We start from the raw sequence: 144,179 nt of genomic DNA, 5'->3' as shown, positions 1-144,179 counted from the left end.
TGCGTACATGTCACTCACAATTAGCTGCGGTGTAGTGGTGGTTAGACACTGGGAGATTCCGGGCATCAACGGACAAAGGTACAGAATTTGACAGTGCCATTAGTTCTGCTTAGCGCTGGTACGAGGCCATTATTTGTATTTCCTGCAGTTGCCATTGCTGTCCCTCCCCTTTTCAATGCAAGCGGTGGCCTTGCATGTCTCTATCCACTAGTTGGGGGACCGGACACTGCTCAACATGACCTAACACAACAACAACAGGGTGAGTAACGACCAGGGACTGGGGAGACGGGGGGAGATGGGTACAATGGCACACAAGCACAATTAATTATAGCACAGTGCACACCCACAATGACTCTGGATCATGCCCATGATCTCCTTGGCACACTGCAGCACATCTAGAAACAGAAAGTAGGCCCCCGTCGACCATGTGCCCAGAGGGGGCCCTTCCCACACAGCGCCAATCTCACACCCAACCCATGCGGGCGCATGAATGATGAATACCATGGCTGCAGTCAATATATCATGACATGTTTCACGCCACGACGCTGAGGTGGCTGAGTATGTACCACATCTGTAAAGGAGCAGGTCACACTCTGACACATCCACATGCACAAACAACCCCTGATGTCAACAACACATCTGCAGACAAAGCATGCTTCAGAGTCACAACTCCCACCTAGAGCCCAATTTACCCAATTAAGCAACATCTCAGCACTGTATAAGCACAGAAGTCAAACCCACACCGCCTGAAAGGGATAAGGGCCAGCAAAATCAGAGCTTCAGGGGCGACTCTCCCAAAATGCAGCACACACACATAAAATTCAGAGCACATCAACATTGACAACAATGTGCTACAAACTGAAAAACGTTCACAACAGAGCAGAGGACACAACTGCTGCCGCTTGTGTGTAGAAACTGGCCAATCACATTTGGCATAGCAGGTAAATGTGAGTTGATAATGTACAAGTACAAACACACATCCATGATGTTGTCGAAATGTCCACTGTCCTGCATCAAATAGGCAGCTCCCCACAAACAGTAACAATGTACAGTGTCATGCAGTCTGAATGTAAACTTGCACAATGCGTCAACATATATGTGAACACAATGTTAAACTGCATCTCCCCTTTACATTGTAGAGGGAAATGTAACACCTCCTGCAGAGCAGACGAACATCTCTACACTGATGATGAAGAGGACCTCCACATCATCGACCCGGCGCCCTCCAACAGCTCATGGACAGCCTCAGCACCCAACCTCCAGGAGCAGGGCAGCCCAGCTGCATCGATGAGATCCCACCCCCTGCACAGACCACACAGCAGGAAGCACCCACCACCACGCTTGTCTCCCCGAACCCCCACAAACAACACATGGCCATCCAACATCATGTGTTAGCGGTCCAGAAGGAGATGGCTGATCAGGTACTGGTGTGGTTTGACCTCATGGCAGCCAAACTAGATGTCATACGTGGGTGTCTAAGTCCAGTCAGGGACCACACACAGTCCCTAACGGACACCCACAGTCCGCTCCATGCTCTCCAATGATCGATGACTGACATCGCTGGAGTCCTGACTCTGAGACAAGAACAACTGTCTAGTCAGAGTCCAATGAGTGGATGCAGGCAGAAAGAATGGCTGCCACGGCTGCACACCAGCGCGATGTAGCTGGGATCTACCATGCACTGCAGATCCTCATCATGGCATTGCTGCCACAAGGCGTGACGCAGATGAATGCTGCTGCTACTACTCCATCCGCATCTCCGCCCCCTGATGTGTCAGTGCCTCTCAGTGAGACAGACAATCCACCTCCGGCAACTGATGTGTCACTGCCACACATTGCTGCAGACAAAACACCACAACCCACATGTGAGGCACATGAAACGAGGACGAAATGCAGAGGATTCTGCCTTAGTGGTAAGAACGAAGCGGTCGCATTCCTCTCCGCCATATGGCCTGTTTCTGTTTGGTTCTGCCCTCTGCATCATCACCTTCCACGTTCTCCCGATACACTCTGCGACACTCACCTTGCACCTCGACATGGACTGCCATATTCTGTTTGGTTACCAAGGACACAGTAATCAGACTGCGGACTAAACTCTTCCTCTTTCGATGAACTTCTCAATCCCTAAAGGACTCTGGCTGGCCCTCCACGGCATTAATGTATTTATTTATTTTTTCAGTGTTTTGTATAGTGCGAACTTGACCCCGTAGGGTATCAGAGTGCTTCACAGTTCAGGACATGGTAACTTTTCCAGTACAAAGTTCTATAAAGCATTTAATATATTCCAGTCCAGTTCAAAGTTGACACATCAATTTCTTTTGATAACTGTTATAGTACGTTTGCAGGCTGTAAGACTAGAGGTGCCATGTCCTCAAGCGAAGCAAGACCCTGTAATGGACAAACGACATTAGCTCTTAAAATAACAAATTAAAAAAAACTCTTGTGTCCTTGAGTGAGAGTATTTGGGTGAGCCATGTGTGGATGCTCTGTAATGTTTACGGTAGGAATTTACTCATTAAGAAGATCTTGGTTTCTTTCTTGAATCTTGCGTGGTTGGGTAGCCTTCTGATTGAATTGAATTGAGTTAAATTTATAAAGCGCAGCATATACCCGAAAGCGTCTTGGAGGTAGCGAGTTTCATATTCTCGATGCGGCACCTCAGAACGCTCTGTTGTAAGTTTTTTGTTGTTGCAGAAAATCGGTGGTTTCAGCACTAGGTCTCTTGCTCTCCTTGATTGTCTGTTTCCCCCAGAAATTACCAATTTCTGCGCTAGGTATCTTGGTGACTTGAAGTGTAGAGCTTTGTGTGTTAGGCACGCCAGTTTGAGCTGAATTCTGGCCTCAAAAGGTAGCCAGTTCAGGGCTTTCAGGTGAGGAGAGATGTGGTTGAATTTTTTAGACCCTGTTATTAGCCTTGTTGCTGCGTTGAGGCAAGCTTTTAGAGGTGCTGTCGCAATTTTGGGGAGCCCAGAAAGTGTTGTGCATCTGTATTTGATCCTCGAGATTACTAATGATTTACCTGCCATTTTTAGGTCTGCCGTTTCAATGAAAGGTTTCAATTTCTTAATGTAGCTCAGGTGAAATCTTGCACTTTTAGCCAGCGTGTTCTTGTGTGACTGCATGTTTAGGCTTTGGTCAAGCGTTATTCCTAGAGATTTGGTTTAATCTACAGTGATCTGGGTGCAATTGAGTGCAGTGATCAAATTGGTCCATTCTTTTATGATGGGCGAGCTTTTGGTGGGGGAAATTAGGAGGAATTCTGTTTATTTTAGCGTTTAGTTTAAGCTGATTGCTTGTCGCCCATAGAGCCTTGTTCATTGTTCTGATCTTCTCTAAGGAGGAGATCTTAATGTAAATCTGAGTGTCATCGGCGTACATGTGGAAAAGGATGTTGACACACTGGAGTATGTCCATTAGTGGTTCCACATATTAGATGAATAGTGACGGGGAGAGGGTTGGTCCTTGTGCAACCCCTATCTGGATGGGGGATGATGTTGACAGGTTCTTATTCACCAGAAATCTTTGAGATCTGTTCTTCAAGTATGACTTGAACCATTCAAGAACGTTCCCGAAAATACCCATACTGTTCTCCAGACGTTCTAGCAAAATTGTTTGGTCTAGAGCAACTAATGCGTGGTCTACTATGTGCAGAATTGCCGTTTCCGCGCTATGGTTTGATCTAAATCCTGATTGGCAATTGTCTAGTCGTTGGAATTTAGATATGTGCTGACTTAGTTTTTGCTGAACACATTTTTCAATCACTTTAGCTAATAGGGGAATGCTGGATACTGGCTGAAAGTTGCTAGCTTTAGCAGGATTCTCTGTCAGTTTTTTAGGTCTCGCCGAGCGATGCAGCGCCATGCGCTGCCTGCGTAAGCAAGATCTATTGTTGCCAACTTGCTTAGCAATCAGGGACAGGATGGGTGCACACGCTTTAGAAGACATGAGCTGTGAACGCGTACAGCGCAGTTAGCTGAAGTTGCAGGGCAGAAAGACATGAGCTGTGAACACGTACGGCGGCGTTAGCTGAAGTTGCAGGACAGGCCATGTGCACGCGTATTATTTATGCCGCGTTAACATGCCTCCTGCTTGGCGCGTATACGCCTCTTGCTTTGTTGCTGTAATTTGTGCACACGTTTAAAAGATAGGCAGGACAGGAGATGTGCACGCGTATTAGTGGCACCGTGTGAATACGCTTTTTGTTGTTTTGTTGCTCAGTGCCTCACATAACATTTATATGTGCACGCGTTAGCTTTTTTGTGGTTTCGCATGTCTTTTGCATTTGGTTAACACGCGTCATGCACAGGGGCGGTGGGTGAGATTTTAAAGTGGTGGGGCGCAAACGAATTAGCATACAGCACCGTAGCGAGCGAGCGCAGCGAGCGAGCCTGAACCCCAAAAGGGGTTGAAAAAAAAGAATCGTGCATTTTAAAGCAAATTTGAGAAAGCAGCAAGGTTAATAAAGCAATTGTGAAAGTGCAGTTATTACATTAATAGATGGCATAACATAGGTAGCTGCTTATTCAGTATTACCACAGAGCTTCATACATTCTGTCCTATTATGCTCAGGTGCTGAATTCAGACTATAAGACTCATGGAAATCTCAGCTCTAAGAGTAGAAGAAGTTGCACAGCAGTGTAATGGTTGCCAGGCTCGTTCCGCAGGAGCGTCAGGAACTTGAAGAAAAGTCCACAGTCTTCCCCTACGGCCTTCCGACTCTATTAGACTCTAGAGTAACGAATGGCACGCAAGGGGAAAACAGGGAAACAAAACAAGGAAAGGCGGGGGAAGAAAAACAGTCTTACAACATACTGAATATTAGACTCTAGAGTAACGAATGGCAAGCAAGGGGAAAACAGGGAAACAAAACAAGGAAAGGCGGGGGAAGAAAAACAGTCTTACAATATACTGAATATAAAAGAGGCAGCGCAATGCGCTGTTACCGTGATTCTGGTTGAGCTGAGCTTTGTACACACACTTCACATAGGTCCTCGCAAGTACTTGTATTCAACAAACAAGTAGCAGCATTCACTTTTTGTAAATGAAATCTGTACGTCTATCTTTCAGTGTAGCAAACTTGTCAATTACTTTCATGTTGAAGTCCGGTATCTTTTGGACTAGCTTGGTCTCTACAGATAGCATCGCCAAAGCATTTAGTCTTTCCTCTAGCATGGTGTTCCTGAGGAATGTCTTTATGCGCTTTAAGGCTGAAAAACATCGTTCAGCTTCTACTGTTGTCATAGGAGTCGTAATCACAATTTTTAGTAAAGTCACTGTCTCTGTAAGTGAGTTTTCCATATGCAGTTTATGAATTAAACTCAGCAAAGTCAAGGCGCTTGTGGCCTTCCGGTACACAGGCATTCCGTAGAGTACAGTTAACTCAGTTCTCAGCTGCTCTTTTTTGAGCATAGGATATGCTTCCACAGCCTGATTCAGAGCACGCTCAGGGAAGGATTCATCATATTGTGCAAACTCTTTACTTTGCAATAAAGTCGCACTCACCAAATGTTTTGTGAACGAAAAACGTTCTTTCGCTTGCACAATTACAATGTCACATATCTCCTTTCCAATTCGAACCAGAGAGGTGATGTTTTGTCTGCGGTTTGCAAAAATAGAATGCTCCGGCAGTTTGCTCTCTAAATCTTCAACCCCATCTCTCACTTTCATAATCTGTTGTACAAATGCAGATGTATTGGCTTTCACAGAGACAGTATCTAGGTCTTTTCTTTGCAACTGATCATATAACACATCAACAGGAATCATTATGTCATGAAATAAAAACAGTAAGAACTGAAACTCTTTGTCTTGTAGTGTTCTAATAAAGCCATGGGCTTCACTCTGACTTGTGTGATCAAAGTCTGCTCTGGATGCTATGGCGACAAAACATTTCTCAAGGCCCTCCCTCTGTTCAAAGATTAAGTTGACTGTACGAATGTGAAAGTTCCAACGAGTTGAGGATCCCCTTGGTACGCTTTTGTCCACAATCTCATGAAGGGCTTCTGTTCTTTTGGGGGAACGTGTGAAGAATGCTGCTATGCCTCCGATATCCTGAAAGAAAACTCGTGTCTCTCTGATCTTTGATACCGCCTGTTGCATAATAAGATTGAGTTGGTGGGCGTAACAGTGCACAAAATGAGCATTAGGGTACACATCTCGAATTCTCTTCTGAACTCCACTAAGGCTTCCACTCATTACGGACGCACCATCATAGCTTTGTGCGATAAGTTTTTGTTTTTGAGGCAGGTCCGGGAAAATTAAGTCCAGTTGACACAGTATTGCTTCAGTGATGGTTGCTGCACTAGAGTCACTTAAATGCGTGAAGCCATAAAATCTTTCCACAACGTTTCTGTCACTGTCAAGGTACCGAAACACTAACACGGACTGTGTTTGAGTGGACACATCAGTGGTGTCATCAGCCTGAATAGCCACAAAGTCTGTGTTTCGCAACTCTTGCACAATATGGCTTCTTATAATTTCGAGCATACAGTCAAGGAGTTCATTTTGTATTGTATTAGAGGTGCCCTTAAAGACTGTAGCATGTGCTAAATGTCTTTCCAAATCCTGGTCTATGGTTGACATTAAATCCACTAGGCCTCGGAAGATCCCGGGTTTTGAGGAAGTTTCTGATTCGTCATGGCCTCGCAATGCCAGTTCGAAAGCACCACAGAAACGAATGCAATCAATGATCTTGGATAGATTTTGTCTGTTCTTATCAACAGCTTCATTGTGTTTTTGAATGGATTTGCGATACGCATCATTTATCTGCTGCTCAATTGGTGCGTCTTCCCCCAACATTCCCAGTCTTGTCAGGTTTTCCAGATGATTTCTTGTGAGCGCATGCTTCTTTATTTTTTCAGCGATGTGCTTCAGGTCGACCATTCCTTGCCGTGTCCAAGAAAAGTCACCGCCAAACAGCAAGCAGGGGAAGCAGAACAGAGAATTTCTTATAGGGCAGCCTGTAAGCCAATCAGCTTTTGTGTACCAGGCATTTGAGAATGTACGTTTTGACATTTTTCCTCTGTCCTAGTTTGTTTGCTGTAGGTTTATTTCAGGCTGATGAGGTCCCAATTGTTTTAACTGTAGTTTTTGTTCAAGTGGCCGTGACTGGAATGACTTTGTAATCAGCTCTTGTACTGCATTCATGTCGATGGTGTGTTGCTGGCCTTACCAATATATATATATATATATATATATATATATATATATATATATATATATATATATATATATATATATATATATATATATATATATATATATAAAGAAATCTGTCAATAATCAAAGTACAACGTATAAGGTGCAGTGCAATAATATGAAATTTCAGTATAAATACATTATACATATATCTTGTGCATTATCCTAATACATCTCAAATGACTGCTAAAAATAGAGCCGTACTGCCTCCTGCCTCTCTGTGCCATAGTGGTTGCTGGAGGCACTGAAAGACACTGCTTGAGGGCCTTGAGAGTGACCACATACATAGCTCTAACTACGATGTAAAAAAATATATAGCATCAGTTTCCTTACCTTTAACACTGGTGTTTGCTGGGTTGTAGCCGGGGTCGGGTGAGAGAGCGGCAAAGGAGGTTGGGGTCCTCTTGTTGTTTGCTGGAAAATTGCCCCAAAATGCGGTAATGTTTCAGGTGGTTGTCAGGTGCTGAAAATGAAAAGTTAACAATTTATTTTTGAAACAGTAGGGTAATGAAACAAAGACTGTGGGGAAAAAACATAACGCTCCAATTTTTCAGTTTGGTCAGTAAGATTGGGGGGCGGGGGAGTGTGGGTGTGAGCTTCAGATTTTCCTACAATCAGGCTGGCGTTTAAATACATAGTAGGACAAGCAGGAATCCCAGGATGCACGAGAGGCGCCTAAGGGGCAGTGTAAAGGGAGAGGAATGTGGATTGGTGGGAGTGCTAATAGAAGAAACATAATATTTTGTAAAATAGCCAATACTCTGAGAACTTTCAAAACAGAGTGGGACAGGGAGTGCGTGCGTTGTTGTCTGTGTGTCTTTACCAGGAAATACATGTATTAGGGGGGTGTAGCACCCCAAACACCCCCTAAAGCTAGCCCCCTGAGTATCTTCTGAGCACCCTTTAGTTTATGCCTTATTCTCTTGGTCATATAACTATTTTCATGTAAAATGCAATAAACCACCAGCCAAATGCACAACTGTCTAAGCTGCTGCCAAAGATGTGTGCACAGCCAGTCTTCAACAGTCCCTCTATTTTTCAACTCCCTTACACCTCATCCACCCTTATCTTGCAACATAACTTTTGCCTACTTTCAACCACATTGAGGTCTTTACCCCTGTTCTCTGCATCACTGAACTCAGGTGAGTTGCCAGAAACCCACAGCCCCATGGATCTCAAACAATGCAGTAGGAAGGATTTCTTTGTTCGCTGCAGAAATGTAAGCAATGTACAGCAATTACATGTAGATTGCTCAAAGAAAAAAGTCGCTCCTAAAACTTGGTCCATGCTCTGTGGTGGGCTACACACAAGAAGAGGCATGACACATGAATGCCATGGACAAACAGACAACGGATATCAGAGCAAGGAGGGAGCGAGCGAGCAAATGTGCCACAGATCGTAAACAGCATGTCTCTTCGAGACAGCATGCGCTGTCTAGCCGAGACCTACAAATGACGTACTAGCTGGCACAGAGCGACACCGACCGACCTAGGCCATTGGAGAATACTTGCTACAGTGACCCTACATTCTCTGCTACCGACCTACAGCTGCTTTACACAGACTGACTACTAGATACTCTAACACCCGACCTGGCAAAGCCAATAGTGCGCTAGTGAATCATTTGCGATCAGCGATCCTGTTTTGCAAAAGTCAAAAATGCAGATTAAAAGTCAAAGCTTTTTCCGTGGTGCTCGTTAAGAAGGGAATTTCATCGGGGATAGTGACCCAGTGCATCTCTGTCGGTTCTGGCAGTGCTGGTTTTATGTCCAGTGGGCTTCTGTTACTAATCTGACTTTTCAGGCAATCGTCTAAAGGAACCTGTTCAAACGTTTGTTTATTATTTGTGAACGTTTCTAAATTCAGGGCATGAAGTCTACCAGTGCAATCTGAGTTTCCCACATGGTCAGCCAGTTCACATCAAACCTGTGTAATTGCCATGTTCTACCGCTAGCCTGTTTGAGGCTGCCATCTTAAGTGTCTGTTCTGTTACTTTTGAGATTGTTGCTTTATGTGCGTAAGTTACTAGTTTTATGCTGTTGACGTTTCTTGAGGAACGTTACTGAAATTAGCAAACAACACCACACTACCGCACTTGAGTCCACCTCCTCATACCCTCCTCACCTCACTCTGTAGCTGCCGCACCTTTTCCCGTAACAAAATTCCCTTGCTTTCACAAACATCTCGCCCAAAACTGCTAAACTATGGCCACCGCGCATTAAATACCTAATACGCACTACCACATAACCCGCCAGCTGCTACTCGCCTTTCCCCAACATTTTCTACTCTTTACTCACCGCACTTCAGTCCACCTACTCATACCCTCCTCACCTCACTCTGTAGCCGCTGCACGTCTTCTCCTAACAAAATTCCCCTGCTTTCACAAACGTCTCACACAAAACTTCGGGACTACATGCACCACGCACAAAATATGTAATATACACTAACACATAACCCCCCAGCTACCCCTCACCTTTCCCCAACGTTTTCTCTTGTTTACCTACCGCACTTCAGTCCACCTCCTCATACCCTCCTCACCTCACTCTGTAGCTGCCGCACCTTTTCCTGTAACAAAATTCCCTTGCTTTCTCAAACGTCTCGCCCAAAACTGCTAAACTATGTCCACCGCGCATTAAGTACCTAATTCGCACAATCACATTCCCCACCAGCTGCCCCGCACCTTCCCCCAACCTTCTATTCCTTTACCCACCGCACTTCAGTCCACCTCCTCATACCCTCCTCACCTCACTCTGTAGCCGCCGCACCTCCTCTCTCGACAAAATGTCTTTCCTTTCACACACGTCTCGCCTAAAACTGCTGGACTGCGTGCACTGCGCACAAAATATCTAATACGCACTAACGCGCCATTATGCACGTGCACAACGTCGTCAGCAACTCTTCCGCACAGGAAATATGCGCGTGAACGTCTACCACGTGATAGCCATCTGTTTCTATTTCCGGAGCACGCACACACTATCGTTAATCCCACTTTATCATGATAAAACAATACGTGCATATTGCAATACTCGTATTACAGCTAAAATAAAGTACAAATATAAAACTTTCGCTTGCCAAAAGCTATACCGTAATTATTGTTTAGCGTTTACAGTATTATCCTCTTCATGCTAAACCTATACGCTGCTCCACTCTTTGCAACACAAGTATAATGTTGTTAAATACTAAACACAGCATAATGCACACAAATCGCATCATTGAAGCAACAAAAATACATACTACTATAAATTATAAAGCACCTTTAATGTACCACAAACATTTGCAAACAGTCTCTGCGTGTTTCCTATGTATAAAGCATGTCACTCTATTGTCTTTTTCTAAAATGACAACATACTTTTATCTTTTGTATAAATGCCAATTCAAATATTAAAAATGCGTTTACAACAAATTTTCACTTTCTATTGCAATATTATTGCCTACGCCAATACTCAAACTTATACTACTACGAAACCTATTGCATTGCAAATGCTTGTTTTATGATGGGAATGACTTGTCTCATTTTTAGACAGTTTGGGAGGGATCCTTGAGGCAGGGAAGCATTGACTATCGATGTTCAGCTGGGGATGATCTCCTGGCATAAATTTTGCAGGGAGTGGGTCGTTGAAGTGATTGTTAGGCTTAATGGCCGATAAGGTTTTCAGTATGTCGTTTTGGTCATATAACTCAAAAGTGGACCAATGAGCTTCGTTTTTTGGTAATGAATCATTGGGCATTGATGGAATATTTGGTTGAGAGGCCTCCCATGTAGAAGCTGCTGACTTAAGCTAGCATTCCAGAGACGTGGCCTTGGATGTAAAGAAATATGAAGTGGGGTTTGCGTGGCCCTGTACTGCTCCAGCTTCAACACTCCACCGAATGTGAATAAAACATTCTAATTCTCACAGATTTGTCATGTCTATGATCATTCAAGTGTGAAAGTAAGGATGAATGTAGGGTCAGTGATTCCCCCTTACGTCCATGTTGCTCATGTTGTGTGACTTGAGTCACAGGGTTCAACATTGCCGATTGAGGTCCGGGTGGCGCCGACACTCCAACAAAGACACACGCATTAGTCACTTCCTTGTCCATCCCAGAACTGAATCACGCCCAGAGCCCCGGGCTCATTGTTCACACCACTATGCTGGATTGGCACACGCCGGCCCAGCCCACTCCGCTTACGCTTACAGGGGGGACAACGCTACATGTCCAAGATCTTCCCTGTAGTGATCTGCTGATCACTGGTCTAATTATCAGCAACTACCTGAGGGCTGATTTACACCCACACCACACCCATCCAGCACAGGCGTCACAGGACATCTGACCCTGCCAATAAAAGGAGCAAACCACATGACATTCCCCACTGACAGAGGTGACATAATGGCGTCCGCACCACGATGCTCAATCATAAAGGGACTGTGACTTGCATTGCACAGAGTTGGTTGCGCCCGTTGCACTGTGGCAGGCAGAGGCCTACTGCCACGGGACGATGAATTGTGTTGCACAGAGTTGGTGGCACCTGAACAGCTGAGCGGGTGTGCAGCCTGCGATGATGCGTAGGCCTCGATACGCCGTCATGCATATCAAGATTCAATTTGAATTGTGAGCCCTGCTGGACCGCAGTGTACGCCGAAGGCAGCAGTCAGCACACACATAACCCTGCGGTGTGGTGCGGCAGGGTGCGCTGGGGGCCTGTGGCATGGAATCTGTCGATCGGCTGAGGAGGTTGCATCGGCAAGTGGTGGGCCCTCTTGGAGACACCCCGGTGGCGGAAGGTGTGCATTGATGCTTGGGTGCGCAGGGGCGGCCAGTCATCGCTGGCGGTGGACGACTATGGGAATCAGGGCTGGGGTGCTTGCAGAAGATGTAGGAATCATGCACACTGCCTGTGACGTTTGCTACGACATTGGTGAACAGGCCCTGGTGGTCCTCTTTTTCCTGCACATTGATGGAATGTGTGTGGTTTCTGGTGCTGTGATTGTGTGCAGTGTCAGCAGGGGGCACAAGTAGTACATGTGTGCAGTCAATTGCCCCAACACGTGCGAGAAGCCAGCTATGGCGTGGTTCCCTTGCTTGGCCTCCAGCTGTTCCTGCACAGTGTGGGGGAAGTGAAGGTGCTGATACAAAGCGTGATGCTTACAGGTATGATAAATCCTGCCTAATAAGACCGTAACAGAAGTTTATGTGGATGTGGATTAAGGCTGAAAATCCTTCCGTAATTCTGTTACAGGAGACTCATATTCCCTCTTTTAAAATAGATGAGTTCTCAATGTTCAAATCATGGGCTTCGTTTCGGTGTTTCGCATCATGTGATGAATCCAAGCGAGGGGTGGCGATATTTTTAAATAGGAATATACATGCTTAAATCATTCAATCAGAAGAGGGAGGCTCAGGACGTTGGTGCTGGGTCTCATGTAGAGTCAAAAGTAGACAGAGACCCTTTATTTTTGTAAGCTGTTATGGACCACTAAATGATGATTCCAATATGTATGAAGATATGTTCCAATCCTTATTAATGGTGTCAGGGGACATTGTGATCGGTGTCGATTTCAACGTTTTGATGAATCCCAAATTGGACTCAACGTCTCAATCAACAGAAAACAACTCAAACCTAAAGTTTCCCAAACTATTTTAAATTATAAAAGATTATTGGATCTCTCTGATCATTGGCGCCTAGATAAACCCTCTAAAAGAGAATATACTTGCTGGTCGGGCAGATTTAAGTCTTCATCTCGCATTGATTTTTTTCTAGCCTCACGTAAACTTAGGCCAGGCTATTATAATACTGTGCACAATGTATTCTCCGACCACGCTATGCACATCAGGGAATTCATTCTCGGGGATACTAGAAGGTCTCCTAAAAGATGGGTTCTTAATAAATTGTATCTCAACGATGAAAAATGGGTCTCCGAATTAAAAGTCGAGATTAGAGAATTCATAATTCGTAATACTGGTACCGCTCCTCTTAGTATTATTTGGGATGCCTTAAAGGCTTTTATTCGGGGAATCATTATTGGGAAAGATGCCGCCACATCGACCGCGGTTAGGGCTATTAAAAACTCATTGGAACATCGTATACAGGTTCTCAGTGTTCTAAGACAACAAAATCCTTCTAGCAATATTAAAGATCAATTAAATGAAGCCAAACGTGCATTCCGCACATATTTATATGAGCAAGGAGAGGCGTTCTTTCGTGGTCAATACCAGAAAGTCTATGAAGAAAGTAATTTTACGGGAAGATTCTTAGCCTGGCAGGCTAAAGAACAAGTAGCTTCCAACTTAATTCGGGGTTTAAATTGTCCTGTTACTCATCAATACACAACTGACTCGGATGGGATAGGTAAGATAATGCATTGTCATTATCAAAAAATATATAGCCACCAGCATAAAATAAACCAGCAAAAATTAAATGTTTTCTTTTAGGAAAGCTGTGATTCCTTCCCTCTCCCAATCCGAGCAATCAAACATGGCAAGAGGATTCTCCTTGGAAGAGGTAGAGTCGGTAGTGAAAGAACTTTCATCGGGGAAAGCCTCTGGCCCAGATGGGTTACCCGCGGAATTTTTTAAAGTTTTTTTTCCTGCCTTATCCAATATTTTTATACAACTGCTTAATTCCATGTTGGCAGGAGGTCCTATTCCAGACTCGTTCAGCGAGGGCACAGTGGTCAGCTTTTTGAAGAGGGGGAAAGATGCTAGAGATCCTAATTCATACCGTCCAATTACTCTTTTAAATTCGGATTATAAGATCGTTACTGAACTACTGGCAATTCGTTTTAATTATATTTCCACGGATTTGATTCACGAAGACCAAAATGGCTTTATTGCCGGTAGATAATTGATGACCAATACCCATTATTTGTCGGAAGCCCTGGACTATTTTGAGACACGGAGGATTCCAGCATTAATTCTGTTATTTGACGCGGAAAAAGCTTTTGATTTGGTGGTTTGGGAGACACTTTTATTTTGCAACACTTTCTTATTCCGCCAAATATTATTAATTTCATTCGGAATCTCTACACGGGTGCAAAAGCAAATATTATTATTAACTCACAAACGGTAGGATCAGTCTCAGTTAATCGGGGAACACGTCAGGGCTGTCCCTTATCACCGATTCTTTTTGCTTTTTTTATCGAACCCCTTGCAATTGCAATTCGGAAGTGTGCAGAGATCTCGCCTCCGATTCCATTAATGTCAAAGATAAAACTTTACGCTGACGATATTATGCTACTTATTAAATCCGATTTGCAGTCTCAAGTTCGAGCATTTCAGCTTTCTGAGGAATTTGAGACTTTTGGGGGCTATCGGATTAACAAAAAGAAGACAGAAATATTGGTCTGCGGCAATCATAATCCTGAATTATATCCGGATTTAAGGGGCTGTATCAATAATAAACCTAAAAGATATCTTGGTTTTTTTTTTACATCTTCAGTTAAAGATGTCTATAGTCTGAATTTTGATCCCCTTCTTCAAAGAGTTCGTTCAATGCTAACTCGCTGGAATAAACTACCCTTATCAATCTTGGGCAGAGTTGCTTTGATAAAAATGTCAATTTTACCGCTGTTTAATTTTTTGTTCTCAACAATTCCTTGCTTTCTCTCAGGCACATTTTTTACTAAAATTGAATCTATATTTACGCGCTTTTTGTGGGCACATAAAACGCCTCGTATTACGTTGAGTACTCTCTATGAGGATTTGGATAATGGAGGCCTCGCACTTCGAAATATCAGAGAATACTACAGTGCTTACTTTGCTCAGTATTTGACCCGATTTAAAGTCCCAATTCCAAATCCAAACGTATACATTAGTTTTTTTTTTAATTTAATTTTTTCGGAAAGTCAAATACCTTCCCCTCTTCAAGTTCCTAAATCTCCCAAACTGGTTAGGTATAAAATAATTGCATGGTTTTTTAGGAAGCGTACGCCCATGCTTAGAAGATATTCTCTTTCTCTTTTTAATTCTTCCTCTTTGATGACCAATTTACTTTCATTTAGCGGGCGGGGGGCTGGCTTTGATTTAATGGGCTATTGGACTAAAGCTGGATTTAGCAAAGTGTGCGATTTTTAAAAACACACAAGGTGGATAACTCCGCTGGAGATGCGATTATCAATTTCAGGAAATTTTTTGTTAGCCGGGTCTTATAATAAAATGTATCAATTCCTGCAGCAGTATTCTCCCACATCGCTTACTCAGATTTCTTCATTAAACAATGATCTTTTTTTTAATAATACTTTGATAAGCAAACCCGGAGAGTGGAAACGTTGTTTAGCTCAGTCCAGACAAGGCGATCTGGGCTCTAAAGCTGTCAAAAAATGGCGGGAATAAGAAAATCATGTTTTATCATTGAATACGTGGCGGACTATTAATAAGTTTAATTTCTCCACATTAAGGGGAGCTAACTGGCGCAGAATGGAAAATGGCTTTTGTATCGCACCCCGGCGGCAATTGCCAAAATGTACAGTAACCATATACCAAATTGTTTCCTTTGCTTGAACTTCGCCCCAGCTAATTGGACACACGTAATAATTGATTGTAGTATGGTGAAAGCATTCTCGGAAGACATTTTTGCTTTCTTACATTCTAATTATCATATCCGGATATTTTTAAATGTTAAACTGATGCTTTATGGTTTCGATCCGTACCTCAATTTATCTGAATCATTCGCTAAATTGGTTTATATTTGCATGGCAGTTGCCAGATCGTTGTTACTTCAAAACTGGCGCACAAATCGGATTCCATCCATGCATGAATGGCTACTCAAAATGAGAAGAGTAAAGATAAGTGAGCGAAGTTATGCTTTGAGGATTGGGGGGGGAAGAAAATGTGAAAAAATTTGGGGGACATTTTTTGAATAAATCGTAATTTTCTTGTCTTTTGATTTTGAAAAACTGTAAACCAACTTTATGCCAATACCAGTCGTTGAAAGCAGGGTATGCTTTATGAGATATTTCTGGGTTTTGTTATTCTATATTTCGTATTTTGCATTTTAAATATGTATGACACCAATCAATTTCAACTTCCTTTTCTTTCCTATGAAGGTTTCGACCACACGAACGTCTGTTGCAGTCTTTTTATGCAGGATTAATCATACCTCCAAGCATTCCAGTTTGTCCAAGTGCAATACACTGTACCAGATTACGTTTGTGACTATACGGATGCTTGACCATTGTCACCATTTATCCAACAGGTTTCTGAATACTGACTTTCCGAATATGGATTTGTATTGGGGAGTTCACGGAGCATATGCAGTTAAATGGATCTACACGTTGCCCTTACCAAATTCCCCGTTGGGAATGGAACGCGTTGGCTGTTGTTTTCCTCTTGTTAATTTATGTTTTTGTAATAAAGTACTGTTTTTACACTACTGTACTTCATGACCTGGCGCACCCCCATTTCAGAAACTACAATCTTGGATCTGGAGAACAGAGGTGCCAAGCAACGGCTAGGGTTGGGGTTGGTTGCGCAGGTATACTGCGAATTGGGACTAGCGTGTGGTGCGAATACAGGGGCCCACCATTGCTTTTGTCGACATGCATCCAAGACTTAAGTGAGGAAGTTTGATAGGGCTGGCTATAAGATTCCTCCGACTCTGGCAGTTGTTGGTTGGAAGGTACCAGAGGCCAACAGGTGCAGCACAGCCAGCAGCTTTGTCTGCGGAGGGATGTTTGTTGTCCGCTGTATTGGTACTGTCAGCCTGTGGGCAATGTGGGTCAAGATGCGGAGGATGGTTGTCTTTTCGAGCCTGTAGTTGGCAATGGCATCCTCTGGCGTTGATTCTCTGAGGCTGGTGCGTTTTAGGAACGTCCGCTGTCTCGTTGTGCGCTGCCTAGGTGGTAGTCCGGGAGGAGTCTGGGGGTGGTGGCAGTGGGTGTTGTGGCCCTCTTGGGTCTCCGAGCCGCATGATCAGTAGCTCCATGACATGTGTTGGTCTTCAGATGTGGCTCTGGGATGGGCTCCCTTTCATTCTGCAGGTTGTCGTCCTGCTTAACACCAGTAAAAGGCAGGTGTTAAATCCCTGCTGCTAACACGCCTTATTGCCTGTTTTTGGATCGCATCGCAGATTTGGCTGGTCGTTGAGAATATTGCTAAGTGGTATTTTTGTGTGTTTTTGCATGGGAACGCCTACTCTGCATCTCATTAGCGTTAGTTGTCGCTCTCATCCGTGGCAATGTTTTTTGCGGCAACTATCGCTGGTAAACTGGCATTTCGCACCTTCTCGAGAATAGGGCGATAAATCTATCGCCACTTTTGCGGCACTAAAGTGCCGCTAAATCGGCGATAAATCCTTGAGAAAATGCCCCAATGCTGTGCCGACAAAAAATTCCTACGAGTAAAACCATTTATTAATGTACTTTCTCAAAGACACATCCCAAATCAAAAAATAAGTGGTATATAATATAAATATAGTACACAATATCCAGTTATAGAAAGAAAATACAGAAGTCTTACAGGCTTACTAAAAAAAAATGGACGTTACGAATTAAGATATATGGAATTTAAAAAACCTTATAAATTCACTGAAAAAACCAAAGGTTACAGGGACGTTATATTTAGGAAATAGAATTTTAAAAAACCTTATAAATTCACTGAAAAAACCAAAGGTTACAGGGACTTTATAGTTAAGCTGACATTTCACTTATACAAAACCAGATAAATTGAGCAGTCCTAGTTAGATGAGCTAACTATAACTCACGCTCCCGCAATGCACTGCTTATGACCTCACATATTACATCACTCATGAATTGGTCAGTGAAATCACTAACAGAAACTATTCCTAAGTTGTGCATCTATCATTGCTGCCAACCATGTGCAAGAGTTGACATGCCCCTCTCCCACTAAAGATCACATCTAACCCCTAATAAGTTACTCAATATGGAAACAGGAGTCACTGCATAGAACGGCTTCCTGAACGGCACAAGACTAATCCCAATAACCAACAAGTTAATTGTTGGTTCAGGAGTAGCATGTTGCCTGGTATAAAGAATTATAATGCCTTGTCAAGGGTAGTAAGTGCTATATAATGCGCCTACAATACAATATATGACACTTCTGGCCTCCCTATGCTAACACATAACACTAAACAGTTGGGCAGTTGATTGTAGTACACACAGGCCGCATAACAATTCCCTAAAACTGAACAGGAATGAGATAACTGGAGCGATCTTCCACTTGCCGCTGGTCAACAGAGGTCTTTGATGTAGTCCACCACTGCAGGCACCAAAAATGACATTCTATGATCGCTTTTGACAGCTCACAATGGCAATAGATGCTGGATGATATTACCAAAGTCCATCCCAATAAATTGGTAACTGGGATGCTGGATTTTTAGGAATGTGCAGGAAGAATGGCGCTCAGGGAATTATACATTTTAGGGTTGGTGTGCAGTTAATGTGAAATGGTGCTACCAGGTCGGGGAACTACCCATTAACCCCTGTTGTTTTATGAGTCGGGAACCCACAATAGTTAAATTTGCACAGTCCTGGGCACATGTGGTGGGGATACAAAAAAGGAAGTAGCGGTAGTCTCTATTGGTGAGATATTCTGAGGTCGACACCAGCGTGTTTCTTAAGCAGATTTAATGAGAAAATAAAGTCATGTAGAATCACACAATCAGCCGACACATGTTTTGTCACAACGCATAGGCGTGTGACTCTTCAGGGATGGGGGAGATATAAAACATGGGGTCAGGGGAAATGAAAAGCTGCCAGTGGAAACAGGACAATAATAGAGCTAATCAACCCCCAAGGGACAAGGGGAGGGGATCACCGTAGGTGACATTGGATGGGGTATACCAGTGAGGCATGTAAATATAATGAATGTGACATGATAGTGACATGGAGCAATGTGCGAGTGTCCGTGATGTGGTGTGTCTAAGTACAACATGAGGCGCGAGAGTGAAACGGCGAGGTGTGGAAGAAAATAAAGAAAGAGGGTCGAGGTGGGTGACAGGAGAAGGACGGGGGGGAGGTGGACATCCGGCTCCATGATGGGATACTGACGTTAGATGTGGGAAGACTGAGGCTATGAGCATCAGTGAAGATCGAAAGTGAGGACTCATACAGAACAGGAGAACGCGAACTGCAAATGGGAAGAACACAGGGAGTGCGTAATCCTGGGAGGGGTCATAGGATTACCTGCTGCGTTGATCGAAGATCAGGAATGTGGCCCCTAAAGGGTGGGGTTTTGAAAAGCCACCTGGAGGATGGAAGAGGCTGCGAGATGCGAAGGACAACAAACAAGTAAAAGGAAGGAGGACATGGTGGTGGCGGACCCTTACCTCACGACTGGTGAAGGGTCTGTCTGGCCTGGGGTGGAGTGGTGAGCGAAGAAGGGCGGTGCGCCTGTCTAGGCTCATGGGGTGCATGGAAGGGGAACTTGCTGTGGGTTCGCAGGAACATAGCAGGTGTGTTTTAAAAGCGAGTCTCCTCGGTACTGGAAGGTAGAGGTACTGTGGTTAGAAAGGCCACGAGGCTATTGGCACTACATGAAAAACGAAGTGGTTCGTTACCTACTAGAAGGAGGACCGGGTAGACAAAGTACTCAATTGGCATGGTCGTGCTAGAAATGGCCGGAATCTGGGAAGAAGGAAGGGCAGGTGATAAGCGCTGTGGTTAGCGAAAGTGGGGCTGAATGAGACATCCATGTGTGGAGATCTTACCCTGGTTAGGTCCGACGTTAAGAACAAACAGTATGATGATCGGGCATCAATGAACGAGTAAAGCGGGTGCGCCAATCTAAAGGAAGGATCCCACCACTGTGGTGCTCTGTCCCTGGTGCGCTCCCACCACTGTGGCGCTCTGTCCCTGGTGCGCTCCCACCACGGTGGTGCTCTGTCTCTGGAGTGCCCTCACCAATGTGACGCCTTGTTCTGGCGTGCTCCCACCACTGTGGCGCTGTGTCCCTGGCCCGCTCACACCACTGTGGCGCTCTATCCCTGGTGTGCTCCCGCCACTGTGACGCTCTGTCCCTGGTGCGCTCCCACCACGGTGGCGCTCTGTCCCTGGAGCGCTCTCACCACTGTGACGCCTTGTTCTGGCATGCTCCCACCACTGTGGCGCTCTGTCTCTGGCGCGCTCCCACCACTGTGGCGCTCGGTCTCTGGCGTGCTCCCACCACTGTGGCGCTCTGTCTCTGGCGCCCTCTCACCACGGTGGCGCTTGCTGTCTCATGCGCTCCCCCCACTATATTGCTTGTTCTCTTGCCCCTTCAACTTCAATATTCGTTTTCTCACCCTGGCTGCTTTGTTCCTTTTCCCCACCTACTTTACTGTGGTCCTTATTGCGACCCTGACTGATTTATAGCACTCGTGCACCTACACCTTTTAATGCGCTCTTGTGCCCACTTTAACTCCCTCTGACCCCTGCTTTTATGTCTCTATCTCACTCCCTTGTTAACTCACTTCAGCGGCACCCAACTTTTTACCTGATGCACTCCCTCTTTGTCTCTTGCTGGCTGTATTCCTACTTCACTTCTCTTTTGATGGCTTTGCTTCCACTTTTTTCCATCTTTCTCACACTTTTTAGATAGAGCATCCGAGACCTCTTGTATATACTTATTATATACTTATATGTGTATGTACTTTGTGGGCTCTGGAGATCAGCCCTATGACATGTCTGCTTCCGTTTAGGGACATTTTTTTCTGTTCAACTACCTCTATTTAACAATCTTGAGAGAAAATGACCCATAGTGGTCAGTAAAATACCAGAATTGCTTTCTGCTTAGGGACTTTTTATTTTTCTGGCAACTGCCTCTATTTAACTTTCTTGATAGAAAACGACCAGCAGAGGTCTGTAAAATACCAGAATCACTTTAGCATTCTCTAGAATCCAGTCCATAGAAATTGTCTTCCACAAGCACCCGTAGACAATAATATTTTTTTCAAATCTTATATTTTCAGTGATATGACCACTGAAGAGCCTGATTTTATATTAAAAACAAAGCTTTGGACTATACCATTTCCCGCTGAAAGACAATGGGGCATATCAACAACAACCGGTTATAATTATCGCTAAGCGCACTTAGCGCTAGGATAATTATCGCCGGCTAGCGTGGATTTTTATCGCTGAGATAGCGTGCTATTAGCAACGCTTATCTCAAAAGTGATAAAAATCCTAGCGCTAACTGCCTAACGTGAGATTATCGCTGGAAACCCAGCGATAATCTCACGAAATGTGACATTAGCTTGTTGATAGGGACTCACAAACTTAGCCATGATATCCTCCTTCCATAGGATATAATGGCTAAGTCAGTCCTGAAGCAGGCGTAAGGAAAGTAGCGATAACAGGGGTTATCGCTACTTTTCTTGCCGCTATGCTTCATAGCGTGGGGCTGGTGAACAACCTTTACAACGCAACTGTTACAACGCACTACACTTACAACGAAATTTTTACAACGCAACATCCACTACAACGCATTCCATTACATAGCATGACACTACAACGCATGTTTAAAAACTACCTTTACAACGCATTCCATTACATCACATACTACCTTTACAACGCATACCATTACAACACAATCCAACACTTACCCTACTGTTGCACCCCCTGGAGTTAGAATAGTAATTTTTACCCCTATACTATGCGTTGTAATGGTATGCGTTGTAAAGGTAGTATGCGATGTAATGGAATGCGTTGTAAAGGTAGTTGTAGTGTCATGCTATGTAATGGAATGCGTTGTAGTGGATGTTGCGTTGTAAAAAATGCGTTGTAAGTGCATGCGTTGTAAAAGTGTGCGTTGTAATGACATACATCCCGTGGGGCTTGATGATAGGAGAAATGTCGCTAAATTTCTCCTGTCAAATCAGGTCAGGAATCTCATTAGAGATGCAAAGCTGGGCGTTAAGATTTCGAACGCTAAATCCAGGTTTCACACGTTAGCGTGACCTTGCTAATTAGGCGATAAAATTATCTTTCGGCCGCAAATGAGGCGATAATTTTCTATCGACTCGTTGTTGATGTGCCCCAATATTTCTCTCCATGTGTTCCCATACCTGGCGTGTTACGCAGTTTGGTGCTTACTTTCCCTCCGTGTTAAAGAACAGTAGATGTTTCATCACCTAGGCTAATGTGCTGCGTAGGTAAATACATAGAAGGTCCCAAAGGCGAGACCGATGGCATTGCAAATGCTTGTCTATGTTGCCGTGGCCTGGTTTTATCTGTTATATTTGTTTTGTGAACAAAGTATTGGTAGGAAGCTGATGCTGAACCCCAAGGCTGCCGCAGCACGACGGCCAGGTGAGGAAGGTGACAAAGCATCATAGAATCAAGGCCCTTATTTATGGTATTTTGGCGTAGGGCATCGCCGGAGGGGAGCTTGCTGCGCTGCCCGACGCTAAAGTGAAAGGGCAGGAATACATAGAATTTAGGCAATACGGTACATTCCTGTCCTGTCATAAAATGCTATAGTTTGAACCGCCTATTGAATATGAAGCATTGCTTCATCCAATTTTAAACATGCAATTTCCCTTTTTGCGGCTTTGGAACGCTGACATTTGTACTGACCCTTCTCTACGTGTGAGAAATTCGGGAGAGAATGTAGCCTAGAGTGGCCGACGTCGAAGTTGGGAAACCAGGTTCAAGTTTCGGCAATGACGCTCAACATCCTGTGATTGTGGGCAAAGAAATCACTTGGGGGAATATTAACAAGGGCTTTATCTGCGCTTTTTTGGCACTAAAAGCCAAAAAAGCGGAAATAAAGCTGTCACCCTATTAACAATAGAGTGCTAATGGGATGCAAAGTGGGCCTTCCACAGCTAAATAACGTGAGAAATGTCGCTAACCGACATTTCTCCAATTAACAAACTGCACGCTAAAAGGCATAGCGATAAGAAAAGTAGCGCCAACCATGGTTAGCGCTACTTTCCTTATGCCTGCTTTCACTCTTACTTAGCGTTACCAAAGGGGATGATAGACGGAGCGTTTGAGCGAATCAAACACTCACCCCCAGTCAACAGATCTGGGTTTAATCGATCATCATTCTTTAGTTCACTCCACCACCCCAGTTCAGACATGGCCATATGCAAATCAGTTTGACACTGTGTCTCATGGAAACAGTCCAGCCCAAACTGCCAAGCCATGTCTTCCCTGTACCGGAAACAAGCATCTTGAGACCGGTTTCATAACCCTCAACAGCCAGGCTATCTTAAATCCAGAGGCAAAGTGAGCAAGGGACCCACGTCTGGGCATACCCTCTCAACTTAGGGCAAACAAAGCGATACCAAAGGGGATGATGGACGGAGCGTTTGAGCAAATCAAACACTCACCCCCAATCAACTGATCTGGGTTTAATCCATCATCATTCTTTAGCTCACTCCACCACCCCAGTTCAGACATACCCACGTCTGATCTTACCCTGGCAACTTAGGGCGAACAAAGCGATACCAAAGGGAAAGATGGACGGAGCGTTTGAGGGAGGACCTGGCTTGGCAGTTCGGGCTGGACTGTTCCCATGAGGCACAGGGTCAAGACTGATTTGCATATGGCTGGGTTCAAACTGGAATGGCATGGTGAGCAAAAAAACGATGGATTTAGGCCCAGATCTCTGTACTGGGGTGAATGTCTGACATTGTTCTGCATTCTATCCATCAACTGTTGTTTTTGCATTTGTCACCCCGAGTGTGACGGGTATGCTGAGACGTGAGTCCCGTGCTCTCCATACCCCTGGAATCAAGCGATCTTGGCTGAAAAGAGGTGATACTCTGAAACCAGTTCAAGGGGTCTCCAGCTGACAGGCATCTCCTTCAGGCAGTCCACAGCAGGCAGGCAGCTCCAGCAGTCAAAGCATCCCCAGCAGTCAAAGCATCCCCAGTAAGGCAGGCAGCTCCTGCAGGTCAGGCAGATTTCAGCAGGCAGGCAGCTCCAGGCAGCGGATGGCTTCAGCAGGCAGTGGTCCCCAGCAGGCAGTGGTCCTCAGCAGGCAGGAAGGCAGGTCCAGAAGGCAGGTATCCTCAGCAGGCAAAACTCCAGCAGTAGCACTTAAAAGTGCATTTGTGTGCTTAAAAGCACCAAATAGCTCTCTCTTGCAGAACTAGAGGTACTGCAGGCAGGTGATACCCGGGGATGGGACGTCATGAGCCCTCTGGAAGAAGTCAAGAAACAGCTGAGCGAGCACTTTCATGACGAATCCAGGAGGATCATTTTCCGTTCCAAGGTGGAGAACTTGGAGAAGGGGGAGAAATGCAACTCCTTCTTCTTTAAGAAAATCCACACTGCGCACACCCCTCCGGTTCAACTGCGCAATAAGGAGGGAATCCTCTGTGACACAAGGGAGGACATCAGGATGGTAGTGACAGACTTCTATGGGGACCTCTACTCAGAGAAGAGGTCAGAGGGAGATCAAGCAGAAAAGTTTCTGTCTGGTATCCCAAGAACTGTTTCCCCAACTGTGATAGAAGCCCTTAATGCCCCCCTGACTGTGGACGAGCTGCACCTGGCAGTTAAATCCTTCAAGTCAGGAAAGACACCAGGTAGTGACGGTCTCCCAGTTGTGTTCTATGCCTCACTGTGGGACCTAGTGGGACCAGATCTCCTGCAGGTGTATAAGGAGATGGAGAGGGAGGGAATCATGCCCCACACTCTGAGGCAGGGAATGATTGCTCTCTTGTATAAACATAAGGGGAAGAGATGTGACCTAAAGAACTGGCGCCCCATCTCTCTCCTGAATGTTGACTACAAGATCCTTGCAGAGACACTAGTTAACAGACTGAAGGGCGCCATGGGAGAGTTAGTTCACCCAGACCAAACCTGCGGGGTCCCGGGGCGCAGGGGCGCAGATAGCCTGGCACTGATAAGGGACACGATCCAGTACATCACGGACCGCAAGATCCGGGCTGCCCTGGTCTGTCTAGATCAGGAGAAGGCATTTGATCGCGTCTCCCATGAGTTCATGGAGAGGGTACTGCACGGCTTTGGGCTGGGGGAGCGCTTCTGCGGCTACGTTAAAGTAATGTATAAAGACATCTTCAGTTCAGTCATTGTAAATGGTTGTAAAACAGACCCCTTTCCGATCAGGTCTGGGGTAAGACAAGGCTGCCCGCTCTCGCCACCTCTGTTTGTTTTGGTTATAGAGCTACTCGCTGAGTACATCAGGAAGAACCCAAACATCAGAGGGATCCAGACACCCGGCGACGCAAAGAAGGAAGTCAAGTGTTCACTGTACATGGACCGTGTCACCCTCTTCTGCGCGGATGCGGAATCAGTCCAATCTCTGCTGGAGGCGTGCACAGACTTCGGCAAGGCATCAGGGGTGAAAATCAACGTGGACAAGTCTCAGGCCAAATTCTTCGGGCGATGGGACCTCTTCAACGAGCCTCTCCCCTTCCCCACCGAGGCAGGACTGATGAAGATCCTCGGCATCTGGTTTGGAGGACCAGGGGCAGCAGCGAAGAGCTGGAATGAACGCTTGGCCAAGGAGAAGCAAAAACTGGGCCTCTGGAGCCTGAGAAACCTGAGCATTGAAGGGAAGGCTCTGGTGCTCAGGAACGACGCACTGCCCGTGCTGCAGTATGTGACACAGGCCTGGCCACTTCTGGCCAACGTAGCACGGGCCATCAACAGCATGGTGTTCCACTTTGTCTGGCACTCCAAGATGGACAGGGTGAAACGGTCAGTCATGCACAAGGAGAACGGCAAAGGGGGGAAGGCAGTCCCCGACATCTCAACGATCCTCAGGGCCTTCTTTGTGTGTGGCTGCGTCCAAATAACCCTGTTAAATGTGAACAAGGACCACTCTGCATACAAGGTGTTCCGCTTTTTCCTCCTCCCGGTGTGGAGACGGCTGGGATGGGATAAGTGGGAGAATGCTATGACTTTCAACTGGGACCTCCCATGGTACTACAGGGAGGTAGAAAAGTTTGTGGGGGAATTTGGGCTGAACTTGTCACTCCTTGCCTTTGGAAGCCCAAGACAATCTGCAAACTGATCAGGACCAGGGACACCACTAAACCAGTGAGCGACCTGCCACCAGCAATGGCAACGCACGTGTGGGAGAATGTATCCTCCCCAATTCTGAAAAACAGACACAAGGACATAGCATGGATGACTGTGAAGGTGGGCCTGCCAGTGAGGTCCTTCATGCACAGCAGAGGCCTGTGCCCACACAGGAACTGCCCAAGGGGATGCCCCGCAGAGGAATCTGCACACCATCTCTTCTGGACCTGGCCCTTTGCCCAAAACTAAGGGCTGCCTTACAACAAGAACTGGTAGCCCTCATCCCCTACGAGAACATTACGGACCAGTCCATGCTGTACGGGCTATTTCCAGGGACACACACAGAGGAAGCTATCCAGGGGTGCTGGAGACTCCTCTGCTGTATTAAGGACATTCTCCTGTTTGCCAGAACCCGCCTGGTGACCAATGGAGAGGTGGTAAACAGAGAAGGGTGCTGCAGGATGGTGCTCAGCCTGCTTAGAGACTATGCAGCCATGGAAAAGAGGGAAAGTGAGGAAGAGGAAGAGCTGTGACAAAACCCTCCTTCCCCACTGTACTCTTTAAAGTGGCGTCCCCATTAAAACCGTAAACGCTATCTGCAAATATTTCTGAATCCCAAACTGATGGAATGTAAATGTTTCAATGCATTGATTGAAAAGTTAAAGTGGACTGCCTTCCCTAAGGGGTGAGGTACCACTTCCTTAAAAACTATGTATCGCAACTTTTAAGCACTGAACAAAAGTTTTTGCCCCCCCCCCCCAAAAAAAAACAGTTCTAGGATTCTTAGGTCCAGTTCAGGGAGGGCCTGGCTTGGCAGTTTGGTATTGGCTGTTCCCATGAGGCACAGGGTCAAGACTAATTTGCATATGGCTTGTTTCAAACTGGAATGGCACGGTAAGCAAAAAGTGGATGGATTTACGGCCAAATCTCTGTATTGGGCATTGTTCTGCATTCTGTGTATCAACTGTTGTATCCAATGGAAAGTGGATATAATGGCTAAGTATGCTCTGCCCTATAATCAAGTTTTCGCCAAACATTGTGCGATTATTGCTAATCGCATTTTTGGCAGCTTGCGCTTGGAATTGTATCGCTTTTGAGATAAGCGTTGCTGATAGCAGGCTATCTCAGTGATACAATCCAGCGTTAGCCGGCGATAACTATCCCCACGCTAAGAGTACTGAGCGATAATTATCGCCGGCCTTTGCTGATATGCCCCCATAGGGCTAAGCGACATTTCTCCTATCATCAAGCCCCACGCTATGAAGCATAGCGGCAAGAAAAGTAGCGATAACCCCTGTTATCGCTACTTTCCTTACGCCTGCTTCAGGACTGATTTAGCCATGATATCCTATGGAAGGTGGATATCATGGCTAAGTTTGTGAGGCCCTATCAACAAGCTAACACCACATTTCGTGAGATTATTGCTGGGTTTCCAGCGATAATCTCACGTTAGGCAGTTAGCGCTAGGATTTGTATCGCTTTTGAGATAAGCGTTGCTAATAGCACGCTATCTCAGCGATAAAAATCCAAGTTATCCGGCGATAGTTATCCTAGCATTTAGTGCACTTAGCGATAATTATCTACAAGATTTCACTGAGTCACTTTTCCAACGCTGATGCGTCAAAACCCTGCGCCTGCTTGAAGCAGGCGTAAGGCTTGGCGCACCACGTTGTAGATAGGGCAAGTTGGAGGAGTGCTGGAGTTGTGTGCTGCACGCAACACTACTTCAGCACTGCGCCAACTTTACGCCCCAGATGCGACACGCATCTGTTTATTCCTGCGCCATGATGCGCCGCATTGTAAATGCAGCGCATCATGGGTGGCGCAAGGGAAAATTTGCGTGCCGCATGTTGCCTGGCGCATCCCTGCTGATTTGCAGAGATGCGCCAGGCAACATCAATCTGCCCCAATGTATTTACCAATGCTTGCTTTATCGGACTTTCCTAACGCTGCAATATCCCTCTGGATTATGTGTTGCCTTGTAAAGATGACGGCTGATTAGCCAGAAAAAGGTCCCAGGATGCTTGTTTCCGGTCCTGGGAAGACAAGGCTTGGCAGTTCGGGCTGGACTGTTCCCATGAGTCACAGCGTCAGACTGATTTGCATATGGCCATGTCTGAACCGGGGTTGTGGAGTGAGCTAAAGAATGATGATGGATTAAATCCAGATCAGTTGACGGGGGTGAGTGCTTGCAATGTTCAACACTCTGTCCACCATCCCCTTTGGTTTTGCTTTGTTCGCCCTAAGTTGGCAGGGTATGCCCAGACGTGGGTCCCCTGCTCCCCTTTGCCAGTGGATTCTAGATAGCCTGGCTGAGGATGGCTGATTATCCTGAAACTGGTTCCTGAATGCTTGTTTCTGGTTCAGGGAAAACAAAGCTTAGAAGCTTCTGCTGGACTGTGCCCATAAGCTACAGGGTCAGACTGATTTGCATATGGCTATGTCTGGACTGGGGTGGCGGGAGTGAGCTAAAGAATGATGATGGGTTAAACCCAGATCAGTTGACTGGGGGTGTGTGGGTGCCATGTTCAACACAATATGGTTTTGCTTTGGTCAGGTCGGTCTCTTGCTCACTTTGCCCCGAGAGAGAGAGAGAGAGAGTTCGCTAGCTCTGTGTGTGTGACAGAAGGAATGAGAGAGAGAAGGGGGAAATTAAATGTGTCCAGCAAGCAGTAGGTGCAGTACCATCTGCAGTCACTGGAGGGAAGGCTGCCTGAAACCAACCAGCTTTTTTAATTTGCATACCCAGAAGCCACTACAAAGCCACACTCACTTCCGTTTAAATTGTCATGGGCAAATCAGTCTTTTGTGCTTTGAAAATGAGAAATATTTAATGTATGTGCCTGTTTTACCAAAGCAGCGTTCAATATTACACCCGCAGTTTAATTACCTTGGTCACCATATGTTATTGTGGGTAGTATTTCTCATATCACTGTCACGAACAGCTTGTCTAAGTAGCAAGAGCAAGACATTTAAGCAAGACAAGAGCTGTTGAAAATCATTCGCACTTCGTGTGGTGATGAAAATCAACTCCTCGTTAAATTTTTGAAGGATCTTTGTTCTAATGGGATCCAAATGATGGTTACATATTAGAAGTGATGTGTTTCCTACTTATGAGATGCTCCAACGTGGATGGCGTATCATCATGGTACCTGAGTGCAGCGTGACTGTACCGTGCGGAGCTGCGGGAACGCTGCTCGAGGCGCTGTGGATTAGGACTGATGTCTCGAGGCGCTTCGGGTAAGCCTCTACGAGCACCTGGTTCAAGGAGTCGAAGGTGTCGAGGCGCTATGGGTAAGGCCCTACGAGCGCCTCGTGAGGAAGCGGTCGGGGCGAAGCTCCTTCTAGCCGCTAGAGGTCAGGCTCCTCCAGAGTGAACAAGTAGCGTCACCGGCAATTTTAAATCATTGCGCACAGATATTGTAGTCAGTGCTTTAAATGGGAAGAAATAAGTGCAGGTACTCGGCAAAATAGAGGTGTGGCAAGTGGGCGGGCGGGGCTAAGGGCAACATATGATCAAACATGATGACTTTTGTACTGGTTGCAGCACATATTAAAGCACACAAGAAATGCGTTTATGTCAATTAAACAGATTAACTCATTACACATAATAAAGCCATGATAGCACTTTCACCGGAATCGTTGCTGTGCACTTGATTGACAGTGCAGGGTCTGTCTAGAGATCCTGTCCAGTTAATCACAGCGTCACACAAGCCATCTCAAACTAGCGCACAAGTCCTAAAGAACAGACAGGAAGTGACGTCACTAAAGGTGGCTTGCACCATCAGACTAATTGCCTCCCCTCGCGCACCCCTTGATGCGATTGCATCAGAGAAGCCAGCGCGTGAGCAGCGTTGTGAATGAGCTCAGATCTCGCCCCAGAGAGGCCAAAGAGTGAATGTGTGGCTACATTTGCTCCAGTTATCGAGCTCCCGGTAAAATAAGTGGGGGACGCCGTCCTCCCGCGTGGTATCCCGACTCGAGCCCTGTCTCAAACCCATGCAGTTTGGGGACATTCAAATGGGCGCTGCAACTCTGCCAAAGGCTACTTCACGTCTCTGCCCTGCACTGGAGGAAAACATAACCTGCGCCTGCCCTGCCGTGGATCTGGGTACCGGTACTGTCTCTGTCTACAGAGAAGTGCCGGTACTGATGGGGAAAAAAATCGGAAGTGCCGGTACGGGACTCAGTACCGGTAAGTTCCGGGCCATTTAAAGCACTGGTTGTGGTGACCAGAGCTCTCTCTACAGCACTCCACTGGCTCCTAGTCAGAGCCTCTGGCACTGCAGTGTAGTGTCTGGTAGACTTTATTTGGGGACCCCCCCTCTTGGGGTGTGAGGTGGGGAGTCCCCAGGCCCAGAGCCGGAGGTACATGTTTAGGGGGGCCTGGCCCCATAGAATAACTACAGAAGGGTTTCAGTTTTCCATGTTTGACATTGGTTTTGTTCCCCACAGTATCTTTGTTAATTAAAGGCACAATATGGTGAGATTTAAAAGAATGCAGTATATTTTGCAGTTTTTCTAAAGTGTTACTATTTTCTACATTTAACACGAATATTGATAATGAATAGGAAATGGTACCTTTTAAAGTACAGTGACAAGGAAGACTAGGAAATGTTCATGAAATTTGTGTTAAATAGAATTTTCCACGGACTTATATCCAGTATAATTGCAGGAAACTAAATAGTGCATAAATGCAATCATGATGGGCCTGTGTACCCTCCCTTAAGACTCCTTGGGGGAAAAGTGTTGCAAATCAAGCATGTCTAAGTACATTTTCTAAAAACCATTAACAATCATTGAGTGGGTTTTTAAGGCCGTTCTAAACCATCTTCACCAAGAGAGACCTCAATGGAACAGCCAGTAGGAGAGATAGACAAGGTCAGCATAGGATGTTGGGGGAGCATGGGCATAGCTGAGGAAGTGCGTGTGATAAAAAGCCCCTCTACTACTTGAACAGCAGGAACTTGCCAGGCAGCTGCCCAGTCATCGTTTCAGAGCCGTGTGCCCAGGACTTAATTTGTGCAGTTAGTTTCAGGTTGCAGGCACCGGCACTTATCTTTTGGGACACAAACTTATTTTTCACCATCATTTTCTGATCCAGACCAAAAGCAAGACTGGCTGAAAAGAAAGAAAGAAGAAGTAATAGAAATATTGGAAAATTATGACAAAGACAGAACACAGGACAAAAAGATCTTGCAAGAGTAAGAAAAAGAGGCAGGAAGTGTAGGGTGGTGGAAGAGAGAGGCATGCGGTGGAATCAAGACTTGACAGGCTTAGTATCCAATAACCTCCACATGCAGCAGGTCTGGCCTGATTGAAGCCCCACTGGACTATGACAGTAGAAAGCATGTCTCTTCACTATTTCTACAAACCTAAGTACTCAATTTACCAGACAGAGAATGGGGTTATTTTAGGCAGCACTGGGGGTCATCTCTGACAGGCTGTCATATTATCTCAAAAAAGGTTAGGACGTATTGCTGATGATCAACACTTGCCAACTTTATGCCTTCTTGGTGCTGTTAAAGAATGCTGTATACATGTGATCACAGACTTGATTAAATGTCTATAGTCTGAGTGTTTGTGGTCTCTGGCATGTCTCCATATATTTGTATCCATGCATTAGTGCATCTCTGTCAGTGAACTTGTGTACGTTTTAGTACCTGTGTCAGTGCCTCTGTGTCCGTGTAGCTCTATTTCCCAACTGTGAGTGCTTGTGTCAATATTTGGGGGCAGATTTACAAGAATGTGGTGCGTCACTTTCCCTGCGCCACCCTTAGAAACCCTTGCGCCACCATAGATGCGCCGTATTGACAATACGGCGCACTATGGTGCAAGGATTGAAAGATGCGTCAGAAATTCTGACGTATCTGTTGGCGTAAAAGTCACGCATTGCTGGAGTCGTGTCGCAAGCACGACGCAACTCCAGCAATGCGTGTTGAGGCCTATTTCCACCACACTGCGTCACTACTTACGCCTGCTTGAAGCAGGCGTAAGGTTTTGACGCAGTGGCGTCCTAAAATTGGCGCAGTGAAATCTTGTAGATTTTACTGAGTCACTTTTACGAGGCCTTTCTGCGTGGTAACGCCCACCCTGCATACATTATACATGACGCAGGTATAATGTGACGCAGGGCTTTAGAACATGATGCAGCTCCCTAGATGCGTCACGTTGTAAATAGGCCGCATTGTTTGCGCCGCTGTTGCGTCAAAAAAGTGACAACTGCAGCGCAAAAGTCACGCAAGGGGCTTGTAAATCTGCCCCTTGGATTTTAGTGTAAGTTTGTCTTTCATTATCTCCGTATCGGTGTCCAAATGTCAAAATTCCCAGTCCAGTGGTGGTTCCCCCATGTGTCCCTTTGATTGCCTTTGATCCCTGCATCAGTTTTCCAGCGGTAATATCCCCATCATTTTCCAAGTGTCACATTTCCAGTGTCAGTGCCGCACAATATCTGCGGCTGTGTCTCAGTGGCAGTGATGGACTGCTCTATTGCTGTGAAAGTGTTCCATTGTCAGCATTATCCCTTTGTTTCTATGTCAATACATTCCTCGCAGTGTGCTTGTGTTGGTGTTCCAGTGTCGAGGTCCATGCGAGTTTCCCTGTGTTAGTGCTTGAGTGCCAATGACCAAGTGTCACTACGTCCATGCTTGTTTCTCATGCCCTCTTTGCATGTAGCATCTATGACCCAGTATCCCAATGCTGGCACCCTTGTGTACTTACCTCAGCATTAGAGTTTGTGGATTTATTAGTGTTCCTGGGTAAGTGGTCCCATGTCACTGTTACTGCATACGTGTCCCTTTATTTCTCTCCCATCATGAGTGTGCCAGTATCAATGTCAATGTACCTATTTCCCCATCTACCCATGTCCCAGTGGCAGTGCCCTCACACCAGTGTCCCAGCGTCATTGTCTCCCGGTCAGTGTTTCTGTGTCATTGTCCATGTGCCCATGTCAGTATCTTAATTCCAATGTAACTTGTTAGTTTCAGTGCCTTGGTGTCAGTGTTCCCTTTTCCTAGTGTCTGTCTCTGTACGCAAACAGTGTTTCTGGGCAGTAACCCCTTAGCAGTGTTGCATTGCCCAATGTCCAGGTCATTGTCACAGTGTACATTTCAGTGTCTATGACCCAATGTATGTGTCCCAATCATAGTTCCCTCTAACCTACGCGCTCAAGCGGTCGCGCCCAATGTTTTTTCCTCCGCGCATTGAGTGTGATGCAGCGCGCACCTTCCCGAACTCTGGCTGCCATGAAATGCTTTGGTGAAGAGTCTGACGTGACTCCTCCTTTCTATTTGCTGAGCAGTGAGGAAGGCGCGCGTTGTCAATCCGATATGATGTGTTCTGCTGATACGCCAGGTTTTAGAGCCCGGGGACTAAGGTGATGTATATCCATTCCACCGCTAGCCAGCAGTTCATCTGTGCATGGGGACCGGGCCTGGAGGTGTCTGCTATCCAGTCACTGTGCATAAAAGAAGTGTCTTAGAGCGGCTTGTGTTTGTAGGAAGCTATCAGTGATGATGCTGCCGCACAGATAATGAGCTGTGAAATGCCGCGTTCGGGACGGTGCTTCTTTTTATTTCGAGAGACCATTGAGAGGAATGTGAACACCTGCAGTGGAGCTCGGCCCTAACTCAGCAGTTGAGGGCAAGTGGATCCAATGCCTGGATAGCAGACGGGCAAGTTTAGTATTCATTGCTTAATGAGTCTGTCTCCTTTTTTTGCAGTTTTATATATAGAGAACCCAACCAAAGGTATCGGTGTGCTTTACACGAGGATCAGTTACAATACAAAATGTCATTTATTGTGGGCACGGAGAGATTATGGGGCATATTAACAAGGAACAGGGAAAATTAACGCTAAGCGCGCTTAGCGTTAATTTTTTTAACGCCCGCTATCGCTGGATAATATCGCCTGGGTATCGCGTTATTAACAACGCTAACTGCCTAGGCGATAAAAAATCCAGCGATAGCGGCATAATGGGAGGTTATCGCTGGTAATGCAGCGATAAAACTACAAGGACAGGGATATCCTTGTTGATAGCCCATGGTGGGTTTATCCATGTAATCCACCTCCCATTGGATTACATGGTTTAGTCTGAAAATTAGCAGACGTAAAAAAGCAGCGTTAACCGTGGTTAGCGCTGCTTTTTTTTGTCTCTAACTGGGTTAGCGTGAAGCTTGATAATAGGAGAAATGTCGCTTAGCGACATTTCTCCTATTATTTTGCTCTGGAACGCCCACTCTGCATCTCATTAGAGATGCAAAGGGAAGCGTAGTGAAAAAGGTTGCTAACATGTGATTTTGCATGTTCGCACCCTGTTGTTGATAGGGCGATATTTTTTATCTCCGCTTCTTTGACTTTTAAAACCTAAAAACAGAGATAAAGCCGCTTTAGCGTCCGTTTTCGGAGGAAAAGCGGCGATAATGTTATCGCTTAATCAGCAAGGTCACGCTAACATGTGATTCCTTGCGTTAGCTCCCTTTCCCATTATGCCCACCTCTGCATCTCTAATGAGATGCAAAGTGGGCGTTCCGTCCCAAAATAACTGGAGAAATGTCGCTAACCGACATTTCTCCAATTATCAAGGGAATCGCTAACAGGCATAGCGATAAGAAAAGTAGCGCTAACCACAGTTAACGCTGCTTTCCTTACGCCTGCTTTCACCCTGACTTAGCCATTATATCCAATGTAAGGTGGATATAATGGCTAAGTATGCCCTGTCTTATCAGCAAGCTAACGCCAAAATGTGTGAGATTATCGCTGGATTTCCAGCGATAATCTCACTTTTGGCTGTCAGCACGAGGAATTTTATCGCTTTTGAGATAAGTGTTGCTGATAGCACGCTATCTCAGCGATAAAATTCCACGATAGCCGGCGATAATGATCCTAGCACTAAGTGCGCTTAGCGATAATTATCGCCGGCCCTTGCTGATATGCCCACAAGTTTTCTGCCCAGAATCACAAGATGTTGAACAAATGCTGAGACTCCGAATTACATTGAGCGCGCTGCATCGCCGATGGCGTTGCAGCGCGCGCAATGTAATTTGTTTTATTTATTTATTTAGTTACTTATCTCCGCGCGGCCGTATGCCGTAGTTTACTACCCCACACCCTGCCCCTCCTCACCGCCCGCACCACTCCCTCGAGGAGCCGCTACTGCTAATGATGCGCTCCCCGGTCAGTGTCCCTTTGTTAGTCTATCATGTCACAGTCTCATATTATGTCCCACTGTTTAGTGTCAATATCCTTGTGCCCTGGCATCCCTGTGTCAGTGTTCCAGAATCAGTGTTTGTGTCCCATGTCCGCGTCCCGATGTTACTGTTCCCATGTAAGTATTGATGGTCCTGTTTCCGTACCCCTGTTCCAGTGCCCTAGCGTCAGTGTTGATTTGCCTGTCTCATTATCTTACTAACAATTCCCATTTGCTATTGTCCTTGTGCCAGTGGCCCTCTCTTGTTTAAGTGCAAGTGCCTATTTGTCACGGTGGTCACATCAATGCCCCCATGTCATCATTGGTTTCCTTTGGCAGTGCGCTAGGGACAGTGTTGGTGGCCCATTGTAAATGCCCCTGAGTCATTCTTGGTGCCCCGTGTCAGTTTCCTGGTTTCGGTGTCGGCCCCATTGGGTCACTGTGCTAGCCTTAGTGCCTCACATAATGCATTGTTTGCTTATAAACTACTTATCCCATCCTAGGTTGACTTCAAAGCACCAAGGGGAGAGAAGAGTCACAACAAGCTTGGGATACAGATGCACGAGTGATTTGGCGATATAAAAAGTGGTTATGGGATGATAAAGGGTATTGGAAAGGATATATTGAAAAAAACAAGATGCTAATAAGCATTTTATGAAGATGACCCTTTTAAAAACAAGGAAAACTGAAAAGGTAAACAAGCATTTCATTGATAAGCGTCTTAAAGTGATAGATGAAGCAATATGATTATCTCCACATCAGGCTAATTTTTCTAAATGCATATGGGGTAGCAGTTTCAATGATCATTTGAAAATTAAAGAAACAGTTTGAGATTTGTTTCACAATGCATTGGAGCAGTGCTTAATTTGTAATAAATAAATAAGTACAAGGGCCCTTTTTATTTTCGTAAGACGTTACTCACTTTCTTCTTGAGCGTATCCCACTTCTACCAATGTTGCCGCCCAATTCCAATACTGCGTGGACAACGCTCAAAAATAGGACTGTAGCAAGAGCGCCTGCATTCTTCAAGTGGGTCAAATAGTGCATTTTGCAGTCCTAGACCAGTGTTCAATTACATTTGCTAGAAAGTCAATTCATCTGAAATGGCACTCATACAAGAATCCCGTGCTTTGATGGCCAGTTATTGTTGGGCCGGGAGAGCAACTGTTTTTACACCACTGCTGATTCAACCATGGCGTGTATTTTTATCGAGGGCGGACTGGACTTATCAGTATTAAAAATACCTCAGCCACCCTTTGACGTAAGACCGCTCCCCTCCCAGAGCTACAGTAACAATACAGCAAAATGTTCTCTTTTTTCATGTTTGAAAACTTTAATAAAAAGTTACTTAAAAAAGTAAAGCCTTAGCCACTGTGTGTGGTGCAAGACATGCACAAAAGTGATTATTCTCAATGACCTGTTGGGGCCGCGGGTCAAGATTGGTACACACCTACTTACTAATTACTCCTTTCTGACAGTACAGGTTCACTGAAAATTGAGGTATGGTATATAAACAATAACAATGCCCAGTTTTCATTGAAGCAATAATAACTTATTCTACATAGAAGAACTTTCTAGACCTGCATCAGTTATGGGGAGAGACAAAGTGCAGCTGAAAATATAACTGTGCATGCTGTGTGTGTGTGCCTGTAGCGTGTTTTCCGTATGTATTGATTGTTGTTTTGTGACATGTGTATGCTATATGCTTAGTAGGCAAGGCTTATATGTGCTGTAATCAGGATGACTCATTTTTGTTTCTATGGCCTATCTTTTTGCTTAATATGTAGTGTGCTTAGTGTTGTGCTATATGTTGAAGTCTGCGTGTGCTGCATGTATGACTGTGTATGTAAAAGTTGGTTGATGGGATTTGTTGTAAACCCTTCAACAGTAGCTGGTCCAGCAGGTATATTAGTGTGTTTCTTATAAGTTCAGTCTCTCATGAGGTTGATCAGCTGGATGTGAAGCTTGCAGTGCTTACTGTTTGTATTGGATGTGAAGCTTGCAGTGCTTGCTGTTTGTATTGGATTGGATGTGAAGCTTGCAGTGCTTGCTGTTTGTATTGCCCATAGAGCCATGAATGGCAAAGGACCGGCCTTATTGATAAAGCTTGTCACCCTATATGTCCCGAGTAGATCACTAAGATCCTCTGAAGAACTACTCATGAAAAGTATGAGAATAAAGAGATCCAGGTGGGGAGGTAGATACTTCTCACATCTGGCTCCTAGGCTTTGGATCTCCCTGCCTAAATAAATGCGTCAGCTCACTGATGAACTGGCTTTCAGGAAAAAAAGTAAAACTTGGCTCTTCCCATAACAACTTATGTACCCTGACTGCATCTTCTCCTCAGCGCTGGGAAGCCTCCGGGCAGCCATGCGCTCGATAAATCCTTAAACAAAACAGAAACATCAAATAAAAGCCAGCTTCCAAATATTTTCTTCCCAAGTCACTCTCATCTTAGCCTACTGCCAGTATTATGCAATATGCAATGTACAATTGCACAATGTACTGCACCTTACAGATGATCAAATAGGTTTGAAAATAAGTACCAATACATTGTAGACTAAAATGTTTTCTGAATCTGCAGAATTCCATATTCATGCACTGTTGGTTTAACCTACAGCTGTTCTTTGTTTGTTGTAGTAGCTTTTCTATTTCTGTTTTCCTTTGCATTCTGGTATTTGTAGTCCCGAATATGTAATAATCATCAATCTACTAGGAACAGGATTCAATGTAAAGAACAAATTGATAGGTTACTTGTGTTTCATAGGTTGGTTTGAGTGCTCCGATTTGTTTTTAACACAGGCTTTAAATCCAAATGTAAATGCAACCTTGCAAATACCGATGCAGATAGGACGCTGTTACCATATTAATGATTGTCCTGGACAACCCTTCCTGCTTCTAAAGTTGTCAGGCTAAAAGAGGAGAGGTGCTTGGGTGGTACTGGCACCACTCTCACTTCTCTCATTCATGAAATAAAATGCGTACATGTCACTCACAATTAGCTGCGGTGTAGTGGTGGTTAGACACTGGGAGATTCTGGGCATCAACGGACAAAGGTACAGAATTTGACAGTGCCATTAGTTCTGCTTAGCGCTGGTACGAGGCCATTATTTGTATTTCCTGCAGTTGACATTGCTGTACCTCCCCCTTTCAATGCAAGCGGTGGCCTTGCATGTCTCTATCCACTAGTTGGGGGACCGGACACTGCTCAACATGACCTAACACAACAACAACAGGGTGAGTAACGACCAGGGACTGGGGAGACGGGGGGAGATGGGCACAATGGCACACATGCACAATTCAGTATAGCACAGTGCACACCCTCAATGACTCTGGATAATGTCCCTGATTCCCTTGGCACACTGCAGCACATCTAGAAACAGAAAGTAGGCCCCCGTCGACTATATGCCCAGAGGGGGGCCCTTCCCACACATCGCCAATCTCACAACCAACCCATGCACATGTGCCAAACCTAGCAAAGCGGCGTGTCTGTGAGCCACACTGACAATGCAAGTGACACTGAATGATGAATAGAATGGTTGCAGTCAATATATCATGACATGTTGCACGCCACAACACTGAGGTGGCTGAGTGCAGACCACATCTGTAAAGGAGCAGGTCACACTCTGACACATCCACATGCACAAACAACCCCTGACGTCAACAACACATATGCAGACAAACCATGCCCAAGAGTCCCAACTCCCCCCAAGAGCCCAATTTACCCAATTGTGCAACATCTCAGCACTGTATAAGCACAGAAGTCAAAGCCACACTGCCTGAAAGGGATAAGGGCCAGCAAAATCAGAGCTTCAGGGGCGACTCTCCCAAAATGCAGCACACACACATAACATGCAGAGCACATCAACATTGACAACAATGTGCTACAAACTGAAAAACGTTCACAACAGAACAGAGGACACAACTGCTGCCGCTTGTGTGTAGAAACTGGCCAATCACATTTGGCTTAGCAGGTAAATGTGAGATGATAATGTACAAGTACAATCACACATCCGTGATGTTGTCTAAATGTCCACTGTCCCGCATCAAATAGGCAGCTCTCCCAAACAGTCACAATGTACATTGTCATACAGTCTGTATGTAAACTTGCACAATGCGTCAACATACATGTGAACACAATGTTAAACTGCATCTCCTCTTCCCATTGTAGAGGGAAATGTAACACCTCCTGCAGAGCAGACGAACATCTCTACACTGATGACGAAGAGGACCTCCACACCATCGACCCGGCACCCTCCAACAGCTCATGGACAGCCTCGGCACCCAACCTCCAGGAGCAGGGCAGCCCAGCTGCATCGAGGACATCCCACCCCCTGCACAGACCACACAGCAGGAAGCACCCACCACCACGCCTGTCTCACAGAACCCCTACGAACAACATATGGCCGTCCAACACCGTGTGTTAAAGGTCCAAAAGGAGATGGCTGATCAGGTACGGGTGTTGTTTGACCTCATGGCAGCCAAACTAGATGCCATACGTGGGTGTCTAAGTCCAGTCAGGGACCACACACAGTCCCTAACGGATACCCACAGTCCGCTCCATGCTCTCCAATGATCGATGACTGGCATCGCTGGAGTCCTGACTCTGAGACAAGAACAACTGTCTAGTCGGAGTGGCTCCAGCGATGTCAGCCGGGAGTTGGGAGACATGTGGAGGAAAGAATGGCTGCCACGGCTGCACACCAGCGAGATGTAGCTGGGATCTTCCATGCACTGCAGATCCTCATCATGGCCTTGCTGCCATAAGGCGTGACGCAGATGAATGCTGCTGCTACTACTCCATCCGCCTCCGCCCCCTGATGTGTCAGTGTCTCACAGTGAGGCAGACAATCCACCTCCGGCCCCTGATGTGTCAGTGACACACAGTGCTGCAGACAATCCACCTCCGGCAACTGATGTGTCACTGCCACACAGTGCTGCAGACAAAACACCACAACCCACATGTGAGGCACATGAAACATCAGAGGACGAAATGCGGAGGATTCTGCCTTAGTGGTAAGAAGGAAGCGGTAGCATTCTTCTCCGCCATATGGCCTGTTTCTGCTTGGTTCTGCCCTCTGCATCATCACCTTCCACGTGCTCCCGATACACTCTGCGACACTCACCTTGCACCTCGACATGGACTGCCATATTCTGTTTGGTTACCAAGGACACAGTAATCAGACTGCGAACTGAACTCTTCCGATGAGCTTCTCAATTCCTAAAGGACTCTCCCTGGCCCTCCACGGGCATTAATGTATTTATTTATTTTTTCAGTGTTTTGTATAGTGCGAACTTGACCCCGTAGGGTATCAGAGCGCTTCACAGTTCAGGATATGGTAACTTTTCCGGTACAAAGTTCTATATAGCATTTAACATATTCCAGTCCAGTTCAAAGTTGACACATCAATTTCTTTTGATAACTGTTATAGTACGTTTGCAGGCTGTAAGACTAGAGGTGCCATGTCCTCAAGCGAAGCAAGACCCTGTAATGGACAAACGACATTAGCTCTTAAAATAACAAATTAAAAAACTCTTGTGTCCTTGAGTGAGAGTATTTGGGTGAGCCATGTGTGGATGCTCTGTAATGTTTACGGTAGGAATTTACTCATTGAGAAGATCTTGGTTTCTTTCTTGAATCTTGCGTGGTTGGGTAGCCTTCTGATTGAATTGAATTGAGTTAAATTTATAAAGCGCAGCATATACCCGAAGGCGTCTTGGAGGTAGCGAGTTTCATATTCTCGATGCGGCATCTGAGAACGCTCTATTGTAAGTTTTTTTTGTTGCACAAAATCGGTGGTTTCAGCACTAGGTCTCTTGCTCTCCTTGATTGTCTGTTTCCCCCAGAAATCACCAATTTCTGCGCTAGGTATCTTGGTGACTTGAAGTGTAGAACTTTGTGTGTTATGCACGCCAGTTTGAGCTGAATTCTGGCTTCAAAAGGTAGCCAGTTCAGGGCTTTCAGGTGAGGAGAGATGTGGTCGAATTTTTTAGACCCTGTTATGAGCCTTGTTGCTGCGGTGAGGCAAGCTTTTAGAGGTGCTGTTGCAATTTTGGGGAGCCCAGAAAGTGTTGTGCATCTGTATTCGATCCTCGAGATTACTAATGCTTTAACTGCCATTTTTAGGTCTGCCGTTTCAATGAAAGGTTTCAATTTCTTAATGTAGCACAGGTGAAATCTTGCACTTTTAGCCAGCGTGTTAATGTGTGACTGCATGTTTAGGCTTTGGTCAAGCGTTATTCCTAGAGATTTGGTTTAATCTACAGTGATCTGGGTGCAATTGAGTGCAGTGATCAAATTGGTCCATTCTTTTATAATGGGCGAGCTTTTGGTGGGGGAATTTAGGAGGAATTCTGTTTATTTTAGCGTTTAGTTTAAGCTGATTGCTTGTCGCCCATAGAGCCTTGTTCATTGTTCTGATCTTCTCTAAGGAGGAGAGCTTAATGTAAATCTGAGTGTCATCGGTGTACATGTGGAAAAGGATGTTGGCACAGTGGAGTATGTCTGTTAGTGGTTCCACATATAAGATGAATAGTGACGGGGAGAGGGTTGGTCCTTGTGCAACCCCTATCTGGATGGGGGATGATGTTGACAGGTTCTTATTCACCAGAAATCTTTGAGATCTGTTCTTCAAGTATGACTTGAACCATTCAAGAACGTTCCCGAAAAAACCCATCCTGTTCTCCAGACGTTCTAGCAAAATTGTTTGGTCTAGGGCAAGTAATGCGTTGTCTACTATGTGCAGAATTGCCGTTTCCGCACAATGGTTTGATCTAAATCCTGATTGGCAATTGTCTAGTCGTTGGAATTTAGATATGTGCTGACTTAGTTTTTGCTGAACACATTTTTCAATCACTTTAGCTAAGAGGGGAATGCTGGATACTGGCCGAAAGTTGCTAGCTTCAGCGGGATTCTCTGTCAGTTTTTTAGCTCTCGCCGAGTGATGCAGCGCCATGCGCTGCTTGCGTAAGCGAGATCTATTGTTGCCAACTTGCTTAGCGATCCGGGATAGGATGGGTGCTCACGCTTTAGAAGACATGAGCTGTGAACGCGTACGGAGGCGTTAGCTGAAGTTGCAGGACAGGCCATGTGCACGCGTATTATTGATGCCGCGTTAACATGCCTCCTGCTTGGCGCGTATACGCCTCTTGCTTTGTTGCTGTAATTTGTGCACACGTTTAAAAGACAGACAGGACAGGAGATGTGCTCACGTATTAGTGGCGCCGTGTGAATACGCTTTTTGTTGTTTTGTTGCTCAATGCCTCACATAACATTTATATCTGCACCCGTTAGCTTTTTTGTGGTTTCGCATGTCTTTTGCATTTGGTTAACACGCGTCATGCATTGTGCTTAAATAGCAAACATTTCAAATATTGTTTTTTGGCTTCATTAATGTGGTCTTTGCTGCTGCCTTTTTGCTATAGTTTAAATATTAGCACTTGTGTGTGCGTACCGGCTGTGGCGCATGCATTAAAAGAATATTGGGAGATGTGCACGCCTATTAGTGGCGTCGTGTGAAAATGCTTTTTTGGCTTACTTGCTCAATGCAGCATAGAAGATTTATATATGCACGCGCGTATTAGTGGCATCGTGTGAATATGCTTTTCGCTACCTTGCTCAGTGCAGCATAAAACATTCAAATTTGTATTCGTATTAGTGTTGTCTTCTGCCGTCTTCTAAATACGCTTTTTGCTTCCTTGATCAGCTAATTACTTATATATGCTTATCTATACTTGCTTTTATCACTGTAGCATCACGCCGTAGCAGCAGTTTAACAACATTCTATGCTGTGTACAGCTTATACACACACTGCTCTTTTATACAATGGATTTTCATATAACTCTAAAAAACTTTATTTACTGAAGATAGTTTGGGGAAACTTACTATTTACTATACTTTCACAAACATCTTACTGCTGCACTACCTTCCGCAACGCACAAAATATCTTAATATGCACTACCACGCCATAACGCACATGCACAGCGTCATCAGCAACAGTCCAATAACAGGAAATATGTACGCAAACGTCTACCACATAATAGCCGTCTATTTCTATTTGCGGACCACGCGCATACTATCGTGAATCCTTCTATATCACACACACACAATACATACATATTTCTATAATACAGTACATATAAAAATTTAAGTTGCGCGCAATACATTCCATGTATCACCAAAATATGCATCCTAAATCATTTCATTTTATATTGCGTTAACTTATACTAAGGCTTATTAAAAAGTTTTTACTACCACCCATTCACCCACCTTGTCATTCTCCCACACACGTCATTACCTCACAACACTTTGCATTCCCAACAGCTCGTAATACAACTCACAAGCACGTTTAAAACTGCAACACACATCCGTTTTTTACGTTTAGTCCTTCAAACCAAAACTTTACACTTACCCGCACTACATAAAATACCTTTTTTGTATACAATGTTTAACATACTTTCTTTACTTATTATCCAGCAGTACTTGTGTAACATAACACATGCCTTTTGTTTCCCTTTCTATTTCTTACTGTATGCACAATACTCCTTTTGTGCACACAATACTTTTCAATAAAGTTTTGAGCGTATTACAATTAGCAAGTAAAAAATACAGCGATCATATATGTGCTGCTTTACACGGTTTCTTACAATAAAGCGTATATTTTTTGTTTTGCTTCCTATTTGTTACTCTATGCACAATACTCCTTTTGAGCACACAATACTTTTCAATAAAGGTTTGCACGTGTATGTGCTGCTTTACAAGTTTTCATTAAAAGCAAGGTAATTTCCAGGTCAAACGTTCACTTCGCGAACGCCCTTAGCCGCAATTTGCTAATCCCCCCTCCCTATATACTTACTACTAATACTATCCATGTAATTGCGTAGCAACACTTACAGCAACATTTTAAACAAATACTGCATTTCTAAATAGCATGCGCTAGCAACAACAAGATGCATTTTATTCACAGTGTATTTCCTTCATACAAACAATATACACCTATTATTTGCGACCTCTTTTCTATTTCTTACTTGTTTCTTTTTCTGTACAAGCCGCGCCTAACATCACTTAACACAACAATGCAATACATCTTATTTATGTTACTTTTTTTACAATACGAATATTAGCCATTTTAAACTAACATATCCTTACCTCACTTGCCTTTTCTCCCTCCACATTACTTAATTCCTAACCATTATTTACTACTCTCCTCCTTCCTGCTCAATTAACTTTTCTCTGCCTATTCCACTTAGTAGCAGCACTTCAAACATTTCTTAGCATATAGTGCATTTACAAATACAATATGCTACGTTCAATAAAATGCAATTTATTTACAATATGTTTCCTCCGTATAAAGCAACCTTAACTTATTATTTATTGCCTGCACCCCCCCAAATTAACCACTTTCACTCTACACGTTGCCGCCCAACAACACACTCTAAAGTTACTACTCATACATAACATAATTACATATGTGCATACCCCTTAAATCTTTAATTATAACAAACTACATAACGTCACGCGCTATATTATTTAACAACCCTTTCCTAACTAAAAAACAAATACTGAATAAATATTGTTCGGGGAAACTTACAGTTTATTCTGCAATCTCCGCACTACCGGTCCCCAATACATACCCCACCAGCTGCCCCGTGCTTTTCCCCAATCTTCTCTCTCATTTACCCACCGCACTTTGGTCCACCTCCTCATACCCTCCTCACCTCACTCTGTAGCCGCCGCAGCTCTTTTCATAACAAAATTCTCTTGCTTTCACAAACGTCTCATGTAAAACTGCTAGACTATATCCACCGCACACACAATATCTAATATGCACTAACACATAACCTGGCAGCTGCCCGTGCCTTTCCCCAACGTTTTCTCTTGTTTACCTACCACACTTCAGTCCACCTCCTCATACCCTTCTCACCTCACTCTGTAGCCGCCGCACCTTTTCCTGTAACAAAATTCCCTTGCTTTCACAAACGTCTCACCCAAAACTTCGGGACTACATACACCACGCACAAAGTATGTAATATACACTAACACATAACCCCCCAGCTACCCCTCACCTTTCCCCAACGTTTTCTCTTGTTTACCTACCGCACTTCAGTCCACCTCCTCATACCCTCCTCACCTCACTCTGTAGCCGCCGCACCTTTTCCCGTATCAAAATTCCCTTGCTTTCACAAACGTCTCGCCCAAAACTGCTTAACTAGGTCCACCGCGCATTAAATACCTAATACGCACTACCACATAACCCGCCAGCTGCTACTCGCCTTTCCCCAACATTTTCTCTTCTTTACTCATCGCACTTCAGTCCCCCTACTCATACCCTCCTCACCTCACTCTGTAGCCGCCGCACGTTTTCTCCTAACAAAATTCCCCTGCTTTTACAAACGTCTCGCCCAAAACTTCGGGACTACATACACCGTGCACAAAATATATAATATACACTAAAACATAACCCCCCAGCTACCCCTCACCTTTCCCAACCTTCTCTCTCCTTTACCTACCGCACTTCACTCCACTTCCTCATACCCTCCTCACCTCACACTGTAGCTGGCGCACCTTTTCTTGTGACAAAATTGCCCTGCTTTTACAAATGTCTTGCCTAAAACTGCTACACTACATCCACCACGCACTAAATACCTAATCTACACTAACACATACCCCGCCAGAAGCCCCGCACCTTCCCCCAACCTTCTATTTCTTTTCCTACCGCACTTCAGTCCACCTCCTCATACCCTCCTCACATCACTCTGTAGCCGCCGCACCTCCTCTCTCGACAAAATGTCTTTCCTTTCACACACATCTTGCCTAAAACTGCTGGACTGCGTGCACTGCGCACAAAATATCTAATACTCACTAAAGCGCCATTATGCACGCGCACAACGTCGTCAGCAACTCTTCCGCAACAGGAAATATGCGCGTGAACGTCTACCACGTGATAGTCATCTGTTTCTATTTCTGGAGCACGCACACACTATCGTTAATCCCACTACATCATGCTAAAAATATACACGCATATTGCAATACTCGTATTACAGCTAAAATAATGTACAAATATAAAACTTTCGCTTGCTATACCGTAATTATTGCTTAGCGTTTACAGTATTATACTCTTCATGCTACACCTATACGCTGCTCCACTCCTTGCAACACAAGTATAATGTTGTTAAATACTAAACACAGCATAATGCACACAAATCGCATCATTGAAGCAACAAAAATACATATCTTCAACTACTATAAATTATAAAGCACCTTTAATGTACCACAAACATTTGCAAACAGTCTCCACATGTTTCCTATGTATACAAAATGTCACTCTATTGTCTTTTTCTAAAATGACAACATACTTTTATCTTTTGTATAAATGCCAATTCAAATATTAAAAATGCGTTTACAACAAATTTTCACTTTCTATTGCAATATTATTGCCTACGCCAATACTCAAACTTATACTACTGCGAATCCTATTGCATTGCAAATGCTTATTTTATGATGGGAATGACTTGTCCCATTTTTAGACAGTTTGGGAGGGATCCTTGAGGCAGGGAAGCATTGACTATCGATGTTCAGCTGGGGATGATCTCCTGGCATAAATTTCGCAGGGAGTGGGTCGTTGAAGTGATTGTTAGGCTTAATGGCCGATAAGGTTTTCAGTATGTCGTTTTGGTCATATAGCTCAAAAGTGGACCAATGAGCTTCGTTTTTTGGTAATGAATCATTGGGCATTGATGGAATATTTGGTTGAGAGGCCTCCCATGTAGAAGCTGCTGACTTAAGCTCGCATTCCAGGGACGTGGCCTTGGATGTAAAGAAATGTGAAGTGGGGTTTGCGTGGCCCTGTACTGCTCCAGCTTCAACACTCCACCGAATGTGAATAAAAAATTCTAATTCACACAGATTTGTCATGTCTATGATCATTCAAGTGTTAAAGTATGGATGAATGTAGGGTCAGTGATTCCCCCTTACGTCCATGTTGCTCATGTTGTGTGACTTGAGTCACAGGGTTCAACATTGCCGATTGAGGTCCGGGTGGCGCGGACACTCCAACAAAGACACACGCATTAGTCACTTCCTTGTCCATCCCAGAACTGAATCACGCCCAGAGCCCCGGGCTCATTGTTCACACCACTATGCTGGATTGGCACACACCGGCCCAGCCCACTCCGCTTCCGCTTACAGGGGGTGGACAACGCTACATGTCTCAGGTCTTCCCTGTAGTGATCTGCTGATCACTGGTCTAGTTGTCAGCATGCCACAGCAAATAACTGAGGGCTGATTTACACCCACACCACACCCATCCAGCACAGGCGTCACAGGACATCTGACCCTGCCACTAAAAGGGGCAAACCACATGACATTCCCCAATGCCAGAGGTGACATGATGGCGTCCGCACCACGATGCTCAATTATAAAGGGACTGGGACTTGCATTGCACAGAGTTGGTTGCGCCCGTTACACTGAGGCAGGCAGAGGCCTACCGCCACGGGACGATGACTTGTGTTGCACAGAGTTGGTGGCACCTGAACAGCTGATGCGTATGCCTCGATACGCCGTCATGCATATCAAGATTCAATTTGAATTGTGAGCCCTGCTGGACCGCAGTGTACGCCGAAGGCAGCAGTCAGCACACACATAACCCTGCGGTGCGGTGGGCAGGGTGCACTGGGGGCCTGTGGCATGGAATCTGTTGATTGGCTGAGGATGTTGCACCGGCAAGTGGTGGGCCCTCTTGGAGACACCCCGGTGGCGGAATGGGTGCATTGATGCCTGGGTGCGCAGGGGCGGCCAGTCATCGCTGGGCGGTGGACGGGTATGGGAACCAGGGCTGGGGTGCTTGCAGAAGATGTAGGAATCATGCACACTGCCTGTGAAGTTTGCTACGACATTGGTGAACAGGCCCTGGTGGTCCTCTTTTGCCTGCACATTGATGGAATGCGTGTGGTTTCTGTTGCTGTGATTGTGTGCAGTGTCAGCAGGGGGCACAAGTAGTACATGTGTGCAGTCAATTGCCCCAACACGTGCAAGAAGCCAGCTATGGCGTGGTTCCCTTGCTTGGCCTCCAGCTGTTCCTGCACAGTGTGGGGTAAGTGAAGGTGCTGATACAAAGCGTGATGCTTACAGGTATGATAAATCCTGCCTAATAAGACCGTAACAGAAGTTTGAGTGGTCGTAACCTTCCTTTTCTTTCCTATGAAGGTAACGACCACACGAACATCTGTTGTGGTCTTTTTATGCAGGATTAATCATACCTCCAAGCATTCCAGTTTGTCCAAGTGCAATACACTGTACCAGATTACGTTTGTGACTATACGGACGCTTGACCATTGTTCAACATTTATCCAACAGGTTTCTGAATACTGACTTTCCGAATATGGATTTGTATTGGGGAGTTTACGGAGCATATGCAGTTAAATGGATCTACATGTTGCCCTGATGAAGTTCCCCGTTGGGAATGGAACGCGTTGGCTGTTGTTTTCCTCTTGTTAATTTATGTTTTTGTAATAAAGTACTGTTTTTACACTACTGTACTTCATGACCTGGCGCACCCCCATTTCAGAAACTACAATCTTGGATCTGGAGAACAGGGGTGCCAAGCAACGGCTAGGGTTGGGGTTGGTTGCGCAGGTACACTGCGAATTGGGACTAGCGTGTGGTTCGAATACAGGGGCCCACCGTTGCTTTTGTCGACATGCATCCAAGACATAAGTGAGGAAGTTTGATAGGGCTGGCTGTGAGACTCCTCCGACTCTGGCAGTTGTTGGTTGGAAGGTACCAGAGGCCAACAGGTGCAGCACAGCCAGCAGCTTTGTCTGCAGAGGGATGTTTGTTGTCCGCTGTATTGGTACTGTCAGCCTGTGGGCAATATGGGTCAAGATGCGGAGGATGGTTGTCTTTTCGAGCCTGTAGTTGGCAATGGCATCCTCTGGCGTTGATTCTCTGAGGCTGGTGCGTTTTAGGAACATCCACTGTCTTGTTCTGCGCTGCCTTGGTGGTAGTCCGGGGGGGGAGTCTGGGGGTGGTGGCAGTGGATGTTGTGGCCCTCTTGGGTCTCCGAGCTGCATGATCAGTAGCTCCATGACATGTGTTGGTCTTCAGATGTGGCTCTGGGATGGGCTCGCTTTCATTCTGCAGGTTGTCGTCCTGCTTAACAGCAGTAAAAGGCAGGTGTTAAATCCCTGCTGCTAACATGCCTTATTGCCTGTTTTTGGATCGCATCGCAGATTTGGCTGGTCGTTGAGAATATTGCGAAGTGGTGTTTTTGTGTGTTTTTGCACGGGAACGCCTACTCTGCATCTCATTAGCGTTAGTTGTCGTTCTCATCCGTGGCAATGTTTTTTGCGGCAACTATCGCTGGTAAACTGGCTATATCGGCATTTCGCACCTTCTCGAGAATAGGGCGATAAATCTATCGCCACTTTTGCGGCACTAAAGTGCCGATAAATCGGCGATAAGTCCTTGAGAAAATGCCCCAATGTTGTGCTGACAAAAAATTCCTAAAAGTAAAACCATTTATTAATGTACTTTCTCAAAGACACATCCCAAATCAAAATATAAGTGGTATATAATATAAATATAGTACACAATATCCAGTTATTGTAAGAAAATACAGAAGTCTTAGAGGCACACTCAAAAAAAATGGACGTTACGAATTAAGATATATGGAATTTAAAAAACCTTATAAATTCACTGAAAAAAACAAAGGTTACAGGGACGTTATAGTTAGGAAATAGAATTTAAAAAAACCTTAGAAATTCACTGAAAAAAACAAAGGTTACAGGGACTTTATAGTTAGGCTGACATTTCTGTAGTATCCACTGTGGTAATGTCATGACATACTGAAGGTTCTGTCACCTCCTTGGTGATGGAATGTTCATGCTTGAAGTCTAGAGTGTTATTTATATTCATTCCCTGGAAGCTGTCGTTGATGAGCAGTAATAAACACGACTTCTCTACCTTCAAGCTGTGTTGGTGGTCACTTCAATTGGCGACGCAATTGGATTTTACTGCTCATCTCTACACCCACGTGTGCGGAATCTCTCCATTTGAGATTTGTCTTTTTAAATTATTTTTTTTTGGTAAAGAATTGTCTTTGGCTCAAACAATATCAGAATCTCATTGAAGTGCACTGACTTTTCCGTTGCCGATGTGACACTCTGTCTCGGCTATCACTGACATCATCTAAAGTCTGTCAATTTCATTTATTTCACTGCGGAACGAGAGGATTCACTTAACTGCGTCAACCGGCACTTTCATCTAATCACAACATTCTCAGGAGCTTCATCCTACCTTCGGCATCGGGTTAGTCTCTGTACTGCATCTTGCTGTTTGCCTGATCAGTGAATCGCTTCAGGAAGTGCACGAGATCCGAGGAAGCCGTTGGTCTTCACTCCTCTATGCCGGCTGGTCAAATGATGACGTGGGGTGCGTATTGGTGATGACGCTGTCACGTTCATCAAGAATTCTTCCTGCTTCTACATTCCAGTTGTGAGGCTCTTGTTTGCCTCACGTGGTAACATCCTCCAGTAGTGAAGTCAGGGCGCGAAGAATAATTATCCTGCTCTGAATGCTGTGTTACCCAGCAAGATGTTCGCAACGGAAGGGGACGAATAGATATTTTGTATGGATCAAGGTACTGTTGCATCGCTCTGCACGTCGTTTTTCATTTAAATCTATTCATCGGAGCAACGCTTGTCTATGTTCTAGCAAATACATTAATAACGTTCTAGCGCCATCTTGTGGATCTTTATATAAAGATTTAGGACTCATTTAGTGTACTGGCTAAATGGTGACTTTTAATACTACTTCTTTTTCATTGCCTGTGCAATTTCACCAATTATTTTAATTTTAGAGTAAATCTGACAACGTTTGAGATCAATATTTAAAAAAAAAAAAATTGTTTTAGGTATCAAAAAATAAAATTAAAATAAATAAGAGAATATTAGTTGGGAAAGGGAGAATACTTGTTGTTTTACCTTAAAATCTTGTAGCTTGTTTTTAATTGCATTTTTATTATGCAGAATGTACAAGCACCTTCTCCTTTCCTACAGCTTCCAGGAGACCCACCAGTAGAGTGGAAAGTGTGGTACAGGGCATTTACGAAATATTTAGGAGCCATTGGTGGCCTTAGGTTTAGTGCTGAACGCAAGAGATTTGTCCTTGAACACAACCTTGGTTTTGAGGGTCAGGCTGTGTTAGAACATTTACCTTTACCTGTAGTAGCAGAGGGTAATGAACCGTTAAATGATTTTGATCAAGCAATACAAATGTTAGAAAAACAATTCGATGTTGAGAAGAGTTTGGTAGTAGCTAGGCACAAGTTTTTTACGAGGGAACAACAAGCTTCTGAAAGCATTGTGTCGTATGTTGCTTCATTACGTATTTTGGCTTCTGAATGTGAGTTTGAAAATTTTACGTCTCAACTCATCAAGGACCAAATTGTTGTACGATGTAGAGATAAAAAAGTTCAACAGAAGTTATTAACTTTAAAAAATCCATCTCTTGAAGAAACGGTCTCTATAGTCAAGAGCATTGAGTTATCCCAGATGTCTTCCAATGAGCTTAGATCAGACAAATCTATGATTGGTGTTGTAAATGAAGGGAAAAATGGGGCGGAGAACAATAGTGGGTCTGAGAAAAACAGTAATGAGATTAATGGGAAATTGCCTGCAGTTAGACATGACAAGAAACAATTCTATGTTCAAAAGAAAAATGTGTGTTCCAAATGTGGTTTTCCTTCGCATTTCCCTAACTCACGTATTTGTCCTGCTAGGAATGCTTCTTGTAGAAATTGCGGTAAGCATGGTCATTTTGCTAAAGTGTGTACTTCTAGGAGGAATATTAATGTTGTGTGGGAGGAGAATGACAAAGTGGAGTGTGACACGGGAGTTGTAAGTTCCATGAGTGATTTAATGTTAGTGGTTAAAGATGATTGTGAGGAGTGTGCAGATCCCATTGTTGACATTATAGTTGATGCAAAAACTTTGATATTGCTTGCTGATTCAGGAGCACGTATGACGATGATTACTGAAGAGTTGTTTGGATCTGTGTGGGGTGATAAGCATCTTGAACCTCCTGATAGAAGCCCCGTATCTTATGAAGGAAGGAAGATTCAACTAAAGGGTTTTTTTGAAAGTACATTAGTTTTCAAAGAGAGATCTATAACTGGGAAGATCTATGTGGCTATTAAAGGGTTAAACATCTTAGGGTGTTATCACCAAGGTTTATTCGGGATGACCCTTAGACCTGGCACAAAGGAACCAGTGTCCATTGTCAATGAATTTACATGCGATGATGAACCTTCCAATTGGGGAAGAAAATTTCACAATGTTTTTTGTGACACACTAGGTTTAATCTATGGTTTTAAACATCTTATCAAAGTAAAAGATGGAGCTATTCCAATTAAACATAAATTGCGAAATGTACCCTTGAGTGTTAGGGATGATTTAACGAAAGAGTTGGAGAAGATGTGTGAATCAGGCGTGATTGAGCCCATCGAGTCCTCTCTTTGGTTAAGTCCCTTGTTGGTCACAAGAAAAAAAAATGGGAATCTCAGAGTCTGCATTGATCTGCGCTAATATATGGGTGAACTCACACCCGCTACCCCGCATTGATGATATAGTCGCTAAGTTTCAAGGTTTCAAATGGATTTCGAAGATAGACTTATCTTCGGCTTATCATCAAGTTGAACTGGATGTATCATCTAAACACTTGACTGCTTTTGTTTCTCCATCTGGGACTTTCCAGTTCATAAGGATGCCGTTTCGGCTAGCCTCGGTGGCTTCCGTGTTCCAGCGAGTCATGGAAAAAGTCCTGATGGGAGTTAATAACACTGTTGTCTTTCAAGATGACATCCTAGTGGCAGGAGTTTGCAGATCTTCGCATGACAAAAGCTTGAATGAAGTCTTAAATAGATTACAAGAGAAGGGTATTGTGGGTAATTTGAGCAAATGTGTTTTTGGTGCGGAGTCCATTGATTATCTAGGACACCGCATATCTGGAAAGGGGATTCTTCCTAGAGTAGGTCTGATAGAGGCTATTGTCAAGGTTCCTTCTCCCAAGACCAAAGAGCAAGTTTCATCTTTCTTAGGAATGTGTGAGTTTTATTCACGCATGATGAACACCATCCACTCCGGATCTCCGACCGACCCGTGCCCCCATCTTGTCTTCAACAAGGCAGCCATTACCATCGCACCCCACCTCCGAGACATCATCAACACCTCCTTCAACACAGCAACCTTCCCGGAGAGCTGGAAGCACGCCGAACTCAGCGCTCTGCTGAAGAAACCAACAGCGGACCCGACCGACCTCAAGAACTTCCGCCCCATCTCGCTCCTTCCTTTCCCCGCCAAAGTCATCGAGAAGGTCGTCAACAAGCAACTGGCAGCCTTCCTCGAGGCGAACGGATCCCTCGACCCATCACAGTCCGGATTCAGAGCCAACCACAGCACCGAGACCGCCCTCATCGCAGCCACCGACGACATCCGAGCCCTGCTCGACAACGGCGAAACAGCGGCACTCATCCTCCTAGACCTCTCCGCAGCATTTGACACTGTCTGCCACCGCACACTAGTCCAACGCCTCAACGACACCGGCATCCAAGGGAAGGCTCTGGAATGGATCATCTCATACCTCTCTGGCAGAACACAGAGAGTACGCCTCCCTCCGTTCCGCTCCGAGGCCACCAAAGTCATCTGCGGCGTCCCGCAAGGATCGTCGCTCAGCCCCACTCTCTTCAACATCTACATGAAACCCCTCGCTGCCATCGCACGCCAACACAACCTCAACATCATCTCCTACGCCGATGACACCCAGCTGATTCTCTCCCTCTCCAAAGACCCCGACACCGCCAAAGCCAGCCTGCACGAAGGGATGACAGACGTCGCTGAATGGATGAACATCAGCCGCCTGAAACTGAACACGGACAAGACAGAAGTCCTCATCCTGGGACCATCACCCTCCGCATGGGACGACTCCTGGTGGCCCCCGGCACTAGGCACCGCACCTGAACCGACGGACCACGCACGCAACTTGGGCGTCATACTGGACTCCTCCCTATCGATGACCAGACAAGTCAACGCCGTCTCCTCAGCTTGCTTCCACAACCTCCGCATGCTCCGAAAGATCTTCCGATGGATCCCGACCGAGACCAGGAAGACGGTCACCCAGGCGCTCATCACCAGCAGACTAGACTACGGAAACACACTCTACGCCGGTACTACAGCCAAGCTTCAGAAAAGACTTCAGCGTATCCAGAACGCCTCCGCCCGACTCATCCTGGACGTCCCCCGACGCAGCCACATCTCGTGCCACCTGAGAGACCTGCACTGGCTCCCTGTCAACAAGAGGATCACGTTCAGACTCCTCACCCACGCACACAAGTCCCTCCACGACCTAGGCCCAGGGTACCTCAACAGCCGCCTCACCTTCTACACGCCCACCCGCCAGCTACGTTCCGCTAACCTCGCCTTCGCCGTCGTCCCTCGCATCCAGAGAGCCACCGCTGGAGGAAGGTCATTCTCCTACCTGGCAGCTAAGACTTGGAACTCCCTACCCGTCCACCTGCGGATGACACAGGACCACCTGGCCTTCAGGAAACAGCTCAAGACCTGGCTGTTCGAGCAGTAGCAGACCCCCTTCCCCAAGCGCCTTGAGACCCTTACGGGTGAGTAGTGCGTGATATAAGTTCCATGATTGATTGATTGATTCAAAGTTCATTTCCAATTTTTCAGCCAAAACTGCTCATTTACGTGAACTTTTGAAGAGAGGAACTGTTTTTCTTTGGGATCAAAGGTGTCAGACTGATTTTGATAATATTAAGAGTGAACGTGGTTCCTGAAAAATTTTGACTCCCTTTGATCCTTCTTTAGAATCTATCGTATCTGTGGATGCAAGTCTTGATGGCCTTGGTGGCATGTTAACTCAAATGGAAGGTGGTGCTGAGCATCCTGTTGGTTTCATCTCTTCATCATTACGTTCCAGTGAAAAAAATTATTCTGTCATTGAGAGAGAACTTCTGACTTGTTGTTGGGCAATTGAGAGGTTTAAAAGTTTTCTCTGGGGTAGATCTTTTAAGCTATGGACTGATCACAAACCTCTTATTCCTATTCTCAACGGTGTTGTAGTGAAAGATCACCAGGATCGCTAGATTGAGTTCCAAACTTTTTCAATACAATTTTGTGGTTGAACATATTCCTGGAGGAAAAAACATAAGACCTGACCTACTTTCTAGACTGCCTTTGCCGGAGGTGAGGAGTGAATGTACTGGAGATGAAGATGAGGAATGTTTAATTGCGAGTACTGATGTTTGTAAAGAGGGGTGTTTCAAGGAGGAAGAGTGGTTTGATGCAATGCATTCTGATTCTTTTCTCAATGAGGTGAGAAAATGTATCATTAAAGGTTGGCCAAAGGAAAAATATCTGGATAGTGAACTGCATAGCAAAAACAGAGAACTGTGAGTCTAAAAAAGTCAAGTGACCTTGAGGGTGTTTACACTACAAATACTCCAACAGGTTTGAATGTTGACACAAAAATTATCACACTGGATATGTATATGCGTTAAAGATCTATGTGTGCATATAAGATTCCCATCACCCACTGGAAGTGGCTCGCTTCATCATTTGGGAATCCAGGGACTATCAGAGAACCATCCACTACCAGGTGAACGTAGATGTAGGTTCATAGTATGTCCCGGATGCAACTATGAATATGTTGCTTGAATGGGAGGAACCAAAACAAGATGATGCGGGGTGATGTGTGCAGTGCAATTAATGAAAAAAGTGTGATCAATTAAAATTGGTTAACAAGGCACAAAGAAATTTTATTTAGGTGCTAACTTGATACCAAATTAAAACAGTGCTATAACAGTTTAAACAAATAACTGTGATGAAAACTGGTCTACATGTTTCAGCTTATGGGTAGATTATACCCCAGCTTTCGTCAGGACCATAAAAAGCTACTGCAATTTTATAAGTAAATCATACAACCTGAACCTGTGATAGGTATAGGAGAAATTACCCGAAAATTTCTGGGTATAAGCCTTGCCTCGCAACTGCTCAGGCTAAGGAGGCACCGGTCTATCCGTCGGTACCTCGAACGGCTGCCGAGCCAGAAGGGGACTGCAACCTTTTTCCAAAGTGGCTGATGAATTGTCTCTAGAAGGTGGTGAGATGATTTTACGTGGTGATAGATTTGTTCCTCCTGCAAGTTTGAGAGATCATATAATTATGGCCGGACATGAAGGTCATCTGGGGAAAACATGCACCAAACGTAGAATTCGTTCAATTTATTGGTGGCCTTCAATGGATCGCCATATAGAGGATATGGTTGAGAAGTGTTTTACTTGTTGTGCCAGTGACAAAGTAATCAAGACTGTCATTCCTCCCAAAGTGAAAGTTGACTTACCTTCTGGGCCTTGGATGAAACTGGCGTTGGATTTTAATGGGCCGTTTAATGCTTTGCCCAATAAATACAAGTTTGCCTTGGTCATTGCCGATTACTACAGCAAATGGTGGGAGGTTTGTTTTATGACTAATCCCAATACGAATGATGTCATTAAGTTTTTAGAGAGTCTTTTTGCAAGAGAAGGTTTTCCAAAGGAGTTAGTGTCAGACAATGGAGTACAGTTCGTCTCCAAAGATATGTCCAGTTTTTTAAATCAATCTGGTATTATCCATCGGCGAGTGGCTCTTTACCACCCACAAAGGAATGGTTTCATTGAGCGCATGAATCGCATATTGGTGGATTGTGTGCAATGGGCGATCTCTGGAAATATTGATATTAAAGGAGCTGTACAGAGTATGCTGTGGGCTCATCGGACCACACCGGGCACTGAGTTTGGGAAAAGTCCTTTTGAGCTATTGAGAGGGAGAGTTGCTACGTTCTGCATGTGTCCAGCTTGGATGAGGCAGTGGGGACTATTGTCCAGGTCATTTTCGTCATCTTCTGAGGAGAGAGTTGAGGGAGAGATGCATTCTCCTGCACACAAGAAAGCTAATGCTAAGGAAAACACTTCATACCATTCAGGACAAAGTTCTTACAAAGAAGGATGGACCCACAAAATCAATGTGGGAGATTGGGTTAAGATAAAGAATCCTCATAATGTACTCAAAATTTAGTCAACCGATGTGTGTTGATTCAGTTTCACGTTATGCTGTGAGAGTCAATGGGAAAAATTGGTGGAATGTATCCAGGATTTATAGAATGCCTGATAAAGTTGTACATCAAATGGGTTTGAAAATTAATCCTGCTTTTTCTTCTAATAAATCATCTCTTGATGGTGTGGAGATTGACTTGAGTGGGAAAAGTTCAACTAGCGATGGTATACCTCCAGATATGTCTACTCCTTTTGTGAGGAAGAGTAGTCGCGGGAGATTTGTTCCCAAACGTATGGATTTATGAAGTGTATTAGTTGTTATAAGCTAAATTAAGTTTTGTTATCAGTACTTATCTGTTCTTTTCTTTTTATTTATTTTCCTTTTCTGCTTATTATTGTATTTAATTTTGTTTATATTGTTTCTCTCTTTCTCCTTTGATTATTCAATCTTAATGTTTCTGTGAGAAAGGGAGATATTGTAGTATCCACTGTGGTAATGTCATGACATACTGAAGGTTTTGTCACCTCCTTGGTGATGGAATGTTCATGCTTGAAGTCTAGAGTGTTATTTATAATCATTCCCTGGAAGCTGTAGTTGATGAGCAGTAATAAACACGACTTCTCTACCTTCAAGCTGTGTTGGTGGTCACTTCAATTTCACTTATACAAAACCAGATAAATTGAGCAGTTCTAGTTAGCTGAGCTAACTATAACTCGCGCTCCCGCAATGCACTGCTTATGACCTCACATAGATATTACATCACTCATAAATTGGTCAGTGAAATCACTAACAGAAACTAATCCTCAGTTGTGCATCTATTATTGCTGCCAACCATGTGCAAGAGTTGACATGCCCCTCTCCCACTAAAGATCACATCTAACCCCTAATAAGTTACTCAATATGGAAACAGGAGTCACTGCATAGAACGGCTTCCTGAAAGGCACAAGACTAATCCCAATAACCAACAAGTTAATCGTTGGTTCAGGAATAGCGTGTTGCCTGGCATAAAGAATTATAATGCCTTGTCAAGGGTAGTAAGTGCTATATAATGCACCTACAATACAATATATGACAGTCCTGGCCTCCCTATGCGAACACATAACACTAAACAGTTGGGTAGTCGAATGTAGCACATACAGACCGCATAAGAATTCCCTAAAACTGAACAGTAACGAGATAACTGGAGTGATCTTCCACTTGCCGCTGGTCAACAGAGGTCTTTGATTTAGTCCACCACTGCAGGCACCAAAAATGACATTCTATGATCGCTTTTGACAGCTCACAATGGCAATCAGATGCGGGATGATATTACCAAGGTCCATCCCATTAAATTGGTAACTGGGATGCTGGATTTTTAGGAATGTGCAGGAAGAATGGCGCTCAGGCAATTATACGTTTTAGAGTTGGTGTGCAGTTAATGTGAAACGGTGCAACCAGGTCGGGGGAACTACCCATTAACCCCTGTTGTTATGTGAGTCGGGAACCCACAATAGTTAAATTTGCACAGTCCTGGGCACACGTGGTGGGGATGCAAAAAAGGAAGTAGCGGTAGTCTCTATTGGTGAGATATTCTGAGGTCGACACCAGCGTGTTTCTTAAGCAGATTTAATGAGAAAATAAAGTCATGTAGAATCAAACGATCAGCCGACACGTGTGTTGTCACAACACATAGGCTTGTGACTCTTCAGGGCTGGGGGGGATACAAAACATGGGGTCAGGGGAAATGAAAAGCTGCCAGTGGAAACAGGACAATAATAGAGCTAATCAACCCCTAAGGGACAAGGGGAGGGGATCACCGTAGATGACGTTGGATGGGGTATACCAGTGAGGCATGTAAATATAATGAATGTAACATGATAGTGACATGGAGCAATGTGCGAGTGTCCGTGATGTGGTGTGTCTAAGTACAACATGAGGAGCGAGGGTGAAACGGCGAGGTGTGTAAGAAAATAAAGAAAGAGGGTTGAGGTGGGTGACAGGAGAAGGACGGGAGGGAGGTGGACATCCGGCTCACAGCCAGATGGGATGCTGACGTTGGATGTGGGAAGACTGAGGCTATGAGCATCAGTGAAGATCGAAAGTGAGGACTCATACAGAACAGGAGAACGCGAACCGCAAATGGGAGTGCGTAATCCTGGGAGGGGTCATAGGATTACCTGCTGCGTTGATCGAAGATCAGGAATGTGGCCCCTAAAGGGCGTGGTTTTGAAAGGCCACCTGGAGGATGGAAGAGGCTGCGAGACGCGAAGGACAACAAACAAGTAAAAGGAAGGAGGACATGGTGGTGGCGGACCCTTACCTCACGACTGGTGAAGGGTCTGTCCGGCCTGGGGTGGAGTGGTGAGCGAAGAAGGGCGGTGCGCCTGTCTTGGCTCGTGGGGTGCATGGAAGGGGAACTTGTTCTGGGTTCGCAGGAACATAGCAGGTGTGCTTTAAAAGCGAGTCTCCTCGGTACTGGTGATGGAGCTTAGATTTCACCTATAAAATGTATGCATTATTATATGAAAAAAGCTGCAGACATGAGTTTTAAAATGGCACGCAGATTGTGGCGCAAGCAAGATGAAAACATAGGGCCTGATCAGAATGCTTCAGTTTGGAGGTGCATTTATGTGACAACATGCTTAATTAGTTGAACAGCCATGCTTATATGTGATTAATCCATATGTAATCTCACTAAAGAATGCACATTAATTTAGAAAATGTATTTGTACTTTAAAATGGCATCATGTATTTTTGCAAGCGTAGAAATGTGCTGAATTGTGTTTCTCAGTGTAGAAAACCACGTGATTTTAGTTTGCTTTAGTGGACTAAACTGAAGTTTGCCCTTGAAACATTAGTTTGGTATGTACTCCTTTTTCCCTAGCAACTTTCAAAGAAAGGGCTCTGATAAAAGAATCCTGCCTACAGCTTCCTTCGACCTTCAAAATGCTGCATATTTTTGTAGCCTGTTTAAACGTGGAGAGAAGAACACACTTTTTTTTCATAAATCACAAGACTGAAATTTGAACAGGAACAAGCCTGATTAATGACGTATCCAGTCAGCCCATGGGGAGATGATGTGTCTTGAAGTTCTGATTGGACCAGCTATGAGGACTGAGCACGTGAACTTTTACTTGAAATATAGCTTACAAGTGGGAGGAGTGCCTTTTTGACTTACATTTTGGCTCTCTCTTCTTTTTTTCATTTTTCTGAGGGCCAGGCCCAGTTTCTGTGCTGGACACAGAGACAGGGAGGGGCTGCATTCTGTGGGGGTCATGGTGCAGCTTGAGACAGAGACACAGACCAGCACAGCGAAGCAGAGGCAGAGAGAAAGAGCTGAAAGGATCAGAACAGATTTAGATTTTAGGTGCTAAACTGCATTTATTTCTCTTTATGGGATATTTTTGCCATTATTAATTATTGATTAATCTTGTAACACTTACTCTTTTTCTTATAAACTCTTTAAGTGTTTTGACTGATAATTTGCACCACATTTCCCTTCCTATATGTGATGCTTATATGCAGACTGTAATATGTTCTGTATTAATGCTATTTTTCCTTTTTTTTTTTAATTCTGTAACCTGATTGATATTTGACTAATGAATAAAGAGTCAGAGAACCTTAACTTTTGACTTAAAATAAAACCCTTTAAAATAACTCACCACTCTCATTATTGCCTCTAATATTGTTTGCATTTAATTTTCATATATATGTAAAGTCTCCTGTTTGGTGAAACACGGTCATCAAAAGATCCATCATTTTTCACCCTTTACTGCGGTAAACCATAGGTAATGTGGTTTTGAATAGGGAAATTACCAGGTAATTACCGCTGGATCAGTTTTTGGTAGCAGAGTTAAGGTTAGTGCCATCACCAAAAGGAGCATAAATAGTGTAATGCCTAGCGCTAGAAAATAATTGCCCAAGTTAGATAAAGTCCTGATTCCTGATTCCTGTACTCAGAACCTGAAGCCTGGCAAAGCAGTACTGGAAAGGTGATACAAGAAGGAGATTGCTGGAGTGGTGTGAGTATTAATAGGGTTGTGAAATGTTAATGTGCCTGCAGGTATGTTTTTGTGGTGTTGAAAAATAGCAAGGGTTTTGACTGTAGATGAAAGTTTGCTAATTTTGACTTGATGTTTTATTTCTTTTATTGATTGAATTGGTAATTTCATAGGACAGATTTATTGATTCTTGATTTATGTACTAAGATTCTATGTTGAGTCGCGTCGCATTTTATGTTGTTTTTGAAGACTTCTGGGATGTGAGAAGTCAGATGTTTGTAATGATTCCGTTTAGGGCAGATGTGAGCGCTGCTCTCGGGAAAGACGGAATTATTGTTGCCCTGTAGGTACACAGGGAAAACGTGTAACGATTGAAGTTGCACGACGCATTGTCTGGGTTCGATTTGGTAACATCGTCATGTGTTACTGTTAGGGACTTTTCTGTTTGAAAGAGGTGTATGGGTAGCGAAGGTTACCTGTGAAATTTTGGTCTTATGTACCAGGAGTCCAAAAGGCACTCTGATTACGCTTATCACTGGAAAGGTAATAGGTGTTCCCTGAGCTTGATAGAAGGATAAAGTAGAGGGAAGCGCTACTTTATTAACCAGTGCAATAATTTAGTAGGGCAGAGGTAAGCGCTGCTCTCGGGAAAGACAGAATTCTGTGTGAATGTACTACATTTTTCCATATGAAAGTGCGTGAATGAAAAGGCATTCAGGCTAATTGTGAAACTGTGGTTTTATTTCTCAGGAGCATTGGGTCTCCAACAGGTGTCTTAATTCTAGAGAAACGGTTAGCTAATGTTTGCTAGAAAGGTAAGGTAGAGGGATGTGCTACTTTATCAACGGATGTAACGATTCCGTAGTAGGGCAGAGGTAAGCGCTGCTCTCGGGAAAGACGGAATTCTTGGGAAAAAGGTCATTAACTATACTTTGGTTAGCGAAACAGACAATGGTGGTATTTTTATGTTGTTACTAACAGATTTTGAGTAAAAGAGAACGTAAGAAAAAGATTGCCGTAAGATTTTGTAAAGGGAGGGCTAGTAGCAGGAGGAAAACTGACGTCCCAAAGGGCCACGCTGGCACTGAACGAGACAGTGGGTGTGTAGCGAGCCCTGTTTGTAAAGAAGGGGTCAGTAGCAGGAGTTAAACAGACTGAAACTGTCAATTGTGGCAGGATTGGAGAAAATAAATTGCATTAAAATATTGCAGAAGTGGAATTGTTTAAAGGTTTAAAGAAGCTGTTTGGAGATAAAGTGAAAAATTCATTTTCTATTGGTGATGCTCCTGAAGGAACACCTGTGCATTTTATGTCTACCAATTTGGGACAAAATTCAGGTATGTGGGTTCACCAATGGTGCAAGATTACTGAAAAAGAGGGTCCTTTGAGGTTTCCAAAAGATGGTACTTTTGAATTGCAAGTTACTGACAAATTAAGGGAAGTGTTATGTGGAAGAAAGACACCATCTAGAGCTGCACAATTTGAGGCCTTAAGCATGTGGGAAAAAGCAGCAAGAGACGAAGCAAGTGAGGATAAAAAGGTAAAGCACCAGATGCAGGAGAAGGGAATTAATGATGATGAAAAGCTTCAAATAAATAATGAATCAGGGGATGAAATAATGGATGCATTGTTAACTGAGTGTCTGCCACTTTATGTGGATCCCATTGAAAATACTGATAATAGTGTACCAGTAAGTACTACAGTGGCTACTGCTTCTGTTGAACAGAGAGAAATACAGAATGAGAGAAATGTGCAGACATTTCAGATTGACCCACTAACTGTTGATTCAGCACTGACAGCGATACCTCCAGGTGTTACTGCTTTAAATGTGACTGATTCAGTGAAAAACCTACAAGCTGCAGATGCACAGACAGTGCCTAGACAAATTATGACTGTTCAAATTAATATGGGCCCTACTCAAAAGGCCCAAAGATTGTAGAAGGAGTAAATATGTCAGGGTTTATTTCAGAAACTCAGAATGCACAGATTATTGAACATGTATTACCCCAGACAGTCCAAGCATTGAAAGATGTGGGAAAATGGTGTTTACAGCACCCACAGCCCAGGATAAAATGAATATATTTGAAGATGGGATTTTTCAAACCTACTTTGAGGAAGCAGCAGTAATTAAAAAGAAGAAAGCATGGAGGAACAAATTAACCCAGACCCCGAAAAAGAGAAACAGCTTAGTGTTTTAAATTCAACATTTGAGCATGAAGAAATTAACAGTCCTTGCTATTTAAATCAGGAAAATGTGAACCAGTGTCAGGAAAAAGAATTAATTTCCCTGAGTAAGGAGACAAATACATGTGCAGTAACTACACATGGTAGACTGACCGATTTGGCTCAAAAATATGAAATGAATTTTTCAGGAAGTTTTCCATTTCAGAAAAGCTTCATGGTACACATGAATGAAGAGGCAAATGAGACAATGTGTTCTTCAGGGATGCAATTGCACATTGCAGAAACAAAATATATTTTTAAATGCAATGGATTTGAGAAATTAGGAGACAAGTGCACAAGAAAACATGAGAAGAAAAATAAACCACCAGACCTAGCAAGGAAACTGGATAAGAAAAAGAAACCACCAGATTTAGTTGAAGAAAATAATAAGCAGAATGAGGGAGAAGCTTTTGCTTGCTCATTGAGAGAAATGGTGGGAGAAGTGCATGTTCATGTGCCACGGAACAAAAGTGAACTTTCAGAATTTCTGAACACATTCCCGAAATTGAGAGACAAAACTATGCTGTGGTACCCACAAGTTGATGGATTTATCTAAATTTTAAAGGAGTTGTGTATTAATTTGGAAATGATTTTTGACACTGCCATGCAAACTGAATTATGGTTTGAATCTAAAGTTGCGGTGCAAAGGCCAGGTGAGGAGACAGTGAAAAATGTTTGCAGGAATGCACCATCAGTTTCTCTTGTTGTTGAGAAAAATGAAGCAGTGATTACTTTTCTGAAGGGCAGAGTGCCAGCAAAATATGTTAATTGGGTACAGATTAAAAGAACAAAACAGAAGCTAAAATTGGTTCACGAGTTTTGTGAAAGTGTGTGTTTAATGTTTCATCAAAACAGTGGTAGAGTATGTCCTGATGCCACTAGCATAATATTCTTTGTGACTCAGTTGGTTATTGGTATAACATTTTCTGATCAGATCAGTGTGCACATACAGCAAAAGCTGATAGAATGGCATTTGAAGGATGAAGGTTACTATTGTGCTGGACAGGGAATGAAGCCAAAAGAGTTTGAAGAAAAACCTATTATGGTACGGAGAAGGTTTGCACAGAAACGTTTTCAGAGTAAGTTGTTTGCAGAGAATACACTTATGGTACAGGGTGATGTTTCACAAGCAGAGGTAAAAAGTGCTCAAGGAATATTTGGTGGTCCACAGGATGGAAATAAAGGGGTTTTGGTTTGTGCAAATTCAGGTATGGATGTTGTACTGCTGGAAAAAGTGTCCTTTTGCCATCTTTGTGACAGATTTGAGCACTGGAAGGAGACATTTAAATTTAAACATGATGCAGCAGTAGGAAATGTGCAAAAACAGAGAGAAATGCAGGTGCAAGGGGTGCCAGCTAAGCAAATGCAAATGTCAGTTCAGAAACTGGTACCAATGGCAGGAATTTTTCAAGCCCAAATTGTCCCACAAAATATGGAAAATGCTAAACTTATTTTAAATAAGTTGTCCAGAGCAAATGTGAATAATTTCCAGAAACAAGGCCTGACAGAAAAACATTTGTTTTGCAAATTAAACAGCACAGATTACTGTACACCAGATAATGTTTATTTTCAGATTCCTGATGAGGATGTACATTTTAAAACGGCCCAACAAGAGACAGCTGTAGCATTGTTTTCCGAAAAGACAGTTGAAAAATTACCTTCTGATTTGAAACCAATAATGAACACAGAAATAAGAGAGTTCACAGAGAAAGATGTCAGATTAATAAAATGTGCAGAGCATGTCTCATTCAAATTAGAATTAGATGATATGTATTCAAAAACAGCATCAGTTGCAGGAATTTTACCAATAAAAGGATTTTTGATGGAATTGATTGGAAGTTTATGTAACTTTCTGATCACAGGTTCGCAGAAACTAAATGATAAGAACAGATTAGAGCAGGAGATTAATAGCGTAATTTTTCCATGTTGTCCGGTGGTACCGAATCCGGCCAATATATTTTTTCACATTCCATGTGCTGAAGAATGGCTTACTGTTTTTGATTTTTGCCAAGTTCATGTCACAGCGCCATTGCATGAAGCTAGTGAGGAGTACTGTCAGAAAGAAAATGAATGTCTGGGACACATAATTGGAAAGGGAGGTAGAAAGGTGTCACCAGAGAGAGTGGAAATAATTTACCAGATGAATCCACCTCAAATTCAGAAAGAAGTCAGGAAGTTTTTGGGAATGGTTAGCTGCTGTAGTGAGTGGTTACTAAACCTTTCCCTAGTGGCTAAGCCTTTACTGAGGCTGACACACAAGGATGTGTCTGATTCGCTTCCATTGGACAACAATTGCATAAAAACATTCCTAGAGTTGGAAGTGAAAAGGTGTCGCGCCCCGGCACTAGGAATGCAAGTTTATTTAAAAGAAAACACACCGATGTGCAGAGAGAGGGAGGGCTGCGCTCTCTCAGTGCCTGTTCAAAAACATGAATGCGTTCAAAGGTCTGTGACGTATTTCCCATTGACCCTTTGACCCCGACATCATAGAAATGCCCAGCTGCCTTAATTTAGTAGCTGTGGTAGATGTCAGTCATAAAAAGAGTGAGTTTATAATAATGGCATTTCCAATTATTGTAATGGTTGCTTCCTTTGTGGAGTTGTTTTGGGAAAATATTGTGACCAAGAAATGTCTAAATTCAAATGTATTTAGCTTACTGCCAGCAAATGAAATTGTTTGTGATCAAACTGAACCTAAATGTTTAAATGTCATGAATTTCTGCCTGAAACCAAAGCTAGACTTTAATGATGAACGTCTGATTCAGCCTAACCATTTTGTAGATGGCCCATATTTGAAAGGTAACAATGACACATTAAGAGCAGCACATGCTGTGCTTTATGTTGTCAAAGTTTCATGGCTGTCAGCAGTTACCTCAGACCAAAATTCGAGATTGATTGCCCTTACCATAACATGCAATATAATTTCTCAATTGAGAGTCACTGTTATCCTGGGAAAGAGAAATGCTAATTCAGTTGTACAATATTGTATCCTGTTGGTCTCAAATGTGTTATTGCAAAAGCTGATGCCCAGGTATAGATTGCCAGTTTCTCTGAAATCAGATCATAATGAGGTCTCAAAGATGATGAGTGCAAAACCACAGACTGGACAAGGAGTGGATTGTAGCTATCTGCCTGAAGCTTCAAGCATAATAAAGCAACACAAAGGCAGCACAGAGTTACACTTTGCAAAACACTGTGTTTCAGCGTCACCAAAGTGGCTTGAGTATTTACATGCAAATGCACTTGTGACAACAACTAATGAAAAGACTAGCCATTGCCGTGAAGGTCTGACTGATGTGAAGCGTGCAGTTTCTCACCAGATTGCAGCTGCTACACAAGACCTACATAATGAATGGTGCCAAAACTTTGATCTGAGAGATGCTGTGAAATGGAAAGGCCTGTTCCAAATGATCCTGGCAAAGACTGTTGTGAAATGTGGTGGCCTTCCAAATTGGGTGCATGCCTCTCACACACGTCTGGTCCTGTGTCCCCCTGATAAAACAGCTCCTTTTCAAGAAAAAATGCCAGCAGTGGTCAAAAGTCCACAGAAGAGGGTCAGTCAAGCTGTAAGGAAACACACAGAGTTTGAAGCAGCACTAGAGAAATCTGAGGTGGCACTGGAAAAGCAAAAAGTGGAAACTGACTTAGATAAAAGCGGTATCCAAAGGGTGAAAGAGTCAGATGCAGCCTCTGAAGAAGAAATTAGTGCTGTGGGCCTACGAGTGGAGGTTGGAAAAAGCTGGCAGAAAGGGAATCCAAAAGGTTTGCTTTGGTCCCTTGAAAAATAATTTGCACCCATAGCTGAAACATCTGAATCTGATCAAAGTGAAAATAAAAGTGAAAGGCTTGGATTGGAAAAGTGCACGGAATTGATGGTGCTCTGTCAGAGTTTTTCAGCACCTGAGTGGTCAAAATACATGGAAAAAGTACAGGATGCCACACTGTTTGAGCCACCCTGAAGGCAAGCAGGTGACAAGGAGCCAAAATTTGCTGAAACAATAAATGAGAACTGTCAAACTGTTCCAAGAAGCTACTTACAGAAATCTGCACAACAACATTTGATTGGCCATATATGATCTGCTTTCAGACCAAATTTATGTGGCCTTAGAAATAAAGGTAACATGGTTATATGCTCAGCTTTTGTAATAACCAGTGATAAACAACATACTAATTTAGTAGGGTTTTCTTTTAGACACCTGTGTACTAAAGAGGAGTAATAATATTTTTGGTAGAGAAAAATATATATTTGACTCAACTAATGATGTGTTTTTAAACAAATGTAACGTGAAATTAAATTAGTGTGATAAATTTCGAAATCATTTAAAGTACAATGATTTGATATTTATCAAAAGGGTGAATTGATGGAGCTTAGATTTCACCTATAAAATGTATGCATTATTATATGACAAAAAGCTGCAGACATGAGTTTTAAAATGGCACGCAGATTGTGGCGCAAGCAAGATGAAAACATAGTGCCTGATCAGAATGCTTCAGTTTGGAGGTGCTTTCATGTGAAAACATGCTTAATTAGTTGAACAGCCATGCTTATATGTGATTAATCCATATGTAATCTCACTATAGAATGCACATTAATTTAGAAAATGTATTTGTACTTTAAAATGGCATCATGTATTTTTGCAAGAGTAGAAATGTGCTGAATTGTGTTTCTCAGTGTCGAAAACCACGTGATTTTAGTTTGCTTTAGTGGACTAAACTGCAGTTTGCCCTTGAAACATTAGTTTGGTATGTACTGCTTTTTCCCTAGCAACTTTCAATGAAAGGGCTCTGATAAAAAAATCCTGCCTCCAGCTTCCTTCGACCTTCAAAATGCTGCATATTTTTGTAGCCTGTTTAAACGTGGAGAGAAGAACACACTTTTTTTTCATAAATCACAAGACTGAAATTTGAACAGGAACAAGCCTGATTAATGACGTATTCAGTCAGCCCATGGGGAGATGATGTGTCTTGAAGTTCTGATTGGACCAGCTATGAGGACTGAGCGCGTGAGCGCGTGAACTTTTACTTGAAATGTGGCTTATAAGTGGGAGGAGTGCCTTTTTGTCTTGCTTTTTGCGTCTCTCTTCTTTTTTCTGAGGGCCAGGCCCAGTTTCTGTGCTGGACACACAGACAGGGAGGGGCTTCATTCTGTGGGGGCTATGGTGCAGCTTGAGACAGAGACACAGACCAGCACAGCGAAACAGAGGCAGAGAGAAAGAGCTGAAATGATCACAACAGATTTAGATTTTAGGTGCTAAACTGCATTTATTTCTCTTTATGGGATATTTTTGCCATTATTAATTATTGAATAATCTTGTAAGACTTACTCTTTTTCTTAGAAACTCTTTAAGAGTTTTGACTGACTATTTGTGCCACATTTCCCTTCCTATATGTGATGCTTATATGCAGACTGTAATATGTTCTGTATTGATGCTATTTTTCCTATTTTTTTTTTAAATTCTGTAACCTGATTGATATTTGACTAATGAATAAAGAGTCAGAGAACCTTAACTTTTGACTTAAAATAAAACCCTTTAAAATAACTCACCACTCTTATTATTGCCTCTAATATTGTTTGCATTTAATTTTCATATATATGTAAAGTCTCCTGTTTGGTGAAACACGGTCATCAAAAGATCCATCATTTTTCACCCTTTACTGCGGTAAACCATAGGTAATGTGGTTTTGAATAGGGAAATTACCAGGTAATTACCGCTGGATCAGTTTTTGGTAGCAGAGTTAAGGTTAGTGCCATCACCAAAAGGACCATAAATAGTTTAATGCCTAGCGCTAGAAAATAATTGCCCAAGTTAGATAAAGTCCTGATTCCTGATTCCTGTACTCAGAACCTGAAGCCTGGCAAAGCAGTACTGGAAAGGTGATACAAGAAGGAGATTGCTGGAGTGGTGTGAGTATTAATAGGGTTGTGAAATGTTAATGTGCCTGCAGGTATGTTTTTGTGGTGTTGAAAAATAGTAAGGGTTTTGACTGTAGATGAAAGTTTGCTCATTTTGACTTGATGTTTTATTTCTTTTATTGATTGAATTGGTAATTTCATAGGACAGATTTATTGATTCTTGATTTATGTACTAACATTCTATGTTGAGTCCCGTCGCATTTTATGTTGTTTTTGAAGACTTCTGGGATGTAGGAAGTCAGATGTTTGTAATGATTCCGTTTAGGGCAGATGTAAGCGCTGCTCTCGGGAAAGACGGAATTATTGTTGCCCTGTAGGTACACAGGGAAAACGTGTAACGATTGAAGTTGCACGACGCATTGTCTGGGTTCGATTTGATAACATCGTCATGTGTTACTGTTAGGGACTTTTCTGTATGAAAGAGGTGTATGGGTAGCGAAGGTTACCTGTGAAATTTTGGTCTTATGTACCAGGAGTCCAAAAGGCACGCTGATTACGCTTATCACTGGAAAGGTAATAGGTGTTCCCTGAGCTTGATAGAAGGATAAAGTAGAGGGAAGTGCTACTTTATTAACGAGTACAATAATTCTGTAGTAGGGCAGAGGTAAGCGCTGCTCTCGGTAAAGACAGAATTCTGTGTGAATGTACTACATTTTTCCATATGAAAGTGCGTGAATGAAAAGGCATTCAGGCTAATTGTGAAACTGTGGTTTTATTTCTCAGGAGCATTGGGTCTCCAACAGGTGTCTTAATTCTAGAGAAACGGTTAGCTAATGTTTGCTAGAAGGGTAAGGTAGAGAGATGTGCTACTTTATCAACGGATGTAACGATTCCGTAGTAGGGCAGAGGTAAGCGCTGCTCTCGGGAAAGACGGAATTCTTGGGAAAAAGGTCATTAACTATACTTTGGTTAGCGAAACAGACAATGGTGGTATTTTTATGTTGTTACTAACAGATTTTGAGTAAAAGAGAACGTAAGAAAAAGATTGCCGTAAGATTTTGTAAAGGGAGGGCTAGTAGCAGGAGGAAAACTGACGTCCCAAAGGGCCACGCTGGCACTGGACGAGACAGTGGGTGTGTAGCGAGCCCTGTTTGTAAAGAAGGGGTCAGTAGCAGGAGTTAAACAGACTGAAACTGTCAATTGTGGCAGGATTGGAGAAAATAAATTGCATTAAAATATTGCAGAAGTGGAATTGTTTAAAGGTTTAAAGAAGCTGTTTGGAGATAAAGTGAAAAATGTGTTTTTTATTGGTGATGCTCCTGAAGGAACACCTGTGCATTTTATGTCTACCAATTTGGGACAAAATTCAGGTATGTGGGTTCACCAATGGTGCAAGATTACTGAAAAAGAGGGTCCTTTGAGGTTTCCAAAAGATGGTACTTTTGAATTGCAAGTTACTGACAAATTAAGGGAAGTGTTATGTGAAAGAAAGACACCATCTAGAGCTGCACAATTTGAGGCCTTAAGCATGTGGGAAAAAGCAGCAAGAGACAAAGCAAGTGAGGATAAAAAGGTAAAGCACCAGATGCAGGAGAAGGGAATTAATGATGATAAAAAGCTTCAAATGAATAATGATTCAGTGGATGAAATAATGGATGCATTGTTAACTGAGTGTCTGCCACTTTATGTGGATCCCATTAAAAATACTGAAAATAGTGTACCAGTAAGTACTACAGTGGCTACTGCTTCTGTTGAACAGAGAGAAATACAGAATGAGAGAAATGTGCAGACATTTCAGATTGACCCACTAACTGTTGATTCAGCACTGACAGTGATACCTCCAGGTGTTACTGCTTTAAATGCGACTGATTCAGTGAAAAACCTACAAGCTGCAGATGCACAGACAGTGCCTAGACAAATTATGACTGTTCAAATTAGTATGGGCCCTACTCAAAAGGCCCAAAGATTGTAGAAGGAGTAAACATGTCAGGGTTTATTTCAGAGAATCAGAATGCACAGATTATTAAACATGAATTACCCCAGACAGTCCAAGCATTGAAAGATGTGGGAAAATGGTGTTTACAGCACCCACAGCCCAGGATAAAATGAATATATTTGAAGATGGGATTTTTCAAACCTACTTTGAGAAAGCAGCAGTAATTAAAAAGATAGAAAGCATGGAGGAACAAATTAACCCAGACCCCGAAAAAGAGAAACAGCTTAGTGTTTTAATTTCAACATTTGAGCATGAAGAAATTAACAGTCCTTGCTATTTAAATCAGGAAAATGTGAACCAGTGTCAGGAAAAAGAATTAATTTCCCTGAGTAAGGAGACAAATACATGTGCAGTAACTACACATGGTAGACTGACCGATTTGGCTCAAAAATATGAAATGAATTTTTCAGGAAGTTTTCCATTTCAGAAAAGCTTCATGGTACACATGAATGAAGAGGCAAATGAGACAATGTGTTCTTCAGGAATGCAATTGCACATTGCAGAAACGAAATATATTTTTAAATGCAATGGATTTTAGAAATTAGGAGACAAGTGCACAAGAAAACATGAGAAGAAAAATAAACCACCAGACCTAGCAAGGAAACTGGATAAGAAAAAGAAACCACCAGATTTAGTTGAAGAAAATAATAAGCAGAATGAGGGAGAAGCTTTTGCTGGCTCATTGAGAGAAATGGTGGGAGAAGTGCATGTTCATGTGCCACGGAACAAAAGTGAACTTGCAGAATTTCTGAACACATTCCAGAAATTCTGAGACAAACCTATGCTGTGGTACCCACAAGTTAATGGATTTATCGAAATTTTAAAGGAGTTGTGTATTAATTTGGAAATGATTTTTGACACTGCCATGCAAACTGAATTGGTTTGAATCTAAAGTTGCGGTGCAAAGGCCAGGTGAGGAGACAGTGAAAAATGTTTGCATGAATGCACCATCAGTTTCTCTTGTTGTTGAGAAAAATGAAGCAGTGATTACTTTTCTGAAGGGCAGAGTGCCAGCAAAATATGTTAATTGGGTACAGATTAAAAGAACAAAACAGGAGCTAAAATTGGTTCATGAGTTTTGTGAAAGTGTGTGTTTAATGTTTCAGCAAAACAGTGGTAGAGAATGTCCTGATGCCACTAGCATGAGATTTTTTGTGACTCAATTGGTTATTGGTTTAATATTTTCTGATCAGATCAGTGTGCACATACAGCAAAGGCTGATAGAATGGCACCTGAAGGATGAAGGTTACTATTGTGCTGGACAGGGAATGATATAATAATAAAATAATACACATAAGCAACTATGAGTCTAATACAGTTGAAAGCCTTGACACAGTAGTAAAGGTGATGCTAAATGTAATAAAGCTGCGAATTCATATATATATGTGTATACATATATGTGCGTATGATTCCCATCATCCACACGAAGTGGTTTGCTTCATCATCTGGGAAACAGGGACTTACTTGAGAACCATCATCTACTTAGAAATTGTAGATCTTGGTCTCATAAATGTCCCAAACTGTTGAATGGTATCGTGTTATTATTTGATGAAGGTAGGGTGTTATGATATTTGAGGATGATGGCTGCAGTGCTTTGTGAAGGGTGCTAGTGTGTGAGTGCTGTTTAAAAATTGTCTATCAAGGCACTAAATAGACTTTATTAAATCGCTACCTTGATGACAATACCTAAAAACAGTGCTGTAACAGTTTCAACAAATAACTGTGCTGGAAGAGGTCTACATGTTTCTGCTATCGGATGAGATTCATCCAAGCTTTCATCAGGACCAATAGAGCTACTGCAAGAATAAATAGTGCCAAAGTAACCAAAGAAATAGTGTATACAACCTGAACCCAAATAGTGGGCCAAGAAGCTCCGTGAGAAGTAGTTTTACTTCACTGACCTGCACGGGTAAAAAGAAAACACAACACAGCAAAACCAGTGACATCGTGTTATTTTCAAGGTCAACATAAAGCATCCAGAGAAATATATCAAGTATGCAAATACTCATAAATGTATTTTGACTGTAATAAGTCTGTCTAATTTAGTATAGTGGAAAAAAAAAATCGGCACTTACCCAATTAGTGGTGGGTGTGCACCTCACCTCACCTGGCAACTGCTCAGGTTTAGTAGGCCCTGCTCTGTAAAATAATCAGAGGGTTCAGCAATATCCAAACCCGTTAATTGGGTTATTGTTCAAAACCGCTGTAGCCCACACCGCGTGAAGTTAAAACTGCCAAAGATACACCGTCTGCCCTTTGATTGTGATATAATAAGTAAAGCCTCAAAAAGGTGATGACAATTGGTAATCTGTTGGTAAGACGAAGGAACCTCCTGACTACAGACCCAAAGAAACTCGTCTTATAGAGGCATTCGAATCCGTTATTGCGGGTCCGTAACTGTGCTTAATTTCAGTAGAAGTACGGAAAGGAGTCCCTCTGCGCTTGTATTCTCAAAAACTAAAAATAAAGATGTTACTACTCACCTATCCGTCGGTACCTCTTGTCGGAGCTGAGCTCGAAGGGGAGGCAACCTGCGGAGTGTGAGTTGTTGGTTGAAGTAAAGAATGCCGGTCTTTGTTTCCCAAGCAACCGAGTGCGCAGCGGTAATAGGACGCTGTTGAATTGCGTCATCCCGTTACGTTGGTGAAACTGGGAAGTGTAGTTTTACAACCCTACCTAGCTGGAAGGACGGGTTTGTGTAGTCTCTCTACATCGAGTATGGATTAGATTGATCTTTACTTCATGATATCAGGAGAACAAAAGTGGAATTCTTTTACAATATTAATAAACCCAATATGTAATATCTTAATATAACATACGATCTTATCCCTTAGTTTGAGATATTATGGTCATTGATCCTTATGTAGTTGCGGGTGGTGAGAGAATCACTTATGCTCAATGTGAAAGCGTTTAGTATACCATTCTACATATATTAATGAATGCCTGCCAAACCAAATTCACAGTATGTGTGGATGTACTAAAACTAGAACATGTCTATTCTTAAAGCGAGGACCATGGAATATCATCATTAAGCCCGTGGCAATCACTTTGGAGTTTGAAAACCCATTTCTGTTCTTTCTGAAAGAGGAAACTAGTGACATCTGTGACATGTGGTGGGATAAACGGTTGTTCCAGAACGAGCCATTTAAGATCTTCTGGTTTATGATTTAGTGTCAGAAAATGGTTAGTCATTCTGGTCGCTTGTTTTTTGCGCCTAATGGTGCTCTTATGTTCACTGATTCTCACTTTAATTTTACGGGTGGTCATCCCTACATATTTGAGTGAGCAAGGACATGTAATCAGATAGATGACTTTCTCTGAATTACAGTTGGTATGTTTGCGCAGAACCCAGGGTTTTGAGGCACCAATGTCTACCGATTTGGTGGGTTCTGTCTGTGAGCATACTGAACAAGAGCCACATGGGTAATGGCCTTGTACCAGTGGCAAGTCCCAGAGTGTGGGTGTAATGATGTTAGTCTTGACTTTAGGTCGTGTGTGTATAAGATTATCCCTGAGACTAGTCCCTCTCTTAAAAGAGAACAGTGGAGGGGGAATCTTATCGTTGCTCAGATTCAGAATGCGCCAATGTTTTCGCACCACTTTTTGCACACCATTCGATAGTGTGCTGAAGGTATTGACAAATGTCAGTCTCGTGAGTGGTGGTTTAGGTGTGGGAGGCGCAAGAAGAGCGTCTCTGTTGTTGTTAGCCGCTCTTTTTCGAGCTTGTCTTACCAAAGGTGTGGGATATTTCTTCACTTTCAGTTGTTGAGATAGATCTTTGGCATGTTTATCAAAGGTCTCTTTGGTAGAACAGTTCCTGCGAATGCGCAGAAACTGTCCGACAGGTAGATTTTGTCTTAAAGACTTAGGATGGTAACTTTGGAAACTCAAAAGAGAGTTCTTCGCTTGGGGTTTCTTGTACAGTTCACTCCCAAGAGTCCCATGTGTTGGGTAAATGACGATATCCAAGAAGGGCAATCTAGATTTATCATGTGTTACTGTGAACCTCCAAAAATTATTTTGAGAGTTAAGCCAAGCATGGAAATCGAGAAGAGTGGTAACGTTCCCATGCCATATTACAAGGATGTCGTCAATATACCTCTTCCAAATGACGATTCTGTCACGGAAGGGATTGATGTCATTCAGCACACTATTCTGTTCAAAAAGATGAACATAGAGATTCGCCAGGCTGGGCGCAAAAATGCTGCCCATCGATGTTCCTGAGGTTTGGAGGTAGATGGTTTCCTCAAACCTGAAAAAATTCTCCTTCATTGCCAGCCTGGCACATTCCATGATGAAGTTAATAGGTGTAATCGTGACTAGATCTTTTGTGTCGAGTAAACCCCTAATAGCTTCTAATGTTTCTTCTTGGGGAATACATGTATAGAGTGATTCGACATCGAAACTTACCAGCAGGTCTGTCTCGATGTCGAAAGGAATCTCCGGTAGTAGTCTTAGGACATCTTTGGTGTCCTGTAGGAATGTTGGCATTTCTTTAACCAATGGCCGCAGGAAAAAGTCCACAAAAGTGGACAAGGGTTCTAACAGTGACCCTATCCCTGATATAATGGGACGTCCTGGCGGTGGTCTAGTGGCTTTATGTATTTTTGGGAGGATGTAAAAGTAAGGCATGACCGGATATTTAGTGATTAAGAATTCAGATTCTTGCGGTGTGATCCAGCCTGATTCTTTTGCTTCATAGACCAGGTCGTGTATCTCCTTAGACAGTCTCACAGTTGGATCTTCGGGCAAAACCCGATAAGATTTACCGTCATTCAGTTGTCTTAGACATTCATTACGGTAGCCAGAAACCAGTCCTAGGATGCATGATTCCGGTCCAGGGAAGACATGGCTTGGCAGTTCGGGCTGGACTGTTCCCATGAGGCACAGGGTCAAGACTGATTTGCATATGGCCATGTCTAAACTGGGGTGGTGTAGTGGGCAAAAGAACGATGGATTTAACCCAGATCTCTTGACTGGGGGAGAATGTCTGCATTGTCAGCATTCCGTCCATCATTTGTTTGTTGTAACGCTTTTCGCCCTAAGTGGGATGGGTATTCCCAGACGTGGGACCCGTGCTCACTACGCCACTGGAGTCAAGCTATCCTGGCTGATGACGGCTGATAGCCAGAAACCGGTCCTAGGATGCTTGATTCCGGTCCAGGGAAGACATGGCTTGGCAGTTCGGGCTGGACTGTTCCCATGAGGCACAGGGTCAAGACTGATTTGCATATGGCCATGTCTAAACTGGGGTGGTGTAGGGGGCAAAAGAACAATGGATTTAACCCAGATCTCTTGACTGGGGGAGAATGTCTGCATTGTCAGCATTCCGTCCATCATTTGTTTGTTGTAACGCTTTTCGCCCTAAGTGGGATGGGTATTCCCAGACGTGGGACCCGTGCTCACTACGCCACTGGAGTCAAGCTATCCTGGCTGATAACGGCTGAGAGCCAGAAACCGGTCCTAGGATGCTTGATTCTTGTCCAGGGAAGACATGGCTTGGCAGTTCGGGCTGGACTGTTCCCATGAGGCACAGGGTCAAGACAGATTTTTATATGGCCATGTCTAAACTGGGGTGGTGTAGTGGGCAAAAGAACGATCGATTTAACCCAGATCTCTTGACTAGGGGATAATGTCTGCATTGTCAGCATTTCGTCCATCATTTGTTTGTTGTAACGCTTTTCGCCCTAAGTGGGATGGGTATTCCCAGACTTGGGACCCGTGCTGACTACGCCACTGGAGTCAAGCTATCCTGGCTGATGACGGCTGATAGCCAGAAACCGGTCCTAGGATGCTTGATTCCGGTCCAGGGAAGACATGGCTTGGCAGTTCGGGCTGGACTGTTCCTATGAGGCACAGGGTCAAGACTGATTTGCATATGGCCATGTCTAAACTGGGGTGGTGTAGTGGGCAAAAGAACGATGGATTTAACCCAGATCTCTTGACTGGGGGAGAATGTCTGCATTGTCAGCATTCCGTCCATCATTTGTTTGTTATAATGTATTCAAGAGCAGCATCAGTTGCAGGAATTTTACCAATAAAAGGATTTTTGATGGAATTGATTGGAAGTGTATGTAACTTTCTGATCACAGGTTCGCAGAAATTAAATGAAAAGAACCGATTAGAGCAGGAGATTAATAGCATAATCTTTCCATATTGTCCTTTGGTACCGAATGCGGGCAATATATTTTTTCACATTCCATGTGCTGAAGAGCTTACTGTTATTGATTTTTGCCAAGTTCATGTCACAGCGCCATTGCATGAAGCTAGTGAGGAGTACTGTCAGAAAGAAAATGAATGCCTGGGAAATTTAATTGGAAAGGGAGGTAGAAAGGTGTCACCAGAGAGAGTGGAAATAATTTACCAGATGAATCCACCTCAAATTCAGAAAGAAGTCAGGAAGTTTTTGGGAATGGTTAGCTGCTGTAGTGAGTGGTTACTAAACCTTTCCCTAGTGGCTAAGCCTTTACTGAGGCTGACACACAAGGATGTGTCTGATCCGCTTCCATTGGACAACAATTGCACAAAAACATTTCTAGAGTTGAAAGTGAAAAGGTGTCGCGCCCCGGCACTAGGAATGCAAGTTTATTTAAAAGAAAATACACTGATGTGCAGTGAGAGGGAGGGCTGCGCTCTCTCAGTGCCTGTTCAAAAACATGAATGCGTTCAAAGGTCTGTGATGTATTTCCCATTGACCCTTGACCCCTACGTCATAGAAATGCCCAGTTGCCTTAATTTAGTAGCTGTGGTAGATGTCAGTCATAAAAAGAGTGAGTTTATAATAATGGCATTTCCAATTATTGTAATGGTTGCTTCATTTGTGGAGTTGTTTTGGGAAAATATTGTGACCAAGAAATGTCTAAGTTCAAATGTATTTAGCTTACTGCCAGCAAATGAAATTGTTTGTGATCAAACTGAACCTAAATGTTTAAATGTCCTGAATTTCTGCCTGAAAACAAAGTTAGACTTTAATGATGAACGTCTGATTCAGCCCAACCATTTTGTAGATGGCCCATATTTGAAAGGTAACAATGACACATTAAGAGCAGCACATGCTGTGCTTCCTATATATTATGTTGTCAAAGTTTCATGGCTGTCAGCAGTTACCTCAGCCCAAAATTCGAGATTGATTGCCCTTACCATAACATGCAATATAATTTCTCAATTGAGAGCCACTGTTGTCCTGGGAAAGAGAAATGCTAATTCAGTTGTACAATATTGTATCCTGTTGGTCTCAAATGTGTAATTGCAAAAGCTGATGCCCAGGTATAGATTGCCAGTTTCTCTGAAATCAGATCATAATGAGGTCTCAAAGATGAGGAGTGCAGAACCACAGACTGGACAAGGAGTGGATTGTAGCTATCTGCCTGAAGTTTCAGGCATAATAAAGCAACACAAAGGCAGCACAGAGTTACACTTTGCAAAACACTGTGTTTCAGCGTCACCAAAGTGGCTTGAGTATTTACATGCAAATGCACTTGTGAAAACAACTAATGAAAAGACTAGCCATTGCCGTGAAGGTCTGAGTGATGTGAAGTGTGCAGTTTCTCACCAGATTGCAGCTGCTACACAAGATCTACATAATGAATAGTGCCAAAACTTTGATCTGAGAGATGCTGTGAAATGGAAAGGCCTGTTCCAAATGATCCTGGCAAAGACTGCTGTGAAATGTGGTGGCCTTCCAAATTGGGTGCATGCCTCACACACACTGTCTCCTGTGTCCCCCTGATAAAACAGCTCCTCTTCAAGAAAAATGCCAGCAGTGGTCAAAAGTCCACAGAAGAGGGTCAGTCAAGCTGTAAGGGAACACACAGAGTTTGAAGCAGCACTAGAGAAAACTGAGGTGGCACTGGAAAAGCAAAAAGTGGAAACTGACTCAGATGAAAGCAGTATCCAAATGGTGAAAGAGTCAGATGCAGCCTCTGAAGAAGAAATTAGTGCTGTGGGCCTACGAGTGGAGGTAGGAAAAAGCTGGCTGAAAGGGAATCCAGAAGGTTTGCAGTGGTCCCTTGAAAAATCATTTGCACCCATAGCTGAAACATCTGAATCTGATCAAAGTGAAAATAAAAGTGAAAGGCTTGGAGTGGAGTAGAGAAGTGTGGCTCAATGATTAGAGCGGCAGACCCTGATGCAGATGTCTATCCCGGGACCAGGGTTCAATTCCCCGCCTCGGCGGGTCTTGGGCTCAATAATTCCACGGACCTGATAATTCTCTCCTCGGTGCCTATTCCAATCATGGAGTCCCACTCTACAACTCTGGGCAATAGCTTGCTTAATCTCCACAACGCTAAGGATGCCTGGCCTCCACCTTGGGGGTGCCCAGGAGTGGATGCCTCACAGGGAAAGCCAGGATGGGTTCCACAGCGGTATTCGTACAAGCACCTTGAGACCCTTGTGGGTGAGTAGTGCGCTATACAAGTATCAAATTTACATTTACATTTTTTTTTTGGATTGGAAATGTGCACGGAATTGATAGTGCTCTGTCAGAGTTTTTCAGCACCTGAGTGGTCAAAATGCATGGAAAAAGTACAGGATGCCACTCTGTTTGAGCCACCCTGAAGGCAAGCAGGTGACAAGGAGCCAAAATTTGCTGAAACAATAAATGAGAACTGTCAAACTGTTGCAAGAAGCTACTTACAGAAATCTGCACAACAACATTTGAGCTTGGCCATATATGATCTGCTTTCAGACCAAATTTGTGTGGCCTTAGAAATAAAGGTAACATGGTTATATGCTCAGCTTTTGTAATAACCAATGATAAACAACATACTAATTTAGTAGGGTTTTCTTTTAGACACCTGTGTACTAAAGAGGAGTAATAATATTTTAGGTAGAGAAAAACATATATTTGACTCAACTAATGATGTGTTTTTTTTAAACAATTGTAACATGTGAAATTAAATTAGTGTGATAAATTTCGAAATCATTTAAGGTACAATGATTTGATATTTATCAAAAGGGTGAATTGATGGAGCTTAGATTTCACCTATAAAATGTATGCATTATTATATGAAAAAAGCTGCAGACATAAGTTTTAAAATGGCACGCAGATTGTGGCGCAAGCAAGATGAAAACATAGGGCCTGATCAGAATGCTTCAGTTTGGAGGTGCTTTCATGTGAAAACATGCTTAATTAGTTGAACAGCCATGCTTATATGTGATTAATCCATATGTAATCTCACTATAGAATGCACATTAATTTAGAAAATGTATTTGTACTTTAAAATGGCATCATGTATTTTTGCAAGAGTAGAAATGTGCTGAATTGTGTTTCTCAGTGTCGAAAACCACGTGATTTTAGTTTGCTTTAGTGGACTAAACTGCAGTTTGCCCTTGAAACATTAGTTTGGTATGTACTCCTTTTTCCCTAGCAACTTTCAATGAAAGGGCTCTGATAAAAAAAATCCTGCCTACAGCTTCCTTCGACCTTCAAAATGTTGCATATTTTTGTAGCCTGTTTAAACGTGGAGAGAAGAACACACTTTTTTTCATAAATCACAAGACTGAAATTTGAACAGGAACAAGCCTGATTAATGACGTATCCAGTCAGCCCATGGGGAGAAGATGTGTCTTGAAGTTCTGATTGGACCAGCTATGAGGACTGAGCGCGTGAACTTTTACTTGAAATATGGCTTACAAGTGGGAGGAGTGCCTTTTTGCCTTGATTTTTGCCTCCCTCTTCTTTTTTTCATTTTTCTGAGGGCCAGGCCCAGTCTCTGTGCTGGACACAGAGACAGGGAGGGGCTGCATTCTGTGGGGGCTATGGTGCAGCTTGAGACAGAGACACAGACTAGCACAGAGAAGCAGAGGCAGAGAGAAAGAGCTGAAAGGATCAGAACAGATTTAGATTGTAGGTGCTAAACTGAATTTATTTCTCTTTATGGGATATTTTTGCCATTATTAATTATTGATTAATCTTGTAAGACTTACTCTTTTTCCTAGAAACTCTTTAAGAATTTTGACTGACAATTTGCTCCACATTTTCCTTCCTATATGTGATGCTAATATGCAGACTGTAATATGTTCTGTATTAATGCTATTTTTCCTATTTTTTTTTAATTCTGTAACCTGATTGATATTTGACTAATGAATAAAGAGTCAGAGAACCTTAACTTTTGACTTAAAATAAAACCCTTTAAAATAACTCACCACTCTCATTATTGCCTCTAATATTGTTTGCATTTAATTTTGATATATATGTAAAGTCTCCTGTTTGGTGAAACACGGTCATCAAAAGATCCATCATTTTTCACCCTTTACAGCGGTAAACCATAGGTAATGTGGTTTTGAATAGGGAAATTACCAGGTAATTACCGCTGGATCACTGGAAGGTAGAGGTACTGTGGTTAGAAAGGCCACGAGCCTATTGGCACTACATGAAAAACAGAGGGGTTTGTTACCTACTAGAAGGAGGACCAGGTAGACAAACTAATCAATTGGCATGGTCGTGCTAGAAATGGCCGGAATCTGGAAAGAAGGAAGGGCAGGTGATAAGTGCTGTGGTTAGCGAAAGTGGGGCTGAATGAGACATCCATGTGAGGGGATCTTACCCTGGTTAGGTCCGACGTTAAGAACAAACAGTATGATGATCGGACGTCAATGAACGAGTAAAGCGGGTGCGTCGAACTAAGGGAAGGATCCCACCAATGTGGCGCTCTGTCCCTGGCGCGCTCCCACCTCTGTGGCGCTCTGTCTCTGGCACGCTCCCACCACTGTGGCGCTCTGTCCCTGGTGCGCTCCCACCACTGTGGTGCTCTGTCCCTGGCATGCTCCCACCACTGTGGCGCTCTGTCCCTGGTGCGCTCCCACCACTGTGGCGCTCTGTCTCTGGCACGCTCCCACCATGGTGGCGCTCTGTCCCTGGAGCGCTCTCACCACTGTGACGCCTTGTTCTGGCGCGCTCCCACCACTGTGGCGCTCTGTCTCTGGCGCGCTCCCGCCACTGTGGTGCTCTGTCTCTGGCGCACTCTCACCACTGTGGCGCTTGCTGTCTCATGCGCTCCCACCACTGTATTGCTTGCTCTCTTGCCCCTTCAACTTCAATATTTGTTTTCTCACCCTGGCTGCTTTGTTCCTTTTCCCCACCTACTTTACTGTGGTCCTTATTGCGACCCTGACTGATTTATAGCAGTCGTGCACCTACACCTTTTAATGCGCTCTCGTGTCCACTTTAACTCCCTCTGACCCCCGCTTTTATGTCTCTATCTGGGTGTCTCTATCTGGGTGCCGCTGAAGTGAGTTAACAAGGGAGTACCTTGTTAACTCACTTCAGCGGCACCCAACTCTTTACCTTATGCACTCCCTCTTTGTCTCTTTCCGGCTGTATTCCTGCTTCACTTCTCTTTTGATGGCTTTACTTCCACTTAATATTACTTTTTTCCATCTTTCTCACACTTTTTAGATAGAGCATCCGAGACCTCTTGTATATACTTATTATATACTTATGTGTATGTACTTTGTGGGCTCTGGAGATCAGCCCTATGACATGTCTGCTTCCGCTTAGGGACATTTTTTTCTGTTCGACTGCCTCTATTTAACAATCTTGAGAGAAAATGACCCATAGAGGTCAATAAAACACCAGAATTGCTTTCTGCTTAGGGACTTTCTTTTTTTAATTTTTCTGGCAACTGCCTCTATTTAACTTTCTTGATAGAAAACGACCAGCAGAGGTCTGTAAAATACCAGAATCACTTTAGCATTCTCTAGAATCCAGTCCATAGAAATTGTCTTCCACGAGCACCCATGGACAATAATATTTTTTTCAAATCTTATATTTTCAGTGATATGACCACTGAAGAGCCTGATTTTATATTAAAAACAAAGCTTTGGACTATACCCTTTCCCGCTGAAAGACAATGGGGCATATCAACAACAACCGGTGATAATTATCGCTAAGCGCACTTAGCGCTAGGATAATTATCGCCGGCTAGCGTGGATTTTTATCGCTGAGATAGCGTGCTATTAGCAACGCTTATCTCAAAAGTGATAAAAATCCTAGCGCTAACTGCCTAACGTGAGATTATCGCTGGAAACCCAGCGATAATCTCACGAAATGTGGCGTTAGCTTGTTGATAGGGACTCACAAACTTAGCCATGATATCCTCCTTCCATAGGATATCATGGCTAAGTCAGTCCTGAAGCAGGCGTAAGGAAAGTAGCGATGACAGGGGTTATCGCTACTTTTCCTGAAGCTATGCTTCATAGCTTGGGGCTTGATGATAGGAGAAATGTCGCTAAATTTCTCCTGTCAAGTCAGGTCAGGAACTCCCACTTTGCATCTCATTAGAGATGCAAAGCTGGGCGTTAAGATTTCGAACGCTAAATCAAGGTTTCACGTGTTAGCGTGACCTTGCTAATTAGGCGCTAAAATTATCTTTCGGCCGCAAATGCGCGATAATTTTCTATCGCCTCGTTGTTGATATGCCCCAATATTTCTCTCCATGTGTTCCCATACCTGGCGTGTCACGCAGTTTGGTGCTTACTTTCCCTCCGTGTTAAAGAACAGTAGATGTTTCATCACCCAGGCTAATGTGCTGCGTAGGTAAATACATAGAAGGTCCCAAAGGCGAGACCGATTGCATTCCAAATGCTTGTCTATGTAGCCGTGGCCTAGTTGTTTTGTGAACAAAGTATTGGTAGGAAGCTGATGCTGAACCCGAAGGCTGCCGCAGCACGACGGCCAGGTGAGGAAGGTGACAAAGCATCATAGAATCAAGGGCCACATTTATGGCATTTTGACTTAGAGCAGCTCAGTAAGAGACCTTGCTGCGCTGCCCGATGCTAAAGTGAAAGGGCAGTAATACATTGCATTTAAGCAATACGGTACATTCCTGTCCTGTCATAAAATACTATAGTTTGAACCGCCTATTGAATATAAAGTATTGCTTCATCCAATTTTAAACATGCAATTTCCCTTTTTGCGGCTTTGGATCGCTGACATTTGTACTGACCCTTCTCTACGGGTGAGAAGCTCGGGAGAGAATGTAGCCTAGAGTGGTCGACGTCGAAGTTGGGAAACCAGGTTCAAGTTTCGGCAATGACGCTCAACATCCTGTGATTGTGGGCAAAGAAATCACTTGGGGGAATGTTAACAAGGGCTTTATCTGCGCTTTTTTGGCACTAAAAGCCAAAAAAGCGGAAATAAAGCTATCGCCCTATTAACAATAGAGTGCTAATGGGATGCAAAGTGGGCCTTCCACAGCTTAATAACGTGAGAAATGTCGCTAATCGACATTTCTCAAATTAACAAACTGCACCCTAAAAGGCATAGCGATAAGAAAAGTAGCGCCAACCATGGTTAGCGCTACTTTCCTTACGCCTGCTTTCACTCTTACTTAGGGTTACCAAAGGGGATGATAGACAGAGCATTTGAGCGAATCAAACACTCACCCCCAGTCAACAGATCTGGGTTTATACTATCATCATTCTTTAGCTCACTCCACCACCCCTGTTCAGACATGGCCATATACAGATCAGTCTGACACTGTGTCTCATTAAAACAGTCCAGCCCAAACTGCCAAGCCATGTCTTCCCTGGACTGGGAACAAGCATGTTGGGACCAGGAGCAAGCATCTTGGGACCAGTTTCATAACCCTCAACAGCCAGGCTATCTTAAATCAATTGGCAAAGTGAGCAAGGGACCCACATCTGGGCATACCCTGCCAACTTAGGGCAAACAAAGCGATACCAAAGGGGATGATGGACGGAGCGTTTGAGAAAATCAAACACTCAAACTCAGTCAACTGATCTGGGTTTAATCCATCATCATTCTTTAGCTCACTCCACCACCCTAGTTCAGACATGGCCATATGCAAAACAGTCTGACCCTGTGCCTCATGGGAACAGTCCAGCCCGAACTGCCAAGCCATGTCTTCCCTGGACCGGAAACAAGCATCCTGGGCTGGTTTCGGGTTCCTAACACTCATCAGCCAGGCTATCTTGAATCCAGTGGCAAAGTGAACAGGAGACCCCCTGCCAACTTAGGGCAAACAAAGCGATACCAAAGGGGATGTTGGACGGAGCGTTTGAGGGAGGACCTGGCTTGGCAGTTCGGGCTGGACTGTTCCCATGAGGCACAGGGTCAAGACTGATTTGCATATGGCTGGGTTCAAACTGGAATGGCATGGTGAGCAAAACAACGATGGATTTAGGCCCAGATCTCTGTACTGGGGTGAATGTATGACATTGTTCTGCATTCTGTCCATCAACTGTTGTTTTTGCATTTGTCACCCCGAGTGTGACGGGTATGCTCAGACGTGAGTACCGTGCTCGCCATATTCCTGGAATCAAGCTATTTTGACTGAAGAGAGGTGAAACTTTGAAACCAGTCCTAGGATTTTTAGGTCTTGTCCAGGGAGGACCAGTTTGGTATTGGCTGTTCCCATGAGGCACAGGGTCAAGACTAATTTGCATATGGCTGGTTTTAAACTGGAATGGCTTGGTAAGTAAAGAATTAATGCATTTAGGCCCAGATCTTTGTATTGGGCTGAATGTATGACATAGTTCTGCATTCTGTCTGTCAACTGTTGTTTTTTGCTTCAGTCTTACTTAGTCATTGTATCCAATGGAAGGTGGTTATAATGGCTAAGTATGCTCTGCTCTATAATCAAGCTTTCGCCGAACATTGTGCGATTATCACTAATCGCATTTTTGGAAGCTTGCGCTTGGAATTGTATGGCTTTTGAGATAAGCGTTGCTGATGACAGGCTATCTCAGCGATACAATCCAGCGTTAGCCGGCGATAATTATTCTCACGCTAAAAGCACTGAGCGATAATTATCGCCGGCCCTTGCTTTTTTGGCTTTTAAAGCCAAAAAAGCGGAGACAAAGCCCTTGTTAATATGTCCCCAAATCTCCCCGTGCCTAACACAAATGAATGTGTCCATCTGTGATGAGATTGATGTTCATGTAAAGTGCTCTGAAATCTTCGGGTCTCGTTGGCGCTATGTAAAACTCTTTCAAAAAATGAAACAAATTAGAGCAGCTGCACATCTTCCCGAGTAACTGCAGTGCACATCGCCCTGCAAGACCCGCCATTTTTTACCCGCCGTTTCCCCCGCCCATATTTCTTTTGCATCCGACTTGTATATGTGTGCAGAAGATGCCTAGGCCAATGAAAGGCACAGACAGCCAGGTGCACAAAGAATGAATGGAGACCCCTTGATTACACCACGGAATATAGGTGATTGGCACTTGCTTTCTTCTCTGTCCCAAGTCTCTTCTTCACTGTCCTCTTCTTTGTCCAGGGTCACACATTCAGGCCAAATAAGCAAGCTCCCTCCCTCCTGCAGACTCGAAAGGGCACCCGACAAAGACAGGGCTTTGGAATATGCAAATATGCTAGTCTTTGCAGCCCCCTATCTTGTCGCGTTTTGGACAATTACACAGTCGAGCTGCTCTTTTATGAATGATACAGTGCAGGGAATATGGCTATCAGTGTCTCACTGACTTTGTCAATGTGTTTTAACATGATGTACAGCTGTGCAGCTGCTGGGAAGCATTACTGAAATGAAACAAAGAAAAGCTCTGATGCACAGACCCAGCCATTCAAATATACGGCACAGCAGCAGTGCAGCTGGGCCACATGGCTACATAAAACATTGACAAAGCCAATAGCTGTAACCAGAACTTCTTAAAACTTTATTTGATTCATCCAAAACTCCACATCCTAAACCTTTATTTGATTCATACAAACCTACACAGTTCTGTCCTCTCTTTTCCACTACCCAGATTTCAGACATTTAGGGGCATATACGTATACCTACAAGGCGCCGATAGAAAATTATCACCGCCTTTGCGGCCGTTTTCAGCCGTAAAGTGGCGATAATTTTATCGCCTAATTAGCAAGGTCACACTAACGGTGAAACCTTGCTTTAGCGCACGAAATCTTAACGCCTAGCTTTGCATCTCTAATGGGATGCAAAGTGGGCGTTCCTGACCTAACATGACTGGAGAAATGTCGCTAAGCGACATTTCTCCTATCATCAAGCCCCACGCTATGAAGCATAGCGGCAAGAAAAGTAGCAATAACCCCTGTTATCGCTACTTTCCTTACGCCTGCTTCAGGACTGACTTAGCCATGATATCCTATGGAAGGTGGATATCATGGCTACGTTTGTGAGGCCCTATCAACAAGCTAACGCCACATTTCGTGAGATTATCGCTGGATTTCCAGCGATAATCTCACGTTAGGCAGTTAGCGCTAGGATTTTTATCGCTTTTGAGATAAGCGTTGCTAATAGCACGCTATCTCAGTGATAAAAATCCACGTTAGCCGACGATAGTTATCCTAGCGCTAAGTGCGCTTAGCGATAATTATCGCCGGTTGTTGCCGATATGCCCCTTATTTTCTCTTTGATTTTTTACATGCTCACTGACCCTCTCTTTCTTTTTTCAAATATCCTTACTTATCTTCTTGCTTCCCTCCTTTCTCTTGTGCTTTCCCTTATTGATTTTTTTCTCTGTCTCTCTTTCCTGCACAAATGCCAGATGTGGTAGAACAGACAAGCTGTGCCTTGCCAGGGGTCGGGTGAGGTGAGCGGTGCACAGGCAGCTGTCTTCGGTATATTAGGACACAGCACTGCTTTGCCTCATTTTGTAACTTGTTAAAAAAAAACTTTGCACAACGCTTACACACCGTTTACCTATTCTCAGACACCACTCACCCTGGACACTCACCCACCATTTACTCTGCACAGTCACCCTGGCATTGCACTGGCAGTCAGATACTGTTCATCCACCACTCATGCAGCGCTGACAGCACTCACACACCATTGACATTCCTCTCAGCCTGAACTCAAACCGCTCATCCTGCACTTATACTATTGACATTACGCTCACCTGATACTCGCACACTTGTACAGGGTAACATCTCTGCCCCTGAACACTCACACAATCAGTCACCATGCATTAGACACTTTCACCCTACACTCAGACATTATCAACCTTCATTCATGCACCATTCACCCTGAACAGACAGCACTCACAACAATCTGCCTGCACTCATGCACTGCTCCCACCTCCCTTATTATTAATTCTATAGACAAAACCTAATGTATTTACCAATGCTTCCTTTATAGGACTTTCCTAAAAGCCGTTTTAGCGCGGCAATCACCTTCTGGATTATGTGTTGCCTTGTAAAGATGACGGCTGATTAGCCAGAAAAAGGTCCCAGGATGCTTGTTTCCGTTCCTGGGAAAACAAGGCTTGGCAGTTCGGGCTGGACTGTTCCCATGAGTCACAGCGTCAGACTGATTTGCATATGGCCATGTCTGAACTGGGGTGGCGGAGTGAGCTAAAGAATGATGATGGATTAAACCCAGATCAGTTGACGGGGGTGAGTGCTTGCAATGTTCAACACTCCTTCCACCATCCCCTTTGGTTTTGCTCTGTTCGCCCTAAGTTGGCAGGGTATGCCCAGACGTGGATTCCTTGCTCCCCCTCCCCCCCCCCATGTGGGTGAATACAAGATCACCTGGTTAAAAATAGCCTGAAACCTGTTCCAGGTTGCTTGTTGCTGGTCCAGGGAAGACAAAGATTGAAAGCCACAGGGTCAGACTGATTTGTGTATGGTCATGTCTGTGGTGGGAGTGACCTAAAGAATGATGATGAATTAATTAAACCCGGATCCGTTTCAACACAATCTGGTTTTGCTTGCCTGGCTGCTCTGTGTGTGTGACAGAAAGAATGAGAGGGAGAGAGAGGAGGGGGGAAATTAAATGTGTCCAGCAAGCAGCAGGTGCAGTACCATCTGCGGTCACTGGAGGGAAGGCTGCCTTGAACCGACCGGCTTTTTAATTTGCATACCCAGAAGCCACTACAAAGCCACAATCACTTCCGTTTAAATTCTATGTCAGGACAGGAGGCTCCGATTATGCTTTCTCATTTCTTTACTAGAAATGCTCAGCAGCCAATAAAAACACAGTATATATACAATAAAAAACTACAATACCCATAAACACCAGGGTATGACGTGTATAACCATAGAGTCTGCCATAGAAAAGGACATATAGCAAGAACAACGTCCTCTTTCTTTGCTGCTCCGCAGCCAGTTAAGTCCTTTTTTCCTATTGCTTATTCATTTATGTAAAGTGTATTTGATAGCTTGTTTACATATTGCTCGCTACTGTTATACTGTTGTAAGCGCTAATGCGCGTTTGTTTACTGTTGCCATAGTTTCAATTGCCGGCTCGCGTTGGTTTCTCCGTATCGCTCGCTGCGCTTGTTACCGTGCAGGGAGCGTGTGGTTTCACCTTCCTGTTGGGCGCTTCGCGCCCGTGTTTAAAACAAGTATTTCTCGTGTGGAGAGGGAGACAGGGGCTTGGAGGCTCGCGCTAACGCTGCGAGTGCTCCAAACATTAAATTACCAGGCGGCCGTTACCGCGCATGCGCGGCGGCCATTTTAATTGTTTTCAGGTGATATTTCTCCTGTCAGACTGCACGCATTTTGCGCACAGAGCCCACAGCCTCGGTATTTGCCCCTAATAACGCCCAGTTTCAGATTCAAACCTTCTGGGTAGTAAAATTCGCATAGGCTTTGCCTAGAGTGCTAGTTTTTTCTGCCAGCAAGCCCTCCCTCCACATTTTAAAAAAGTATTATTGAGTGTTTAGATATATTATCTACACTTTGGCTTGCTGTGGGGTTTTTCCACTCCCCCTGCATTGTGCCTTTGGCCACTATTGATTCTTATTTCTCCTGTGGGCATTGAATATTGTTGCTTTGTTTCAACATGGAAGAATATTTTGAGGAGGAATATTATTATGAGGAGGATCCTTCAGACTCTTTGGAGCAGGATTTAATTGAAGCACTAGATCAAGGGGTGCAACATTCTGTGAATAAAGCGCTTGTGCGCGCTATTAATCCTCTGAAACGGCATTTATCTGTTTACGCACAGCAACAGGGTTGGTTACCTCCTGCCCGTGCGTCAAAGTCCCCTGTTAATCCTCACAGGTCAGATTTTCAGAGATTGGCAAAGACATTGTCATCGGACACAGCTTCCACTAGGGGGTCAGCTGGGACCTCGTTTTCTTCTCTCCATGACCCTGATGCAGATGATGCTCTTTCTTCTTCTTCAGAATTTGATCCACCTCCTCGAAAAAAGGCTCGCAAGGAGCATTTTGTGGACGCTCCTTCCAATCCTCCCATTCTAACTTTTGAACCGTCAGAAATTTTCCACCCCCATTCTTCCTCTTGGTTGCCTTCCCCAGCAGTGGCGGATTATGTACAATCACACATTCGCCAGCCTTTTGATAAAGACGTCCGGGCACGCCTCAGATCCGAGTGCCCTCGTCCAGATTTGGCAGACCATCTGGCTGAGACCCCGGAGGTTGACCCAACCATGGTCACTTATCTTAAAAAGTACGCTAGGGATCCTAAAAAAGGATTGGACAGATCTTGGCGTTCTTGCCAGGATAAATTATTAGATTTATTGGGGCCTCTCACTAAAATTTTAGATTTGGGCGTTCTGGCTAAAGAGTCTTCTGCACTCGTTAACCCTGACGAACTCATTGAATGGGCTCAGAGAGCCATCTGTCAATTGGGCAATGCCAATTGTGCGCTTTCATGTGAAAGACGTCGCTCCATCCTTCTCCGCCTGGATCCCAGGCTTGCGGAGCTTTCCACTTCAGAAGCCGGTCCCTTGGCCCAGGGGCTCTTATTTGGTCAGCCGTTCCTTAAAGAACTTTCGAATTTTGTGGCCACTTTCAGCGGCCTTGACAAAGCCCAAGCCTCGCTACGGCGGGCGTTTCGGCCGGTTTTTGCAAAGGCCGGACGTCTTAGGGGACGTTCGTTCGGCCGAGGATCACAACAGAACTCTCAACGGGGTTCTCAGTCCCACAGCGGAGGTGGACAGGATTCCGGTTTTACCACCCGTTCTAACTTCTATCCCTCCCGCAAAGGGAGGGGACAGTTCCGGAGAGGTCGCTTCGGAGGACAACAAGGGGGTCACCACGACTCCAACAATTCAGGTGAGGCTGATTCCTTTTACCGAAGTGGTTTTGGGGGGAAGACTCCAATTTTTTCTCCACAATTGGCAGTTAATCTCCAACGATGCATGGGTTCTCGAAACTGTTCAGGGTTACAAGATAGAATTTTACCAACCCACACATCAATCCCTCCTTCCCACCCCACTGGTATTTTCTCTACAGGATCAGGAGATCATTTCTTCAGAGATCGACTCCCTTCTTGCGAAGGGAGCTATTCTTCATACTACCCGCCATCCAAGAGGGTTTGTGAGCTCGGTGTTTCTAGTTCAAAAACGAGGGGGCGGTTCCCGTCTGGTCCTGAATCTAAAAGAGTTCAACGGCGGAGTAGTTTACCGCCATTTCAAGATGGAGGGCATCCATCTTTTGCGAGATCTTCTCCGAGCGGGAGATTGGATGGTTCGTCTAGATCTCAAAGACGCCTATTTGTCAATCCCAATATTCAGGCCACATCGGCGTTTTCTCCAGTTCCTGTGGCAGGGGAATTGGTTCGAATACCAAGTCCTCCCCTTCGGCCTCTCGTCGGCGCCCTGGTGCTTCACCAAGCTTCTGAAGCCAGTGGTGGAACACTTGCGCGCTCGGGGTCTCCGCATGATCATTTATTTGGACGACATTCTGATCATGGCAGATTGTCCGCACAAATTGATCTTACATCTCGAATGGACGATCGATCTTTTACAATCTCTGGGATTTCTTGTGAATCCGCAGAAATCGGTCCTCATTCCTTCTCAGGTGATGGACTTTCTAGGCTTCCAGATCAATTCTCTGACCTGTCAGCTTCTTTTGCCCACTCAGAAGATTCGATACATCAAACGGGAATTGGTTTCGATTATTTCCAATCGGATTGTATCATTGAGATCCATAGCTCGTGTAGTCGGTCTTTTGGCGTCTTCAATTCAGGCGATTTTCCCGGGTCCCCTCCATTACAGGGCATTACAACGGTTGAAGATCCGTCATCTACAGCAGGGTCTTCGTTATTCCGATCAGATTCCTCTTTCAGAGGAAGCGAGATGCGAGATGCAGTGGTGGCTGGACCACATGGAAGCCTGGAATGGGCGAGCCCTGTTCGGTTCCTCCCCGGAAATGGTAATAGAGTCCGATGCCAGCCTGTGGGGCTGGGGAGCCCGGTGCGGTCCCATTTCAACAGGGGGTCGTTGGTCCCCTCAGGAGTTGTCTCTCCACATCAATTGTCTGGAACTCCTGGCGGGATCCTTTGCGATTCGTTGCTTCACGCCCCTTTGGTACAATTGTTGCATTCTTCTCCGCATGGACAATGTATCCGCGGTTCGTTATGTCAACAAGTTGGGCGGCACGAGGTCCAAGCTCTTGGCGGAGATCGCCAAAGATTTTTGGCATTTTTGTCTACAAAAGCAGATCACAGTTATTGCCGAGTATCTTCCAGGCCGCAACAATCAGATTGCGGATTGGCATTCGCGTCACCTTCGGGATTTCAGCGATTGGAGGCTTCATCCTCGCATCTTTCACTCTCTCCGTCGGTTTTGGGGGCAGAGTCACATCGACCTGTTTGCCTCTCGCCTCAACACGCAGCTTCCCCGGTTCTTCAGCTGGAGACCGGATCCGGAAGCCCTGGCCACGGACGCATTTCTCCAAATCTGGCCTGCCCTTCTATGCTACGCCTTTCCTCCGTTCATGATGATTCCGAGAGTCCTGGCTCGCACAAGGAGTTATCATTCAGAGCTAATTCTGATAGCTCCTCTGTGGAGGGCTCAGCCTTGGTTCCCAGTTCTCCTGGAAATGTCTTGTGCGGTGCCGATCCTTCTTCCCCAGAAATGGAATCTTTTGCTGGACCCTCTCGGGAATCCGCATCCCCTGATCCAGTCAGGCGCTCTCCGTCTTCTGGCTTGGCGACTTTCGGGGACCGTTGGTCGGTCCCAGGCCTTTCTCGCGACGCTTGCAAATTCATCAGTGACTCTTGGGCACCCAACACTCACAAACGCTACTCAGGTTCTTGGAAACGATGGTGTGATTGGTGTGTTCAACGGGAGGCTGATCCCGTTTCTGCGGATGTCTCTATAATTATTAATTTTTTAGCGTCTCTTGCTTCTTCAGGCTTAGCTTATCGAACGGTTAACAATTTCCGTTCTGCTATTTCAGCAGGCCATTGTCCTCTTGATGGGAAACCTGTAGGTGAACATCCTTTGATTATTAAATTGCTCAAGGGTATACGTCTGATGCGTCCTCCTTGTCCTAAATACTCGTCTCTATGGGATGTATCCATTGTTTTGAGGTTTTTGGACTCCTGGCCTTCCAACTCCTTGCTTTCCCGCAAACAATTGTCGGCCAAGCTCACAATGTTGTTATGTCTAGTTTCTTGCAGACGGGTGTCTGACGTTCGAGCACTAGACTTAGCTGGTCGTTCTTTTACCCCTGAGGGTGTCACTTTTCGACTCTCCCGTCGTACTAAAACAAATACTTCTCTGATCTCCTATCCTTCTTTTCCTCTCCGTCCCAACCTTTGTGTGGTCCAATGCGTCAAGGATTACGAGGTATGTACTGCTTCTTTACGTACAGATTTGCAGGGTCAACTGTTGATTGCTTTGCAGAAGCCCTTTCGCCCTGTGACCCCGGCTACTTTAGCTCGGTGGGTTCGCTGGCTTATGTCTGAGGCCGGCATTGATGTGTCCATTTTTGGTGCTCATTCGGCACGGGGAGCTATGGCTTCTAAAGCTTTTTCAATGGGTGTTACTTTGTCTGACATTATGAAGGCGGCAGATTGGTCCTCTGATTCCATGTTTAAATCTTTCTATTATAAACCTATTGATCAGGTAGCCTCAGTTGTGGTGGATAAGCTTTGAACAAGCATAATCGGAGCCTCCTGTCCTGACATAGAATTAAACATTTGCGAACATACGTGACAAGAATTTTCAATTCTATTAAGGACAAGGAGGCGAGGATTATCCCACCCATTATGTTTTTTCTGATATATATATTTATTTTGCATTTATACTGATGTTCTTGCATATGCATTGTATATTTCTTCTGATAAGTTATTGTTCTCTGATACTTTTTCCCCCCCCCTTTATATATATTTTATTATATGGGATGTGTTTTACGGCAGTCTGTCTCTTTTCAGGTTCTGACCCAAAGTGATGAGGTTACAGCTTCTTCTGGCTTCTTCTGCATCCGCTCGCCTTCTGCTCCCAGTGTCCGGCGGCCTTCCAGTGCTGCGTGTTTTCGTTATGGACTTCTGCTGTGGCTGATGGCGGATTCCTCCTTTTGGTCATCGTTTTTCTTGAACTGTTTCCTGTTATTTTGAACTGTTCTCCTCACCAAAGAAAGAGGACGTTGTTCTTACTATATGTCCTTTTATATGGCAGACTCTATGGTTATACACGTCATACCCTGGTGTTTATGGGTATTGTAGTTTTTTATTGTATATATACTGTGTTTTTATTGGCTGCTGAGCATTTCTAGTAAAGAAATGAGAAAGCATAATCCTCTCCTCCTTGTCCTTAATAGAATTGAAAATTCTTGTCACGTATGTTCGCAAATTTTTAATTGTCATTGGCAAATCAGTCTTTTTTGCTTTGAAAATGAGAAATATTTATTGCATGTGCCTGTTTTACGAAAGCAGCGTTCAATATTACACCCGTAGTTTAATTACCTCAGTCGCTACAAGTTTTTGTGGGTGGTATTTCTAATATAATTGTCACGAAATGCGTAGTTAGATAACAGAACAATGCAAATGCTGTTGAAAGTCTTGCGCACTCCGTGTGGCCTTGAAAATCAACACTTAGTTAAATTTTGAAGGATGTTTGTTCCATTGAGATCCGAATGAAGGTTAAACGTTAGAAGTGAAGTGCTTTCTGTAGTTCAGATGCTCCGACGTGGATGGCGTGACGTTATGGTACAAGGAGTCGAAGGAATCGAGGCGCTATGGGTTAGGATTTAGGAGAGCCTCGTGAGGAAGCGGTCGGGGCGAGGCTCCTTCTACCCGCTAGAGGTCAGGCTCCTCCAGATCGAACACGCAGCGTCACCGGCAAGTTTAAATCATTGCGCACAGATATTGTAGTCAGTGCTTTAAATGGGAAGAAATAAGTGCAGGTACTCGGCAAAATAGAGGTGTGGCAAGTGGGCGGGCGGAGCTAAGGGCAAAATATGATCATACATGATGAGTTTTGTACCAGTTGCAGCACATATTAAAGCACACAAGAAATGCGTTTATGTCAATAAAACAGATTAACTCATTACACATAATAAAGCCATGATAGCACTTTCACCGGAATCGTTGCTGTGCACTTGACTGACAGTGCAGGGTCTGTCTAGAGATCCTGTCCAGTTAATCACAGCGTCACACAAGCCATCTCAAACCAGGGCACAAGTCCTAAAGAACAGAAGAGGGGGGGACGCTTCACGACAGGAAGTGACGTCACGAAAGGTGGCTTGCACCATCAGACTTATTGCCTCCCCTCGCTCACCCCTTAGATGCGATTGCATCAGAGAAGCCAGCGCGTGAGCAGCGTTGTGAATGAGCTCAGATCTCGCCCCAGAGAGGCCAAAGAGTGAATGTGGCTCCATTTGCTCCAGTTATCGAGCTCCCGGTAAAATAAGTGGGGGAACGCCATCCACCCTCGTGGTACCCTGACTCGAGCCCTGTCTCAAACCCCTGCAGTTTGGGGACATTCAAATGGGTGTCTCGGTGTCAGTGTTCACTTTTCCTAGTGTCTGTCTCTGTACGCAAACAGTGTTTCTGGGCAGTAACCCCTTAGCAGTGTTGCATTGCCCAATGTCCAGGTCAATGTCACAGTGTAAATTTTAGTGTCTGTGACCCTATGTATGTGTCCCCATCATAGTTCCCTCTAACCTACGCGCTCAAGCGGGCGCGCACAATGTTTTTTCCTCCGCGCATTGAGTGTGATGCAGCGCGCACCTTCCCGAACTCTGGCTGCCATGAAATGCTTTGGTGAAGAGTCTGAAGTGACTCCTCCTTTCTATTTGCTGAGCAGTGAGGAAGGCGCGCGTTGTCAATCCGATATGATGTGTTCTGCTGATACGCCAGGTTTTAGAGCCCGGCGACTAAGGTGATGTATATCCATTCCACCCACTAGCCAGCAGTTCTTCTGTGCATGGGGACTGGGCCTGGAGGTGTCTGCTATCCAGTCACTGTGCATAAAAGAAGTGTCTTAGAGCGGCTTGTGTTTGTAGGAAGCTATCAGTGATGATGCTGCCGCACAGATAATGAGCTGTGAAATGCCGCTTTTGGGACAGTGCTTCTTTTTATTTCGAGAGACCATTGAGAGGAATGTGAACACCTGCAGTGGAGCTCGGCCCTAAATCAGCAGTTGAGGGCAAGCGGATCCAATGCCTGGATAGCAGACGGGCAAGTTTAGTATTCATTGCTTAATGAGTCTGTCTCCTTTTTTTGCAGTTTTATATATAGAGAACCCGACCAAAGGTATCGGTGTGCTTTACACGAGGATCAGTTACAATACAAAAGATCATTTATTGTAGGCACGGAGAGATTATGGGGCATATTAACAAGGAACAGGGAAAATTAACGCTAAGGGCGCTTAGCGTTAATTATTTTAACGCCCGCTATCGCTGGATAATATTACCTGGTTATCGCGTTATTAACAACGCTAACCGCCTAGGCGATAAAAAATCCAGCGATAGCGGCATAATGGGAGGTTATCGCTGGTAATGCAGCGATAAAACTACAAGGATAGGGATATCCTTGTTGATAGCCCATGGTGGATTTAGCCATGTAATCCACCTCCCATTGGATTACATGGCTAAATCTGAAAATTAGCAGACGTAAAAAAGCAGCGTTAACCGTGGTTAGCGCTGCTTTTTTTGTCTCTAACAGAGTTAGCGTGAAGCTTGATAATAGGAGAAATGTCGCTTAGCGACATTCCTCCTATTATTTTGCTCTGGAACGTCCACTTTGCATCTCATTAGAGATGCAAAGGGAAGCGTAGTGAAAAAGGGTGCTAACATGCGATTTTACTTGTTTGCACCCTGTTGTTGATAGGGCAATATTTTTATCTCCACTTCTTTGGCTTCTAAAGCCAAAAAAGTGGAGATAAAGCCCTTGTTAATATCCCCCTATGTTTTCTGCCCAGAATCACAAGATGTTGAACAAACGCTGAGACTCGAGCCTAGTTCCCCAGTTCCAAAATCCGCCTTTTTCGCCATTGAGCAATACCCCCTACCATGTCCCCCCTCACCTCTCCTAACAAATCAAAAAGGTGAGTTAAGAGTACTGCAGGGATGGGATTTGTAAACAATTCTTCACAGGCTCAAAGGGCTTCCATCCACCCTCTGGCTGAGACAGCTTCCCGGGCACACACACAGCCGCACCCGTGTACTTCAGAGGTCTTTTTAAAAGACCATTCACTTGTTAACGAGGCTCTGTTGTTTTTCACCCCTTCTTGAGCCCCTGTATCTCCACTCTATCACTGGAAGAATTAGCTCCCCCCCCCTGAAATTTTTAGTTGCCCCTCCCCTGAAATGTGGCTCTAATTGTGCCTCTGATTTTTCAGAAAAAAGAAAGAGCAGCTGTTCACCTAAAGGCTGCTCTATGTGCAGGAGCAGGACTGGCAATGCTGTGCCTGCCCTGGGTCAGTCTTTCTGTATAGACTGTCTTGCTTTATTTAATTTTGCTCTGCTTGAACATGAGAAGGAGGAAGATTCAAACATCTGATTTTTCCCACTTCTGAAAGCTAGATGGGGCCCGGATTTCTGAACTTTGCCATGCCCTCCAAGAAATTATAATTCAGCCATGATCCAGGGCAAGTTTTCTCTCTCTTTCAGATTTGAATTGTTCATTCCAAGCTGCGAAAAACAGGCACAAGCAGCAATAGTGTCTGTGTGACAGTCAACAAGTAGGAATAAAAGGTAGAACTGAAGAAAATAAACTATGGAGTATGATAGAAATAGATAATGAACAGAAGAGAAAACAAGGAGATATGAATGTAACAAAGAGGAAAATTGTATGAGAAGAGTGAGAACTAAGGAGAGCAAAGAAGAGAAATACGCATAAAGGAGTGACCATGGATGTGTTCGTGCGGATAGTATCTCATGTTCAGGCATTTTACACCCCAGTAATGTGCAGGACTTTCACGGCACATTTTATATGGCCTAGTGACAGTTGAACAGTGTGTTATGTTCAGAATGATCAGATATTCTTTGGCACAGTGACTATTAGACTAGCAAAGGCACTGTAGCGCTTCCTCTCCGTTAAAAGTGCAACCACAGAACATCTTTCTATATGCTCACATACATTATGCTATATTCCTAACACCAAGAATTGGATGACCCACCATTCTATCTTGTACTGTGATTGCCTTCTTTTGTGTAACAGGTATTTGAGATACATATTTTAGTCTAAATCCTGTCCCTGGTTCCAAGATGCTTATTTTTTGGGCTGTCATATGAATTTGGATGGTCGATATTTTTGCTGTGGCACTTTTTCACATGGGCATATTTCCTCTTGTTGCACTTTTTTGTGTGGTCTAAAAGTGATGTGTTGTTTTCTTAAATTTGAAAAAACGAAGAATACTCCAGACTTTCATATGATTGTGTTCGTTCCAGTATAGTGTCTATGACTGAAGTACTAGTCCCTTTCGTGAGCTATCAGTTTCGACAGTATCTAGACCTAAAACATTTAAGTCAATATCATTGGGAAAATGTGCTATAAAATGCACACTTTAGAAAAGTGAAAACTAGGGGGGATGGCAAAAGGAGGTTTGGAAAAGGCGGGTTCTGAGGTTCTGGACTTTTAAGAGTCCAGAGGTGTCAGGGAAACCACACCCGAAGACCCCTGAGTTCCTTCCTGTCTCGGTGCACAAAATAAACAGAGACGCGGGTTTCTCGATGGTGGCGTCAAAGACCAAGGTTTATTTACTGCAGGGACACAGAAGTCATAGGAACCACACAGAGGCAGAATCTACGAGACTGTTCAAATTGCATTAAGTGGGTTGCGTCTTAAATACACGAAATATGTCTTTAGGCAACATTGCACAAATATTTCTCATGCCCAACCCGGTATCCCAAACAGACAATAAATATACATCAAACAATAATTAGTCGTAGGTTTTCGGTATTCGATCAGGTTTCCTTGTCAGTTCTCCATTCTTTGCTCGATCCTCCCCATCATAAAAATCGTAACCTCCCCATTGTAAAAGCCCAGAAGGAGAGGAGCAGCACCAGGTGCAAAGGATTGAAAAGTAGGATAAGAGGTGTTTATGGATCATAAACGGGCATGGCTACCGTCTTCGGCCTCTCAGTCAGGACAATGGACACGGGAACCAGTATAGCAGGACTGGCCTTAGGCAAGGGAGGCGGCTTGATTCTGCCTAGTCATGCAGCGTCAGCCTTTCTCGGGCTCGAGCTTACGTGTCCTTAACAAGGTGATTCTGCCGGGGTCATCGTCCGTTCATTGACTATGTGAGGGCAAGAAACAAAATGGATGCCGTACCTAAAATGGATGCCATGACTTAACAACAGAATGCCCTATTTCTCAGTGAATTCATGCTCGTTGCGTAGCGAAAATACTGTCATGTATATAATGGATCATTTGCGGTTCATTGGTACCAAAATCGTGTCAGTACTACGATACCGAATACACGGATTCGGATCGCTACGGAACCTCAGACCGTCCTTTTGCCCTTACATAGGCAATGGCTTACTCTATGTCAGAGTCCATTTCTATGTTCATCAGGTCACTGATATGCTGCTGAAGCATTACTCTATCCCGTGGCGTATCTCTAAAAACAGGTGGTCTTCTTACGCATGACGAAACACAAACGCTACATAAGGCAGGACCACACTGAACGATGAGACAGCACGAAAATAAAAATACCAACGCAACACCAGTGACCATCAGAACCTTCCATCCCCACGCAGATAATAGACTCCAGAACCATCCCATTAATGACCAGTCACCTTCCTCTACATGAATGGAGTCAGAGATTTTGTGTAACTTAGAGATGGCCTTGTATACCGTTGGTGCATTATCTGGGATAAAAACACAGCAACTTGATTGGATCATCTTACATACCCCACCTCGATCTGCAAGTAACACGTCAAGGACCATACGGTTCTGTAACGTCATGAGGCGATCCGCTTGAAGCTCAGCTGTTAGGTTACTAAGGGCACCCGCAGTTTCGGTAATGGTGGATTCAACTACCCGTGTTAGTTGACGTAAGTTTCTACTGTTGGCCATAGGCCCCCAGAACGGGAGGAAACCTTTGAAAAAGTCTCCTGCTTCTTGGCCAGCAGTATCTTCTTTACTGAAAACACCTCTCACAACTCTCGTTTTGTGATAGTCCGGTGCAGCAGTGTATGTCGGAGGTAACAGTTGAGCGATATAACATGAGCCTGAGAAGTCAGCGGGCAGCCATGTGTATACTCTGTCTTGACAAACAAAATAGGTACCCTTAGCAGCCAAAAATGCAGGGGAAGACTGTGATGGGAAAACGTATGTTTCGATACAGTCACTCTTCCCTAGTCGAGCTTTCGGATTCCTCCCATTTCCTTGCAAGCAGACTTGACCTTGGTGGGGTACGACCCAGATCGGAGTCGAGCTTTTACGTTTGTTCTCACCCAAAGTAATGCCATATTCCGTAACGTTCCAACCCATGTAAACTCGCAATTCATCCTTGGGAATAAACGGAGTGTTATTGACGTCTCTAACCATGTCAGTAATTCCCTTTACCAAGGCTCTGTTAGCGGAGTTATACCTAGTGGAACGCGGAGGTCATGGAGGATAGGTCTCTAGAGCATAGGCGAACATGGTCTGAAATGCCCAGAATGATCCATTATAACTAGGGCTTCCGGTTTTATGGTATTTATTTTTTTGCCATTTCCGTCTGTATTTATCCATATTTATTTTTGGGGTATTTTTTCTGTATTTATCCACATTTATTTTTGCTACAAGCAAAAGACGACGCTACAGCTAGTATTTTTCCACATTTATTTAAACTGACAATGCACACATCTACCATAATTGGAAACGTGGTGGAATTTCAATTGTATTTGTTTTATCTTTTTTGAAAATTCAAAAATAAAATAATAATCATATAGTAACATAATTCTTGGAAATGGATTGGCTCTGAAAGTCCGCTAGGGCTGGGATGGAACCAGTGACATAGGAAGAAAGCCCCGCAGAACAATCAGAGCAACGCTCAGTTCTCACCCCTTTAAACACGAGCAGATCGGAATATTTCACTTGAGTAAACAAGCATTTACAATGCAACGGTCTCGGCATTGTTAAAGTTCGAACTATTGGCATTGCTCATGACAATGCCGTTTCTTTAAATGTTTTAAAAACAAACACATAAACAAAAATAATGTCATGAGCAATGCCAATAGCTCTAACTTTACCAATGCCGAGACCATTGCATTGTAAATGCTTGTTTCTCTATTTTGTCGACTTAGAAGGCCTGTGGTGACACCCTGACAAAGCAAGTAGGCATGCTTTATTGATAATGACACCCCCTTACATATTGTCATATTGTATCTAGAATAGGTGAAGGTATTGTGATTATAGGTTCAGGGCTTGTTTGGGGTGTGAACTGTCCTGAACGTGTCACCCAAGGCATTTGCAGCTACCTGATTGTATACATTTGGAATTAATGTGTACTATTTAGTAATGTGTGTGTAATAAAGTGCTATTCCCTTTCATAAGAAAAAGCACAAGGCACTGACTGGACAATGATTTATTGAGTAGTGTTCTTATTTACCAACGAGTTAGGGGTACCAGCCTACACCACTTCCCACGAGTAGGTTTGAGACTGCTCTCCTTCCCTACCCCAGTGCTATGCATTCACGGAGAGCTGTTTGTTTTACAGGGAAAACCAAACTAATGAGGGGATGGTTGCTGGGAGAAGATTAGTTTGGGTGTCTGGGTGTGCAGTGCAGACGGAGCATTCACCCGACCCTTCCCCTGCCGTTACTTCTGTGAGAGCGGACACCTAACCTCACACTTTCTGTAACTTTCCGCGGCCTGCATGTGCCAACCTAAAAGCCTCCGACATGTGGAGAAACCCTGCGTCGCACGTGAATGTTGAGGTGTATTATTTTTATCAAACATGTTACTAGATAGAGCTCCTTTATGAGCGATTGAAGCTGGTGCTGTGCACACTATTATGAACAGATAGATCTGTGCTCTCGGAAGTTGTTTGTGGGTTTGCGCTGCAGAATGAGTCTGGTTTCATAAATAGCATGCAGCGGCGCCTGCATGACATGTGAGGTTCTAAATACGGGGTGCTTCTTGTACGCATGGACAGTCAGAGTGTAAATTAAAAGGATAATGACCGGGCTGAGTGCACTGTGTCCAACTGGAGACGTGAAGGGAGGCAGATTGTTACCGTGCTGGGAAGAGATATGGTTTAGAGTTAGAACACGTGCTATGCATTCACGGAGAGCTGTTTGTTTTACAGGGAAAACCAAACTAATGAGGGGATGGTTGCTGGGAGAAGATTAGTTTGGGTGTCTGGGTGTGCAGTGCAGACGGAGCATTCACCCGACCCTTCCCCTGCCGTTACTTCTGTGAGAGCGGACACCTAACCTCACACTTTCTGTAATTTTCCGCGGCCTGCATGTGCCAACCTAAAAGCCTCCGACATGTGGAGAAACCCTGCGTCGCACGTGAATGTTGAGGTGTATTATTTTTATCAAACATGTTACTAGATAGAGCTCCTTTACGGGCGATTGAAGCTGGTGCTGTGCACACTATTATGAACAGATAGATCTGTGCTCTCGGAAGTTGTTTGTGGGTTTGCGCTGCAGAATGAGTCTGGTTTCATAAATAGCATGCAGCGGCGCCTGCATGACATGTGAGGTTCTAAATACGGGGTGCTTCTTGTACGCATGGACAGTCAGAGTGTAAATTAAAAGGATAATGACCGGGCTGAGTGCACTGTGTCCAACTGGAGACGTGAAGGGAGGCAGATTGTTACCGTGCTGGGAAGAGATATGGTTTAGAGTTAGACAGTGTATGCGGGACAACAGTCCGCACTCGTCTTCAGTGCTTAGAAGGGCATCAAGTTATAACAAACGACACTGAAACATCACGTTATAACAAACGACACTAAAACACATCACGTTATAACAAACGACACTGAAACACGTCAAGTTATAACAGACGACACTGAAACACGTCACGCTATAACAAACGACACTGAACCACATCACGCTATAACAAACGGCACTGAAACACATCACGTTATAACAAACGACACTGAAACACGTCACGGTATAACAAGCGGCACTGAAACACATCACGTTATAACAAACGGCACTGAACACACCATGTTATATAACAAACGGCACTGAAACATAACACGTTATATCAAACGACATTGAAACATATATGCACGAGCTCTCAAGAGCATTTCCACTTCGGTGCCCGGTAGCATTTGCAGTAGTCTAAAGGCAGAATGAGATGCTGTTCTCTGGCGACGCTTTCCAAGTGGGCGTTGCATAGAGTATACATGTATGGTCTGTCAGTGCTAAAACAGTAATCCAGTACCCCTAAAAGTTAAAACCTTGCTCGTTCAACCTATTGCCGGCCGCAGCGGCTCTCTAAGGTTCCGCGGGGAGCGATGTAAGGAGGTGCGAGGAATGATACTCTGGAAGAGGCTGAACAGAACACGGAACGGCGGGCGAGATCTACTTCCGGCGAAACAGCAAGACCGGAGACACCACGCATTAGTGCGTGCAACGGTGGCAAACGACTGACGACAGCAGGATTCCTAAAACGCTCCGCTGCCCTGAATCCACTCTCACCTTCTGAATCCTCTTCAGGGCCATAGCCGCCCAAACACACCGGCTGCAGCGGCTCTCTAAGGTTCCGCGGGGAGCGATGTAAGGAGGTGCGAGGAATGATACTCTGGAAGAGGCTGAACAGAACACGGGACGGCGGGCGAGATCTACTTCCGGCGAAACAGCAAGACCGGAGACACCACGCAGGAGCCAGCGTGGGAGTACGAAGGAGATCAGGTGAGGGAGCAACGCCGGGACACCACCGCCTTTCTCCGAGGCACAGCGAAAATGCCTCGGAGAAAGGGAGCCTCATTTTCGGATCTGGGGGCGTGTTTTGCTGTTGTCTCCTCCCTGAGACTTCTCGCAAAAAACACGCCCCCCGATCCGAAAAAGACGGGGCTTCAACAGAGTGACTGGACCTCTTCTCCAGTGGCTGGCCAGCATTTAAGAGGCCAGCCAATGGAGAACAGGAGCGAAGAGGGGCGGGTGCAAGCCCCTCTTCTCAATGACATTAAATCTCCGGACTTCCGGTCTGCCGACCGGATGGTCCCGAGACCTAAAAAGCATAGGTTGGTACATTACGGCGTGGATCCGTACAGACGAGTTCCTTTGAGAACAGTGTATGGGGCAATAAACCAATGTGGGGTGCCATCTGCAGTGATCCCCAGTCTGAATCGAGGGACAGACACTGGTCTGGAATTTCCCACCCACGCAGATGTTCGTCTGTCTCTCGAAAGATATGGATGTTTCTCGTCTGTGTCTTGGGCTCAGACTGCTTCATCTCGGCTGCATGTCCTCCCCTCGGCCACATGCCAGAGCCACAGATGTGCAAAAGGGGAAAACGAGAGCATGCTGGACCACAAATTCATCAACAAGTGCTAGACGTCCCCGCCGAGCTGTTTATTTCCCCAGGACCCCCACCTGCGACGCTGGACGTTTTTCAAGCAGGTGGGGCGGAGGGCAAAAACGGAAGATGTATCTTTTGGGCCCACTCCCCCGGACAGTTATCCTATGTGAATTATGGCAACAAACGCATGACCGAGCACTACTGTCCATGCCTTCAGGTTGTCATGGTACACAAATGTGGATTCACGTGGAGCACAACTTGCCTACCTCTATACGTAATTGTTACCTCTGGCAGCGGAACGTTAACACTGATTACAAGGTGACATCTCTCACTTTTAAGCTTGAAGCACATACCTCGATTGTCTTTCACAAGTCAAAAGTAATAGATGCAATTTCAGGTTTCTGTTAGAATTACTACATTTAATGCCAGCAGCAGCACGATTCTGACAGTTGCAGTCGCGTGTTGTATTTAAATAGATATTTCAGAAAACCAATAAAGAAAAGGAACTAATATTTAAAAAGGTGTTAACATCAAATTATGAACCATCTTTGGTTTCTGAGATGAACAAATCCATTCATTTGTTCATACACTGCGTCGGCACAGGAAGTTCTGCAAACTTGATCCGTGGGGAGAGCAGGGGGTGTGTGGCTTCACACACAGACAGTGTTTGAGCTGCCAGCCACACCGAGTACTTCACAGGTCTTTAAAAAGACCATTCACAACGAGGCTTTGTTGTTTTTTTCACCCCTTCTTAGAGCCCCTGCATCTCCACTGTCCTCAAACTTTCCTTCACAGCACGCTCCGAGATGATTCTGTTAAAGACAGGCATCGCAGCATTGCGCGCATTCCCTGTGTCTGGCATCACACGTGATGTCTTGTGCACTGAAGCCTGGCAAAATTTGCTAGTATTTTGCCGTTACTAAATATAAATACAGACAATGGAAATACCGTTTTCCGTCTGTATTTATATGTATAAATCCGTAAAAACGGAAAACCGGGAGCCCTAATTATAACTGAAGGGCAGAACTAGATAAGGGATGCCCTTATCCATGGTATGTGGTATCAAGCCACATACCCAACAGTTTGTTGTGTTAACCACTAGTTGATGTTGGTGCAAGAGCTGAATGAAAGTGTTATTTATAAACTCGGAGCGTCGAGCTTGCTCGTGTGCAGGAAAAGGATGGAAAGAATGAATAGAAACAACAGTCGGAGAAACAGAAACATGGGGAGATACTGTAGACGTAACAGGTGCAAAGATCAATTGAATACCAAAAATAATTCCGCCTACCAAAGTTATAAAAACAATCAGAAGTGTCAGAGCACATTGCATTAGGAAACATTTGCTATACAATATATCATATAGTTTTGTCTTGTGCACATTTATGACGTTAACCCGTCGCAGTTCAGGAAGCTCCATCTTCTACAACCGTTCGCAACGGATGGTTTGTACCTGTTAAAAATTGCCTCTGTTTACCTTGGGAGTTCCCAAAGTAGACAGAAGAAACCCACCTTGTGTCTGGTTCCCTGCAAGTTTAAAACAAGGCACACGTTACGACCCTACGGTAACCCAGACGGCAAGGTGAGAGAACAGTAAAAACAAAAAGATAAAAAAATGTAAAGCAAACTTCCTGACTGAATGGAATGCGACAAGATCAACACAGTTTTCAAACAGAAAAGTAATTATGCAACGTCATTAGTTCATAGCATGAGAACGTAGATTATATCTGTACTTTCCAGGTCTTGTCTGGTCTTGAAATAGCTGGTCTACAGGTGCAGAAATGTTCGACTCCACAGGTGACAAATGTTCACTTTGTACAACACTCTGTTCAGGGTTTGAAAGAGCAGTTCCTGCTGAGGTGTCAGAGTTTTGCGTTTCAGTTCGTTTGTCCGTTATGTACTCTGCATCACTGAAAGGGATGAGCCTAGGAACAGGTTCTGTCTCGGATACACCAAATCCCTGTCTAACCCAGTTGTCGTAGGGGAGTGGGAGAGGGACACGTTTCGTATGGCTAGCGTGCACCCAATTCTTTCTTCCAGCTAGGCGTACAGCAGTTCTCGTTGTTAGGAGCACCTGGAACGGGCCCACGAATCTTGGCTGGAGGTTCCGAGTTCGTTCGAAATTCCGTACAACCACCTGGTCTCCTGGTTTCAACGTGTGACCTGGACTCTCTGGCAGTTTAGGCAAGGATTCAAATACCTGTTGACGAATAAGGCTCAATTTAGCAGTCAGGTCATAAAGATAATCAATCAACATTGGATATTCGATATGTTTGAATTCCTTTGGCCTAGGGACTCCCCAAACATTAGCAGGACGACCAAACACAATCTCATATGGGCTAAGCCCTACTCGAGAGTGTACAGTCGCTCTGGTGGACAGTAAAGCTAAAGGCAGTGCATCTGGCCAAGATAGACCAGTGGAAGCTTGAATTTTAGCAAGTTTCAGCTTCAAAGTACCATTGTACCCTTCAACCAAACCTGCTGACTGTGGGTGATTCGCACTGTGGAACTTCTGGACAATACCCAGACCCGCACACACACTCTTCATAACTTTCCCTACAAACTCACTTCCGTTGTCTGACCAAACAATCCGTGGCATACCATACCTAGGGAAGTACTCTTTGAGGAGGATTTTGGCAGTAGACATAGCAGTGTTATCCTTTAATGGATATGCCTCAATCCATCTTGAAAAGGCACAGACTACCACTAGGACATACTTAAGATTGTTACACCTGTCCATGAGGATATAATCCAACTGAATCACTTCAAAGGGACAAGAAGGGGGAGCAAAATGACCAGTTGGGGTTGGGGTTCCCTTGCCAGGATTATGCATCAGGCATATCATGCAATTTTTCACCACTCTTTCCGCACACTTAGTAATTCCATCATTCTTCCATACTGGAGCTAACATTTTACAGATCCCTTTTGAACTGATGTGCGCCGCTCCATGCGCCATCGTGACTACTGCAAGCACATACGCATCAGGTAACATCCAACGCTGCTGTTCAGACAGATCAACCCAACATCCACTCGAATCCTTTTTACCCGTTTTCTCCCTCCATGCATTCTTCTAATTTTCAGTTGCTTCATTCTGGATTGCCTTCACACTTTCAATCGTATTCTCACACATCCCTGATTCAGCAATCCATCTTGCAGACGTTGCAACGTACATCCGGCTCGTCATGTTCTTGGCCGTCTCTTTGGCAACCTCATCAGCAAACGCATTCCCACGGCCAACATCATCCGCAATCTTTCGATGTGCACTGCACTTCACAATCGCAACTTCATTCGGTAGGGTCAGAGATTCCAATAGATCACTGACTAACTGTCAATGTTGGATCTTAGTCCCATGGGACGTGAGAAAACCTCTTTCTTTCCACAGGCGTCCAAAGCTATGTGCTACGCCGAAGGCGTATTGGCTATCAGTAAACACATTCACTCTCTTTCCCTCAGCTAAAACACACGCTCTTGTTAGTGCAATTAATTCTGCAGCCTGGGCAGAATTCTGACTCACTCTTGCGGTCTCCACAATTGGGCAGAGGGCGGGCCGTCTGTGGCCGTCAGGGGCTGAAGGAGGCTGGGCTGGGCTACGTCCTTTTCCTCTGCAAGAACTGTGAGTACATATTCCGGTTTTGTACCCAGAAAACTATGTCTACCCGTTCTGGCAAGTTGTTAAGGACTGAAAGCGCAAGGGGGCCAAATGCGGCAAGCCCCATTATTGGAACCATGGACCGCTTTATTACCAGGGTGGCGGCGGTGATTGAAAAGGAGATTGCCATGTCTGAGCGGCGACTGTCTGAGGTTTACCTCCCCTCAAGACGTTCATCCCTGGGGGTCGATGCTCAATCATCGTCCATAACGGCCAGTTCCCAGGTTCAGGCCGCTACTTCGCCTAGTGTGTCTAGTACTTCCATAGACCCACCCCAGTTGGTTGGTATTGAACAAAGTATAGGTAGGTTAGAAAGTTTGGCTGCTCTTTTTCCCAAAGTCATCGTGGAGGCCGATGGTCTTGGTAAATTGACTACGTCATCGCCCATTAATACCCCAAGTGAAGTCATCAGTGATCTGGAGCCCTTAACATCGTCCACTTCGCCCTTGGCTTTACCAGAAGGGGAGATAGTTAGGTCCCCCAAAAACCCCCAAACTCCAATTATTAGACAGGAGATTAGGCCCTTAAGTAAGAAGGTGCGAAAACGTAAAAAGGGTTGCCCAGTTAGACAGGCCACTCTTTACCAAAGCTTAAGAAAGCCTTTTGGAGTAGGAATGAGAACTATAAGGGGTAAAGCTATAGTGAATAAACCGGACATAGCAGGGGATGTTTTGAACCCTCCCGAGGAGTCTTACCCTGGTGTAAATAGTGTGAAGCCTCTAAAGCTTCCTGACTTAGCAAGGGCAGAAAATATTTTTGAGAAGGTTTATAGCCTCTTGAACCCGTTGCTAATTCAAGTTAAAGGCCTTGGGGAAAGGATAGACAAACTCGAGCAATCAACCCTTGACGGCTTTCACTCACTTAAAGTAGTAGTTAAACAATTAAGTAGAGTGACCGTACCTAAGGATCTGGTTGCAAATGGGAACGTGCCTTTATCTCAGCGAGTCCCTAAGCACCCAATATGTTTTGATAAGGGAGTTTCCAATAGTCCATCAATTTCAGCTTCCATATCTCCCCAAAGTCCCAAAGCAGGACCCCAGCTAAAGGGTTCCCTAATCCACATAGAGCCTGATAAAAATAAGCATAAGTCTTTCCAACAAAAGCAGCCACAGGAAGCTAGTGGCATAATGGAAGTCCCCAAAAAACTAGGGGCATGCACTAATTTTAATAGGTTAGCTCCTGAGAAAGCCCCTAGGCCCGTCCCCCATCCTACCAGTACATCTACCCCCTCACTGGCCTCTAGTAAGCAAGTACGACGGATCCCCCCAGTAAACCTTCCACCAGACTGTCAACCCTTTGCGGCAGTCATGGTTAATGTGCCCCCTTTAAAGGACGGCCAGTTGGAAAATCACCAATCACTTAAGAATAAGTGTATCCACTGGCTAAAGGCAAATAAGCCAATCCCGCTAGGTGTGGATGGCATTATACTAAGTGTCCGTAGAGTGGACTGGGTTGGACAGGGGAAAAAAATGCAGGAGGGGGACTGTATTATTATAAATTTCCAAGATCCAAGAGTGGTACCATCGATTTGCACCCCTATTTCCAACATGGGGGCTCCGGGGGTTAAAGTGGTAGATCTTTCCTTCTTTTACCCCAGGCAAATCGTTGATTTTACCGGTGGAAGCTTAAGTCCCCCTGTCCTTGGCCTGAATCGGGATAAGCCTTCAGGGGATACTAGGGAGAATCATTTGTGGCCAGCAGGACCTATTTGACTGGAAGTTGGGCATCGAGCTGACTCAGTGGAAGCATTATCATTTAGTAAAAGAAATCCTATAAGTGGGATAGGTGACCCTATGCTCACCTTGTATGACCCTCGCTCTCCTCATGTTTCCCCGAGGAGCTCTACAGGTGGGGGCATTCCTGCTGAATCACTTCAACTGAATCACTTCAAAGGGACAAGAAGGGGGAGCAAAATGACCAGTTGGGGTTGGGGTTCCCTTGCCAGGATTATGCATCAGGCATATCATGCAATTTTTCACCACTCTTTCCGCACACTTAGTAATTCCATCATTCTTCCATACTGGAGCTAACATTTTACAGATCCCTTTTGAACTGATGTGCGCCGCTCCATGCGCCATCGTGACTACTGCAAGCACATACGCATCAGGTAACATCCAACGCTGCTGTTCAGACAGATCAACCCAACATCCACTCGAATCCTTTTTACCCGTTTTCTCCCTCCATGCATTCTTCTAATTTTCAGTTGCTTCATTCTGGATTGCCTTCACACTTTCAATCGTATTCTCACACATCCCTGATTCAGCAATCCATCTTGCAGACGTTGCAACGTACATCCGGCTCGTCATGTTCTTGGCCGTCTCTTTGGCAACCTCATCAGCAAACGCATTCCCACGGCCAACATCATCCGTAATCTTTCGATGTGCACTGCACTTCACAATCGCAACTTCATTCGGTAGGGTCAGAGATTCCAATAGATCACTGACTAACTGTCCATGTTGGATCTTAGTCCCATGGGACGTGAGAAAACCTCTTTCTTTCCACAGGCGTCCAAAGCTATGTGCTACGCCGAAGGCGTATTGGCTATCAGTAAACACATTCACTCTCTTTCCCTCAGCTAAAACACACGCTCTTGTTAGTGCAATTAATTCTGCAGCCTGGGCAGAATTCTGACTCACTCTTGCGGTCTCCACAATTGGGCAGAGGGCGGGCCGTCTGTGGCCGTCAGGGGCTGAAGGAGGCTGGGCTGGGCTACGTCCTTTTCCTCTGCAAGAACTGTGAGTACATATTCCGGTTTTGTACCCAGAAAACTATGTCTACCCGTTCTGACAAGTTGTTAAGGACTGAAAGCGCAAGGGGGCCAAATGCGGCAAGCCCCATTATTGGAACCATGGACCGCTTTATTACCAGGGTGGCGGCGGTGATTGAAAAGGAGATTGCCATGTCTGAGCGGCGACTGTCTGAGGTTTACCTCCCCTCAAGACGTTCATCCCTGGGGGTCGATGCTCAATCATCGTCCATAACGGCCAGTTCCCAGGTTCAGGCCGCTACTTCGCCTAGTGTGTCTAGTACTTCCATAGACCCACCCCAGTTGGTTGGTATTGAACAAAGTATAGGTAGGTTAGAAAGTTTGGCTGCTCTTTTTCCCACAGTCATCGTGGAGGCCGATGGTCTTGGTAAATTGACTACGTCATCGCCCATTAATACCCCAAGTGAAGTCATCAGTGATCTGGAGCCCTTAACATCGTCCACTTCGCCCTTGGCTTTACCAGAAGGGGAGATAGTTAGGTCCCCCAAAAACCCCCAAACTCCAATTATTAGACAGGAGATTAGGCCCTTAAGTAAGAAGGTGCGAAAACGTAAAAAGGGTTGCCCAGTTAGACAGGCCACTCTTTACCAAAGCTTAAGAAAGCCTTTTGGAGTAGGAATGAGAACTATAAGGGGTAAAGCTATAGTGAATAAACCGGACATAGCAGGGGATGTTTTGAACCCTCCCGAGGAGTCTTACCCTGGTGTAAATAGTGTGAAGCCTCTAAAGCTTCCTGACTTAGCAAGGGCAGAAAATATTTTTGAGAAGGTTTATAGCCTCTTGAACCCGTTGCTAATTCAAGTTAAAGGCCTTGGGGAAAGGATAGACAAACTCGAGCAATCAACCCTTGACGGCTTTCACTCACTTAAAGTAGTAGTTAAACAATTAAGTAGAGTGACCGTACCTAAGGATCTGGTTGCAAATGGGAACGTGCCTTTATCTCAGCGAGTCCCTAAGCACCCAATATGTTTTGATAAGGGAGTTTCCAATAGTCCATCAATTTCAGCTTCCATATCTCCCCAAAGTCCCAAAGCAGGACCCCAGCTAAAGGGTTCCCTAATCCACATAGAGCCTGATAAAAATAAGCATAAGTCTTTCCAACAAAAGCAGCCACAGGAAGCTAGTGGCATAATGGAAGTCCCCAAAAAACTAGGGGCATGCACTAATTTTAATAGGTTAGCTCCTGAGAAAGCCCCTAGGCCCGTCCCCCATCCTACCAGTACATCTACCCCCTCACTGGCCTCTAGTAAGCAAGTACGACGGATCCCCCCAGTAAACCTTCCACCAGACTGTCAACCCTTTGCGGCAGTCATGGTTAATGTGCCCCCTTTAAAGGACGGCCAGTTGGAAAATCACCAATCACTTAAGAATAAGTGTATCCACTGGCTAAAGGCAAATAAGCCAATCCCGCTAGGTGTGGATGGCATTATACTAAGTGTCCGTAGAGTGGACTGGGTTGGACAGGGGAAAAAAATGCAGGAGGGGGACTGTATTATTATAAATTTCCAAGATCCAAGAGTGGTACCATCGATTTGCACCCCTATTTCCAACATGGGGGCTCCGGGGGTTAAAGTGGTAGATCTTTCCTTCTTTTACCCCAGGCAAATCGTTGATTTTACCGGTGGAATCGGGATAAGCCTTCAGGGGATACTAGGGAGAATCATTTGTGGCCAGCAGGACCTATTTGACTGGAAGTTGGGCATCGAGCTGACTCAGTGGAAGCATTATCATTTAGTAAAAGAAATCCTATAAGTGGGATAGGTGACCCTATGCTCACCTTGTATGACCCTCGCTCTCCTCATGTTTCCCCGAGGAGCTCTACAGGTGGGGGCATTCCTGCGCCCTGCGACACCCCAGCTGTGGCGGACCCTGTCTTTAAGGTTTTCAGCTGGAATGTCGCAGGGATCGCAGGAAAACTGGCTCTGCCTGACTTTATTGCTCCGGTCGACGAGCACTCTCTGTGCCTTTTCCAAGAGACATGGAGTTGTGTGCCGGTCCACAGGGTGGGTTTTTCGTCTTATTTTTCCCCTGCGCAGGTTTCGTCTTCAGGGAGGGGGCGCCCAGCGGGTGGCCTCCTTATTTGGGTCGCGGCATCTTTAGATTGTAGAATTATGGAATTCCCCACAGGTTCTCCTGACATACAAAACATCACCCTAATAGACCAAAGGGGGAGAGTTGTTTTAAATGTCTATAATGTTTATGCCCGGGGAACCGTGGGCGGGAGAAAGTCTCCTGTAATATCTCTCCTCGAGACTTTGTTAAGTAATACCCCATATAAGTCTCGCATATTGGTTGCCGGCGATATGAACTGTACGTTCGAGCCCTTGGGCTCGGACGTTTCCCTCGACCAAGAAGAGGAGGATACCAGGTGGGGGATTCCGGCTCTGGAAATTTCACCGATTAGAAGGTGGTCAGAAGTGGCGCTTCAGTTATATTCCCTGAGCCTTGAATTCAATCTAAGGGCTGCTAATGGGAGGACACCCTCGGATAGGTTGGGCGTCCACACGTACAATAGGCCAGGACACACCTCTAGGTTAGATTATTTTTTAGTAGACGTATGTCTGTGGCCCCATGTAAAGGACATGCAGGTGGTCCCCTCGTCTGAAAGTGACCACAACCTGCTTTCTTTAAGTATGGCCCAGTGGTGGCGATACTCAAACAAGGATACTATAAATCGGGTAGCAGCACCACCGGAGGTCTCGGAAGTCTCCCCTTGTGGTAGGCGAATTAAATGGGCCAAATTGGTTTTATCAGAGGGGAAGGTAGAAGAAATACAATCTCACCTAAACCACACGGTATTAAACCTTGGAATATCCACGGAAGGTGTGGGTAGAGTGAGTGGGCTCTTTGTCTCCCTGACAGAAGCCTTAACTAATGTCTTTACTTTACACCATAGTAAATTGGGTAATAAACACTCTAAAAAACCCGTCGATGGCTGGTATACCCAATCATGTAGGGTTCATAAGGCTAAGCTAGTTGAGGCGATTAAAGCTAAGTCCCGTCCTGTGATACAGGAAGCAAGGAAGGCCTACAACAAGTCCCTTAAACTAGCCAGGAGGGAGTGGGAAGACAAATATTGGGATGACCTGCTCTAGGCCAGTAAAATTAGGGACTCAAGGGCATTTTGGCATCTTATAAGTGCACGGAAAAACCCCGATGCACTTGTGAGACCCTGTAACATCCCGCCTCAAAGCTGGGTAAAGCATTTCGGGTCCCTATACCTCCCTCCAGATGGGGATTGTAATGCGGGGATGGACCTCGCTCGAATTACTGAACCTCATGCCTATGATCTCTTTACTCCGCTAGAGATTGAGGGGGTCATAGGGTGGATAGCCCCACGCAAGGCTGCGGGCCCCGACGGCCTCCCGGGGGACCTTATGAGGGCATATCCAGCGGAATGGGCGCGGGTTATATCAGCACTACTTAATGATATCATGATGGGAGGGGCAGTACCAGAATCCTGGAAAGGGGCGGTGGTGGTCCCGATATATAAAAAAGGGTGCAGGGAAACACCGGGGAACTATCGACCCATAAGTCTGATCGACTCCACCCAAAAGATAGCTGTCAAAGCTATCCTTGGAAGGATTCTCCATTGGGTGGAGGAGAACAAAATTCTTTCAGACTTTCAGGCAGGTTTCCGGGTTGGAATGGGGACAATCGAGCAGGTGTTTAGGTTGGTATTATTGGGGTGGAAGGTGGTGGAACTGGGCAAGGGCAGTCTTTATTTGGCCTTTATAGACCTGAAGACTGCCTTTGACCTAGTCCCCCGGGAAGACCTTTGGAGGGTACTTTATGAGCTGGGTTTACCCCCTTACATCTTGTCACTTCTTATCAGCCTTCACGCCCATACTTTTGCTCAGGTCCGCTGGGGTAAAAATGGTGAACTTACTGAGAAGATTCCAGTCTCTAGGGGCGTAAGACAGGGCTGTGTCTTGGCACCCACCCTATTTTCACTTTATGTGAATGGGGTGGTAAAACATCTTCAACAAGAACCAGCCGACGCCCCCTGTCTCGGAGGAGTCCGTATCCCCACCCTGCTTTTTGCGGACGACACGCTCCTGATTTCGAAGACCCCTCAAGGTCTCCAGAAATTATTAACGCGATTTCAGGAGTTCTGTGGTGCAAGAGGATTAACAATAAATGTGGATAAAACAAAATATCTAGTCCTAAATCCTCCTAAGAAACTGGGCCGCCCACCAACACTAAACTCGATCCCTCTAGAGAAAGTAGCCGAATTCGATTACCTCGGTATTCGGATTACGGATAGGATGTCTTGGGCTAGTCATATTGATAAAATGGCCCTCAGCCATAGGAGAGTGGGAGGTGCTCTAATGAGGGAGTTCAGGGCCTCTGAAAGGAGATCACTCACCCCAGTAGTTGACATCTACAAGGCTAAAGTAGTGTCATCAGCCTTGTATGGGGCAGAATTGTGGGGCCACTGTTGTTTGAACGCCCTAGAGTCAGCGGAGAGTAAGCTATTGAAATCCCTTATCTCCGTGCCCCTGAGCACTCCATCCGTTCCTGTCCGGTTGGACATGGGCTGTAAAAATATTAAAGACCAGGCCCAGCTTCGCCCCCTTTTGTTATGGACACGAATCTGGAGGGGTGAAGAACTAAAATCTTATGCTGATGCCCTGGGGGAAATAATGAGCTTGGGGGGTTGGGCTAAGATAAAGTGGCTAAGAGATACTAAAAAGCTTTTGGAGAATGTCGGTCTAGGATGCTGTTGGTCATCACGTTCAGCCCCTCCAAAAGAAGTTGTCAAGGCGCTTTATTGGAACTGGTGTGCGGAGCGTTTAACTACTAACTCTAATCACTGCAAGTCGACTGTCGCCTTTTTGCAAATTAAAGACACTGTGGCTTTTGAACCCTACCTGGACTTGATAACTCTCCCTTTTGATCGAGCCCTTTACTTCAAATTTAGAGTTGGATGCCTCCCCCTAGGCGCACTGGCATCAAGTTGGTCACCCGTGGCCCGTATTTCTCCCAACTGTGCGTGTTGCCGAAGCAAGGCCGAGACCATTGTACATGTCTTGTTTGTTTGCCCGGATTATGAAAGGCCTAGGAGTGTTTGGTTGAAACCCCTTTGTCGCAATATGGGCACACGCAGCTACCTTGAAGCCCTACGTATCCTAACTACGGACACTTCCCCCTCCTTAGTGTGTGGAATTGCTAAATTTTTAAAGTGGTCTTGGCTTATTCGTTGTAAGAGATTGTCAGTAGCTGTTTAATTCTCTTTTTAGTTAATTTATTTCACGGGCAATTTATGTCCTTTTATCTTTTTACGAATTTTCTACTGGCTTCTTGTGGTTTGTGTTTTTATGTGTTTATTGTAATAATTGCATTTCTTATGTGCTTACAAGATATCTTGCATATCGAATAAAAGCTTATGACTGTAATAATGACTGCATACGCGGCCGTCACATCACCATTCTGTAGTTTGAAACAAGACCCATCGACGTACAAAGTGCCATCTGGATCTAGTAACGGAGTATCTTTTAAATCAATCCGACCTTTTGTTTCTTTCTCAGTTCTAAAACAACAATCGTGAGGCTCTGAATCACTCGACTCCTGAGTAGTCGGCAACAGCGTCGCTGGATTCAGTATGTTACATCGCTTGATCTGAATGTGGCTTGCCAAAATTGTCAGCTCATAGCCTGATAGTCTAGCACTGGTGAGGTGCTGAGTTTTCGTTCCATTCATGAGTGTATCCACAGCATGTGGAACCATGACTACTAACATGTTGTTCATGACTAGTCCAGCAGACTGTCGGATAGACACTGCAGATTCTGCTGTAGCTCTTAAACAACTTGGCAACGCTCTGGCTACCGGGTCTAATGTAGATGAGAAATATGCACAAGGTCGCTGTTTGTCACCAATTTGTTGCGTTAATACACTTAATGCACAACCTTCTCTTTCATGGACATATAGTGTAAACGGTTTACTGTAGTCAGGAGTACCCAACACAGGAGCTGAACACAGCGCATCACGTAAGTCGGAGAAACTCTGTTGACATTCATCAGACCATGGCAAAGGACTCGGAACACCTTTTCCAGTCAGGGCTACCAATGGTTTTGCCATGAGAGAAAAATTTGGGATCGATTGCCTGCAGTATGACGTGATATCCAAAAACGCACGCACTTCTCTCTGTGTGCTTGGTACAGTCATCTGCGAAATTGCTTTGATTCTCTCTGGGGTCAACCTTCTTCCCTCCTTTGACAAAAGATGACCTAAGTAGGTCACTTCTTGGCAACAATATTGCAGTTTAGAAGGTGACACCTTGTGATGTAAGTCGGACAAGTGACGTAATAAAGAAATTGTAGCTGTTTTGCAAGTTTCCTTGTCATCGGCAGCCAGTAAAAGATCATCTACATATTGGATCAGAGCAACACCAGGAGGAAGTACAAGAGCATCTAATTGACTTTTCAATGCTTGGCTGTAAATTGAAGGGCTCTCACAATAGCCTTGTGGAGCGCGCTTGAACCTGAAACTGCGACCTCCTAGGGAGAAACCAAAAATGTCTCTACTTTCCTCGGCTATCGGGATGCTGAAAAATGCATTTTTCAAATCGATCACTGTAAACCATTAGGCCGAGGCAGGAATCAACGTCAATAATGCAGTGATATCTGGTACCACTGGAAACTGTGGAATCACGATTTTGTTAACCTCTCTGAGGTCAATCACAAATCTGTAGATTGGAGGTTTGGAAGGGTCAGTGCGTTTCAAAATCGGCAGAACAGGACTATTGCAGACATTTCCTCTGGTTTCTTCTATCACATCTTTCTGTATTAAATCTTTCACGATCAGTAAGAGTGCACGTTCACCTTCATTCGAAATCCGATACTGTGAGATTCGTGGGAATCTAACATTCGCTTTCAGACTTACCACATAAGGGGGAATTTCCAAAAGGCCTACATCGTTAGGACCAGTCGCCCAAAGAGTATCAGGGAGAGAACGCAGCTCCGGTGGGAGCTTATCCATCGACATGTACATTGGAGAAATGACTCTCTTGCCTAATGTGAGCTGCACTCCCGAAGGAGAACAGTACAGTGTCGCATGCAGGCGTTTCAACAGATCTAAACCAAGCAGATTCTCATTACAACCGGTTGTAAGGATAAGGGGTGCTTCTAGTTCGCATGGCCCAACAGAGATTGACAAAGGACTAGAAACAGGATTGTGAACAGGGGCGCCTAAGAAACCTACTGAAGTGTTCGTTAAGCCAGACAAAGGTGCGCCAGGGAGTTTCGCATGCATAATTGAACTTTTTGCCGCACCAGTATCCAACAGAAACGGTTCGACCACGCCTGATGTAACTACTGCGACATAAGGTCCACTCTGATCAACTGGAACTGATACTACTCCCTCTCTTTGCCTGTGGCTGTCCTAGTACTCGCTTCTCTGAATCTGTTCATTATGATCATAGTAATCCTCAACATGATACTGTGAAGATCTACCCGGTTGCGCAGGTTTTACATTTCGCTGATCAAAATAATTTGATGGGCGATCGGCCTGTGGTATCATAGTACCACGTCCTCTACCTCTAGGAGCTTGCAAAGACCCAACACTACCTCTCTGAGCTGGGACACCACTGGTCTGTGCGTGCAGTACTGGACACTCGTTCTTATAATGACCCTCCTTTTTACAATAGGCACACTGATTCCATGCTAACTGTTGTCGAGGAAATCCATAATTAAATCTTTGGGACGTCCCTTGCTGGAATTGCGGCTGTTGCTGAAACTGGGGTCGCTGCTGTAAATCTGACTGATTCGAGCGAGGCGGATATGCCTGTTGCAATAGTACTTTAGTCTTTAAATCTTTTGTTTTCTTTTCTGACTTTTCCTTCTCTTCTTTCTCTCTATTCTCGTAATACTGAGCAGTTGCAAGTATCTGTGCTGTCGTCGATACTGCCCATGCACTTTCGGAATCCTTTAACTTATTACTAAGCTCAGGTAGTAAATTAAACACGAACTTGTCAACAAACAACCTCTGACCTCCCTCAGTACTCATATCTTGCCCACTGTGGTCTACGAAGGTCTCTTCAAATCTAGTGAAGAAGTCAGAGACGCTTTCGTCCTTCTTCTGTTTGCATGCCGATAGTTTATCCCAATTTACCCGTAACGCTGGCATCAGCGTTTTCATCAGATTAATTATTCTGCCAGGTAAGGCAGCAATCAGAGGTTCAGGTTTAGCACCACCAACTTGTTGTGCGTCTGCCGCTACAATAGCTGGCCAATCACCTCCTAGGACGACTGGGTGGTTCTCTTGCCGAATCTTGGCCCATATAGGCTGTGGCACTACGTTGCCAAATAGCATTTCAATATCTGCCAAATTCATGACACACGCTTGGACTGTTTGCGTCAACTCTTTATAATAACCAGCAGGATTTTTACGCGGGTCTGGCAACGCTTGTTTTACTGCTAATACTTCAGCCCGCTTCCAAGGGATGTGTATCCACACTCTCTGGAATTGTGCTGGAGCAGCTGCCATTAGCCCCATCAGCGGCAACTGCTTCGCGCCATATGGGCGGAACTTCCCTCATCGGATATTGACCTCGTCTTTTCCTAGTAATCGGTGAACCATCAGGGTCCCTTGGCGCTTGAAGAGGGGAATCATCCCTATACGCTAAAATCAGTTCTATCGCTTTCCCTACTTCTGAAGCTATCACCATTCCTGCGGCAAATTTCTGCTGAACATTTATCAGATCAGAGGGGACAGACTCTAAGTCATCATCATCCCATTCCTCACGCACAAAAGAACACATCACGTCAAAAACATAACGTTGAGTTGGTTCATTCCATTGCATAAAGGTATCTAACACTCTTCGTGCATCATACTTCGCAGCTTTCGACATCCACCTAAGAGCTGTCGAATCTAATATTTCTCGTTCCTGGGGACCAGGAAGCTGGCTACGTCTCTGTATAGAGTCAGAAACGGGGGTCCCAATTAAAGACCTGTAGAGAGGAGTTAAGATGTTAGTTACAGAGTCGGTTATTTTCCGACGAACAGAAAGCGGAGTCAGAATGACAGGGCTTGGGGACAGGGCATCGGGAGCAGGTGAAATAGTAAGGGTGGGTGTAGTAGGTAAAGCAGTTTGCGAAATGACAGGCAAAGGCGGAATAGGCAACCCAGGAAGAGGGGGTGCCGTGGGAACATTAACCACGGGAAGGACAGGAGCTGGAATCAAAGGAAGTGGAGCACCTATTCCAGGCTGGCCAGCAGCTGGCTGTACAACAGGTAGTAACTGTGGTGCTGTAATACCCTGTGCATACGGTGGAGGTGATCTCAACAGGTAAGACAACAGAGGATCCTTTTCGAGGTCCTCTATCGGCTTAGCAGGACAAGATGGCAATACAGGGTAACATTTATCAATTGCCAAATTATATTTTCTATTTGCCATCTCCATTGCTTTCTCAGTCTCGTTGACATGCAGCTGCTTAGCAGACTCCATTAAAGTCAACCCTTTCTCTTTCTGTTCCTTCTTCGTCTTCCTAATTTCTCTCTGTTTGGCTTCTTTACGCCATACGCGAAAAGAATCAAACATTGCCGGCCGGGCTTTTCTTTTAAACAACTTCATTTCTAGATTATCTAGAATTTCACTTTCGAAACTACCATGCGGTGGCCAACTAAGGACACCATCTTTTCTGGTATAACAAACCCATACTTCATTATACGCAATAGGACCTACACCATGTTTACAATAGAGCTCATATGTAGAAGTTCCAATCGGAGGAACCGTACACGAGTCCTCCAACCGGAAATCCCCGTTGCAACGTAACCAGGACAAGAAACAATTACTACTTTTAGTCATGACAAACAAAGACAAATTCCAACCAAAATGCGCAGAGAACTTAGGCCTACCAAAATGAACCAATACCAAAACAAAGATTATCCTAACAAGAGCAACCAATGATAATCTACGAATTCAAAACAAACGTATCCAGACAACCAAACTGAGCACGACCCACTTAATACTTAACTGAAATGTGGAAGACGTCACCAAGGAGAACCCGTCTACGTCTCGCCGTACTAAGGTCTGCACCTCGGGTCCAAGACAGGGCGACAGTCAGGGCAGCGGTCCTCTGTAGCCATCTGGGAACGGGAACCCTCGTGGAAGAGATCGTCGGGCCACTTTTACGACATGCAGGGATCGATGAAGCGGGGTACCTCCCTCCGGAATCTTCACACGAAGCTCCTCGAACTTTTCAGGCTTTGGACCGGTACCGGATGACGTCGCCCCACGTTGGGCGCCAATTTGAGGTTCTGGACTTTTAAGAGTCCAGAGGTGTCAGGGAAACCACACCCGAAGACCCCTGAGTTCCTTCCTGTCTCGGTGCACAAAATAAACAGAGACGCGGGTTTCTCGATGGTGGCGTCAAAGACCAAGGTTTATTTACTGCAGGGACACAGAAGTCATAGGAACCACACAGAGGCAGAATCTACGAGACTGTTCAAATTGCATTAAGTGGGTTGCGTCTTAAATACACGAAATATGTCTTTAGGCAACATTGCACAAATATTTCTCATGCCCAACCCGGTATCCCAAACAGACAATAAATATACATCAAACAATAATTAGTCGTAGGTTTTCGGTATTCGATCAGGTTTCCTTGTCAGTTCTCCATTCTTTGCTCGATCCTCCCCATCATAAAAATCGTAACCTCCCCATTGTAAAAGCCCAGAAGGAGAGGAGCAGCACCAGGTGCAAAGGATTGAAAAGTAGGATAAGAGGTGTTTATGGATCATAAACGGGCATGGCTACCGTCTTCGGCCTCTCAGTCAGGACAATGGACACGGGAACCAGTATAGCAGGACTGGCCTCAGGCAAGGGAGGCGGCTTGATTCTGCCTAGTCATGCAGCGTCAGCCTTTCTCGGGCTCGAGCTTACGTGTCCTTAACAAGGTGATTCTGCCGGGGTCATCGTCCGTTCATTGACTATGTGAGGGCAAGAAACAAAATGGATGCCGTATCTAAAATGGATGCCATGACTTAACAACAGAATGCCCTATTTCTCAGTGAATTCATGCTCGTTGCGTAGCGAAAATACTGTCATGTATATAATGGATCATTTGCGGTTCATTGGTACCAAAATCGTGTCAGTACTACGATACCGAATACACGGGTTCGGATCGCTACGGAACCTCAGTTCCCTTCCTCTAAACCTACTTTTAAGCAGTACCTGGTTCACCTGCATAGTTGCACATCATATGACTCTGTTGCGCTCACAGCCAAGAAAAGTGTGCAAGCAAACATTCCGCTGCCGCACAAGAGGAAGAATAATTAGAGGGAACATTGGTCCCCATGCTAGTGCCTTTGTGTCTGTATCCCAGTGTCAGTGACCCAAATCAGCAACCACACATCAGTACCTGAATGTTGCATCCCCCCAGTAAGGGCCCTTGTGTTACTGTCCTTTTATCAACTGGTGTTGTGTCAAAGCATGAATACCTAAGTGTTTATACTCTAAAGCTCCCCATACCATGGCATTGGACCAGAATCAATGTTTGTGCCAGTTTCTTTGTCCCCAAGTCAATCTCTCCATGTTGGTGTTCCATTATCTGTGTCCAAGTGGTACTGTCCCAGTGGAACTGCCCTTGTGTCAGCATCACTATGGTGCCGGTGTGTTACTGTCCTAATGTGTCCCAGTGTTAATATTTGTGACTCATTTCAATGAACGACTTTTAGTGCCACGTTACCAACATCCCCATGCCATTATTGGTGCCACTGATCAGTGTGCTAGTGTCCATGTCCCAATGACTGGGTCTCCATGTCAGTTTCCTTGCATCAGTAACCTCTGTCAGCATTCACAGGTTTACTAATGATCAGTAGCGGCTCCTCAAGGGAGTGGTGCGGGGCGGTGAGGCGAGGCAGTGGCGGGGTGGGAGGTAGTAAACTACGGCATACGGCTGCACGCAGATAAGTAACTAAATAAATACATAAAACAAATTACATTGTGTGTGCTGCATCGCCGATGGTGTTGCAGCGCGCGCAATGTAATTTGTTTTATTTATTTATTTAGTTACTTATCTCCGCGCGGCCGTATGCCGTAGTTTACTTCCCCACACCCTGCCCCTCCCACCGCCCGCACCACTCCCTCGAGGAGCCGCTACTGCTAATGATGTGTTCTCCAGTCAGTGTCCCTTTGTCAGTCAATCATGTCACAGTCTCATATTATGTCCCACTGTTTAGTGTCAATATCCTTGTGCCCTGGCATCCCTGTGTCAGTGTTCCAGAATTATTGCTTGTGTCCCATGTCCGCGTCCCAGTGTCACTGTTCCCTGTAAGTATTGATGGTCCTGTTTCCGTACCCCTGTTCCAGTGCCCTAGCGTCAGTGTTGATTTGCCTGTCTCATTACCTTACTAACTATTCCCATTTGCTAGTGTCCTTGTGCCAGTGTCCCTCTCTTGTTCAAGTGCAAGTGCCTATTTGTCACGGTGGTCACATCAATGCCCCCATGTCATCATTGGTTTCCTTTGGCAGTGCGCTAGGGACAGTGTTGGTGGCCCATTGTAAATGCCCCTGAGTCATTCTTGGTGCCCCGTGTCAGTTTCCTAGTTTCGGTGTAGGCCCCATTGGGTCACTGTGCTAGCCTAAGTGCCTCACATAATGGCATTGTTTGCTTATAAACTACTTATCCCATCCTACGTTGACTTCAAAGCACCAAGGGGAGAGAAGAGTCACAACAAGCTTGGGATACAGATGCACAAGTGATTTGGCGATATAAAAAGTGGTTATGGGATGATAAAGTGTATTGGGAAGGATATATTGAAAAAAACAAGATGCTAATAAGCATTTTATGAAGATGACCCTTTTAAAAACAAGGAAAATTGAAAAGGAAAACAAGCATTTCATTAATAAGCGTCTTAAAGTGATAGATGAAGCAAGATGATTATCTCCACATCAGGCTAATTTTTCTAAATACATATGGGGCAGCAGTTTCACTGATCATTTGAAAATTAAAGAAACAGTTTGAGATTTGTTTCACAATGCATTGGAGCAGTGCTTAATTTGTAATAAATAAATAAGTACAAGGGCCCTCTTTATTTTCGTAAGACGTTACTCACTTTCTTCTTAAGCGCATCCCACTTCTGCCAATGTTGCCGCCCAATTCCAATAATGCGTGGACAACGCTCAAAAATAAGACTATAGCAAGAGCACCTGCATTCTTCACGTGGGTCAAATTGTGCATTTTGCAGTCCTAGACCAGTGTTCAATTACATTTGCTAGAAAGCCAATTCATCTAAAATGGCACTCAAACAAGAATCCCGTGCTTTGATGGACAGTTTTTGTTGGGCGGGGAGAGCAACTGTTTTTACACCACTGCTGATTCAACCATTGTGTGTATTTTTATCGAGAGCGGACTACACTTATCAGTATTAAAAATACCTCAGCCACCCTTTGATGTAAGACCGCTCCCCTCCCAGAGCTACAGTAACAATACAGCAAAATGTTCTCTTTTTTCATGTTTGAAAACTTTTATAAAAAGTTATTTAAAAAAGTAAAGCCTTAGCCACTGTGTGTGTTGCACGACATGCACAAAAGTGATATTCTCAATGGCCTGTTGGGGCTGCGGGTCAAGATTGGTACACACCTAGTTACTAATTACTGCTTTCTGACAGTACAGGTTCACTCAAAATTGAGGTATGGTATGTAAACAATAACAATGCCCAGTTTTCATTGAAGCAACAATAACTTATTCTGCATAGAAGAACTTTCTAGACCTGCATCAGATTTGGGGAGAGACAAAGTGCAGCTGAAAATATAACTGTGCATGCTGTGTGTGTGCCTGTAGCGTGTTTTCCGTATGTATTGATTGTTGTTTTGTGACGTGTGTATGCTATATGCTTAGTATGCAAGGCTTATATGTGCTGTAATCGTGATGACTTAATTTTGTGTCTATGGCCTGTCTTTTTGCTTAATATGTAGTGTGCTTAGTGTTGTGCTATATGTTGAAGTCTGTGTGTGCTGCATGTATGACTGCGTATGTAAAAGCTGGCTGATGGGATTTGTTGTAAACCCTTCAACAGTAGCTGGTCCAACAGGCATAATAGTGTGTTTCTTATAAGTTCTGTCTCTCATGAGGTTGATCAGCTGGATGTGAAGCTTGCAGTGCTTACTGTTTGTATTGGATGTGAAGCTTGCAGTGCTTACTGTTTGTATTGCCCATAGAGCCATGAATGGCAAAGGACCGGCCTTAATGAAAAAGCTTGTCACCCCATATGTCCCGAGTAGATCACTAAGATCCTCTGAAGAACTACTCATGAAAAGTACGAGAATAAAGAGATCCAGGTGGGGAGGTAGATCCTTCTCACATCTGGCTCCTAGGCTTTGGAACTCCCTGCCTAAATAAATGCGTCTGCTGACTGATGAACTGGCTTTCAGGAAAAAAAGTAAAACTTGGCTCTTCCCATAACAACTTATGTACCCTGACTGCATCTTCTCCTCAGCGCTGGGAAGCCTCCGGGCAGCCATGCACTCGATAAATCCTTAAACATAAACATATAAAAGCCAGCTTCCAAATATTTTCTTCCCAAGTCACTCTCATCTTAGCCTACTGCCAGTATGATGCAATATGCAATGTACAATTGTACAATGTACTGCACCTTACAGATGATCAAATAGGTTTGAACATAAGTACCAATACATTGCAGACTAACATGTTTTCTGAATCTGCAGAATTCCACATTCATGCACTGTTGGTTTAACCTACAGCTGTTCTTTGTTTGTTGTAGTCGCTTTTCTATTCCTGTTTTCCTTTGCATTCTGGTATTTGTAGTCCCGAATATGTAATAATCATCAATCTACTAGAAACAGGATTCAATGTAAAGAACAAATTGATAGGTTACTTGTATTTCATAGGTTGGTTTGAGTGCTCCGATTTGTTTTTAACACAGGCTTTAAATCCAAATGTAAATGCAACCTTGCAAATACCGATCCAGACAGGAAGCTGCCACCATTTAAAGATTGTCCTGGACAACTCTTCCTGCTTCAAGAGTTGTCAGGCTAAAAGGGGAGGGGTGCTTGGGTGGTACTGGTACCACTCTCACTTCTCTCATTCATGAAATAAAATGCGTACATGTCACTCACAATTAGCTGCGGTGTTGTGGTGGTTGATTTTGTTAAAAATATATAACTACTGAGCAGTGGCATATGGCAAAATGATGCCCCCTTGCAGAATGTGATGAAGGACCCTGGCGTATCCCAGATTCATTGGTCTTGGGCACAATTGGGGACATCTGAACGGTTGGGGCCCCCCTTACACTGCAGGGGCCTATTTGGCAGTGGCTTTCCAGAGCATTTCACTATTTCTGATTCCATGGCACAGCACACATTCTGCAATGGCATGGCTTAGAGGGTGAGGGGTCCCTTTCCAAATCAAGAGACCCTTGGGGCTCTGGGAGCCTCCACTACGCCCCTGCTTCTGATCCATAGTCACTGAAAGCATGATTCAAAAACCCCAGCTTTGTCCTGATGCTTTAAATGAATAACTGGCTCAACTTTAGAGCTGCTAACATTTATCTCATATGCTTTGCCATCAGAACGTCTTTTGTTCTCCTGCAAACGAATCACGGCTCAAGGCAGGTTTCTTCTTGCATCCAGGAAAGAGAATGAGACAGCAGAGGAAGACAGTAAATTTAGCATATTCCTGTGAACAGTGCCGCATTGAAGAATCTCCCTTCACCTTGCAAGGCTTCAGTGCCAGGCTAGGCACTGGGAGATTCTGGGCATCAACGGACAAAGGTACAGAATTTGACAGTGCCATTAGTTCTGCTTAGAGCTGGTACCAGGCCATTATTTGTATTTCCTGCAGTTGACATTGCTATCCCTCCCCCTTCCAATGCAAGCGGTGGCCTTGCATGTCTCTATCCACAAGTTGGGGGACCGGACACTTCTCAACATGACCTGACACAACAGCAACAGGGTGAGTAGCAACCAGGGACTGGGGGGATGAGGGGAGATGGGCACAATGGCACACATGCACAATTAAGTATAGCACAGTGCACACCCACAATGACTCTGGATCATGTCCCTGATCGCCTTGGCATACTGCAGCACATCTAGAAACAGAAAGTAGGCCCCGGTCGACCATGTGCCCAGAGGGGGCCCTTCCCACACAGCGCCAATCTCACACCAAACCCATGCGGGCACATGAATGATGAATAGTATGGCTGCAGTCAATATATCATGACATGTTGCACGCCACGACGCTGAGGTGGCTGAGTATGGACCACATCTGTAAAGGAGCAGGTCACACTCTGACACATCCACATGCACAAACAACCCCTGACGTCAACAACACATCTGCAGACAAACCATGACCAAGAGTCCCAACTCCCAACAAGAGCCCAATTTACCCAATTATGCAACATCTCAGCACTGTATAAGCACAGAAGTCAAAGCCACACCGCCTGAAAGGGATAAGGGCCAGCAAAATCAGAGCTTCAGGGGCGACTCTCCCAAAATGCAGCACACACATAAAATTCAGAGCACATCAACATTGACAATATTGTGCTACAAACTGAAAAACGTTCACAACAGAACAGAGGACACAACTGCTGCCGCTCGTGTGTAGAAACTGGCCAATCACATTTGGCATAGCAGGTAAATGTGAGTTGATAATGTACAAGTACAATCACACATTCGTGATGTTGTAGAAATGTTCACTGTCCTGCATCAAATAGGCAGCTCTCCCAAACAGTCACAATGTACATTGTCATGCAGTCTGTAGGTAAACTTGCACAATGCGTCAACATACATGTGAACACAATGCATCTCCCCTTCACATTGTTGAGGGAAATGTAACTCCTCCTGCAGAGCAGAACGAACATCTCTTCACTGATGATGAAGAGAACCTCCACATCATCGACCCCTGCGCCCTCCAACAGCTCATGGACAGCCTCAACACCCCACCTCCAGGAGCAGGGCAGCCCAGCTGCATCGAGGAGACCCCACCCCCTGCACAGACCACACAGCAGGAAGCACCCACCACCACGCCTGTCTCCCAGAACCCCCATGAACAACACATGGCCATCCAACACCATGTGTTAAAGGTCCAGAAGGAGATGGCTGATCAGGTGCAGGTGGGGTTTGACCTCATGGCAGCCAAACTAGATGCCATACGTGGGTGTCTAAGTCCCATCAGCGACCACACATAGTCCCTAACGGACACCCACAGTCCGCTCCATGCTCTCCAACGATCGATGGCTGACATCGCTGGAGTCCTGACTCTGAGACAAGAACAACTGTCTAGTCAGAGTGGCTCCAGCGATGTCAGCCGGGAGTTGGGACACATGCGGAGGATCATGGAGAGCAATGAGCGGATGCAGGTAGAAAGAATGGCTGCCACGTCTGCACACCAGCGAGATGTAGCTGGGATCTACCATGCACTGCAGACCCTCATCATGGCCTTGCTGCCATAAGGCGTGGCGCAGATGAATGCTGCTGCTACTACTCCATCCGCATCTCTGCCCCCTGATGTGTCAGTGACACACAGTGCTGCAGACAATCCACCTCCGGCAACTGATGTGTCACTGCCACACAGTGCTGCAGACAAAACACCACAACCCACATGTGAGGCACATGAAACATCAGAGGACGAAATGGAGAGGGTTCTGCCATAGTGGTAAGAAGGAAGCGGTAGCATTCTTCTCCGCCATATGGCCTGTTTCTGCTTGGTTCTGCCCTCTGCATCATCACCTTCCACGTTCTCCCGATACACTCTGCGACACTCACCTTGCACCTCGACATGGACTGCCATATTCTGTTTGGTTACCAAGGACACAGTAATCAGACTGCGGACTGAACTCTTCCTCTTCCGATGAACTTCTCAATCCCTAAAGGACTCTCCCTGGCCCTCCACGGGCATTAATGTATTTATTTATTTTTTCAGTGTTTTGTATAGTGCGAACTTGACCCTGTAGGGTATCAGAGCGCTTCACAGTTCAGGACATGGTAACTTTTCCGGTACAAAGTTCTATATAGCATTTAACATATTCCAGTCCAGTTCAAAGTTGACACATCAATTTCTTTTGATAACTGTTATAGTACGTTTGCAGGCTGTAAGACTAGAGGTGCCATGTCCTCAAGCGAAGCAAGACCCTGTAATGGACAAACGACATTAGCTCTTAAAATAACAAATTAAAAAAACTCTTGTGTCCTTGAGTGAGAGTATTTGGGTGAGCCATGTGTGGATGCTCTGTAATGTTTACGGTAGGAATTTACTCATTGAGAAGATCTTGGTTTCTTTCTTGAATCTTGCGTGGTTGGGTAGCCTTCTGATTGAATTGAATTGAGTTAAATTTATAAAGCGCAGCATATACCCGAAGGCGTCTTGGAGGTAGCGAGTTTCATATTCTCGATGCGGCATCTGAGAACGCTCTATTGTAAGTTTTTTTTGTTGCAGAAAATCGGTGGTTTCAGCACTAGGTCTCTTGCTCTCCTTGATTGTCTGTTTCCCCCAGAAATCACCAATTTCTGCGCTAGGTATCTTGGTGACTTGAAGTGTAGAACTTTGTGTGTTATGCACGCCAGTTTGAGCTGAATTCTGGCTTCAAAAGGTAGCCAGTTCAGGGCTTTCAGGTGAGGAGAGATGTGGTCGAATTTTTTAGACCCTGTTATGAGCCTTGTTGCTGCGGTGAGGCAAGCTTTTAGAGGTGCTGTTGCAATTTTGGGGAGCCCAGAAAGTGTTGTGCATCTGTATTCGATCCTCGAGATTACTAATGCTTTAACTGCCATTTTTAGGTCTGCCGTTTCAATGAAAGGTTTCAATTTATTAATGTAGCTCACGTGAAATCTTGCACTTTTAGCCAGCGTGTTAATGTGTGACTGCATGTTTAGGCTTTGGTCAAGCATTATTCCTAGAGATTTGGTTTAATCTGCAGTGATCTGGGTGCAATTGAGTGCAGTGATCAAATTGGTCCATTCTTTTACAATGGGCGAGCTTTTGGTGGGGGAAATTAGGAGGAATTCTGTTTATATTAGCGTTTAGTTTAAGCTGATTGCTTGTCGCCCATAGACACTTGTTCATTGTTCTGATCTTCTCTAAGGAGGAGACCTTAATGTAAATCTGAGTGTCATCGGTGTACATGTGGAAAAGGATGTTGGCACAGTGGAGTATGTCTGTTAGTGGTTCCACATATAAGATGAATAGTGACGGGGAGAGGGTTGGTCCTTGTGCAACCCCAATATGGATGGGGGATGATGTTGACAGGTTCTTATTCACCAGAAATCTTTGAGATCTGTTCTTCAAGTATGACTTGAACCATTCAAGAACGTTCCCGAAAAAACCCATCCTGTTCTCCAGACGTTCTAGCAAAATTGTTTGGTCTAGAGCAAGTAATGCGTTGTCTACTATGTGCAGAATTGACGTTTCCGCACTATGGTTTGATCTAAATCCTGATTGGCAATTGTCTAGTCGTTGGAATTTAGATATGTGCTGACTTAGTTTTTGCTGAACACATTTTTCAATCACTTTAGCTAATAGAGGAATGCTGGATACTGGCCGAAAGTTGCTAGCTTTAGCAGGATTCTCTGTCAGTTTTTTAGGTCTCGCCGAGCGATGCAGCGCCATGCGCTACATGCGTAAGCGAGATCTATTGTTGCCAGCTTGCTTAGCGATCCGGGATAGGATGGGTGCTCACGCTGTAGAAGACATGAGCTGTGAACGCGTACGGCGGCGTTAGCTGAAGTTGCAGGGCAGAAAGACATGAGCTGTGAACGCGTACGGCGGCGTTAGCTGAAGATGCAGGACAGGCCATGTGCACGCGTATTATTGATGCCGCGTTAACATGCCTCCTGTTCGGCGCGTATACGCCTCTTGCTTTGTTGCTGTAATTTGTGCACACGTTTAAAAGACAGACAGGACAGGAGATGTGCTCACATATTAGTGGCGCCGTGTGAATACGCTTTTTGTTGTTTTGTTGCTCAATGCCTCACATAACATTTATATCTGCACCCGTTAGCTTTTTTGTGGTTTCGCATGTCTTTTGCATTTGGTTAACACGCGTCATGCATTGTGCTTAAATAGCAAACATTTAAAATATTGTTTTTTGGCTTCATTAATGTGGTCTTTGCTGCTGCCTTTTTGCTATACTTTAAATATTAGCACTTGTGTGTGCGTACCGGCTGTGGCGCATGCATTAAAAGAATATTGGGAGATGTGCACGCCTATTAGTGGCGTCGTGTGAAAATGCTTTTTTGGCTTACTTGCTCAATGCAGCATAGAAGATTTATATATGCACGCGCGTATTAGTGGCATCGTGTGAATATGCTTTTCGCTACCTTGCTCAGTGCAGCATAAAACATTCAAATTTGTATTCGTATTAGTGTTGTCTTCTGCCGTCTTCTAAATACGCTTTTTGCTTCCTTGATCAGCTAATTACTTATATATGCTTATCTATACTTGCTTTTATCACTGTAGCATCACGCCGTAGCAGCAGTTTAACAACATTCTATGCTGTGTACAGCTTATACACACACTGCTCTTTTATACAATGGATTTTCATATAACTCTAAAAAACTTTATTTACTGAAGATAGTTTGGGGAAACTTACTATTTACTATACTTTCACAAACATCTTACTGCTGCACTACCTTCCGCAACGCACAAAATATCTTAATATGCACTACCACGCCATAACGCACATGCACAGCGTCATCAGCAACAGTCCAATAACAGGAAATATGTACGCAAACGTCTACCGCATAATAGCCGTCTATTTCTATTTGCGGACCACGCGCATACTATCGTGAATCCTTCTATATCACACACACACAATACATACATATTTCTATAATACAGTACATATAAAAATTTAAGTTGCGCGCAATACATTCCATGTATCACCAAAATATGCATCCTAAATCATTTCATTTTATATTGCGTTAACTTATACTAAGGCTTATTAAAAAGTTTTTACTACCACCCATTCACCCACCTTGTCATTCTCCCACACACGTCATTACCTCACAACACTTGCATTCCCAACAGCTCGTAATACAACTCACAAGCACGTTTAAAACTGCAACACACATCCGTTTTTTACGTTTAGTCCTTCAAACCAAAACTTTACACTTACCCGCACTACATAAAATACCTTTTTTGTATACAATGTTTAACATACTTTCTTTACTTATTATCCAGCAGTACTTGTGTAACATAACACATGTATGTATGTATGTATAATTATTTGTAGAGCGCACTGTAACCCTACGGGCATCCTGGCGCTATAGACATAATGCAGGGCAGAAACAGAGTGGGGGGAGCAAGGAGAAAGTTAGACTCTGGGAAAAAGCCAGGTCTTGAGCCGTCCACGGAAAAGAGTCAGATCCTGAACCTGTCGTAGCTCCGAGGGAAGACCATTCCAGAGTCGAGCAGCCGCGGAGCTAAAAGCTCTGCCTCCCAAAGTGGCTCTCTTTGTCTTGGGAATCAAGGCCTGCCTAGCTGAAGAAGAGCGCAAAGTGCGCGAGGGGACATACCATCCAAAACGACTTTGCAGTGGTAAAGGGCCAAGGCCATGAAGAGCTTTGAAGGCTACACACAGGGATTTAAACATAATCCTCTGTTGCACAGGCAGCCAGTGAAGCTCAGCCAGAGCCTTGGTGCTGGAAGAATAGCGCGGTCTTTGAAGGGCTAGTTTTGAGGCAGCTGCCTGGATGCGTTGAAGCCTCCGGATCAAATAAGCCGGGGACGCAAGCAACAAGGCGTTACAATAGTCCAGACGACTAAGAATGGTGCAGCGAACTACTGTGCCTCGCACATGAGGGGGCAGAAGAGGTAAGATCCTGCGGAGGCCTCTCATAATCATATAACAGTTTGAGACCACCTTGTTAACATGTGACTCGAGACTTAGCTTCTCATTGAAACAGACCCCCAGATTACGTACAGTCTTTACAGGAACCAGGGGGGTGTCCAAAGGAAGAGGCCAAAAATTGAGAGGCAGGGGTGGCGATACCCTGCCCACTGAACAATGTAAGATCTCAGTTTTGGCACCATTAAATTGCAGATCATTGTTTTTCAGCCAAGTCGTCATTTCCAGCATACAGTTATGGAAGGTGGGTAGAGAATCCGCCTGATCACCTTCCAGGGAAATGATTAGTTGTGTGTCGTCGGCATAATTAACAGCCGTAATGTTGCAAGATTTAATGATTTGTACCAGAGGTCGCATGTAAACATTAAACAGTATCGGGCTGATAGAGGAGCCCTGTGGGACACCCTGTTTGTTAGGCAAAAATTCTGACTGATATGGAGGCAGAAAGACCGCCTGCCGTCTGTCCGACAGATAGGACCATAGCCATTTTAGGGCCAAGCCAGTGATCCCCATCTCTTCGAGCCGATGTAAGAGAATCTTATGGCTAACAGTATCAAATGCAGCGGATAAGTCAAGTAATATCAACGTTGCAGACTGTCCCTTATCCGCTCGCATTCGCAGGTCATCCAGGGCAGTGATCAAGGCAGTCTCAGTGCCATGCCCTGGACGGAAACCAAATTGATTCTCCTCCAAAATACCTTTACTCTCTAAAAACCCAGATAGCTCCTGGCTAACGAGGCGTTCCGCTATCTTGGCTGGGAAAGGCAGCAAAGAGATAGGGCGATAGTTCCCATAGCAAGTGGGATCCAGCGATGGTTTTTTCAAAAGGGGGGAAACCAGCGCATCCTTCCAGCCGGCCGGGACCTCACCACTAGTTAGTGACTGATTGGTAATCAGGTGGAGGTGCGGAAAAGTTTCTGATCCCAATTCCTTCCAGAATTTATGCGGAATAGGGTCAAGAGGAGACCCCGAGCAGACTTTCTTGGCCACATTGGAAAATTCCTCCCAAGAAGGGCACGTCCAATGATCCAACCGAGGCCCTGCTGCTACGTCCACGTTTAGACTGGAAATTGAGTGGTTCAAAGGCTCCACTGTTGGTAAGACTACGTCAGCTTTACAGCTAGAAATAGGATCATACTGCAGGCCCTCAAGAATCCCCCTGATTTTATTGTGAAAAAAGGCCGCCAGCCCGTCACACAAATCCTGCGAGGGAGAAATCTTATTGGCCAGACATTCAGGATTATTAAAACCTCTCAGAATGTTGAAGACACACTTAGCACTATTCGGGGAGTTTTGAATGAGGTCAGCAAAATATAGCGCTTTAGCAGATACAATAGCGCACTTATATCTGCCCAGCAGGTTCCGCCAAATGATCCTATCACTAGTTAGGTAGTGACAGCGCCATTGCCTCTCTGCATGTTTACACTGAATTTTAAAAGCCCTGAGTTCCTCTGAAAACCAAGGGGCCGAAGGGGTAGCTCTTTTCCTAAGTTGCCTTTTGTTTCCCTTTCTATTTCTTACTGTATGCACAATACTCCTTTTGTGCACACAATACTTTTCAATAAAGTTTTGAGCGTATTACAATTAGCAAGTAAAAAATACAGCGATCATGTATGTGCTGCTTTACACGGTTTCTTACAATAAAGCGTATATTTTTTGTTTTGCTTCCTATTTGTTACTGTATGCACAATACTCCTTTTGAGAACTCAATACTTTTCAATAAAGGTTTGCACGTGTATGTGCTGCTTTACAAGTTTTCATTAAAAGCAAGGTAATTTCCAGGTCAAATGTTCACTTCGCGAACGCCCTTAGCCGCAATTTGCTAATCCCCCCTCCCTTTATACTTACTACTAATACCATCCATGTAATTGCGTAGCAACACTTACAGCAACATTTTAAACAAATACTGCATTTCTAAATAGCATGCGCTAGCAACAACAAGATGCATTTTATTCACAGTGTATTTCCTTCATACAAACAATATACACCTATTATTTGCAACCTCTTTTCTCTTTCTTACTTGTTTCTTTTTCTGTACAAGCCGCGCCTAACATCACTTAACACAACAATGCAATACATCTTATTTATGTTACTTTTTTTACAATACGAATATTAGCCATTTTATACTAACATATATCCTTACCTCACTTGCCTTTTCTCCCTCCACATTACTTAATTCCTAACCATTATTTACTACTCTCCTCCTTCCTGCTCAATTAACTTTCCTCTGCCTATTCCACTTAGTAGCAGCACTTCAAACATTTCTTAGCATATAGTGCATTTACAAATACAATATGCTACGTTCAATAAAATGCAATTTATTTACAATATGTTTCCTCCGTATAAAGCAACCCTTAACTTATTATTTATTGCCTGCACCCCCCCAAATTAACCACTTTCACTCTACACGTTGCCGCCCAACAACACACTCTAAAGTTACTACTCATACATAACATAATTACATATGTGCATACCCCTTAAATCTTTAATTATAATAAACTACATAACGTCACGCGCTATAATATTTAACAACCCTTTCCTAACTAAAAAACAAATACTGAATAAATATTGTTCAGGGAAACTTACAGTTTATTCTGCAATCTCCGCACTACCGGTCCCCAATACATACCCCGCCAGCTGCCCCGTGCTTTTCCCCAATCTTCTCTCTCATTTACCCACCGCACTTTGGTCCACCTCCTCATACCCTCCTCACCTCACTCTGTAGCCGCCGCAGCTCTTTTCATAACAAAATTCTCTTGCTTTCACAAACGTCTCATGTAAAACTGCTAGACTATATCCACCGCACACAAAATATCTAATATGCACTAACACGTAACCTGGCAGCTGCCCGTGCCTTTCCCCAACGTTTTCTATTGTTTACCTACCACACTTCAGTCCACCTCCTCATACCCTTCTCACCTCACTCTGTAGCCGCCGCACCTTTTCCTGTAACAAAATTCCCTTGCTTTCACAAACGTCTCACCCAAAACTTCGGGACTACATACACCGCGCACAAAGTATGTAATATACACTAACACATAACCCCCCAGCTACCCCTCACCTTTCCCCAATGTTTTCTCTTGTTTACCTACCGCACTTCAGTCCACCTCCTCATACCCTCCTCACCTCACTCTATAGCTTCCGCACCTTTTCCTGTAACAAAATTCCCTTGCTTTCACAAATGTCTCACCCAAAACTGCGAAACTATGTCCACCGCGCATTAAATACCTAATACGCACTACCACATAACCCGCCAGCTGCTACTCGCCTTTCCCCAACATTTTCTCTTCTTTACTCACCGCACTTCAGTCCACCTACTCATACCCTCCTCACCTCACTCTGTAGCCGCCGCACGTTTTCTCCTAACAAAATTCCCCTGCTTTTACAAACGTCTCGCCCAAAACTTCGGGACTACATACACCGTGCACAAAATATGTAATATACACTAAAACATAACCCCCCAGCTACCCCTCACCTTTCCCAACCTTCTCTCTCCTTTACCTACCACACTTCACTCCACTTCCTCATACCCTCCTCACCTCACTCTGTAGCCGCCTCACCTTTTCCCGTAACAAAATTCCCTTGCTTTCACAAACGTCTCGCCCAAAACTGCTAAACTATGTCCACCGCGCATTAAATACCTAATACGCACTACCACATAACAACACAACAAATTTTCACTCTCTATTGCAATATTATTGCCTACGCCAATACTCAAACTTATACTACTGCGAGTCCTATTGCATTGCAAATGCTTATTTTATGATGGGAATGACTTGTCCCATTTTTAGACAGTCTGGGAGGGATCCTTGAGTCAGGGAAGCATTGACTATCGATGTTCAGCTGGGGATGATCTCCTGGCATAAATTTCGCAGGGAGTGGGTCGTTGAAGTGATTGTTAGGCTTAATGGCCGATAAGGTTTTCAGTATGTCGTTTTGGTCATATAGCTCAAAAGTGGACCAATGAGCTTCGTTTTTTGGTAATGAATCATTGGGCATTGATGGAATATTTGGTTGAGAGGCCTCCCATGTAGAAGCTGCTGACTTAAGCTCGCATTCCAGGGACGTGGCCTTGGATGTAAAGAAATGTGAAGTGGGGTTTGGGTGGCCCTGTACTGCTCCAGCTTCAACACTCCACCGAATGTGAATAAAAAATTCTAATTCACACAGATTTGTCATGTCTATGATCATTCAAGTGTTAAAGTATGGATGAATGTAGGGTCAGTGATTCCCCCTTACGTCCATGTTGCTCATGTTGTGTGACTTGAGTCACAGGGTTCAACATTGCCGATTGAGGTCCGGGTGGCGCGGACACTCCAACAAAGACACACGCATTAGTCACTTCCTTGTCCATCCCAGAACTGAATCACGCCCAGAGCCCCGGGCTCATTGTTCACACCACTATGCTGGATTGGCACACGCCGGCCCAGCCCACTCCGCTTCCGCTTACAGGGGGTGGAGAACGCTACATGTCTCAGGTCTTCCCTGTAGTGATCTGCTGATCACTGGTCTAGTTGTCAGCATGCCACAGCAAATAACTGAGGGCTGATTTACACCCACACCACACCCATCCAGCACAGGCGTCACAGGACATCTGACCCTGCCACTAAAAGGGGCAAACCACATGACATTCCCCAATGCCAGAGGTGACATGATGGCGTCCGCACCACGATGCTCAATTATAAAGGGACTGTGACTTGCATTGCACAGAGTTGGTTGCGCCCGTTACACTGAGGCAGGCAGAGGCCTACCGCCACGGGACGATGACTTGTGTTGCACAGAGTTGGTGGCACCTGAACAGCTGATGCGTAGGCCTCGATATGCCGTCATGCATATCAAGATTCAATTTGAATTGTGAGCCCTGCTGGACCGCAGTGTACGCCGAAGGCAGCAGTCAGCACACACATAACCCTGCGGTGCGGTGGGCAGGGTGCACTGGGGGCCTGTGGCATGGAATCTGTTGATTGGCTGAGGATGTTGCACCGGCAAGTGGTGGGCCCTCTTGGAGACACCCCGGTGGCGGAATGGGTGCATTGATGCCTGGGTGCGCAGGGGCGGCCAGTCATCGCTGGGCGGTGGACGGGTATGGGAACCAGGGCTGGGGTGCTTGCAGAAGATGTAGGAATCATGCACACTGCCTGTGAAGTTTGCTACGACATTGGTGAACAGGCCCTGGTGGTCCTCTTTTGCCTGCACATTGATGGAATGCGTGTGGTTTCTGTTGCTGTGATTGTGTGCAGTGTCAGCAGGGGGCACAAGTAGTACATGTGTGCAGTCAATTGCCCCAACACGTGCGAGAAGCCAGCTATGGCGTGGTTCCCTTGCTTGGCCTCCAGCTGTTCCTGCACAGTGTGGGGTAAGTGAAGGTGCTGATACAAAGCGTGATGCTTACAGGTATGATAAATCCTGCCTAATAAGACCGTAACAGAAGTTTGAGTGGTCGTAACCTTCCTTTTCTTTCCTATGAAGGTAACGACCACACGAACATCTGTTGCGGTCTTTTTATGCAGGATTAATCATACCTCCAAGCATTCCAGTTTGTCCAAGTGCAATACACTGTACCAGATTACGTTTGTGACTATACGGACGCTTGACCATTGTCACCATTTATCCAACAGGTTTCTGAATACTGACTTTCCGAATATGGATTTGTATTGGGGAGTTTACGGAGCATATGCAGTTAAATGGATCTACATGTTGCCCTGATGAAGTTCCCCGTTGGGAATGGAACGCGTTGGCTGTTGTTTTCCTCTTGTTAATTTATGTTTTTGTAATAAAGTACTGTTTTTACACTACTGTACTTCATGACCTGGCGCACCCCCATTTCAGAAACTACAATCTTGGATCTGGAGAACAGGGGTGCCAAGCAACGGCTAGGGTTGGGGTTGGTTGCGCAGGTACACTGCGAATTGGGACTAGCGTGTGGTTCGAATACAGGGGCCCACCGTTGCTTTTGTCGACATGCATCCAAGACATAAGTGAGGAAGTTTGATAGGGCTGGCTGTGAGACTCCTCCGACTCTGGCAGTTGTTGGTTGGAAGGTACCAGAGGCCAACAGGTGCAGCACAGCCAGCAGCTTTGTCTGCAGAGGGATGTTTGTTGTCCGCTGTATTGGTACTGTCAGCCTGTGGGCAATGTGGGTCAAGATGCGGAGGATGGTTGTCTTTTCGAGCCTGTAGTTGGCAATGGCATCCTCTGGCGTTGATTCTCTGAGGCTGGTGCGTTTTAGGAACATCCGCTGTCTTGTTCTGCGCTGCCTAGGTGGTAGTCCGGGGGGGGGGAGTCTGGGGGTGGTGGCAGTGGATGTTGTGGCCCTCTTGGGTCTCCGAGCTACATGATCAGTAGCTCCATGACATGTGTTGGTCTTCAGATGTGGCTCTGGGATGGGCTCGCTTTCATTCTGCAGGTTGTCGTCCTGCTTAACAGCAGTAAAAGGCAGGTGTTAAATCCCTGCTGCTAACACGCCTTATTGCCTGTTTTTGGATCGCATCGCAGATTTGGCTGGTCGTTGAGAATATTGCGAAGTGGTGTTTTTGTGTGTTTTTGCACGGGAACGCCTACTCTGCATCTCATTAGCGTTAGTTGTCGCTCTCATCCGTGGCAATGTTTTTTGCGGCAACTATCGCTGGTAAACTGGCTATATCGGCATTTCGCACCTTCTCGAGAATAGGGCGATAAATCTATCGCCACTTTTGCGGCACTAAAGTGCCGATAAATCGGCGATAAGTCCTTGAGAAAATGCCCCAATGTTGTGCTGACAAAAAATTCCTAAAAGTAAAACCATTTATTAATGTACTTTCTCAAAGACACATCCCAAATCAAAATATAAGTGGTATATAATATAAATATAGTACACAATATCCAGTTATTGTAAGAAAATACAGAAGTCTTAGAGGCACACTCAAAAAAAATGGACGTTACGAATTAAGATATATGGAATTTAAAAAACCTTATAAATTCACTGAAAAAAACAAAGGTTACAGGGACGTTATAGTTAGGAAATAGAATTTAAAAAAACCTTAGAAATTCACTGAAAAAAACAAAGGTTACAGGGACTTTATAGTTAGGCTGACATTTCTGTAGTATCCACTGTGGTAATGTCATGACATACTGAAGGTTCTGTCACCTCCTTGGTGATGGAATGTTCATGCTTGAAGTCTAGAGTGTTATTTATATTCATTCCCTGGAAGCTGTCGTTGATGAGCAGTAATAAACACGACTTCTCTACCTTCAAGCTGTGTTGGTGGTCACTTCAATTGGCGACGCAATTGGATTTTACTGCTCATCTCTACACCCACGTGTGCGGAATCTCTCCATTTGAGATTTGTCTTTTTAAATTATTTTTTTTTGGTAAAGAATTGTCTTTGGCTCAAACAATATCAGAATCTCATTGAAGTGCACTGACTTTTCCGTTGCCGATGGGACACTCTGTCTCGACTATCACTGACATCATCTAAAGTCTGTCAATTTCATTTATTTCACTGCGGAACGAGAGGATTCACTTAACTGCGTCAACCGGCACTTTCATCTAATCACAACATTCTCAGGAGCTTCATCCTACCTTCGGCATCGGGTTAGTCTCTGTACTGCATCTTGCTGTTTGCCTGATCAGTGAATCGCTTCAGGAAGTGCACGAGATCCGAGGAAGCCGTTGGTCTTCACTCCTCTATGCCGGCTGGTCAAATTATGACGTGGGGTGCGTATTGGTGATGACGCTGTCACGTTCATCAAGAATTCTTCCTGCTTCTACATTCCAGTTGTGAGGCTCTTGTTTGCCTCACGTGGTAACATCCTCCAGTAGTGAAGTCAGGGCGTGAAGAATAATTATCCTGCTCTGAATGCTGTGTTACGCAGCAAGATGTTCGCAACGGAAGGGGACGAATAGATATTTTGTATGGATCAAGGTACTGTTGCATCGCTCTGCACGTCGTTTTTCATTTAAATCTATTCATCGGAGCAACGCTTGTCTATGTTCTAGCAAATACATTAATAACGTTCTAGCGCCATCTTGTGGATCTTTATATAAAGATTTAGGACTCATTTAGTGTACTGGCTAAATGGTGACTTTTAATACTACTTCTTTTTCATTGCATGTGCAATTTCACCAATTATTTTAGTTTTAGAGTAAATCTGACAACGTTTGAGATCAATATTTTAAAAAAAAAATAGTTTTAGGTATCAAAAAATAAAATAAAAATAAATAAGAGAATATTAGTTGGGAAAGGGAGAATACTTGTTGTTTTACCTTAAAATCTTGTAGCTTGTTTTTAATTGCATTTTTATTATGCAGAATGTACAAGCACCTTCTCCTTTCCTACAGCTTCCAGGAGACCCACCAGTAGAGTGGAAAGTGTGGTACAGGGCATTTACGAAATATTTAGGAGCCATTGGTGGCCTTAGGTTTAGTGCTGAACGCAAGAGATTTGTCCTTGAACACAACCTTGGTTTTGAGGGTCAGGCTGTGTTAGAACATTTACCTTTACCTGTAGTAGCAGAGGGTAATGAACCGTTAAATGATTTTGATCAAGCAATACAAATGTTAGAAAAACAATTCGATGTTGAGAAGAGTTTGGTAGTAGCTAGGCACAAGTTTTTTACGAGGGAACAACAAGCTTCTGAAAGCATTGTGTCGTATGTTGCTTCATTACGTATTTTGGCTTCTGAATGTGAGTTTGAAAATTTTACGTCTCAACTCATCAAGGACCAAATTGTTGTACGATGTAGAGATAAAAAAGTTCAACAGAAGTTATTAACTTTAAAAAATCCATCTCTTGAAGAAACGGTCTCTATAGTCAAGAGCATTGAGTTATCCCAGATGTCTTCCAATGAGCTTAGATCAGACAAATCTATGATTGGTGTTGTAAATGAAGGGAAAAATGGGGCGGAGAACAATAGTGGGTCTGAGAAAAACAGTAATGAGATTAAAGGGAAATTGCCTGCAGTTAGACATGACAAGAAACAATTCTATGTTCAAAAGAAAAATGTGTGTTCCAAATGTGGTTTTCCTTCGCATTTCCCTAACTCACGTATTTGTCCTGCTAGGAATGCTTCTTGTAGAAATTGCGGTAAGCATGGTCATTTTGCTAAAGTGTGTACTTCTAGGAGGAATATTAATGTTGTGTGGGAGGAGAATGACAAAGTGGAGTGTGACACGGAAGTTGTAAGTTCCATGAGTGATTTAATGTTAGTGGTTAAAGATGATTGTGAGGAGTGTGCAGATCCCATTGTTGACATTATAGTTGATGGAAAAACTTTGATATTGCTTGCTGATTCAGGAGCACGTATGACGATGATTACTGAAGAGTTGTTTGGATCTGTGTGGGGTGATAAGCATCTTGAACCTCCTGATAGAAGCCCCGTATCTTATGAAGGAAGGAAGATTCAACTAAAGGGTTTTTTTGAAAGTACATTAGTTTTCAAAGAGAGATCTATAACTGGGAAGATCTATGTGGCTATAAAAGGGTTAAACATCTTAGGGTGGTATCACCAAGGTTTATTCGGGATGACCCTTAGACCTGGCACAAAGGAACCAGTGTCCATTGTCAATGAATTTACATGCGATGATGAACCTTCCAATTGGGGAAGAAAATGTCACAATGTTTTTTGTGACACACTAGGTTTAATCTATGGTTTTAAACATCTTATCAAAGTAAAAGATGGAGCTATTCCAATTAAACATAAATTGCGAAATGTACCCTTGAGTGTTAGGGATGATTTAACGAAAGAGTTGGAGAAGATGTGTGAATCAGGCGTGATTGAGCCCATCGAGTCCTCTCTTTGGTTAAGTCCCTTGTTGGTCACAAGAAAAAAAAATGGGAATCTCAGAGTCTGCATTGATCTGCGCTAATATATGGGTGAACTCACACCCGCTACCCCGCATTGATGATATAGTCGCTAAGTTTCAAGCTTTCAAATGGTTTTCGAAGATAGACTTATCTTCGGCTTATCATCAAGTTGAACTGGATGTATCGTCTAAACACTTGACTGCTTTTGTTTCTCCATCTGGGACTTTCCAGTTCATAAGGATGCTGTTTCGGCTAGCCTCGGTGGCTTCCGTGTTCCAGCGCGTCATGGAAAAAGTCCTGATGGGAGTTAATAACACTGTTGTCTTTCAAGATGACATCCTAGTGGCAGGAGTTTGCAGATCTTCGCATGACAAAAGCTTGAATGAAGTCTTAAATAGATTACAAGAGAAGGGTATTGTGGGTAATTTGAGCAAATGTGTTTTTGGTGCGGAGTCCATTGATTATCTAGGACACCGCATATCTGGAAAGGGGATTCTTCCTAGAGTAGGTCTGATAGAGGCTATTGTCAAGGTTCCTTCTCCCAAGACCAAAGAGCAAGTTTCATCTTTCTTAGGAATGTGTGAGTTTTATTCAAAGTTCATTTCCAATTTTTCAGCCAAAACTGCTCATTTACGTGAACTTTTGAAGAGAGGAACTGTTTTTCTTTGGGATCAAAGGTGTCAGACTGATTTTGATAATATTAAGAGTGAACTTGGTTCCTGCAAAATTTTGACTCCCTTTGATCCTTCTTTAGAATCTATCGTATCTGTGGATGCAAGTCTTGATGGCCTTGGTGGCATGTTAACTCAAATGGAAGGTGGTGCTGAGCATCCTGTTGGTTTCATCTCTTCATCATTACGTTCCAGTGAAAAAAATTATTCTGTCATTGAGAGAGAACTTCTGACTTGTTGTTGGGCAATTGAGAGGTTTAAAAGTTTTCTCTGGGGTAGATCTTTTAAGCTATGGACTGATCACAAACCTCTTATTCCTATTCTCAACGGTGTTGTAGTGAAAGATCACCAGGATCGCTAGATTGAGTTCCAAACTTTTTCAATACAATTTTGTGGTTGAACATATTCCTGGAGGAAACAACATACGACCTGACCTACTTTCTAGACTGCCTTTGCCGGAGGTGAGGAGTGAATGTACTGGAGATGAAGATGAGGAATGTT

Source organism: Triturus cristatus, chromosome 4_2 (assembly GCF_964204655.1).
Source record: "Triturus cristatus chromosome 4_2, aTriCri1.1, whole genome shotgun sequence".
NCBI lineage: Eukaryota > Metazoa > Chordata > Amphibia > Caudata > Salamandridae > Triturus > Triturus cristatus.
The sequence above is the reverse complement of the archived record's forward strand: the minus strand, read 5'-3'. Positions refer to the sequence as shown.